Raw genomic sequence first — 143,490 nt, 5'->3', positions numbered from 1 at the left:
ACATTTAAATAAAAGCATTCCTAAGGGTGCATCTATAAATTCAGGTCTAAAATATCAGCCCTCAGAAAAGCTGAACCATATTTTGGAATCAAATATTACTTCTTTTCACTGTGGGCAAGACAGGTCTGTGTAAAATGGCATTGTTTCTCAAGATTTCTGTTAATCTTCTGCTTGTATGTCAGCTTTGTTACAACTTTGATGCTGAGAAAAACTGTTGCAAAACTCGGTCTCTACTGAGTATTCAGTTTAGACACTACTTAAAAGACACTGAGACAAACCACATCACAACCTAAAATACAGATTGCTTCCCCAGGGAAATGGCAAATGAGTTTCCTACTTAGATTTCTGGGCCAGAGGACACGTTGCCTAACAGTGACTGTCCCTAAACTGCAGCTGTCTTGTCTTCAGCTGAATTTGGGTGACCGTCTTTAAAGATTTGGTTTTAATTACTGTGCATACTTATAATAATCTCATAGGAGGTAAGAAAAAGAGAAAGTGTTTTTATTTTATAGTATCTATTTAATTGTTTAAAGCATATTTTATTATTTATTCTCAAAATAACTGGGTTGTGTTACACTTATTTCTCTGGAATTCTGGTGTAGAACTTCTTTTGCTTTCACATGCATTTTTCAGTCCCGATGAAGTCAAATTAGACATCAGCTATCTAGCAGGTTTTTACAATGTACAATGTCTAATTTTGAGAACATAAGCAAGTGAAAATATGATCAAACATATTTAAGTGTGCTGGCATGAAAATGGATTTTGTGTATGTTAAAATCCAGTGGATAGGCCATGATACTGATTAAGCACATATCATTTCAGTTTATCTTCTAGAATGCAAGGAGGGAAAAGGAGTGGATTACAGAGGAACAGAAGCCAAAACTCAGAAGGGTGTGAAATGCCAAAAGTGGGCTGATAATGCCCCACATAAACCAAAGTAAGGTCTTTTCGTATCTGTTTATATGTTTTTCTGAAATTTTGTAAAGCCATACATATGTGCTACTTTGTCTTGTAAGAAATTTGTTTTATGTTAGAAAATCTCCTTATAAAATATTTTTCTATACCTATCTATAATAAGACAAACCTCTCGTCTGAGTTGTTACTCAGAGACCTCTAAGTGGTGCTACATGATCAACAGAGACACTGTCAGCCTTGGCAGTCACATTTAAATTTTATGGGTTTCACGTGAGCAAAATACTAGACAGGGAAACATCTGGTTCTGCTGAAATCAGAATTTTTTCAGTAATCTCACCAGAGCAATAACTTCTTCTCTTGGCCAAAGGTATAACGTGGCAGATGAGATAGAGGTGCATAATTTTATCAGTGAATCCACAATTAACAAGGCAGTATTTCTTGTATTTAATAAAAAACACCTGACTGGTGTTTAGAAGCTATAGCTTCTATTTAGAAGCTATAGCATTCATGTTACCGAGGACTCTCACATTTCAGCAAATACAGTTTCATTGCATCTCCCAGGGAACATATCCCAGAGGAAGCTGTTCACTACATGCCACATGGCACCCTGCCTGAGCAATAACTGCTGGAAATCAATAGTGAAAGAAAATGCACTGTATTAAAGGCATAACTGGCCATAGAGGAACTGCAATTCCTGAAGTTTATCATTGTAGCACCTCTAATGCTTCAGCAATGGCACACAGTAACTGTTAGGGGCCCTCTAAAGACCAACATCTACAAAACTGTCCTCAGATAAAGATTTTGTTTTTAGAGCCCTCAGCTGACTAATTGGGACACTCCTTATTCTGTAATCCCATTTAATTCTGTTCCAGTTACACACCTGAAAAATATCCCAAAGCAGGACTGGAGGAAAACTACTGCAGAAATCCTGATGCGGATGAAAAGGGACCCTGGTGTTACACAACAGACCCTGATACCAGATTTGACTACTGTAACATCCCTGAGTGTGAAGGTCAGGATACACATACCAATTTCTTTCCAGTTCTTGCAAGATGTGTTCCAGAATGTGAAGTTATTCAGACACTTTTATTTTCAATTGAACATTTGTTTCAAAGTTGAATTTAGTTCAACACGAAACTTTCCAAAACATTTTCAACATCAACAAGGAAGATATCAAAAGACCCTGAAAACAGCAATACAGTGTCTTTCCCCCCGCCCCCCAGATAAAAAAGGCATATGGGTGTATTCATATATCGTAAAATTAGAATTGAACCAAATGACATTTGCTAGTGCAAAACTCAATAAAATGTGACAGCAGCAAAGAACAGATTTTAAATTATATCTTAATAGGTTCTATTTATTTATTTTAAAGCCTATAGTCTGTAATATTGGTTTGGGGTTTCTTTTAATGGAATTCTACAAATGTAATCGACTAGTTAAAGTTATCTTACCAAGGAAAATGAGATTTTACTTTGCCAAAAAAATGACTGCACTTCAGCCTCATGCTCTGATCAGGCTCTTGTCTCTCGTGTGAGATGAGTGGGAATGTTTCTGGACCAGTTCATCAGGAGCTTTCTGACTCTCTTGTCCTTATTCTGCCTTGTTCCTACAGTAGAGTGCATGCACTGCAGTGGAGAAAACTACCGTGGAGTAGTTGCAACAACAACGTCTGGGCTTGAGTGCCAGCGCTGGGACTCCCAGGAACCTCACTCCCATGGATACCTCCCAGAAAAGTGAGTCAGGTTCTGTGATGGTATCACCAGTGGTGGGCTGAAGACCACCCTGTACCAGACAGGATAATTGTTACAGCTATTAGCATATTTTAAAATCTTATTTTTCTGTTCAGTTTTCCAGAGAAGGATCTGAAGAATAATTATTGTCGTAATCCTGATGGAGAACCTCGGCCCTGGTGTTTCACTACCAGTCCAACTAAACGCTGGGAATATTGTGACATTCCTCGTTGCAGTGAGTCTGGCTTCTAGGTTTCTTCCAGTCAGAGTGGTGTGAGAATCTAGGACAAACAGAAGAGGTCCCAAAGATAAAGAAAAGTATAAAAGACAGCTGAATTTTATCTCAAAGAAAAAAATCAATCACTTTAAAATGAACTTCTGATGGCTTTATTGAGGCTAGACATTTCATAGGCATATCATAGTCATTTCTAATGGTTTTGTCTGGAGCACATCTCCCTTCCTTGATGTGTTTTCCTATAACCAAGAATTTCTGGTGTTTATTCTGATGTTCCTCTTTTGATACCAAGAAATTTCACTCTTCCTGAAAATACTTTGGCTTTTGTTTTGCTCTTCCAAATGAATTCTCCACCTTTTCAGTTTTCTTTTCCCCTAAAGGTCTGTCCTTGCCATTATACTTTTCCTTGGGACTTCTCACTAGACCTCAACCTTGCTGTCTCTCACCAGTATGTCTATTTTACACATGCACCTGTCTGTATCACTGATGGACTAGACACTTTCACCCCAGTTTTCTTCACAGTATTACCACTTGCTCACTTTCCAGATCTGTTCTGATGAGGCTGCTAGCATTTTCATATCCTGACTTTTATATCCTGGATTGTATTCTGGCTGCTGTAAAGGGGCAGATGCAAATGATCTTCTGGCAGCCGGATTGCTTGTGAAAACTCATAATGGGAGAAAGAAAAGTTAAGAAAGATATCTTTAGATCTTTTATCTGGCTTTCAGACTTTTCAAATATTTTGATATTTAGAACTTACCTGCAAAGAAATCAAATAAAAAGCCCACCTAATTATAAAGACCAGAGTCGTTTGTTGGTTTAGTTTTTTACTATATCTAGAAGGCAGTGATTAATTTCAGTTCCTTTTTCTGTAACAGCAACACCCCCACCACCTCCTGCACCAGGACGGCAGTGTCTCTCAGGAAGAGGAGAAGACTATCGAGGCACAGTATCTGTTACTGAGTCAGGAAATACCTGTCAGCACTGGAGCTCTCAGTCTCCCCACAGACACGCTCGCACTCCTGAAAACTATCCCTGCCAGTAAGTGAAACCCCTCTGTTATTGAGTGTCCATGAGAAATACCAAGTCTCAAAGTTAATCCAGTTTTGTTCATCTGTATTGCAAAGTTCTTCAGTTACACCAGCATTCATCACCTGCTGGATCTCATATTTTCAATTTTTTCATACATTTCTTTTTATTGACTTCTTTGTTCTTGAATGCAGGTGTCTTCTCTTCTGACTTTCACACTCTTCTTGGCTGACTTTTTCCCTCATTTAATCCTTTTACTGTATGGCTGCTCAGATGAAACCACGTGGAGTAAGAAGGGTACAGTTATGATATTTGCTTGGGGCTAGATTCTTTCACCCTAGATTCTCTCTGCTGTGCTACTCTTGACTTACAGTCTCTTCATTCATCCATCAGTCGTCCACATGGTTTAGCACATCCAAAACACCAGCGAATTGCAATTATTCATGTAACAAATAGCATCAGTGAATACAACATTAAACTAGGCAGCAAGAGAGTCTCCATTTGTTCATAACTTTTAATAGATTTCCAAAAGAGACTTTTATCAGTCAAGTTTTCTGTTCTAGGGGCCTAGATGAAAACTACTGCAGAAATCCTGATGGTGAGAAGAGGCCATGGTGTTACACCACCAACACAAGTGCCCGGTGGGAATATTGCAACATCCCCTCCTGTGATAGTACCAAGCCAGAGACCCCTGGTAAGAACAGAAGACAAGTGGAAGAGAAGGTTCATCATGGTTTATTTTGAAAAATCTCTCGTGACTCTGCTCAGCTGCATTGCTGCTGTCACTGTTGGCATTGCCATGTCTAGTTGAACTGCTGGGTCTGATGTGGAGCCCAGGCTGGTGTGTTCAGGCTGGTGGCTAAGTGCAGAAGGTTTTAAGTCAGCTGCTGTCTCAGATCAGGAAATTTTGCGTAAAAGAAGTCTTTTCATTTTGCCCAGTGATGGTTACCTCCACCAATATATTTTTAAACGCTCCATGGAAAAGTTAGTTAACTTTACATGCCAGTTCCTTAAAAACTGAATCTGTAGCAAAAACCTAAGATAACTTAGGAGCATTGAACCAAGACTCCATAGAAAATAATGAGAAGAAAACTCTCTTTACACAAGGTAGTCTTGTTTCACACATGGGTGTATGGCAAAGACACAGACAGCCCCCATCCTGAACAAATTTTGATCCATATGTTAACTATTTGGCTTGTTATCTGAAATAAATCCCCATGTGGGACCATAAAATTAAGTGCAAGTGCTTTTAATCTAGCATATAATGAAATTTTTGCAAGCCCTTTTGAAATCTTCCTTTTGATCTACTGTCTGAGAAGGATTCTGTTACAGAGAGCATGCTGTGGTAGTCAGTGAAGTACTTTGGCTTCTTGTTTTCTGTTGTCTTTCTATGCTCAAGTATAAATGTCAAGGTATTAAGATGCAAGAGATTGGTTTCTGTTATTCACTACAGCTGTTGATGTGCCTGAGCAGGCTGAAGTCACTGAGGAGTGCTATCAGGGCAATGGGGTGACTTACCGTGGCACAGCTTCTTTCACTCGCTCGGGAAAGAAGTGCCAAGCCTGGAGCTCCATGTCGCCTCACCGGCACAACAAAACGGCACAGAACTTCCCAAACGCGTACGTGCATCTCCCATTTCCAGGTTTCACTGGGCAGTGGTATTCATGAGCTTGTTTTGATTTGCATCATCATTGCACAACAATGATTATAAAGCTGGGAAGGGAGTGTACTAGATAAAAATAATACTTTCCTTTTCTTCTTCTTTTATCATGGAAGCGTTTTTTTATTAACTTCATCTTGAAAGAAACCACAGGTGTCACTATTATACTTTAGACTAATTAACTGTGTGTTTCTACATTGCTTCTAAGACAATTAATAGTTGTAATAAATTTTCCCTTATGCTGAAATGAGCTGTTTCTATGCATTAATTTATTCATGAGTTCGTCTTTGCTTCCTAGTCTGCAAGTCATTAAAACTTGGAAGAAGGAATAGATTTTTTCTTTTTCCTAATATTTATCACTTATTTTTTCCAAAATGCAAAAAAACTATTCTTTTTGAAAAACTATTGCCATATTTGAAAAAAAAATAAAATCAATTATATCTTTGCTATACATGTATGCATTTACTTATATGGATTTTTAAATTATATTCTACTTTAAGTGCTAATGAGTGAATAAGTATTTGGCATATTTAAATATTTAATGCATGTGTCCTGATTTCTTTCTGCTGTAAAAACAATTTCAACTGGCCATGACAGAATGTACATGATAAATGGCATACGCTAACTCCGAAGCAGATCTGCTGTCTAAAATGTTCTTTTGAGCTCTCCCCAGGGCAGTGGCATGGATAGGAATATAATATTTTTGCATTTGTAGGGGCCTGAGCCAAAATTACTGCAGAAACCCGGATGCCGACAGCCGTCCATGGTGCTACACCACCGACCCCAGAGTGAGGTGGGAGTATTGTGACCTGAAGAAGTGTGATGACCAGGGACCACAGACTGTACCTAAGCCTCCTCAGACAACACCAGAAACAAACCCTGGTGAGAATACTTACAGCTTCCCCCAAAGGGCTCATAAACCAGGAAGCTGGTTTTTATGGAAACACCTTAATGAATTTAATGAGGCTGAAATAGAGAATTTAATACAGTATTGTATCCACGCTCTTAATTTTCTGAACATTTCTGTAGAATTTTATAGCAGAGTTTTTTAGATTATATTTTAGGCTAACGTCACATCTTTTACCTGCTACTTCTGGCAATATTGGAAACAAGAGGAAGCAGGTGGTTACTAGTCTCCTCACTACTGTGGGAAGGCAACTAGCAATGACAGAAAACAGAGCAGTGATGGCATTTTTGTGGCACCTGCTCCAAAAAGTCTTTTCCTGTGCCATGCTTTCACATTTCTAAGGTTCCACTTATCATCAGAGGACAGCTGGCTTTTTTTGATTCAGTTCAGATGCAACTCTGTTATGCAGTAGATGGTTAGAGTACTGCAGCTTTCTTTTTAAATTTTTTTTTTTTTTGCTATTACATGTTTCACTGGTTAGAAGGTTGATCATTTGGGCTGAATATGTGTTACTGCATTTTACCTACTGTAAAATGTGGCACTGGACAGATATCAGTGTCTGCAAGGAAAATACTTTATGAGTCTTTGTGGTCCTGATTTCTGGAGTCTTGAAGGATTGACTGAATGTAAGTATCTGGAAGGAAAATACTTTATGAGTGCATGGTCTTTGTAGTCCTGATTTCTGGAGTCTTGAAGGATTGACTGAATGTAAGGTTCTTTTATTTATTACTAAAGATGCAAGGAAATTAAAATGTCATTGTTAGTCATCCTTGACTCTACGTAGCCCTTCTTGCCTCATCTGCACAATATGTAGGATGTGTAAATTGTAGTAGTATTTCCTCAAATTTATCTCTGCTTCACCACCATCAAGTATGGACGTGGCCCAACAGCTCACAGCTGACAACCATTTCCTTTCCTTCATTTTTCACAGAGTGCATTGTTGAAAATGGTATAGACTACCGTGGCACAGTGGCAAAAACTGCAAGGGGCAGGACTTGTCAAGAGTGGAGTTCTCAGAGACCTCACAGCCATGACTATTTCACTCCCACAACTCATCCAAGAGCAGGCCTGGAAAAAAATGTAAACAACTGTTCATTTAATACTTGTTGTCATTGAGCTTTGCCTGTCTTTTTCAGGGTCCTTCAGCGAGCATTTGGTGACAGGTGTTTGTTACTTTCTTTTCCTCAGTTCAATCCAAAAACCTGATCATGATAATTCTTGCTGACATGACCAGTGTGGTCATTGTGGGACACAGAGATGCCCAGAAGCTCTCCTGAATGCTTCTGCAGCACATTCAGGGGGCTCCAGATGGGCACTAGCTTCTCCTCGCTACTGAGCACCAACCAGAGTTGGTTTGTGGGCAGTGTCTCTGTCTCCTCTGACAGAAAGAACACCTGGGCTCATAGGTTTCAGCAGTACCAGGGACAGGTGACGTGGTGATGAATCCAATGTTTGGTGCAAGTTCCTTGAGATACGTAGCTGATGGATTGTAGCCCCTCCATGCCCCAGTAATTCCCCTTCAGCCCTCCAGCTTCTGCCACAACCCTTTATTCAGGGCTATATGTGTACCTGACCACCATGGAAGGCAATCTCCCTTTCTAACCTTCATCTCCCTAGTCCTAACAAATGTACTCAGCACCAGTCCTTTAGACTTGTAACATCCCATTTACAGTGTTTGCCTGATTTGTGACAAGCTTTGTATGTGATGTAAAGAGCTTGTTTGATGTTGACAGCTTGAACTATTTTTTTACCAGGTAGATAACTTTAGAACTTAGTTTAGTCAATTCTTTGATGGCATCACATACTCTGTATTGAATTCCAGATGGGGGAAACTCCCTCTAAAAAGCTGCCTGTCATAAATTCTTGATTCCTGCATTTGTCACGTACTCTTGGTAGTAAATATTGTCTCCTTTTCTCTAAGACATGGGATATGTTTCAAGATAGGGAAGGGAGCTAGAAAAGATACCTGGTAGCATGCAGTTGTGTGAGGTGTCTGTGCTGAGTAGGGTTCAGTCAGCATGCCCAGGGAAAACCTAGAGAGTGATTCAGGTAACCAGCACCTGCATGAGGGGGAACACTGCAGCCCTGCCAGGCATCACCAGGTTGAGCAAGAGCAGCTTACACAACACTCACTTGTCCCTGAGTCATGCAGCCGGATGTGGAAAGACCTCAGGACTGATCCTACTGCTCCTATTAACTGCAGGGAAAGCAGGAGTAGATATTTTCTGTGCCTTAGAAAGCTTAATCCAAAGTAAAGATCTTCTAATTGTTGAAATCTCAGAGATCCAAGGTTGCCCTAGTGAAGCTTAATATCTGAAGACAGTTGAAGAAGTGTGATTTTTATTATTCTTTTCCAAACTCATAGAGCAAATGGAAAAATTAAATAAATTTTGACAAAAGGAATTGGAAATAATTTATAAGAATGGGAAATATCTTTTATTTCCAAACTTCATTTTATTTTGAAACTTTAGTTGGCCCTTTTATTTCCTGGTTAATAGCTGGTGCCTTTGTTCTTTATTACAGTATTGCAGGAATCCTGATGGAGATGTGAATGGACCTTGGTGCTACACAACAGACCCGAGAAAAGCCTGGGAGTACTGTGACATTCCCAAGTGCCGTAATTATTCCTTTAAAGACTATTATCTCCCTTTCCCTTAAACTCTAGTGTCTCTCTTTCCTGTACCTTTTTATAACAGTTGGAGAGTACTTGGTGTTTAGTCTGAAAGATTGATCTAAGTGCAATAGATACAGATTAGAAATTAAGGCTCTTGGGAAGTGGTGTTCTCAGGGTCTCTGTCTGAAGACTTAGGATTGATCTTCCTTGAAAGCCCCAAATGCACCACAAGCTATGGAGGCCACTGAAGCTCATGGGGGTTTGCCATGTGTTTCAAAATGGGCAGTTTCAGCAGAAATTTTCCCTGCCCCAGCCCAATCTCTTGTCATAACTCTGTGAGTGGCCTTGCTGAACAAGGCACACTCTTACACCAGCAAAATCTTTGCGCTCCCTGCTCATGTGGCTCTGCTTCTGTTCTGGATGACAACCAGATTGTCCCTCCTCTGATATTGTACCCTGTCTGGTGTCTGCAAAATGCATCTGACCCTAAATATTTAACAAAATGCCCTTTGTCTTTGTTAGTAGTAATCAAGCTCTGAATGAGGTGGTGCAACAAAGTGTACAATGATAAAGTTTGATAACATTTTGGCTTCCAGTTCTTTCATGTCTATCAACAACAAAAGCTATGCTAGGGAGGGAGGTAGCTCTCAAAAGAAGGGTGACTTTCTTGCTGCTTTATCCCCTCAGTGGTGAGCAGAAGAAAATGTGCTCAGATCAAAACCCAAAAATGGAGCAAAGAAGAAAATCTCTCAAAAGAAGGATGACTTTCTTGCTGCTTTATCCCCTCAGAAGAAAATGTGCTCAGATCAAAACCCAAAAATGGAGCAAAGAAGAAAAAGGAAATTGTTGTTGTAAACACACTGGACCTGTGAAAGTAGTACTGCAGTGAACATGTTGGGCTGGGACTCTTAAAGAAAAATAGTCACATTTTCACATCACTATTGTATTGTATTTTGATGATCCATTTCTTCTTTAAGTTATTACTGCTGGGTTTTTTTGTTGAGAAGGTAATCTAAGGAACAGAGGAAACATGGCTTTTTCCTTTAATTTCATTAGTTAGCTCTTTTTGCTGACAAAATTCTACCTTCTGTGTTGATAAGATTCAGTTCATCAAGGCCAAATAAGAACTACTTTTTTAATAACTCAGAGACATCTGAAGTGCCAAATGATCCTGAAATAAGAGTTGACAAAATTTTGTTCCTCAGAGACAGCATTAGAATTTCACGTGCTGTACCACCAAGATTAGTTTAAAACAAGTGCCACTGCAGCTTCTGCATTGCTGATGTCCATAAGAGACATTTAAGACTGTTGGAAGAATTTATTTCTTTTTTCACTCTCTTTTCTTCTCCTTCCCCTTCTGTTTTTGTTTTGGGTTTGTTTGGGTTGTTTTTTTTCTATCTGACTGTAGAACTACTCGAGTATAATTTGCTGGCCACTGAGAACTGTATGTAAAAAAAATTTACTAGGCATTTTTAGGTGTTCCAGATGAGGGTAACCTAACAAAATATATGTGATGTATGGTGTAGAATTACTTTAAGAGAATCAGAAGCTGAAGTAACAAATGTAACAGGTTCACCTTCTAGTTCACTGAGTTCATAGTGAATATATAGCAAATCTCTTAAGTTCCTTACAGTGATGTTTATTCCTTATTCTGAAGCTCCTCCTCAGTATGAATGTGGGAAATCCAAGTTCAGACCAAAACTGTGTGCTCAAAGGATTGTCGCAGGGTGTGTTTCACATCCACACTCCTGGCCCTGGCAGATCAGCCTCCGTACCAGGTATGGTTATTCCCCATTACAATGGACTTCACATGCAAGGAAACCTTGCCTCTCATACAATGTTACAGTAAGTGGTTCAGGCATTCTAAACTTAATTTTAAATTTAAAAATAGCTCAAGGCTATTGTGTGTGCTATTCTTAAAGAAGGTCATTCAGACAACCAAGAACACTCTATTTTGTGACAAATCAATTGTTAATTTCAAAACCACTTTCAGTAGAAGGCACAATGACTTCAAATCTGTCACTATAGTCTACAATAGAATCAGTTTCCAATGAATAAAAGCAACAGTATGGCTAGTACACCTCTTCATCAGTCCTTCCATGTAAATATTTGATCATACTGGCAAAATTATTAATAAAACTGGAATTAATAAAAATTGAATCAGGGCCATTTGCAGAGCTTTATAACTCTGATAAGAACTAGAAAAAGTCAAAATGTCACTGCACAAAAGGTTTTCCAGTAATAGAAACACTGACTAAGAATGAAGATCTAGGTGTTTTCATACAAGCCTCCTAAAAATGTCCACAGACTCTTACTGTCACTGAAAAAAGCATTATTCTAGGAAAACAAAACATTTCTTAATGAAATTGTGGAGTAATGTCTTTAGTTTGTAAAGGCACACATATTAGAAATATTACCTGATAAATTAAAGTAGGATTAACTTCCCCATCTTAAACCACTGCCCTTTTCTTGACATTTTGCTCTATTACAGTTATGGATTGCATTTCTGTGGGGGAACTCTGATAGATCCTCAATGGGTTCTTACTGCTGCCCACTGCTTAGAAAAGTAAGTATCTGTTATAGTCTCCACCAGCAACTGCTTAAATGAAATAGAAAGCAACAGGAGAAACAAGAGACCCAATAACCAATCCAAGCTGGTTGCAAACACCTTGCAAGCAGTTGAGAATTGAGCCAAGTCTATTTGTCATTCATTAAAGCGGAATTTTGACTGTAAAGCAGAGTGACAGTGATAACTCCTGCCAATTTGATTTCATGTGCCATTTTAAGGGATTAAGTTAACTCCAAAGCTGGCTGTCTGGCTTTGATAGAGCAAGGTGCTCAGTGACATTGTCAGTGGTCTCTGTTCTGGTTGTGTGTTCATCAGCTCATCATTTGCAATCATTTCCAATAGGTCCTCACGACCAGCTGCATATAAAGTATACCTCGGATTACACAAAGAAGCAGCAACAGAGCCATCAGTACAAATTCGTGATGTAGAGAAGTTGATCAAGGAGCCACGCAGAGCAGATATTGCTCTGCTCAAACTGAGCAGGTACCTTCTTACCTGAAGCACTCCTTTGTTCTGATGGGACAAGATGACTAAAAAGTGGTTGCTGGTGTTGTAAAAATGAGTGTTTCTGCATACTCTGTGTTCAGTTAGTAATTTGAGACCCCCTCTTTCTTCCCTTTCTGCAGAGGCTCCAGGGTTTCAGAAAGGGAAAGGCTGCCTTTGGGAGGGGAGGAGGGCTAGGGACAGTTAGCCAGGCTGGAAATGCACTGGGTGTCAGCTGCTGCAAGGTGAGGCAGTGGCAGCAGAATAGGGGGAGGTAATGCCAAGAGGAGCCTCCAGTCTGTGTTTCTACATGCTTGTACCTTGATAAGGTAATGATCACTGAAACCTGCAACATTAGCATGATGCCACTCCATGCTGTTTCCATGCTGTGGTGGGGAGATTTCCTCTTCCAGCAGGGCTGGCCAGTGGGCAGGCAAAGGGTTTGATGTAATGCCCGTTATGGCCCTTCTTGCATCCGTTTTCATTCATGGGAAATGCCCTCTGTGGAACTGTGCCACCCAAAGGAATTTGTCCATGCAGCTGCAAGCAGATGTGAGTGTCTGGTGCTTGGGCTTTCAGTGCTGTGGCTGCAGTGCATGTCTGAAACAGATGCAGGATCTGCTTAAAAATGTGGTCTTCTAAATGAGCTTTTGCTAGACCCAAAGGCAAGTCAGATGGACTTAGGTTCTGCTGTGTGCTAAGGGTCCTGACAGAAAGTGATTTCAAATCAGACTGGATGCAGAAAGAGCAAGCTAACACCTAGGTGTTAAATACCACTAAATTATACCTTTTGTAATCGTTCTGTGATTAGGTTCTGTTTGCTATGCATTAGCCTAAGTCAAAACATTCTCCTGGATTATTGCTGGGTTTTTTTTATGTCATTATCCATTTCAGACTTTTCTCTTGTGTGTATCACTTTCTGTGGATTTAGAGCCTAAAAAGCAATTTTGCATGTCAGAAAAAAACCTCAACTGAAACTAAGGATTTAAATAATAAAAGGCTAAATATTTATAAAAAATCTTTTTAGAAACCTGAATTAGAAACTACTATTAAGTATAATTGTGCTAATGATTTTTCCTCTTTGTTCATTTCAGACCAGCTGTCATTAATAATCATGTAATCCCAGTTTGTTTACCAAAAGAAAACTATGTGTTAGGAGGAAGAGAGGAGTGCTATGTGACAGGCTGGGGAGACACAAAAGGTGAGACAGCATTAACAGTCTGTTTGCAGACTGGTATATGCTTGTATCCAAAGTGTGCCCTCTCTTGTGGTGCACACAAGCTATTGATGAAAAACTTGTTTCATCAAAATTCATCAGGTGCTGCCAAACTTCCCACTGTCTCTCTCTGACACTGTTTCTCCTAAATCATTCAATGCCATGTAAACTGAAACCCTCTAAATAGATGCTACAAGAGGAGAAGCAGAGCTAAGGAGTCACTTCTCTCTCAGTCTATATGCTTTTCCCCAAACTGGGCTTTTGCCCAATTGGATGAAAAGTTTTTTCCAGATTTAAGTTATTTCTTAATCACATAAATGTGACTTTTCTCATTATCTTGAGTGATTCTTCCTCCCAGCCAGGCTGGTTCACATCTCACACAAATAAAACCCTCATTTTCAAAACCTCTCACTCTGTCTTGGTTCAGAAGTGCATTGGTACCTTCTCTGCCTCCTTGCCCATCATGCCATTTTCTACTGTTTGCTTCCTACCTAATTTCTGCCACACAAAATTCAGATATAGACAAATAAATGGCTTGGGAATGACTCCCAAGTTCTGTGGGTACTGGATCCACATGGATGTACTGTGAGAACAGGAAGTTCAATGGCGGGTGGTAGAAGGTGATAAGTATACCATAATACTGATAATGCTTACTGATTTTGGTATATCTTCATATTGGGCCTGGGAAGTGTATACCCAGTGAACACTATGCTGATTTTACTGCTTATCCATATCCTGATATTTCTGTGTTGTGAATATGATAATTACCTTTGTCATTCATTCTTTTTTTCATTTCATTTTTATTTGCAAAGGTACTTCTGGTCGGGGCTACTTAAAGGAAACTGGCTTTCCTGTAATCGAGAATAAAATATGCAACCGCCCTGAATTTTTGAATGGTAGAGTTAAAAAGCATGAACTCTGTGCTGGGAATATTCATGGTGGCACAGATACTTGCCAGGTAAGAAAGTCTGTCAGCATGAGAGTCAGTTGTAAGCACATTCAGATCAAATAGGGCATTGCTTTTTGGGCTTTAGAGGCCCAGAATTATCCTCTGGATGTTACCACACCATGTTTATCTGAGCTGAAAAATGCCCATATGTTCTCTTTCCTTGCTCCCTTGTCTGCTGCTGGGAAGTGGGGCAATTTTTCAGATGAGCCTGAACTCCAGAGCACATGGTAACACACAGCTGCACAAGTCAGGTGTGTGGAAGCCAACTTAGAATGACAAAAGCTCTGATCTTCTTTCCCCAGGCCCCCCTGCTAGCCTCAACCAGATTACCTCCAATGTCCAAGCTAGCTCAGTTAACAGCATCTCAGTCAGCAGTCGAGGAAGGATGCAGTGGAGCCTGCCATGCAGGCTAAGCAAGGGCCAAAGGAACTATGAACTTCCAAGTATCAGTGCCATTGGATCATCTAGTAACAACAGAAACCCATGGAGACCTCAGAAAAGAGACTGAGGGAGGGAGCACAGTTTAAGTTAACAGGGGCGATCAGATTCTTTTTCAATAAATCCCCTTACTTCAGAAATAAATGTAATGCCTAGGTGACATGAAGAGGTCTTCTGTTATAAAAGTGTTCAACAACATGTATAGAAAACTCGTACCTTGCTAGAATTCCAATGTTTCCTTATAATTCTTGTGTCCTTTGCATGTTGGAGGTACTTCTATTTCTGTGCCTCCTGTGGGGAGACCACATGGGTCTGTCCAAGAAGGAATAATCCTGTTCTTTTGCTGTTTAGGGGGACAGTGGAGGACCTCTAGTGTGTCTGGACCAAGATAAATTTGTCCAACATGGAGTCACCTCTTGGGGCCTTGGCTGTGCCCAGCCCATGAAACCTGGTGTTTATGTTCGAGTCTCCAACTATATTACTTGGATTAAGAGTGTGATGGAAAACAACTGATCCTGGGTATGGACTGCCCTCTCCTGGACAGCAGCATGCACGGCAGAAATACAAGATTCCAAGTGCAATATTAAAGCTACAATCATTCATTTAAAAAAGTCAAATAAATATGATCATCCATTTTAAATTGCTATAAATTAGTAGTCATTACCAAGAAGCCCAGCTGACAGTCTGTTACCCTCTTTCTATATGTTATATAGTTTGTTTGCTATGTCTGACAATAGACTTGCCCACCTCTGAAATGCATGTTGAAAATTCCAACCTTAACTGTAACTGGACACCTGCATTTTAATTTTTTTTTTAGCTCTGCCATGATATTTTCTTTTAAGGTCATCATTTTCAAGATGTTCTACTTCTAACATATGAAGAAATGTGATACTTTTTTTTTTTCTATGAGTTGTCTGTACCTATTATCAATTTGATGTTACAAACCAAAGAAAAATCTCATAGTACATCTTATATGCCTGTGAAGTTTTATTAGATATATCTGATAGCATTAAATACATGGGATGGGGGAAAAAAAAAAGGAAGGAAACACATTTGGTTTGTGTTTTCATATTTTTTATCATTGTGGAAATACATGTGTCGCAAAAGTATAAATGTTGTATCAAAGATATAAACCAGTAAATAAAAAACCAGCCTCACCCTGAACTTAGTCCAAAGAAAAGAAAACAGCTATCAATAGGTACCACAAATAGTGACAATGCATCTACATATTATAAAATTGTGTTGTCTATAGTATCAATTTATGTGGTTATAGGGAGTGTAAGCTTATACATTTCAAAATTATTTCCAGGGGAAGCTTGACTGATACTTGCCAAAGTGAAACAATTGCTGACTATGAACTGCCTCTCTGGAAGATAAAGCAGGGAGCTTCCCACAGGCATCTGGAGCCCCCCAGCTCTGCACACGCTCCTTCTGGCATCCCCAGGATGTGCTGAGGCTGTTCCAAGTAACACAGCTTCTTCCTGGGGTGGAATTTGTCCTGTCCATTTTCCGCACTCCCAGACAAGCCAAACTGCATATCATTTTAAAATTTACTTTATTTTTTTGTAAGCTTGCACATGCGGAAGGGATGTGTTGCATCCTAGGAGTTTTGTTGTTTGGTTGTTTTTTTCTCCCAGTGCCTTAAAGGGAGATGAGAACTATTAAGCGTATTTAGGTAACAGGGTGATTTCTGAAGCTTCCAGATCTGGAGTCTGATTCTGGGAGATGAAATCATCTCAGGGCATTGCCTTCCTGCGGGGTGATTTCTGAAGCTTCTACATCTAGAGTCTGATTCTGGGAGATGAAATCATCTCAGGGCATTGCCTTCCTGAGCAGGAGCAGCTCTGATAAAGCACACACCACCCACCTGTCTGGTCAGAGGGATCCACTGAGCACAAATACCTTCCTGCATATTTTCCATATATATCCACTTTGATAATTAAGCCAGCCAAGAGATTTGTGCAGTTCTTCCCTGACAACAGAAATTCTGTGTTGCAGCTTGGACTTCATTTTGTTAAGTTCAGATGTGGACTCTTGAAGGCATATTTAATACCTGGCTTATAGACAGAGAAACCATTGGCCCTGTTCTCCTTGCCAAGCTGGCTAGGAATGCCTGAATATACCTGAGGGGCCACAGAAGTCCCACCTCATAACACTTCAAAAAGTGCCAGTTGTGATCATTTCCTTCTGCAAGACTGCCAGGGCAATAAAAAATGCCACTTTTTGTGGTAACCATTTGCACAGACTGGATAAAGTAACCCAGCACGTGTGGTGGCAATGGCACATTTGACCCAAAATAGCACTTCCATCTGTTTGTTGGTCCAAGAAACCTCTTTGCCAACAGGAAAACCACAGTTGGCTTTCTGAGGTCACATTGTTTGTGTGCCTGTGGTGATGGTATGGTGACCCTTTGTCTCTTGTGTACCCCACTTCTGTCACTGTGCCTCTGGAGGACACACGTGCAGGACAATTATAGCTGAGAGAGTTCAGGCCCTCATTGAAGAGGTGCCTCTTACTGAGTGAGGTGGGTCACAACACCCATTTTAGTGTCAACATGTGCATCTTAGGAGAACACTGCTGTGCCTCCTGAGAAGCTTGTAGGACTTTCCTGTAAATATTAAGCAGGCACATATGAATTTAGAATAACTTTTTTTTTAAACAAACAGCCTGTCCTGTGGTCTGCATGCCCACATGCATCCACCTCCATGCAGCTGGTTTTGCTTGGGCTTCTCCCTCACTGAAGCTCATCCTCTGGTACCTCCACCTCATCTGTCATCTCTTGCCCACAAGAGTGTAACCCCACCATTACCAGACCACTGGTCATGCACCACGTTACACACCCACTACACCTTCAGGAGGCAACACAAAGTCTCACAGAGATGGAAGGATTTTTCAATTTACAAAATCCCTTTTAGGGATAAGAGTTAGCACAAAAGCAATGACCAAATACAAACTCCACCTGAAGTTGCTTAGCACTACTAGATTAGAAGTCAAAACATATGCATAGGCTTTTTTCTGCTGTCCTTTACAAAACAAATTTTTAAGAAATAAATATATTCCAACTTCTGACACTGCCCCAAGCCATTTTACCTACTGAAATTTATCACTTGCATTATCTTTTGAGCAACACATGCAAAACAAAGCATGATCTGAAAGGAGGAAACAAGTCTTTGCATCTCTCATTTCTCAACATGTTTTAGTTGTCCACAAACTGAAGAAGCTGTCAAATATTATTCACATTTATTTGGAAAGTGGTACCTTTAAAAGATCTCTGCAATCTTTCTCAAGCTTCTAAAGCGCTTAAGACACCAATTAAAAAAAAAATCACAAAGAAAAAACAATAAATGGAAGAGGGTGGTTCAGCTCATCCAGCATCACATGTGATCACTTCACCCTGGTTCTCCAAGGTGCCTTCAAGGTGGGGCTGGCCGAGCTGACTTTTGGGCTGGGGGCCTGCAGTGAGACACAGTATCTGGCCCGTGCAAGCCCAGAGCTTCCAGTTCAGGGCTGGTGTCTGCCAGCCTGCCTTGGCCTATTGCCCTCAGCTATCTACAGAAGATTGTATTGGTCTAGGAGAAGTTTTCTCCTTGTAGCAGTAGCTCCACTTTTGTGAGGTGTCTTCTAGATTAGCTGTATACATTGTGAGATGTTAATTTCGTTTCATATCTCTAAGTCATTACTGACTTTTGCTAAGCATACCTTTGACCTCTACTGTGCCTCAAAGTTAGAAACAGCCTTGAAAGACAGGCCTTTATCACTAACTGCCTAAAGTGTGCAAACATTAGGCTGGGATTATTATTAAAGGTCCTGTTTTCCTCCAGAAGGGCTGGCGGTAAAGGCAGTTGCTGGGAAAAGGCAGGGAGAGTTGGGAATTGCTGAAAAACACAGCATATTCTTCACTATTGGAAATCCTGCTGGGCTCCTAGGATGGTAAGACTGGAGCAGTGGTCATTAATTTTCACTGACTGTACCACAGTGCTACTGATTTGTGGTATGAACCTTCCAAACTCAGTCCTATATTTGTTTGTGCCAAACGGGTTGGGGTTTTTTTGTGAGCTTATAAGGTACTTTACAACATCTCACTGACTTGCTTTATTTATTTCTCTGTTGGTTACAGGATACCTTTTGAATGCCACATCTTTTCAAGTCCTTCCCTGCAAGGAGTGTATTGTTTATCAGTCAGTGGCCAGGACACAATTCTTGACAAAGGTCATACAGGAGAAAGGAAAGGCAGTCTGTCCCCGGAATCTGCTTACAGAGCCAGAGAGTTATTCTGTTGCATGTCAGCTTCAAAGGATCAATTAACACTTACTTCCCTTCATAACCAAAGCTCCTGGCTCATCCCTGCCCAAGACAGCTTAACATCTCTGTCAAGAACTCACAAAAATTGTCCCCAAGACAGAAAGATGACAAATAGTGATAATGAACAGAATGCAGAAATTGCAGGTCATCTTGGCAGTGGTAAGGATGAAGGAATTTGGTTTGTAGGGATGGGTAGAGAGCATAATTTGCAAAGGAAAAAATCAGCATGCTCTTGAAAGAGGTGTTTGAAAAAGCATTCAAGAGAGGAGAGCAGGCTGAAGCGGGTGTCACATGAACCCCAGCTGTGGCTGGGAAAGGCACTAATGGGCAGCAGGACAATCTGTCCTGCAGAGCTAATGCCCTGTGCAGGAATGGCACCTACATAAAGCCCTGGAAAGGTGAGGAAGACTGCTTCCACATTTCAGAAAGCCCTTGAACAAGGAGGGAAGAAGGGCTCTTATTGAAAAGGGTCCCTGTGGATGGCAATCAGACCAGAGAGAGGTTCTCGCAATGCACACTGCTGATTTCCATCCCTCTCAACCAGGGAAAGAGTCACCCTGATCAGTGCCTGCCTTCTTCAGCCATCATAACTTCTATTGGTCCAAATTCTTCAGGGGCACAGGAGGACAGGTTAACACAGTCATCCTCTCCTCCTCAAGGTCATCTAAACAAGCACTACCATTTAAATCCTTCCCACACAAATGTAAATCCTAACAAAACAATAAACAAAAGTCTCAAATAGATACAGAAATAAATACAAGGTCACTGAGCTGGACATTCCATATTTTTAAAGCTGTTCTGTTCTCTGTGGAAAACCACAGTCCCTTCTTGCAAACAGTGTACTCAGAAAAAAAAAAAAAGTATTTATTCCATATTAATAGAAAAATACACTACTTGTATTAAATGTCCTTGTGCATACAAGGAAAACATGAAGTTTAATCCATATTCTGCAGCAAATTTTGAAGCCGTGGCAGGTGGAGAACATATTCCCAGTATGGGAACAAAGTTTTAACTCAGTGCTGTCCTTCAAAAGTCAAATATAAGAGTTGGTGTCCCGGTGTCTCCGTTTCTTGCCACATTTTCCAAAATGACTGCTGAAACAGAAGGGGAGAGGAGTATAAGTGTGAAAAATCGGGAAAATATGTAGTTTAAATTGTAGTCCAAGCTGCAGTGCTGAAACTTTTTTTCCATAGAAAATTTCCTTTTTCTTTTGTTTGTACATTGAATCAGGCAAAAGTCGTTAATGTAATATTCAAAGCCTCTCCTTGAAACTCATTTATAGCACTAGGCACCTCAAATTATTTAGCCAAGGTGCAAATATTCCCTACTTATCTGCAGGGCAGTGTGGCTTGCTCTGTGCCAGGAGTGGGAAAGCTGTGCCTACAGCTCTTCAGCTATAAATCCATCTCATATGTGATTTTTAAATGACTTCACAAATTGTGGGATTGCATCCATGATAATGGGCCCTCCTTCACAGGATGTTTTGACTGAGGTAATGGTTGGTTTTCTCAAGCAGAGAGTTACAGGCTATGCTTTGCAGCAGCTCTCTTGTGCACTGTTGCTTTTTGCTTCCAGAGATGCATAGGACAGCTTTGTGTCTCTATGAGAAAAATACAGGTTTTACCACCATACATTTTTTAATGGCTTTCCTTAGGGATATTGCAAAGTTCAGGTTTCTGTTGAGAAAAATACCACCTGCTCATAGCATCAACCCAACTAGGGAATTTACTTTGACACTGGGAAATGTCAATATTTTATGACAGTATGGAGGAGAACATCCTCAGGAAACCTCACCCAAGTATAAGTAAGAAAATACATCTCATACCTTGGAAGCTGCTCCACATCCTCCACAGTCTCTGGTAATGAAATTCCCTTTGTCTCTGGTAAAAGCAATACTAGGAGGCCACAGACAGCTGCAAGAATACCTACAATGGACATTGAAGAAATACAAAAGCAATAAGGACATTGTTACTGTTTTTATTTTCAGCATTTATCCACTGAGAAGTTTATTCAGATTGAGTCAGCTATTTCTGATAAACCTATTCTAATCAAATACCTCTATATTACACGAATTTACCCTATTAAAAAAACACTTGAGGGCTAGGAGCTCATTTGCAGCCTGATCTCCACAAAGGGAGATATTAGAGGTCAAAAACCTGAGATAAGTGCATGTGGGCAAATGTATGAAAACAGCATGGGAACCAGGGTGATATTTCTCATGTAGAACAAATCTGTCTTTTCTCAAAGGGTTCTGTCATGTACATGCTTCTGTGTTCCCTGAAACCACTGAGATTTTCCTGAATACTCTCTTCTTTATCCACGGCCAAAGTAAATTATGTGGTTCAGAATAAAAACTCCTCCTTGGGGAACAGCATTCAGATACAATCTGAATTAGGAATGGATATTTTGGAATAATTTCCTGCATAGATCTAATTCACATAATGTATTAAGTCAAAAATAGAAGGGCTGGAGCAAAAATTCAAATGTTCCCTGCGTGTTCACTCTGATCCCCTCTGATTTTGTAGCTGTTTACTTAAGACAGAGGGAATTCATATGTCCCTCAGAAGCAGCAGAATTTAATAATTAGACAATGTGAACACTGTACTTCTATCTATGTATTTTCTCAAAATAATGGTAATCTCTTAAAACATCTTTTGTCTTTCCAATTTTGTTTTCAGCTAAAGTTGTCACTGGTGCAAATTTCCCCTCTTATTCTATCCTTTTCATTTTGATTTTTTCCAGTCACATCTACCTCCTAGAAGTCTGGTTTAGCCACAGACTCCCATGCAATTACACAACCTAGCTGAAAGCTTTTTCAGTCTTAAAGCACTTCACATAGTTGCTTTTCTGCTCCTTCAGCAGAGTTACCTAAGCAGACCTGAGCTCTTCCACACTGCAGAGAACTCACTTTTCACCCATTTGCCATTCAGCCTCTTGCTCTAGACATAAAGGTGGAGAAGCACTGCTCTGCAGGGGAGGTGAGGCCAATACTTTTACCCCAGAAGAAAAGCTCTGTTAGGAGAAGGATATTGCAACCAAAAGTATATTGTAAATTAAATCTTACTGAAAATAACTAGAGGTAGCTCCAACCAAATGGCTGCTAATCGGAAAAGCAGGAATGGGGCTATGATCCCACCAAGATCACACAGACTTGAACACAGGGAAACACCAAAGTTTCTGCAAAAGACAAAAAGTACCAGATATTAGGGAGGCACTACCAAACAGAATAACCAGCAGTTTAAAGAGTAGAATGTAGACTTAGCTCCAAAATTATCTCTTCAGTATATGCCATCCACATTAAGCAGTGGCTATTCAGAGTGGGAAACGCTGGAGACAACCAAGTTTAACCAAAGGACAGTGAAATAGGAAATGTTGAAAAGCACATGGAAAAGCTGAAAGATTCCTGGGAGCTTTTGACGTACCTCAGTGTTGTAGGGTACAATTCACTGTTCACTAGATAGACAACTTCAAAAGCTATTGTGATGCTCAGTCTTCCCAGCGTGGCCACTGTTGTTTTGAGCCATGGGATATCTGTTCATACAAAAAGAAACACTTCTGCTGAAGTGTGCTCTGCCACACCAGCAAAGCATTTCTGAGAGCCCCAGACCCTGTCGGCAGAAATTATACCACAGGAACACTGCAAATCAAACTGAAAGGCCACTGCAGTAGGTATCAATCTGTACTGGCATTTATTGCTTTCAAATGTCATGTGAGGCTGCTTTGGAGAATTGGAAATCACTAGAACTGGTTGATTCAAGATGCTGGTGGGGCATAACAGTATGGGTGGGAGAATAGCCATCATAAACTTGTGCTCCAGAAAGCACATCCAGATTGTGCTCCAGGAAGGAGTATTTTTCTGTATTTTATTATGCTGTAAGAAACACTGCTGAGTCACCTCCCAAAGCCTTCTGACCACAAGGAAAGCACCTCTAAAGCTGCACAGAATCATAGAATCACTTAGATTGTAAAAGACTTTTAGGACCATTGAGTCCAACCATTTACCCAACCCTGCTACTCCACCACTAAACTATGTCCCTAAGTGCCACACCTACACATCTCTTAGAAACCTCCAGCAAGGCTGCAGTGAAATCATTCTCCCTAGAGCAGTCCACCTACCCTTTCTGATTTTTCTAGCCACTGCACATTAGACAAACTCCTAATTATGCTAGTCCTGGTCATCCTCCCCTTCCATCATACCTGGCATAGGCTGTAGCTGACACTGCCCCGTTGGGTCTCCCAGCTCCACCCAAGCTCCAGTGAGCAGCCACTGCCCTGAATACATCAGCAGGAAGCCCTTGTGCATCAGCAGGGATGCAGTGGCCACCCACACGCAGCAGGGCAGAGCTGCCCCTCTCATTGTGAGCAACCCCTCTCTGGAGATGTCGGTGCTTTCTGGAAGTGCGTGACAAGAAATGTGACAAGCATTTCTGCCACGCTCTTGGGAGAGGACAGCCTCCTGCATGGTCTAACCATGACTAGGCAGGCAGGGAGGTGAGTGAAACAACAAGCCTGAACTTGGCACAAAGGGGAGCTCTGCCACTGGAGAGGGTTCTGGCAGTGATTGTGTTTTTTCAAACCTTCAGCGGAAGAACAAGAAAACATTTCAGTTTTCTCTGAACCAAAAATGAGACACTTGGGTTTATTTCCCTTCCAAAACAACCAAACAAATCACCATCAAACTTCATCCCATGTTGCAAGACACTGCTCTTGCCCTGAAGAGTTCTGTTTTCAAAAACATATAAGAAAAACAAAGGCTGGAAAGAACAAAACAAATCCACATCATCTCCATGGCATCCCTTCAGTCCATCAGACTCCCAAGGTGATGGTGACGTCCATGTGGATCCGCCCTCTGCCAGGGGACTGGAATTGTGTGAGCAACACAGTGTGATGGGGCTCACAGCTGAGAGCTGCGGTTTTTTCCATCTGTATAAACAGACTTCTTTAAAGCAGGACTTGGACCTCAAGTGTCCAACTGCAAGTATCTTAATCCCAAGGCTGTCCTTTCCTACTGAGAGAGCCCCATGGTATACCTTGAGAAACTAAAACCTCTTAGGATGGCCAGGACTGTCCCTCTCCAATCCCAAGACTGTCCTTTCCTACTGAGAGAAGGCTGTTGGCAGCCCCATGATATACCTTGAGAAACTAAAACCTCTTAGGATGGCCGGGACTGTCCCTCACTCTGATAGGAGCAGTTCTGGGGAGGAATAAACCTTTCTGATGTCCATTGAGCTGCTGGTTCCCAGCTACACTAAGGCAAAGCATAATCCTATGGTTATATACAATTCAAAGCACCTCCAAATGCCTCCCTAGGGATAAAAAAAAAAAAAAAAAAAAAAAAAAAAAAAAAAAAAAAAAAAAAACAAAAAAAAAACAAAAAAAGCCCAACAAAAATCATTTTAAAACCCTCCAAAGAACCATGGTAGGGAAAACAATTTAAAGAAAGGAGAGAAGTGCTGGGAAGCCTTTGTGCAATATCAGACCTTTTCTGTGTCCTTGAAACTGATAAGAATGGCTTAATCAAAAGCCATATCTTTCTCCCAGCCTCTTAGCATTGTTCAAACCCCTGGGAGAGTGAGGGCAAGGCAACAAGTTCTGTGATGCCAACCACAGCCCCTACATTGTGTTGTAGTTTGCATTGTTTTATTTGTAAAGGAAAAGACTTACCAAAATGACTCACCAAAATCACTGACTTCTTACATCACTAAGTGTGCTCCAGGTCAGGGAATGTATTTTCCCATTACGTTTGTATATTTTTCCCTTGCATTTGCCTTTACAGAGAGTGCAGGGCCTTTATGTGCATTTTCTCTAAGGTTACTCCCATCTGTTGTTCACAACCCCTGAAAGATATGGGTATTCCATGTGCCAGGGAAATAAGGTGTTGTGCTGCATGCAAAGGTGTGCTGTTCCGTGACTGGGTGCTGCCCGTATCACCAGATGCTTTTACTTTTATCTGCAGCTCTGTGTGGCTGATTATCTTTGCTCAGAGGGAAGCCATGGACCTGAAGAGCCCGTCCCAGGGAAGGGCATCACCTTCTGGCAGGAAGGCAGTGATGAGGCAGGCGATGCTCGCCGCGATGTTGCCCATGGCAAAGGGCAGGCGCCGGCCAATGCGATCGATTGTCACTATGATCAGGAAAGCAGAGGGCAGTTCCACAACCGCTGAGATGAAGAAGTCTAGGTAGAGGTTTCCCCCGATAATTCCCAGGCGCATGACAAGCCCTTGGTAGATAAGGGCACTTGTGAACCTAAACGGGAGAGGGAAAAAAGTGTTGAGAGGCAAACTAATGATTGCAAGCAGCTGGAGAGACCCTAAAAGTCACAAGGGAATCTTTCCTCAAGACCCACCACCCAGCTGGATGACATGGGCACTCACCAGGCGTACATCAGGATGAGAGTGTTCCTCCTCATCTGGGGAGTCCTCACCAGGTCCAGAAAGGAGGGGTTGCTGACCTCCTCGTTGCTAACAGTGATCTGAGGAGACAAGTGAGCAGCAGTCAGCTGTCAGCAGTCAGGCAGGCACTGGGACAGAGCTTCTGTGTGAATAAAGTGTTCAGCAATATTACAGTCCAGTGAGCAAAGGTGCTGACAAGGCAGTTTGCTGCTCATTGCACTCCAGAGCAGTTCACAGGTGTTGGAAGAGCTAATAACTGGACATGGCTGTGGACTTTCCTTAATAATGATTGTGCAAAAATCAATTTTAAAAATCCCTAATCTTAACTTGAGAACGGAAAAATTATTTCCTCCTTGTTGACCTAGATTTTCTTGGAAGGTAACAAGCAATCATTGTCACACCAGGGCCACTGGGCACAAAATTGCCTTCTGCCAGGGGTGGCAGGGAGAAGGATACAGGGCAAAAGAGTGGACTAGGGAAGCAGGGAGAGAGGGGCTGATCAGTGAGCAATGGGTTTGGGAACATCACTGGCAGGAAGCTGGGCAGCAGGAAGAAAAGGGGAGTGAGAGAGAGGAGATCTGTGTCAGTGCTTGGGTGCTACGAAATATTCAGCCATTGAGATTCATAGTGTCCTAAAATACATACGCGCTGTGCTGAACGTGGCTTTTACCCTGAAAAAAATAACCTGCTAAGTATGAATTAATGGTTCTCATGCTGCCTACAAAGTATAATTAAACTGCCTACAAAGTATAATTAATCTGTTCTCAGCTACCTCCAATACAACCACAATGGGCCACTCAATGAAATGACTGGTTAGAAGGTTTAACGCTAACAGAAAAGAGCAGGATTTCACACAGTCCTGTGTTTACCCGTTGAAGTCCATTGCTGTAGATAGTACAGAGCCAGAATATTAGCAGGGACAAAAAGAGATTAGTTACATTGATCGAGGCTGTTTTTAAATCTGGCCAGCAGTTTTGAACCAAGCCAGGTGAAAACCCTTTGTTCATATGGTCATTTGGCAAGTGAGGAAGACACGAGGAAGATAAGGCAGAGGCAGTTTTAGGCAGGCACCAAAGATGATACTGCCCAAGAACTGGCAGCCACAGCTGGGATTGCTATCAGCTCTCAAAGCAGCTGTGGGGAACATGGGGTTAAACCTGCTGTGCCATTTTCAGAAGGATTTCAGGTAGTCGTGCTGTTTTAACTCTCCATTATTGACTCCTCCGAGAGGAGGCCTAAGAGGAGGAGCAAAGAGAGGAGCAAACCCCTCTCTATTGCCACAGCACCGGCTGCTCACAGAGTGCAGGAGCCCCTGCCAGAGGGGACACAGGAGTGAAAAGACAAAGAAGCTCGAGGTAACATGCAGATCCATGATGAGAACACAGGTAAAGCCAAAGGCATTGCCTGAGCTCAGCCAGGGCTGAGCCCAAAGCTTTCACCCTTTATTTGTTTTATTATATCATAAGGTTGCACAGCTGCTTTTCAGTGAGATTTGGCTGGATGTATTCACACATGACTTTTTTGTAACTGACTGACACAAAGCTTTGTAAGTAAGACAGAGAAACCCCACACTTGTTTGAACTTCCTTTCTACTCCCTCTTACTTGTCTTCTATAACCAGAGCCAAAAGTTTTCTTCAAAGCACTGCCACTTGTGCTGCATGCCAGAGTCCTTAGTGAGGCAGGCTGAGTTGCTGGGTTTCTGCACTGCTCTTGGACTCTCATAATATGGTTATAAAGCTGCCATGTCTGCTGTTTATAAGAACAGGCTGCCAGCCATCAGTTGTGACTTTGTGCAAATATGGTTTTAGATTTCCAGAGGACTAAAGATAAATTCAGCACAACTGCCACTTGTATTTTCATGTCTTAATAAAGTCAAAATAACCCCCAGCGTGACTGAGCACTTTTTCACAGATGAAGAAAAAAAGCACTATGGAGAGTCAACACTTTGCAGGGGAAAAATCCTCTTTTTGTTCTTTGAAGTCAAGGAGAGCTTTGCTATTCACACCAGTGCAGTCAGGAATTCAGTGACAGGGCCCATGTTTCCAAAGATACACTATTTGAAAGCCCTGGATGAGCCCTTTATAACTTCCCTCACATTTTCATGTTCCAGAAAAATTACGTATCAGTTTTCTCACAATTATTTTTGTGTACATAGTTCTACACATGCTTAATTCTTCATGGGCCATGCAGGCTTATACATGCATGGATGTATATAATATTTACATATGTAATTTAATGATGCAAGAAATATATATGTCTAGATATGTTCTATAGGGTAGGAAAAAATCTGTAGATAAAGTGACAGGGTTTGATCCACAATTCTCTTAAGAAGCAGCTCTACTCAGAGGGTTGCAGTTCATTCTGGTTTTGGACAGAAACCAAGAATTAGAAAATTAGTTTGGAAAAACTCTCCATGATAGGATAAATATGAGCAACTAGGAAAAAAAGAGTTTATAATTTAGAATGAATTTTATAAGTTCTGGTTGGGGTTGACCTACGCCAGTGTCGTAACTCACAAAGCAAAAGCAACAAATGTTTATCCTTTTTCATATAAAGGTCATCTGTGGTTTCTGCATGCCAACAAAAACCCAAAGCTGCAACGTCCAGAGCCGTGTAAGAGACTTGGCTGATGAAATCAATACAGACATACTGGAAAATCTGAGCCCAAGTGCATTGAGGAATAATGCCTCTCACTTCTTCCTGTGCCTGCAGCACTTAGTCTGAAATTCTGGAGCTGCTTAAGAGAAGTATGATGTCAGTTAATGTGAGAAATACCCTTGATCCACTACCCAGGCACTTCCTGGAGATGCTCTCTTTCCCCTGGGCACAGCAAAAGGATGACAGAGATTCTATATTAAAAAGATTCTAGGAACAGATCCAGTACAAATCTGGAAATCTGGTTGTGTGGAGGTTAAACTGTTGCAGCTGTGTGTGGCTTAAGGTCATGAGCATGGATACTTTTGGAAAAAAAAATAAATACAACTTAAAACAAAAAACAAGGAAGGACACATCTTTCAGACATGATGCTTTGAAAATTCTGATGTTTAGAGAGGAAGTGGGTGTAGGAATGCAGAGCTGAACGTGGAGAGGAAGCTCCAGAAGCACAAACTTCCTGCTGCATGACTTGGGGCACCTTGGCACTGCATAATTCCATGTGGGATGTGGGAAACACAACGGTGTATATGCCCCAGCAAAAGACTCTAGATTCATAGAATCATAGAAAGGTTTGGGTTGGAAGGGACACTAGAGTTCATGTAGTTCCAGCTCCCTTGCCATGAGCAGGGCCACTATCTATTAGGCCAGCTTGCTCAAAGCCTTGTCCAGCCTGGCCTTGAGCACTATCCAGGATGGGGCTTTTACAGCTTCTCTGGGAAATCTGTTCCAGTGCCTCATCAATCTCACAGTGCAGATTTTCTTCTTAATATCTAATCTGAACCTGCCCTCTCACAGTTTGAAGCCATTCCTTCATGTCCCTGACAAAAGTCCCTTTCCAGCTCTCTTGCAACTCTCCCTTAGGTACTGGAAGGCAGCTCTAAGGTCTCCCTGGAAACTTCACTTTTTTGGGCTGAACAACCCCAGCTTTCTCAGCCTTTCCTCTGGAGAGGTGCTCCTGCCCTCTGATCATTTCACAGCCCTCCTCTGGACTCGCTCCAACAGCTCCAGGTCCTTTCATAATCTCATGTGGTTTAACAAGGGGTTTAACAAGGTTCTGCACATGGGTCCATGCAGACCCTGGTATCAACACAGGCTGGGAATGAACAGACCAAGAGCAGCCATGCCTGGAAGGACTTGGGGGGTTCTGGTGGGTGAGAGCTGGACATGACCCAGCAATGTGCACTTGGATCCCAGAGAGCCAATTGTATCCTGGGCTGCATCCAAAGCAGCATGGCCAGCAGAATGAGGGAGGGGATTCTGCTCCTCTGCTTTGCCCTTGTGAGACCACACCTGGAGTGCTGCACCCAGCACAGGACTCATGGAATGTCTTGGGTTGAAAGGGACTTTAATGATCACTCTGGTTAACCACACCCATTCTCACTGAACCATAAGGCCAATGCTGCACTAACCATGCTCTGAGAGCCAGAGCTGAGGTAGCTCTTGCTACCAACACAGGACAAGCCAGATGCTGCAATGTCACAACAGCATTATTTGCATTAAATGCATCAGTCCTTTCAAGTTCTCTCACAGCTGCTGGTCAAAGGACTGTAAGTCTAACACTTATCATCCTAACACTTTCTGAATAGTGATCTCAGAGAGACCTTCCTCAGTTGTGAACTTTGCAGTGCAATTTCTCCCTGTTGAGATTGAAGCAAATTTATACTGAAAATCTAATTTCAATTTCTGTTAAAGTTGTAAAAGGAACTTCTAGAAGAGGAGTCAGGAAAGTGGATCATACTATCTCCACTCACATAAAATGGCAACTGCCATGAAATACCATTACCCCTCAGGTTAGTTTCTGATATTTCCCACAAGTTTTTAAAGTAGGAGTGGTACAAAAGAAGGACCAGATTCCTTGTTTTGCAAACTTTTCTTTTTCAGCCCATATACTTCCAGCCAGTTCACTTTTCCCATTTTGCAATTAACAAAGTAGCTGTGTGGCTGACAACAAACTGTTCAGGTGTGACTCTTCAAGAGTGTTGTCCATCCCTTAAAGAGAATGCATCTTAACATCACTGAACTTCCAAAGCTTAAGAAAGCTTAGAAACAACCTCTAGCTCAAACACATGACTGTACCTCTGAGTAATGGGGTGAGAGAAATTTCCCATTGTGTTTTGCAATGTTGCGCATGATTTTCAATGCCTTCTCTCCCTTTTTGCGTGTCAGGAGCCAACGTGGAGATTCAGGAACCACCCTGTAAGAACACAAAAGATGTAAATAAGGCTTTCACCTTGTAACATCATAAGTAAACCAAAGTCTTTTATCTTTTACCCTGTGTTAACACAAAACACAGATTTTTTTTCAGTCTTTGGGACACAAAAACTCTTTTGAGGACTGCTTTTCCAGTCAGCCTTCTGTAAAATATTTGATCCTAGTGGGCAAGAAAGAAGAAAAAAGACTACATCAATACTCTGCAAAGCTGAAAAATCAGAAATTTTAATATTGTATCTGCACATTGGTTGTCAAAAGTATAACCAACAAGCAAAGAAGGTTCCTGCAGAACAGCAACAATGAAAGCCAACACTAAACACATAGAGTAACACATACAGGCAGTTCAGGAAGCTTCTGGCTGTATCACTGTAGGATACACACACACACAAACATATACTTCTTTTATAAACTGAACACAAAGCAATACCACTGATGGGTGCTTCAGTTTCTGCTAGCCTAGGGTTAAGATGATTCACTGTTTTAAGGCTCACAGCAGGCAGTGTTTAAGGAAGCAGTGTTCAGGAGGAGGCTCCCTGGGTGCTGACTCTCTGGATCCATCCCACAGGATGGCTGCACTGAGACAGGTGTTTACCACAGCTTAGAGCTCTGCTTTCTCATCAGCTGTACTGCCCAGCTCAGGGGACCTGAGGGCAAGGTCAAACTTTACCTAAGTAGGTAATGGGAAGCAGAAGTGGGGTCTCATGGCTCATGGAAAACAAACAACTTTGGTCAAGTTAACTTTATAAACAGCGCAGGGTTATGTGAAGGCCCAGTTGTGGCTGATCAGAGAGGCAAACTATGGGCAGAAAAACTAGAGTAATATATGTCTGTGATTCACTAAAAAGTAATCACAAATTACAAAGACAGTAATGTGCAAATATCTTCTTCCTAACCTACATCTCCCACTTGGAGACTTGGAGCCACAGCAGGACTCCCAAGGTGCTCAAACAGCAATAGCAATAATGACAAGAGCAATGACTGCAACATTACCAATAGTAGAGCAGGAAGAGGAAGTTGGGCAGTGAAATGGCCAGCTGGATCCCCTGCCAGGTGGGAATCAAGTATGCAATTCCAGGGAGAATTATAATTCCCAGGGTAAAGAATATCTGAATCAGAATTCCAACCATCCGCTGATCGGAACCAACGATCTCTGTCACTGAGCAGAGACAAAGCCACAATAAATAACACAGAAACACACCCAAGTTGAAAATAAATTCTTAGAGGTGAAATATAAGGAAGGCTATGCTGTATCAGGCCACAGTTCTGTCTAGCCCAGCATTTTGTGTTCAGCAGTGCAGGCATGTCATTGAGGCTGTCCAGGGCAAACACAAGTGAAGTCTCCTCATCAACTCACCCACCCTTCTCCAGCCAGAGGGGTTTCTGACTGCACATTTGCTACTGAATCACATAGGGCCACAACAGGGGTTTGAGACTGCATCATGATCCTGCTTGGTGGGAAATCCTTAGCACTCTCCCTGGTGCAGTTTTGGCACATGCCCCAGACAAGGGCGTCCTTCAGGGAGAGGCTGCTCACAGCAGGTAATATGGACAAGGCATCTGTGGGGGAGAGAGTTTAACCATATCATGCTGGTTGCTCTGAGGGTCAGGCATGATCCAGTCTGGTTTGTTTATTTTTTAGGAAAGTTTTACTTTTTGTTGTTTGGGGTTTTTTTAAAATCATTTTATGAATTTTTTATTTTGTGAGTGTGTCTGTTAGCTCTGAATCTGTGCTCATTTTTCAGGCAATATCCCATGGCCATGACATCCACAACTGAGGTGAGCAACGCATGAAGAAGCATCTCCTGTTTGTTCCAAAATGGTCTCCACTACAACACCTTCAGAGTAAAAGCAGAGAGTATTACCTTGGTTTGCAACACACAGAAAACATTTTATTTTAAATTTATTTAGTTATTTATTTATTTTGCTAAAGGAGGCACCAATTTACAAGCAACAATGGTTTGGTTTGGCTGTCAATGCAGAGAGATATGACAGTGTGACCATTTTTATTGAGTATCCATCACCTCTGCATAGCTCAGGGGCAATTCTCTTGCCTAAGGATAGCTGATTAGCACTGCCCCCAAAAGAGCTGGATTGTATGCAAAAGCAAAGGGAGGTTATTGGGCAGCCTGAAACACAGATTAAGGGCTTTGGGAATGCATTAATAGCAACCACCCTCCTGGTGCAAACAAACCTATGATCTGTATATGTACGTTTTTTAAAAGACGTTAAGTTGGCAAATACTCTGGGTGATCCCAAGAGATAAAAGTCAATCCCTAAAGGGATTTGGAAGGAATCACTGTATCCAAGAGTTAGGCACCTTGCTTAGGCCTGCAATAATACAGTGTTCCTGAGGTTCTCAGGATCTCTGAATCTTTCCCTAAAGTCAGGCAGCCTGATCTGAGCATTGAAAAACATTCCTTTCTGTTAAAGCTTGGCCATTTTAAGGAAGCCCTGGGTCTGTCATAAAACATATTGCTGGTTAGAGCACTTGCCAAAGTCTCAAGATAAGATCTCAGTTTAAAATTAAGCCATGTGCATGGAAGTAAGAGGAAAAGCAGCTTCTGGTGCTTTCCCTGGATCTTGGACAGGAGCTGCTCAGCAGTGTAACTTAGCCCAGAAAAACAAGGTTCTTTTGGGCTTTAGATGCTAAAAGGGCTAGACTGGTATGTTTGCACACAGATCACCACAATGCTCCCAGGTCTCACTGTGAGCGTTTATGTCTGGTTGCAGTTCTGCTGTCATTCATCTAAGTTCCACCAGAAATTTTTAACACTTGTCACAGACCTCATAGAGAACAGCAATGCTACAAGCTTTTTCCCCTATATAATGATGTTATCAATATGTTTTGGGTTATAACAGTAGATCACCAAATGGCTGGTTTTATTTTTAAGTAACTCTGACATCGCGTCTCTTGCAGGATGCCTTCCTCAATATCTGCTTTATGACTGCCTTACTGAACCTGGCAGACACCACAACAATACCCTTTCCTCATCAAAAGGAAGCTTGCTGTGCAAGGAGATTCATTGCTATAGACTATAGACTGATAAATTATAATCTACCAAAGATTCTGTGTCCCTGCTGCTTTGATGCTATTTATAACAAAGCTTTCCTTTCTTTTCCCATTTCAGGAAAATAATAATCCTAATATGAACCCTGGTGTCCAGCCTGGCACTAAGCTAAAGAATGAAAGCAGCCAGCCAAGCTGTCCTCCCAGTGAGGAGAGGCAGCTAACTCCTCTGAGCATCTGTCTAAGACATCAGCCTGCCAAAATAAACCATGTCCCTGTTTGTGTATCCAGTTTGTTTGGGGCTTGCTCTGTAGATTTTTTATCATCCTGGTAATCTTCTATGTAATAACAAAAACCTTATATATAAATAATCCATTCCCTCACCTCTTAATCATTGGAGGACAAATGCATTAACCAGGATGGATTTGGGTTACTCTTTGTCTGCTTACTCCAGGGCCAGTGCTTTGTTCCCAAGAAAAAAATAGTATGACAAGCAAGATGCAGCCAGGGTCATTGTCTTTCAAAAATTCCTCACTTTCCCTAACCAAGTGAAAAAACAGGGTAACAGCTCTCACCAATCACGTAGCATGTCATCCAGGTTCCCTTGCCAAACATGCCTTGGAGAAAACGGAAGATCAAAAATACAGTAAAATTTGGTGAAAATGCCACTATGATACCACATATCCCAACCCCAAGGCAGGAGAGCAGGTAGATGGGGATTCTGCCGTATCTGTTGAAACAGGAAAAGAAAGTGGAAATCACCAATGGTTCCTATTAAATATCCTTCAGTAAACATCAGTCAGAAATCTCCTCTGAATGCTTCCTTTTTGTTTCTGTGTCTTTCTGCTCTTTCTGGGTCCAGAGGTACACAGAAAACTTTGGAAACCACAAGGAAAGCTCATTTCATGGCATTTTAAGCTCCAAACAGGACCAGTAAGTACAACTGCATAAAGTTTCCAGCCCAGATCAAAGCAAAGATTACATTGGCTGGGTTTTGTTAACTCAGTTTGGGGATATTATATCCCAATAGAATTAAACCTGCAAAATGTTGACACATGCCTATTGCAGGTGTTGCTGAGAGTGGTTTCATTTCCCAGCAAACCAAAGGACAGCAGAACTCATACTGTACCTGTCAGCAGCATAGCCCAAGATGAATGCTCCAGCCAGGAACCCCAGATTGAGGATGGCCTGTGAGAGATCCACCATCCAGGCACTGCCACACACAAGATCATACTGTGGGAACAAGGGAGAGCATGAACACCCAGCTGGGTCATTTGCCACCCTCAGGGTAAAGCATTGCAGAACTGCATTGGTCCACATGGGAAGGGGAAAGGAGGGGGAAGGGGAAGCTCAAATTTCCTTGCTCAATAACAAGCAATAGTGGAAGCACTCTTAAAGTGGTCATGAACAGGGAGAGCTTGTCCTTGCCAAGAGGATGCTGCCTTTCATGCATCAATTGTCCAGATTTGGAAAGCAAATCTCTCTTCTGCAAACACCACTGTTAAATATGGGGCCAAGACAAAGTCCTGACTTTGTCTGGTGCAGAATAAGGGTCCACAGCTCTTGCCAGTGAAAACAGCATCTTACAGAAATCTATTAGTTTCTGTAATTATTCTTTTAGTTTCTATTATCTATTCTTCTTCATGCCTTCTAGATAAAAGCAAAAACATGTAGTCTCCAAGGAGACTGAAAACAGATCTCAGGTCAATTGCAGATACACTGAATATGTATTTTCTTGCTGAAGCTTTCCCAGACTTTTCTATTCCTTATACTACAGCATCCATAACTCCCTAGTACTACTAGCAGGGATGGGGGTGGGGATGAGAGAAAGCCAAGGGAAAGGGAAGGTGGTTGAGAGGAGGGAAGGGACTAGCAACTAAAACTAGAATTAAACTAAGACTGAAGTAATTCTGCATGCCCAGCAGCATGGCATGGGAAATTACTTCAGTTGTTCGTGGAGAATAAAGAAATTTAACCACTGCAGACCATATGGGATTTGGGAGGTTTCAATCCATGCCTGGACTAATCTTTGCAACAATGAGCCTCAGGACCAAAGGAAGCCACAGACAACAGCAGCTGCCAGCATTGATCTAGACAGACCCTTTTGCTTTCAGATGTGAGCTATAAGAAATTTTTTAATTGTCAGCAAGGTGCTGGTTGCTGAAGCACACACAGTGTGCCACGTCTGTGCTCACCAGCACATGACAACACCAATGCTCAAGCACTCTGCTTGAGCAGAGTGGCCACAGGGTGGGCTAGAGAGACAGCAGCCTCTTCAGCCATTCACAGTTCTCCAGACCCTAAAATGTGTCATGGGCCCGAGCTCCATCCCAGCCCGTTTGCATGCTGTAATGCCCACAGTATTATCTGGGCCTGAGATCTCAGAGGTCTCAGATCACACAGGACATATAAGGGGCACCTCACAGGTCTCCAACTTGATAGATATCCCACCTCCACTGACTTGAAACAAAGTCATGGTTTTGATGCCAATCCCATTACTCCAGGGAGCCTGACTGGCCGCCTGTCAGCCAAGTCAAGCTGTGAGCACCTGGCTTCCACTTCTGTAAATCTTGAGCAAGAGCTGCAGAAACCTCTGAAAGAATAAAGCCTGCTCTCAGCTGTCATACTTCAATGGCAATTGCAATGCTTTCCTAAATTAGACTGAACATGGAGCAGCACTTTCAGATTTCAAATGCTGCTTATCCTCTTGCTTTTTGAAGCTATGGCAATGCTAGCAAATTGTATCAAAATATGTATCTTTGGAAAACAGTGGGGATTTATGAGAATGGCCATTAAAAGAAGATTTTTTAGAATCACAATGCAATTCCCTGTGCTGATGACAGATGCTGGGACTCTCCTTAACCCCTTTTCAAAAAGTGGAAAAAAATGTTAGGTTTTTTTTAATTATTTTATCTCTTTTTGCTGTAAACAAGCAAGGAATAAACTATCATGAAAGAAGGCAGAAGAACAAATACATGTCAGAAAGGAAGGGGAAGTATCTTTAACAGAGAGGATTCTTTCATCAGTACAGCAATTTCCTATTATTTATATAGCAGCTGAAACTACCTCTACACAAACACCATAGTGAAATATTGTATATTTTCTGGGAAGCAGTACCATACAGGAAACTTCCAAGGAACTACAGGATCTTTGTAAAGATTAGTAACAGTATGCTAACTGTTCTCCTAAGTTAGCCCTGCTCTTTGTCACTTTCTAAGTATTTCAATAAATTCTGATACAGATAAGCACTTCAGTTTGCTTGACCGTAGCACCTAGCATTGAAGTCATCACACTGCTAATGTCTTGTTTTTCATTTGCAAACATAACCTTTAGAGGGGAATGTAACCTTTAAAAGAGAATTGAACGCCCCACAGAGACCTTTTCTTTATCCAGGCTGCCTGTCAGACCCACTTCACTGCTCCAGCTGTGACCTGGTTTGGTTGGCCATGAAAGTTATCCCTGTATGCATCCCATGGACTAAAATCATCTGCAACGGTTTACCCAGGTTTTGAGACTGCCTCCAGGTAGTCCTTAGTCCTCCTGTATGACCCCCTCCCAAACACCTCCCACGCTCCTTGCTAGCAGCCCCCACAGAAGGTAGGGGAGTGGTGCCTCCTCTCCCTTTCTGAACATTCATACACCTGTCCATGCACAGGCTGATGGTTGCACTTCTGAAAATGCTGAAGCATTTATTGCAGTGCCAGAGGGCGGGGAGAGAAGGATATGAAAATGTGAGGTAAAGCCTTAGGGTTTTCTTCCCCTGACCTTAAGTCTATTTGTTGTTCTGTACAGGGCTGGCTACACCCCAACAGGCCCTGTTGGAGCGGGTTCCTCAAGGTAATCACCAAGCAAGTGACCTAGCTCAGCTGGCCAGCCCCAGCTGAGGGCACATCCTCCTCCTGGCTTTGCTGTGCTCTCAGCCAAGCCCCTCACTGCACTAGTGCAGGCACCCAGCACAGCCCTGAAACTCACCTCTGCATTCAGTCCTGGCCCCACCTGCAGGATTTCTATCCATTATTGTAGGACACAAGCCACCATGCACCTGAACACACACCCTTTCCATTTAGGGAGCTGGTTAAAAAACTGCCCAAATTGGGAGACAATCCATTTCCTCACTGCTTCTCTCTTAGCCTTGACAATGAGCTGCCATTGTAAGCAGAAATAAGGTGCTGCCAGCACAGACAGGAACCAGCTCCTTCCAGACATTCCTCTACAGTGTCCTTAACAGATGGAAAAAACAGTTCTGTCCTCCCTGCCAGCCTTGCAGTCCATGCAGCCAGCCACTGCTGGCTGGAAATACATCCCTGCCATGAATATTGCCTTGGACACCAAGGAGATGCTCAGATTTACAAGAGCAGTGCTGTGACTGGAAGGAACGGTGCTGGGTGCTTCACTGATCTGTAAAGGAGCAGCAAACCACCTAAGTGAGATCTCTCTGGGAGAAGGGAGAGGCTTTGCCCTGGCTCCCTGTAGCTCATTAGAAGTGCAATCACTGTAAGAAGGAGTGGCAACTGGATGAACTTGTACATGACTAATGACTGGGAAATATGGAACTGTGGCAACTTCTCCTTTCTTCATGGCTTCGGAACAAGGCCAACACTTCCCATTTCAGTTTGACCTGCAGACTAACCACAAACTTGTAATTCTTGGTACTTGACTGACCTTTATTCACTTCAGCAGACATATCCCTGTAGAAATACATTGTTTTAAATCACAACATGCCATTAAAAGCTCCTCAAAATGTAGCACCTTTGGGGAGGAGTTTTGAAGAGCTTTACTGCCTGTTACAATTAAATTACAAACAAAGGATTAAACTCTAGGGTCAATAAAGAATGCTACAGTGATTCCCCAGCCCAACTGCAGCAGCATGTCCAGAGCCCCGGCACACATTTTAAATGGCATTCATACAAGTGACCAAAAAGAGTTTGGTTTACCCTTTCACTGCCAGTGACAAATGGTTCCATGAGATATTCATAGTTTAAGGAGACCTGGGGAGATGCTGACTGTTGCTACATGTTCCTTAGTTGTTGCTGGGCAGTTCTCCTCTTCTCTTGTCCACTGGCCTTTCAAACTGCTATCTTTCCTACATCCTTACTGCATCAAACCCCTCTGCAAGTGCATGCAGTGGAAAGGGAGAAGTTATCTTCTTTTTTGCTTTCTGTTAAAGCTTCTGGCAGAATGCTCAGGGATGAAGCAGCTGTCCTTCTCTGTGTCTTGTTCCAAGCTGAGCACTTACCAAGACAAGAGGAGTCAGCCCCAGTGCTGCCAGGGCACTGGGGCTCAGAGCCTGAGGGACAGGTTAGTTTTGAAAGCTTTGTAAGCTTCCCTCCTCTCCTGTGCATGACCAAAAAACCATGAACTTTGTGTCCATGCCACTGGGATCACCTGTTGAGTGTCCTAGAACAAAAAGCCTTTTCTGTACTTCTCCTTTTTCTCTGTCTCTTCAAGGACAAAGCAAGAAGGGGGTAGAGAAAGTCTTCATCACCTAATGGCGGAAAACCAGCAACTGTCCTCAAAATAATAAGAATAAAAATTGAACTCTCAACTAGTACCAAGGTTTGATGGCAGTGGAAGAAACACAGCCCCACTGGCATAACCCCTGCAAGCAACTGCTCCAGCTCTTCTCATACAGAGAAATCTTAGTCAGAATTTCACAAGAAATTCAGCACTTGCTGCTTCCTCTGCTCTTTGTGTGCTCTTTCCCCTTTTCCCTCCCCTAATGAATATTAATCCCACCATGACAGTGAAAATAAGACAGGATATACTGCTATGCCAATAACAACAGTCACACTAGATCAACAATTTGAGGGTAAATTGAGTTGTTTATTCCCTTGGAGGAGGATAGCATAAGGATCAGCTGTGCTTTTTCCACCCTGAGTTTGACTGACACGTTATCTCCTTCACTGAGGGACTAAAAACCAGGAGACAAACATTATTTTTTTTCTTCCAGGTTTCTCTGGAAGAATGTTGTCTGGTATTTTCCGAGATGGCTGGCAAGCAGAGAAGTAAGAAGATTGATTCCCAGCAGGTGCAATAGGCTGTGCTCAGATGATCATTTGTCCACCTCAGACCTCACACTTCCGCAACAAAGTATTGTTAGGGCTCAGAATGGCATCCTCTACAGTGTGAAGATTTGCTGCAGACAGGACGTATTGAAATCTGTCCCTTCTGTGGGAATCCATAAAATCAGAGAGTTTTGAGAAAGCTACCAAAGACAGGCCTCAGAGACAGCAGAACTGTGATTAGAGCTAAGCAGTAGCCATACATATGCTTAGCAGAAAAATTATGTAGGTAGAAAAGTAAGAACAAATAGAACAATGGTCTGTGTATTAATGCTTGACTAGAATAACTCCCTAAGCTGCAGAAAAGTATATCTAGTGAGATATTAGGAAGTTCTAAGCTTAATAATGGAGCTCTGTGCATTGTGTTTTAAAAGCTTACAAATTATTCGAAATAAGCAAGCATTGTTTTAACTGAAGGTACGTGTGCTTATAGTGGTTGGATGGAACTGCTGTCAATCTGCTTTTACTTTGTGTGATTGGTCAAAAATCTTTTAAAGTAAGTTGTAACATTAAGTCCCTGGTCTGCTGCCTGGGATGTGAGCTGATGGCATCTTCCCATTGTCATAACCATGTAATGAGACTGATGCTGGAAAATAAAATAGGTAAAGACATATTCCTCAGCAGTCCCATCCCATTTGTGATTTGTACATAGCCCCTGGCCAACAATACCTTCTGCTCTACTCCTGCCAACAAAGGCTGCCTAAAATATGCCCCCATCTGTGCTGTAGCTGCTGCTGACCACACAGATCTCCCTCTTCCTTTCCTCCTCCACCTCAGGCCATTTCTTTGTAGTCGCTATTGTAACTTGTACCTATGCCTCGAGGAGTCACCAATGACAAAAATGTCTGAAGAAAATGGTTCTTACTTTGCACAATATTTCCAGCCATTCTGTCACAAAGTGCTTGATTTGTCTCTCAGGGATAACAGTGCGTAGTGCCAAAGCCCAGCAGTCTTAAAGGTCAGTGACCCCATCTTCAGGACAGTTTCCTGGAAAAGTTAGGTTTATTGACTTCTGCATGTCCTGGATACATGGGTCCTTCACAAGGCTCCCCCAGCAGGACCTGGCAGGCAAAACACTTTCTGTTTCAAGTGCTACAGAGGTCCGGGGGTGACCTGGGCTCCCCTCCAGACCCCTGGGCCAGAGCATGAGGCTGTAACCTCCCCCAGTCCACTGCAACCTCCCAGCACATCAGTTGTTTCTCCATCTCCATCTGCTGCACAGTCCTTCCCTTCCCTTCCCTCCTCCCTCTGAGGAGCTGCTGCTGTCACCAGCCCTCCCTCCTTAGCAGTGCCAGCCACCTTCTGGGACCAGCATCATTTCAGATGGCACCAGCTGGTGTGAGTCAGGAATTGATTTACCTTGATTATTTACCCTGTCATCTTCCCTCTCCAAGAAAAATCTCAATAGCCACTGCATTCCCATCCTGCTGCTGATACAGATTCACAGGGAGATAGGCAAGACACACTCAATTAAACCAGAGCTGATTGCACTGGGCCAATGTCCTCTGCACAGCTCCACCACCTCAACACAGCTACGTCTCAAAATGATATCTTGAAACCTTTATGTCAACGCAGGTCTTGTTTGCTCAGCTCTAACACAGTGCAGGTTTGTGTGTGCAGCACCAGTGACAACTTTTTCAAATCTGGATTGCCCTCACAGAAAAGCCTGACCTAAAGCAATGGAGCACAGAGACCCTTGGCCATGTCACTGCAGAGGTAGGGACCTGTTCTTAGAGCCCACTGGACCCCAAAAGATCTTAAGAGGGAATCTTTAGCAGAACAAGGTTACTGGCTTTGCCATGTGTGGCTCCTGTGGTGATTTCTTAATATAATTTGCTCTTCTCCTCAAATGCTGAAGGAGGAAAGTCCTGTACATTCTCCCAGAACTTCACTGAGACTTTGGAGTCCTGCAGCAGCAGGTGATGCAGCAGGCACCCCAAGTAGCACTTACAAAGAAGTGTGTGCTTTGTATCAATCCACACTCCCCTGTTTTCCTTTGCTTCCTTCTGCTGATGCTACAGTGAACACCTTTGCATAAGACAACCATCTAAGGTGAGAGAATGGCCAGTGAGGAACACGAGCAGTGAAGTCAGGTACCACAGAGCCATTTGTTTCACAACTCCTCACAAATCAGCCACGTGATTTAGCTTCTGAAGGGTGCTCAGAACTTACTGCAATAGCCTGTGCTTTGGCTGCCAGACCTCCTGTGTGATATGACATCTATCCAAAGAGAAGGTTTTATATGCCTGCTTTTACCCTCTGAATCCTCTGCCACACTGCAAATCCACACTGGACCTGTGCTTGCCATGAGCCTGGAAGAACTCCTTCAGTACACTGACTTTTCCCCCCATCCTCTCTCTTTCTCCCTGAACACACATCCTGAGACTGTTTTGCAACTCCTCCTTTTGACTTTGTCTCCCTGGTCACTTCCACTGCTGATTCAACAAGACATGCCAGAAGTCTTTAACTGAAGGAAACATTTCTGCAATCATGGACAAAATGAAGCATTTACAAGTAGATGGGTAAGAAAATAAGTTTTTGGTGAGCTAATTAAACAAAGCCTAAATTGAGTTAGAGACTCAGCTGGGTGAAAAGAGACTAAATTAAATCTGGGATATAAATTGTCTTTGCTGGATATATAACTCATTAATAAGCTATCAAGCCCCTTTTAATAGCTGATATCAGAGCAATTGAGTCAGGACTTGCATGCCAGAAGCCTCCTTTTTAGATTAAGAAATTGAGCCTCGTGGGATATGATTTGCCCAGAAAATGTTGCAAAACTGGGAAGAGGTTCCAAGTCGCACAGGTCACAGCCCAGCAGCCCCCATCTGAGGTGGACCTGGCCAGCGAGAGCGTCTCTAGGAGTCAAAGTGACACCAGTGGCAGGACCTGCTGCCCTGGCACAGGGGATAGTCCCAGCCTTACAGACTGTTACTCCAGGGTTTTCCCAATAAGCACCTTTGAGAGCACAGGTGGGAGTGCCTGCCCAATCATCCCTTCATCCCTGCTCCCTTCTCTGGCCCTGAAAGCTCTCCTCAGCAGAGAAGAGCGAGAAAGTGAAGATGGATGAGGTATTTGCCTGAGAACATTGAACCTTTCACTCCCATTTATTGCTGCAAGACAAATACTGGTTTCCTTTTCCCACAGCTGTACCCATTGCTGCTGGAAAGTCACAGTGACTCTGTTAGACACACAAAGTGCTGCCATAAATGGACTCTGAGCGTGATCTTAGGGATACAGCCCATGTGCCTTCACCTACAGCAAGGCTGAAGGGGAAAAACAAGGGACAAAAGAATAAAGGAGTCTCTATATTTTTGTTTTTAAGGTCTAACTCCTCTCAGTCTCCCAGCAGAGGTACCTTGGAGGCAGCAGTATAAACTTCCCACCCACTCCATGTCCTAGGGATTGCTCCAGAGCCAGGCTGCAGCTCCCAGGCACAATTTGTGCCCTCCCTGTCCACCCAGCCCTGCCTTCCTCTGCCAACGTGGGCAGAGACACATCATTATTAGGGACCAAAGTTTGACACCAACTCCCTGCATGCCATTTGCAGCCCTCGGAGCAGCCTTGATTTCACAGCTCTGAACCTTTGCTCGAGGGCCAGTCGGGTGCTCTGATTTCTCTTCTCCTGGGCACAGATCCTGCCTAAAGCTGCTCAGGTTGCACACTCAGGGAACAAAGCTGCTGCTCAGGACAGCCCGAGGCCTGGCAGAGGATACAGCAGCTCCAGATGGATGAGAGAAGGATGCTGAATTGGAAGGATGGAATAAGCATCTCCTGTGCCAGTGTTTGCTCAGGGCTTTGCCTGCTGTGCTCTGCTCCCTGTTTTGGAGCACACAGCTCCAGTGCAAGCACTGAATTAAAGAGCACATCAGGAGGCTCACGAGACAGGAAGGAACCAGAGCCCTCAATTGCACATTTTGCAGTGCTCCTTGATTATTTCTGAGCCAATCCCTCTAAGCACACTTTGGATTTTCATCACTGCATGAGTGACAATTGCTGTCAGAATGACCCTAAAATACACACTCCTAGTGTGCAGACTGTATTTTGGAGCCAGACCACAACACACCCATGGCATGATTACAGATTACACAAAGGATCTCCTAGGAAAGCATCTTCACTGGCCTTTCACAGCCTCATTAAAAAATCACTGCATTTGCAAGTGCTTACCACTAGTGATAACAGCCTGCTGTTCTCTGACACCGATATTCAGGAAAAGCTGAATATTAGCTTTGGACAAGAATGTGTGTTTGTTTTTTGGGGGTTTTTTTCTTTAGTAAGCACAATCACTTCTGCTGACTCCTGCCAGATCTCAGATAGGCAGTCTGCCACCTGTTGTTTTTTATTACCTGCAAACTTACATGTTCAATACTGGAAATACAGAGAAGAGATAATCTACATTGATCCTGGTCATAGAGTACACTTGGAATTCACACCACCAAAGCTGCTGCCCTGAAACTGAGCACCTGAAGCCTCAGCTGCAAGGATTTAACTCTTTTTGTTTTAATCTGACATTCCTCTACAGACAGAGCAATATCTCTGCAGGGTACTCGACTTTGTATGGGCTCTTGACTTTGAACAGCCACCTTTCATACCAGTTCACCTTTCCCTAAAAGCGTCGTGCCAGCAGTTGGACATACTTATTGCCTGGATTTGCTTGTGACTCAAAATTAAATACACTTGGAAAGGAAAACCAGCCGGCAAAGCAGCAACCGCTGGCAATCCCATTTTACTGCTGCAATGCAGCGGGATAGACAGCGGCGGTCAGAGGGTGGGTGTTTCCTTACCTCGCTGACAATGGACGAGCGGGGCTGCTCATACACCCAGCCTTGGTGGCAAGGGGCGAGGGGCAGCCTGCCCGAGCTGCCATTGCCAGAGCGGGCCAGCGGGCTGGCACAGCTGGCAGAGGTGTCCCAGGTGACATCCAGCCTCTCGCACTCCCCAGTGACGGACTGGTTGCCCAGGTGCAGGGGCAGTACCGTGAGGTTCCGCTCCTCTTCCAGGCTCCAGCCGCATCGCTCGCTCAGTTCCGCTGCCCCGGGGATCCTGCACCAGAAGCTGCCTGGTGCTCGCCCAAGGAAAACTACGCTGGCGAACAGGGAAGAAAAAGTGATGCCCGTCTGGCTAAGGAGGAAAAAGACTCTCTTTTGAAATCTTCCAAATTCCCCGGCCTCCTTCAAAACCTCATCAAAGGATGGCATTATGCGAGGTGGTCTGTCCGCCCGCAGCAGCCCGAGAGTTGGCAGAGTTTTCTCTCGCACTTCGCGCCGGCTGCCGGCACTTCCTACGAGCGTGACGGCCTCGCCTCCCCTCGCTCCTCTCCCCTCACGTGCACGGACGGACGGACGGACAGACAGACAGGGGCCGGGCTGCGGGCGGACATGCCCGCGGCACGGGGCTGGCGCTGCCCCGCGGAGCGCGGGCTGCGGGAGGAGAGGGGCGTGCGCTCCCCATCCATCCCCAGCGTTACACGGACTGTGTCATAAACCCCGTTAACTCCTTCGGGACGGGCGAGCCGCAAAGGGCAGCTCCCGCAGCCGCTGCGGTGAGTCAGTGCCTGAAGCAGAGTTAAATGGGAAAGAGCCCAGGAGCTGCCGCAAAAAGCATCAGTGAGTGATGCAGGCTCTCTGCAGGACGGCAGGGGCAGAAAGAAAGTTGTTTCAAAAGATCTATAGTCTTTCCTTCCAGAAATAGAAATTAGTTCTCTGGCAAAGTTTAATTACTTCTCCAGGGCACTGCTTCAGCATCTGTACACACCTAATTCACATGGGCCTCTTCCTTCTGCAGCATAAATAAAGTGAGGGTCACAAAGTGCAACAAACCAAAATTCAAGGGGTTTTTTTCTTAAAGTTTGATCTACCTCTTCAAGAAGGCTTTTACATGACCTTCATAAATTCTACAAAAACTCTCAGATATTTAAAAGATAAATGACAGTGTTTCTTTCTCAAAAATGAATGGAAAACAAGATATGTCACTTTTCTACGCAGCTGTTTGAGGAAGGAGGAGAAGGGAAGAGGGAGCATTTTGTGTGTATGTGAGCATATCTTGTGCAGAACAGCATCAATCAAGTCAGAGATTTAATAGTGGGATTTTTTGAACCTCAGGATTGTGACATCCATGGCAAGAACTGTATTCTCTTGGGAAAAGGAGCAGAGAGACATCATCTATCAGAAGATGTCCCCTGAAACCCTTGTCTTTGGTTACTTACAACCTTGACTATGGGTGTCTACAGATTTGAAACAAAGTACAATTTTAAAAACAGGTGCAAATCAAGGAAGGCTTTGATTACTATACAGGCTATCTGGCATGAAAACTGGTCCTGTGGTGTGAGCTCCACAAAGATGCAGATTTCTAGGTGGGTGTTTGCATCAGAATATGCTTTTGAGGGAATCTGGATGCCTGGTTATGCTATTTTGTAGTACTCAAGCTTAGCGGCCATGAATGCATCACTTTGGGTCCAGGTGGAGAAAAGGAACACTCTGATGGCTGGTTTCAAAGAGAAGTTCTTTTATTCCAGCAGGCCTAACTGGGAAGTCAATCATGCTGAGATGTCATAGGTGATGTTTATTCCAAAAGCTTCCAGTGACTGAGGAGGAGATTGTCTTGTAAGGAATGCCATAAAGACAAGAAATAGGAACAGACCCTGATAATCAGACTGTGTGCTGCTCTCACAGATCCAGCCAAAGGTGTATTAAATACCCACTGCTCTCCAAGCCTTATTACAATTAAAAATATTGGTTCTGTCCCTGTTGAATATTACCATAGAATCACAGAAAGGTTTGGAAGGGACCTTGGAGATCATCTTATTCCAACCCTGCTGCCATGGGAAGGACACCTTCTACTATTACACAAGAGAATATTAGCTCAACTCAGAATCATGAGGGTTAGCCCCCTGAATGCCATGCACCAACCTATCTGTGCCCAGCATTCCTCCTGTTTCACAAACCCATTGGTGTAATTACTGGGCCGCCTCTTTGCTAAACAGTGGAGCTAGATTCAGTGGAGGGAGAATTCAGACCACTGTTGCAACCTTGCTTCTGGAGTTACTTTCTTCCCTAAAAGAAAGCATGGTCTAGTAGCCCACTGTCAAAATTTCACACATCCCTGTCCATTATGTTCTGGTCATGGACAGCACATGGATCACAGTCTGTCAGACCAGAAGCCAGAAAGCCTGAGAGAGACAAGTGCCGAGGTCAAGACAGAGGACATCTGGGATTCTCCCTCACATTCCCTGCAGCTGCACTGCTGGTCACAGAGGCAAGGATTCATTCAGTGAAATCATTTCCACCCCCTGGCATATGTGGTGTCACAGCAACCTTGGTTTCTCAGTGTTAGCCTGTGTTTTAAGTTCTCTGTCCAAAACCAGAGTATCAGTATTTGCCACCATATCAGTGTACTGCAGGACTCCAGTTTGTCAAAGAAATCTAAAATATCACAGTGACAGATGCATGAGAGTGTGCATTACTGCATTTATTATAAACCAAGCAATTCCTGGCTTCTGCATTCTTTTCTTGGAACTTCAGCTTCACGTGCTGTGAGAGTGGAGCACATCTAAGGACAGGAAGATGATGGGTTTGTACACAAAGCCTGTGACTGTTACCTCATGAAAGAATGACTTTAAATTTTTGAGAACAGATTTCTGGGTCATCCTTTTAAACATTCTGTCCTATGCATAGAGTAAAAAATTAGGTTCTTTGTTACTGGGAAAAGCCAAGGAAGATGTTGACTGATGAGAAGAGCAGAAGCAGTAAAAATAGATGCAGAGAACAGAAAGAGGGAGAGGGAAGAGTATAAAGGAAGCAAGCCAGGGAAAGAGCAGATGCAGAAGTGGTGATGAAAGGGGAGCAGAGAAAATAGAGATATAGAAGTACAACTAAATTACAATCACAGGCATCTTCATTTGGAACTCTGTTTAGCAGCCCAAATGTCACAGCTATTTTGGACATGGAATGAAAACCATGTAGTTTAGAAAGGAAAGCACATACACCCCCTGTACACATGTGGCACTAGACTACCATTTATCCACGCCTGCATGGCAGCATGAGACATTTTGATAAATACCCCCTCTGACTGAATCCTGGACAGTTAAAACTTGACTGTAACACCCTGGATAACCTCTGCCAGTGCATCAGATAATCGCTTATAAACCTCAAAGTCCTTCTTGGAACACTGTCAGCAGTGAGGCAGTGACATCACCCAGCTTGCAGGCACTTGAGGGCACTGTCCTTCCTAACAGCACTGATAAAGTTATGCAGTTCCATGATAAAGCTATGCAGAAAACCATGACCTAGGTTTAAGATCCATACAGACACTCTTGCTCGAATAAAAGAGTGCCTGTGAACAAGCTTGGACAGCAATCATCCACCCTGCTTGCTATCTCACTTGATGAAGCATCGTCATATTGTAACAAATATTTGTCCCCCAGACAAAACTGCTAAGACTAGATAGCCCTAAGCAGCAAGGGTGCAAACCAGCCAGCTGCACACCTAGGGCCAGGGGACTGCCTACACCAGCCTTTTCTTCCACTCTCCACGCCAAGAGAAGGGGTGGGGATCTCCACAGCCCTGAATTTGGGGACTATTTGAGCCTCAGCCCACTTGACCCCACAGCAGAGGCTGCAACAGGGAACCAGGCAGCAGCAGCTCAAAGCACATTGCACAGATGTTAATGGCAGGGCTTGGTTCACAGCAGAACCAAGAAGATGGCAAGAAGTAGAAAGGCTCAGTTTTGGAGAGCTCAGTTTTGAAGATTAAATAAATAGTGGATTTTTTTAAGATCAGAGAGAGGCCACTTTATGGGGCAGTTAGAGATGCTGAGGCTCTCCTCTCCCACACATGTACAATTACATTCCAGGTCAGGACACTAAATTACATGTCGCTTTTTCTCTGACAGTTCCCATATTTTAGGGGTTTTTTTGCTGTTGGCTTATTTTCCCTTCACTTTATTAATAGTTCTTCTTCCTCCCAAATCCACTTTCATCTTTTTCTTTTATCTCCCTCTTCCTCTCCCAGATTTCCTCTTTTCCTTTCTAAAAGGTGGCAAATGCACACAATGAAATATGTCCTTTCCCAGACCTCCAGATCAACTTAGTGAGCTGTAGGCTGAATTTGAGACGTGCGAAAAGTCAATTCCAATCAACAGGGTATCCACCTTTTGGCAATTCATTAAAGCAATGAACAATACATTATACTCCCCTCCCTCAGTATTTCCATGGACTGTAAGCTATTTTTATCATCTCGATCCCAGGAACAAATATAAATAAATGTAGTACTTGGAACTGTAGAATACAGAACCAGAGGAATCTGTACTCATTGCTAAAACAGCAGCTGAAACAGCAGAAGAAAATAGACACATGGGGAAAGAAGGGAAAATCAAAATGAGGGGGAAAAGCCATGGAGAGTGAAAGGAAAAGCAAAAGAGTAGAAAAGGGTTTCCTGTTTCTCTCCTCACAGGACGGGAAAAATCAGTCCAGTAGTGACCATGTTGAAGGCAGCCTGTGTCTGTCATTTTGAGGAAGCCATCCTAAATCTGCGGGGTGTGCTCATTCTCACACCCTCAGCTTTTCCTCCCACTGCCAAGGTGCAGAAGGTGGGGGTCACACGGGGTTTAAGTGCCAACAGCCCCTGGGGCTCCCCCAGGCTCCTCCTCTCTGCAGCCACCAGGTCTCCCTCTCTGGCACCCCACACCTTTCCTTGCACAGGCTCTTTCCTGGGGTGCAGCAGTGTCTGCTCAAGGCTAGTGGGATCCTGCTGGGCCTGTGCTTTGTCACCCAAACCCAGTGCTGCTTCACCCCCCTGGGGGTTGCACCCCACTCATCTTTGCCTGCTGGAGAATATCAGGTACCACACATTTGGGCACTTGCAGAGGGTGGCCTGACTCTCGGCATACTGAGGGAAAGCAGCAGAAATGTCTGTGCACACAGGTGTGGGAACACCTGCTTGCCAGGATTTAGCTCAGGATCTGAGACAGGCTCGGCAACCAAAAGGGCTCACCAGTTTCCTCAAGACCAGCTGAAGGAAAGGCAGCCAGAGGAAAAAGGATTCTGACATACCCATTTTTACAGTTTATATGTGACTTCTCTCATCATTTTTCTTTTCAGTCGGTCACCTTGGAGGCCAGTGAAGAGGTTACACCAGGCTCTACCTTCCTGTTCAGATAAATATGCCATAATTCCACAGCATGTTTATCAAGATCCTTGCTCATGACTCAGAATAAGCAAGCATTTCAGCCATAAGATAAGCCAAGTTCAAGAGAGGATATTTTACACAACGGAGCAAACAAGGTATATTGCCAGAGATGGGTGTAAAGGTGTAATAAAATGAAAATGTTCCCTCTCACTTTATCAGACAGGTGTAAATCACAAGGTTGCTTCCTCTCTCAGCTGCACATGCCTCAAGTTCTGCTTGAAAAGTCAGAAGAAATCACATTGCTTCTATTTGTGATTTCCCCATGGTTGCAGATCCCTCCCCCATGACTCAGTTTCCATTAAGTTTGGAAGCCAACATTTCTAAATACTAATGAAAGGACTTTACTTTAAAGTTTATAGATCCATTCTGTGAGAATAAAGATGAAACTTTTAAATTTTATCAATGATGGTGTCAGTGCAATGGAGAGTTCTGAGAGTGCTTCCTCTCTACCTATATACTTCCCTAGCTATTTCTGAAGGGGGAATTCCATTTTTTTTAAAAGGAGAAAAAAAACCAAACCTCATGAAACCCCTTGCAGGGTTTTTAACATTGGACTGTATTATCTACTTTCATACTGTTTCTCAGTTTTACTTTTATATTCAGTATTCCCAACAAGACTCCTTTTTTTGGTTTTGTTTTGTTTTGTTTTGGCCTTTCTATTGCATTTTTTTTTTTGACTGGGAACTCTCAGGAATGTAAAAGACCACTACGGTGGCCAGCACAACAAAAATGCCAGCATTCATATATGTGAGAAGAAAGTAACAGAGAAATTCCCCCAGACCACCACTACTGCCCATCTTATGGGCAGCTTTGGGTAGAAGCAGTATGATTTGAGGTAGAAAAAAAAATCAGGTTCAAAATACCCCATGAACTTTAACACTTAGTTGATCAAAGTCCACATGAGAGAATAAATATACATTTTTTTATTTATGTGAAAAATTATCTAATCTCAACAGATTTCTTGTTTCTGTCTTTCCAAGACAATAGCAAATTATTTTTAACACCACTGAAAAAGAAACGAGAACCAGCTCTGCAGAAACTAAAAAAAGCTGCAGGATCAGGGTGAGTTCAGAGCAGCAGCAGAGATCCAGCACACTCCAAATGGACCAGTGAAAGTTCAAGTCATCCTGGAAGGATGGATGGGAACTGGTAACTTCTCAGTGCCTTTCTCTATTCTCCCTGTCATTGTTTTTGGAAACCCCTAGCAGTTACAATCTATTTATAGTTCACTCTGTTTTTGTAGTTTATCTCTGCTAGAACATCGTGTCCTTTGTCCTGACTGCACCATATCAACCCAAAGGAATTCTTCACAGCTGGCTTCTCACCTCCTGCTTTATTAGCATGCTTTATTAATAGGAAGAGGGATGAGACTCCTCTCATCAGGCCGCTTGGCTGGATGAACCTGCTCTCTGTTCATGATCCAGCTCTTAGCACACTACTTAAAATGGACATTTTTGGGTATGTGGCCCTACCACAGGGTACTTCAGTTACTCAGTTGTTTTAACATTTATTTGATTTTAAATGTCAGTGTATTTATTACACAGGATTTATTTTATTTTCCTTTCACTAGGAATGTTCCTGAGTGTGTCTGAGTGTATTTAAGAAAAAAACCCATAAAGATGTAAATATCTGATGTGAAGATGCAAAGCAAGAATGATTCAACAAATTCAAAAATTATGAAATTGTTTACATTGGTCTAAGATCCCCAAATCCTGAGTAAATAGATGAACAGAAACAAAGGCTACTCAAGCTGAATATATCTGAAAAGGATGCAGTAATTGCATCCATTTTCCCACGAGCGACTGGATGGAGAGTGTGACACCTGTATCACGGGGAGCCAGCCTAGGTAAAGTAATGTAGCTGGCAAAGGAGGTCCTTGAGATGAATTCTGTATTTCTGGGCTGAGCTTTCAGTCACTAAACCCAGGCCTTGACAGAGGACCTTGAGTGAGGGGCGTGCAGGGACCAGGAACCACTGTTCCCTGGCAGTGTCACCACGACACAGCAGGAAGAAAGTCTTGGGCACAGGGACCTGGGAGGCATCGTCTGCAAAAGACTGTTCTTCCTGCTGCAAGGTTGCTCCCGCTGGCAGCTGGTGTCAGCAGAAGGAGTGCAGCCCTTGACCCAGCCCTTGCAGACACGCAGTAGCCAAGAGCTGGGGCTGCTGGATGATGAAGGGACATTATCAACCACAGATGAGGGATGGCACCGACCTACCAGCTCCATGCTGGCCAGCTGCAGTGGAAAGGGGAAAGTGGGAGGTCTTGCATGGTCTGGGATGGTGCCATTTGCTGCCAGGGTGGGTAACATTCCTTGGATGCAGGCCCACCCTTCATCCTTCAGGAGAGCAAGTGTTTCCAGTCCCACATATCTGCTCCTCTGTACAGAGATGAGGAGGTGGGGAATGGACCAATTTCAGTAAACAAGAAGTTCCTGGACTAACTGCCAGCTCCTTGAAACTTAGATTTAGGAGACTGATTCAGAGTTGAACTTTATGAAAATATTATTTAGGGGATTAGTTCATATGGTATTTTTAGCAAAAATGATAGCTGAAGTCAAGCAAAAAGGATTTACTTTGGGTTTGTTTAATACATGAAAAGAGCAACATTACCATATAATTTCCATATATGCATCAGTGCAGCAGCTGGCACCCTCCTGACCCCTCAAATTACTGTCCCACTCCAGTCCTGTGTACAACACCAAACTGCTTCTGGGCCAGCAGAGCCAAGGAGATGTTTATGTTCCTGCAGAGCCAGCAGGCACCAGCATGGACCTCATGCTCTCCTCATCTGCAGCAGGACTGCAGACCTTGCCACCTTCCCATGGGGTGAGAAGGAGCAGAGCCTGTCCCAGACTCACTGCCCACCCAGCACAGGGTGGCAGAGCAGGGATGCAAGGTTGGAGCAGTTTGTGCAGCTGAGGACAGCTGTCTGTCACACACCTCATGCTTGGCAGGCCCTGGCTGTCACTGTCTCAGCATGGGGGACGTTTAAAGGCAATTTCACCAACTTCTTACTGCTTCAAAATCATTCTTCTTCCTTCCTTTCAGCAGCATGATTAAAATGGTAATTTATACTGAAGTATCAGGAATGCTCATTCACATTCTTCCTGGTAACAGCTTTTGCTCAGAGAGGTGGCACTGCTAAGCAATTTGTCAGCTTTCAACAAGGAAGATCCTTCTCTATCTTCTGGAAGTCTAAGGTGTTCCCAGCCAGTCATTCACTGACTTTTCTATATCCAAGGAAGTTTCTCTCCTGTTTTTCCCATCACATAATATTTTGTTCTTATATTATTCTGCTCCACTTCAATTTTTCTTCCTCTGAGAATGAACCTTTCAGGAAAGTCCTGTTTGCTCCTGGACAAAACCAGAAACTTGAAAACCTCTGTGTACAATAAGAGAATTCCCTCCTCCCATTGCTCTCCTGTTCCATAAAGCCAACAATCCAGGAGGAAACACTAGCCCTGTGGCCAACATAAGGAGGCTTCAGGCCTTACAATCACAGTCCCAGCTGTGATCCCTGATAGTTTATACTGTGCCAAGACCTTTTGGAGATTCATTGACTCAGGCTGTGTCCAGACTTCTGCGAACAGAGACTGCAGAATTTTTGCCAGGAGAGGATTAAAGCACATTATTCTTAAGTATGTTTTAAGAGGCAATAGGAACAGGCTGAACTGTTCCCTTTGAACACCAGGATATATCTTTCTAGCGTGAGGGTGACTGGAACAAGTGGCCCAGAGAGGTTGTGGAGTCTCCAACTTTGGAGATACTCAAAAGCCATCTGGGACTGATCCTGGGCAAGCTATTCTAGGTGGCCCTTCTTGAGCAGTGGGGGACTGGAACAAATGATCTTCACAAGTGCCTTTCAATCTTGACCAATCTGTGATGATTCTGTGTTTCCTCTTCCTTGCAAAGCTCCAAGCAACTGCAGTCTGTGTTACCTGTGCTAAGCCATTACACTGGAAACGTGAGCTGGGTTTCTCTGACTTCACCTCTGTTTTCTTATGCTTTTGTCAGAAAATATTCCATAAGTGCAAAAAAAATTACAGGATTGCCAAATAGCAGGAGGGGACTAAGGAGGTCACAGAATTCAGGGGAAGCATGATTGCTCATCCAGTGGCTGTCACTTGCAAGTACAGAAAAATAATATTGAAACTCAGCACTGCTGTCTGTTACGGCAGAATTAATACTGCCACCACTTCCTTATGTCATCTATAGGAACATGACATTCCTGTCCCCTCTCGTGCAGCCTCTGTCTCTGATCACTCCTGGTGCCTGCTTAGCAAACCTTGGTTCATTACCTTGGAACTTCTGAAAATTTTCAGACATGTTTCAGCTTCTCACTTGCTATGCAGCGGTTTCACTTAGCAGACCTAGGGGCTATTTCTTAAGATTATTTTTTCATAGATTTCACTGTTCCTGGGAACTCCAAGAAAACTGCAGTGCAAACAGAAGTTTAAACAAAGTTGTGACGTGCTATCATATGACTTACGCAAAAGCTTTCCTCTTAACCACTGCCACCTTTAATTATCTCAGAGCACACACAAGTCTTATAGGATGTTCTTGATAAGGTGAGAGTTTGGGAGTCTGCAGTGTATTTCCCCCTGCTCAGTAGCTGTCAGATTTATTTTGCATTGGGCATGGCTGTGCTGTCTGTTGGATCAGCCCAGCAGAGCACCTGTGTGTGCACCACCACAAAGTACATCCACCCTGGGAAAGGAGTCTCTGCTGAGCTCTACCATCCCAAACACACTGAAACTCCTGCTGGGTGTTGTCCTTGATGACTGTATTTCTATCTGCTACTCCCTTTGGCCTGTGGCATTCAAGAAAACAAGAAGTGAAGTCACAGATATCCCACATGCCAGAAGTGCCTGATGCACAGGAGTGTCCATGACCACCAGCAATTTCAGGCAGAGAGTCTCTGGTCAGCGTGGCTGTAAGGCTTCTGGTGCTGCGTGAAAATGATGCATAAATGTGCTCAGCTGATTTTGGTTTAGCCAGAAAATATTGAAGGGACCTAACAGTATCTGTGCTGGCTGAGATCCTTCTCTGTCTGCAGGTTGGGTATGACCTGTCATGCTGGGGCTGGCCTTAAAACTGATGTAAAGGTAGAGCTGGCATAGATCCTGTGTCATGTGCACTCACTGGATAGAAATGTGAGTTGGGCTCCAGGCCAGTTTTGAATGCTGTCTGAACTGGGGACCAGCACTGGTGTCACTGCTATGGGACAATTCTGCTGCAGGTCACAGAGGAAACACACCCTGAAATTAGGAGGGGAAGCTGATATCACAGTATCTTCTGCTCCAACCAAGGGGCAGATGCAGTTAAACATTAACATGGCTGTGATACAGCTATGACCTGGCCCAACAGTATTACGTACATTGTGTGTTATGTACGTGTATTACATGCATTGTGTTTTACATACTGTGCTGCACGTGTGTCTAAGAATAGACATTCACCTGGGTGGTCTCCACAGGTATGACCAACCACCCAGCCCACCCATTTTCAACCTTAGGGACTCAGACAGATAATTGAATGACAATTTAGGCTCACAATTTCTTGGTGCAATCATAGTCCACTTACTCATGTACTTATGGGAGCAGCCCATTGATTCAGAAGTTAACAGTAATCTCTTGTACTGAATGGACAGCTTGCTCCATAGGAGAGTCAGGACATACATTTTACAAGGTCACTCATTCCAAAGTACCTCTCTAGAGAATAGCCTCTGCAGTGTAAAACTGCCTGTGCTGCTGTCTCTGCAGCCTCAGTCTCGGAAAAGCAGAGTGGGACCAGTGCTGTGGGCATGGCTGGCCATGCCATCACCTGCTGGGAAATGCAAGACCCCCCTGCACACACACTGCCCCCGTGTACACACACACAGGGACATGCTGCTGTTCCACTGTGGCTCCTTCTGTGAATGCTGCCGACACTTTGTCCTTGTTTTCACCTAGATCTGATCAACAGGCTGAGCTTCAGTCACTTAACTTGCTTGAAATCATGCTTCAGTTTCATCCACTGAGGATGGCTTTTCCACAGGGAGCTCTCCTGCCTTCACTTAGCCAATTCCTCCTGAGTCAAAAGTGGACCTGCTCTGGCTCAGCAGTGTCCCCGTGCTGGGTTTATATTTCAGCCACACAAAGTGCCAAGTTCAATGATCTCATTCCACCCACTTCCTTAGCTGTAAAGTGGCTCAGTTTTCCCATGGATATTTCACTTCAAAAGATGCTTGTTAAAGAGCAGACCAGCCCTATGGTGCTCAAGGGTCACATCTCACTGAAGCACGTGGGCAAATTACCACTGCTCCAAACAGGATATGTGGTGGTGACTGTCACTGTCTCACTGCTTCCTCCACCACTAAGGTCCACCCACTGCCTCATTTCTTACCCTGGAGACCATTTTGAAGGCACTTATTGCAGCAGGGAGGGAGCACCAAAGCCCACTGGGCAGCACAGACAGGCAATTAGCATGGGAAGACTCAACCAAAAAACATTGGTCTCTGTTTCTTATTTCACGTGGTATGTGTTTGGCTCCAAACTTGCCTGCTAGCTAGTGTCCTCATGCTTGACTCCCCCACTTCCCCGACCAGCCTCTTTTAGCACACTTCTAGCTAGTCCCACTGAAATTTAGTCCTGGGGCTAAAGTGAAGCAAGGCTGGCTGCATTCATCATAGGTTGGCAGAGTTCAGTCTGAATTCCCTACCAGAGGTTGACTGTCTATGAATGTTGGGTCTGTATGTTCCCTTTGGACTTAAACTATGACATCTTCTTACCATTGCTTCTTGATTGTTTTCTTTACCCTTGAAGACCCTGAGAAACTGTTTATTGTGTTTGTATTACCTCATTTGTAGCTGCAAGTGGATTTGTGTCATCGGTGTATTTCATTATCTCCCAGATGCGTAGGCAGATGCCCAAATGTTCACAAACCAAATTACAATATTTCAAAACCCAAATATTTACAACACAGGTTAAGAAATAGAAATAAAAGTTAAGATAAAGAACTCTTAACCTCTCCTGAAGAGAAGACTTTGGAGCACCTGTCATGACAAGTAGTGTTGGATACCTCCTCCTCTGCTGGGGCTGCACATCACTTCCAAGCACCTTGGATGTCAGAGGCATCAGGCTTGAACACAAAATATCACAGGCCAATGTGCCGTTTCTCAGCTACAAAAGGACTGTTTTTTTAAAGCAATTTGAGCAGAAGAAATAGCTTCATTTCCTGCTGAGCAGAAAGCTCTTTCAGAAACATAAATGTCCAGTCTAATAACAATTGTGTAAACAAACACTGACAAACTGCATCACAGCTGTGTGCTTATGATGCTTAACTCCCCAAAGAGTCACGCTTGTGAAATATATTTGAACTCCTTTTGCATTTGGAAAAAAAAATATTCAAACCCAGAGTCAAGACTCCTTTCCTTAAATCTGTTGCTTAATTAGGATTGATCCCCAATTACAATTTTCCTAGGTCGGTATTAACTGCTTTGTTGTTCTTTTAATAAGTGTTTTCTGTTTGATTCCAAGCTTTCTGTAATTTAAAGAGCAATTTATGATACCAAGAGATATAGGTGCGTTCACTTATTTCACAAAAGTGCTAGAACTAGGATTTAGCTGAGGACCATATGGAAAATCCAAGAATATTGTTCATAATGACTCTGAAGTTGAAGTCTTCTGACGTGGTGTAGTTGGGGGAATTCTGTAATTGTCAGCCTCTCCTTAGACCACATTCACACCAGTGATCTTAACAGCTGCATGGTGGTATGCAAGGAGCAAGACTGTCAAAAATTCAGAAAAATCAGTTCTCATACTGTAAATGTGATCTTTTATTCTACTACGGCTGGGTTTACACAACCCAGTCCTCCGGTTGATGGCATTTTGCTGCCTCAAAGATCAGACAGGATTTCTGAAGGGGTTGGGCCAAAAACAGGGACAGTAGAAGGAGTCAAAGGGGACTATCACAGATTGAGGCAGGGCAGAGAGCCAAGTTAGGGAACTTTGACAGGGAGCAGTTATCTCGAAGGACAAGAGCAGTCTCTCCTCATGCCCCCCTGTTCCTGTCCATCTTCCCATGGCCAGGACACTTTGCTCCAGAGCAGTCTCTTCTGATGAGACAGAGGGTCAGCATCTTCTTCAGAGAGCCAGGCACCCCTCAGAGAAGCACCCCTGTCCCCCCTCCCAGTGGGGCCCCTCTGCATAGCTGCCATTCCCACTGCAGAGGTGGAGAAAGGCGTGGCCCAGGACAGAGCTCCAGAAGTAGGGATCTGGAGCCCCCTGATGATGGAAAGTGTTGTAAGATGTGCTGCTCCTTTTCACCTTCCCTCCTCAGCTGCTCAGAGCAGCAGCACCGGGAGCAGAGACCTGCAGAGGTGGGAACAGGACACCCCTGCTCTGGTCCCTGCAGGACACCCTCAACCCCTGCCACCACTTCTGGTCCTGCTCTGAGCCAGGTGAGGTGCCAGGGATGGCCCCATGCCTCACCTCGAGCTGTGCAGCTGTGATACCCTGTCTGAGCACAGCAGTAAATACGTGGTTGATAAGTGTAATCTAGGAACCTATTAAGCAATTACACTCCCAAGACCTTACTGCAAAATTAAATGCTTGTAATTAACTACATTTTAAAGTCTTGGAATAGGGCCACTTCCAAACTGCAAACCTGCTTGCTACTTGCCAGTTTTCTTTCTCCTATTCCTTTTTCTTTCTTCCCTTTTGAATTTGCAAGCTTTCTTCAAGATTTGCTTCACATGACACCTATTTAACTTGCCTCTTCCTTCTTATCTGGGCATGAAGCAGTTCCAATTCCTGCAGAGCTGGTGGTCCAAAAGAAGCTTCTACACATGGGACAGAAGGAGCCAATGTGCTTAAACCAACTCAGGAGTGACCATGTCCAGGCAGAGAACAGTGAAATAGGCTCCACCTCAGCCCCTGACAGGTAGCGTTGGGTGCAGTTACCCAGTGTGTCATGGCAGCAAAGCCTGCCTTCACCAGCAGCAGAAGCGTATGTAATGATGCAGCCTCAGTCCCCAGCTCACCCCAGCCTTGGTTGTTTATCAAGTCCCCTGAGCAGGCTCTTGCCTTGTAACACCCATACTGTTTGCACTGCTTGCCCCAGTAGGTCCTGCTACCTTTACAGCAGGTACCAGAAGTTCAACTGAGCGAAAGGAATAACAAACCTAAGGCTTAGACTGCAAGCCCTTGTTCTTTGCAGTCACTCTGGGCTGCTCAGCAGGAAGCTGCAGTTCTGGGAGCCATGGGCTTCCCAGTCCGGGTGCCTGTGGTGTCAGGCTGGGTAGAGACACAGGGATAACCACGGATGGCGTGTGCTGTACCTGTGCTGTGACATCCCAGAGCTGGGAAGGCTGGTCTGCCCAGCTCCATCCTTGACTCTGTTGATAGATGTAGTTACCCCTTCCAGACAGCTCTTGGAGGAGTTTTGTGAAGTGGATGAGTGTGTGGGCTCAGGAAAATTCTCTGATCAGCATTTAAAAAAACCTGTGTGTTTTTCCTGAAGTTCCTAGCACACCTTCCAGGCTCTGTGCCAGGAGCTGCAGGGCTGTGTGGACTTCTCTGCTCACTTTGGTAACCTGTTATCAGTGCACCCTTTGATAAGAGCAGCAAACCCCAAGCACACTGTGGGGTGACCTTGCCATCTCCTTGGGAAGTCAGAACAAAGCAACAGCACCCTAGGGACCAGGGCACAGGTTCACAACAAGCCAAGCTGTCCCAGGGCCAATTCCCTCTCCCTGGGCAGCACAAGCATCCTCATCCTGGCCAAAGAGCGCTCACACAGCACTCCAGCAGCCCTCGAGGCCAAATGTCAGTGGTACAGCAGTTCAGCATGCCCCTGGTCTTGGCAAAAGCCATGCCACCTCATGACTGCAGAAATGAAACCTTCAGAGGACAAACTCCATGAACACATCATGCTCTGTGCCAAGGCAAAAGCTGAGGAGTTAGGACTGTGCACTGAGCTGTCTTTGTGACCAAGGGAGATATTCCTAGGTTGCACAATACTACATGGTAATTAATGTGCAAGGAAGAAATGAGCTCAAGCTGTGACTTTTGGATCTAGATGCAAATAATCTTAAACTAGAGGGTTTTGCCAAATATAGTGTGATTATCATCTGAGAAAAATGTGTTAGCAGTATATGAGTCAACCATAAAGTACACTTTGTTTCTCTCAGTTGTAAAATAAGTGCTCATGGTGCAAATAAATAGCAAGTGCAAACACAAGCCTTTTCAAATAACTTGAGCAGCCTAAAAACAAGGTGCATAGGCTCCCTCTGCAGTCAGCTCTTAGATATCCAGCTCTCAGTGGTGACCTGAAGAGCTGAGATCCCATGACCCAAGCTCCAGCTGCTATTAGCAGCTCTGGGTGCAGAGACCTGCCATTAAGAACCTCTGTAGATTCCTGCTTCACATGTGGATATATATCCAGAGGTAACTGGATATATGTTCAGGTTTTACATGGCTGACATTAGCCCAGGTGAAACCCTACCAAAAACTATAAGACAGATGGTTTTTCCATCACCACAGGGACATCCTTGCTTCTTCCCTCTTCTTTCCAGCTTCCTTCTCCTGGCAGATTGAGCCATGTGATCCTGTGCCTTCCGTTGTGCTGTATTTTTCTCATCCCTTCAATGAGCCCTACAACCTACTACTGCAGACAGGATTGGCCTCTGCCTTCGTAGCAAGCTGAGCCAATTTATGGTCTACAGGATTAACAAATGCCACAAAAGGCTGTAGGAATGGGGATGGGGCTTTGCACCAAGAAATCGGACTGGGTCAGCCTGGCTAAACCTCTAAACTGCCTAAACAGGCAGTGCCTCTCAGTGGGTGCATTGTTTGATGCTTCCATGGATGTTTCTGGTGTTTCTCCATCACATTCACGTGAATCAAGCGTGCCCTTCTCAGGTACATAGTAGCACGTGATTCTGACAGACAGCATGCACAGAGCTCCCTGTTAAAATTCTGTGTTCTTGATATATTCACAGGAAACAGCTATGATGAGATCCAAATACCCAGGGAAGTACTGAACCAAAATCATCACTAAGTGGCAAAGAATGACTCATGTCGCCGTGATATTTTTATGAAAATCCCTTCACCCAGGATTTTTCTCCTGAGAAGCCTCAGAAGAAAAGAAAGGCAATAATTATCTTCTGCTGTGGAATGCAACAGGTGCACCTTTGATTGATCCATGTGAGATGTTTCTACTTAATGACCAACCATGGTCCAGCTGTGTGGACTCTCTGAGTCTCGAGTTTTTGTTATCATTCCATTCCTTTCTATTCCTTTCCAGATTTCGGATGGATCCTTTCTCTCTATTTTTTTAGTATAGTTTTAGTATAGCATTTTAATATAATATAATAAATCAGCTTTCTGGAAACAGGGAATCAAAATTCTCATCTCTTTCCTTGTCCTGAGACCCTCGAACACAACCATAGACTCACTAGAAGGAAATCAATGCAGAAGTGTTTACTCATGCAAGAAGGTTTGTAGGAATGTCAGCATGCTCCTGGTGGGAAAGTCTGAATGGGAAAGTCTCTCTAAACTATTTTAGCCTAAATTCTCAAAGATCTGAAAACCAGTTTCTCTGAAAAGCTAACTTGCTAGATCTCTCTGCCTCAGTTTCTCAGTCTTCATGAGTGATTTCATGAGAAGATGCTTTCAGATCTTTGAATTGGGGCTATTGTTTGGCAGCCAACAGCTATTTATATCATTATCAGTATGCCTTTCATCTGTAATTTTTTACAGGAGTGTGGTAGGCTTGGCTTTGTTCACATTTCACCAACCCTTCAAGCCTACATGTAAAGCTCAGGAAGGTCAGAGTACAGGAATGTTTACCCCATTTTTTGAAGGCTGACTTGTTTTAAAGTAGTCATGGTAATGCTTCACTACTGCAGACTGAAGGGGTTACTGATTACACCTGGCAAACCTGACACACTTGACAGTGTTTCATGAACCTGCCACTGCAGAGTGATATGGGTCTTCCGTCAGGGACACAGATGCCCTCTGCTAACAGAGCTGCCCTGGCCTCCTTCCCTTTTCTCATCTGCCTGAATTACCTGTTTTATGCTGATTGGTGCTGTGCTTCAGCTGTGCTAATAAATGGGAAGGCTGGAGGCAATGGCTCACCTCTGTACACACCATCCCCAGTCAGGATGATCTTTTCCCTTCTGACTTCCAGAAACAGCCTGCCTGACATCACCTCCCCAGACCTGCCTGCATGCTGTGAGGTGCTGACAGGAATCAGGCAAAAGAGTACTGGGGAGGGTGGTAAAGATGAAGCCCTATGGCTGAGACAGTGCTTGAGCCCATTAACAGTCATGTTTAGTTTTTCAGTACAGATGTCAGCCTGGCAGGATCTCATGCTGCCTCCACTCGCATGCACTCAGATCCACCAGCAGAACTGCATGCCTGCTCACTGCCTGCTCTGTCCCCAGCAAAGTGGGAAAAAAACCACTAAAATAATCTTAAAGACATCGTACTTAGGGACATCCAGGAGACAAGAGTCACCTGCCATTATACTGGTGGGATGGACCACTCAGTTCCCTCAAGACTGGTCAGACCATACACAGGAGAGAGTCTGGCCAGGATTATTCAAGGGCAGCTTGGATGACAGTAGCCAAAACCTCTGGACATCCTGCAGTATGTGAAGCTACTACTCATGGTCACTCCCACTGTAGGACAACACCTTGCTTCCTGGCAAGAAAAGAAAATACTCAAGTGACAGTGAAGGTTTTGCAGAAGAAATAACATTAATCATCATCAGAGACAGAACCTTCTGCCAGGATAACTGGTATGTGAACACCACACTGGCAGCTCTCTTCTCGCTTCCTCCAGCATGAAACTACAGTAGGCAGAATCAGGAAAGGCAGTAAAGCAGATTTCTAAAGTTGATGCATTTCTTGTTGCACTTAATTCAGTTTTGGCTGGGGTAGGCTTTAGCTGTTAACCTCTGCATCAAATATGCGCACTGCTGAGTAGTCTGTGTGCAGGAGGGTGCAAGGTTTAAAGGCTGCTGGTGCACTGAGCTCCTTGAGCATTAACAGGGGGAGTAGTCCCTTCTCTGCTTTTAATGAAACCAGACTGAACAGTATGACCTTATGCAATCATGGTTGTGGGAACAGAGATAGGTAAACTCTTCAGTTATACACAGTCCAAGAGCTGGTATTTTCTTAGCTGCAAAAGATGTTTATTACAAAGGAGCAGTCCTGTTCATGATTTGTGACATTTCCTAGGAATGCTGGTCATTGTAACTCAAGGATGCTTGTTTTTAATAGGTCTTTTAAATATTACATTACTTATCACCTCTGTTTTTCTCATTATTTAGTTTTGTGTTTCATAAAACTCAGAGAGGTCACTGAGTGCTCCTCAGGGGAAAATTAACCTAGGGACAGCAGCCTGCTCAGGGGTTCCCTTCAGAAGCACTAACCAAGCTATAGAGTCTTTGTCTGGCTTAGAAAGATTTGCAGGCAGAAAGATGACAGAAAGATAGCAGAAATTTTTCAGGCAGATATCGTTGCCCAGAAATTATTTTTGTCCAAATCCACACTTTTGATGTTCAGCTGCACTGAACCTCTTCCAGTCCTCCATCATTGGAGGAAATGGGGAACACCATGAAAGGACCTTATGCAATCATGGTTGTGGGAACAGGACATTAATCACCCACACAAGTAAAGGAGGTTGAAGATGTCTCCATTGCTTAATCACACATTTTCACATTAGCATTGTCTAATAAAGTCTCATTAAAGAGCTGCAAACTGTTTGTGAGATGGGGCTGTATCTTACAGCAGCCTCTACCCTCTGCCTCCCCAGGGTGCAGGGCAGGAGGCAGAGGGCAGGATGGGCATGCAAGGGCTGGTGACCAATCTCAGGGCCACTCTCAATTCCCTGAGTGTGGGCCAGCTGCATGGGAACTCCTGCAAACTCAGTTTGGCCACCTTTGACTCAGAGGCCACAGCTCATACTGCAGTGACTGGTCTGCTTCCCATTTGAGGCACAAAACTATTCTTCAACCACTAAGGAGCTAAAAGAAATTTGTCCTGTTGTATTTTTGCTGTATTGTATTCTCCTATTCTCTCAAAAGCGCATACAAGCAATTGACTGCTAATAGACAATATCAGAACCTACTAGGCACTTAGGGGAAAGATCCATAAATATAAACAAGGGGAAATTATTGCTTTTCCTGGCAGCGGCATACAAGCAATTGACTGCTAATAAACATTCAATATCAGAACCTGCTAGGCACTTAGGGGAAAGATCCATAAACATAAACAAGGGGAAATTATTGCTTTTCCTGGCAGCAAAATACTGCAATCTTGTCATCAATGGGCTATTCTCACAATTATTATTTCCATCAGCAAACTGAGGGCAGCACCCATAGCCCAAACTGAGGGACTGCACTTCTGGTGATAATCCAGACACTCATCCATAATGATCAAGAAGCAGAAGCTAGGGCTACATTTCTCACATAAGGCTTTAGCAACAGCAGTGCTCCTTTATCTCAATTTACAGAATATAAACCAGATAGTCCAGAACATGAAAACTAATGCAAAGCATTCCTAATAGTCTCAAAGCCATGTAGAGACCTGAAGTATAGGAATGATCTCCAAACAGATCTCTTCTACTTCCCTCCACTGCCAAATCTGTATTAGCTACACCTAAACTGTGCCTAGCAGTTGTTTGTGTAACTCAGCCTTAAAAAACTTCCCAGCTTCCATGGGTAGGGCATTCCTATTTCCTTTCTTCACTATCATCACTGTTACAAAGCAAGTCCATCTCATTTTACCTTGGGGCAGAGAAGAGCACTCCAGCTGTCCTCCACACAGGGAAAATGAGCTGAGCTATTTGGTATGGCCCCAGCAAGCCTGTCTGGGTTAAACAAAGATTAAATAAACAACCAAATACATTCATGCTTCTTTCTGGGCTGAAGGCTAATTACACTTGGGCGAATACTTCCAGCTGTAGAGAAGTTATTATCAATTTGCCCTCCTCCCTTTGTTGGGTGTGTCCTGACAACCTGTTAATTGTAAATCAAAAGCGAGTTTCCAAGGACCCATTCCCTTCAGAGAAAAGCCAGCCAAATCCTGGGCCTTTTGCCAGTGCCAGTGAGGTGAGGGACACCCCACCTCCTGGTTCCACCCCAGCAGGGCTCATGGCAGCACCTCCATCTCCCTCACCTGGCACTGATTTTGCAGTGAGGAAATACATGGTTTGAGACAGGTCTTGGCATCTGGGAAGGAGATGATGCTCCAAGTGTCCTTCAAGCAAGATAGGTGATGACAAGAGGATGTGATTTTTTTCTGAGCTTTTTGTTTGTTTTTTCCGTTTTCCTCCCTTTTTCGTTCTTCTTATGTGCCATTGTGCAATCATTTATTGGGGTGTAACTTTCACAAGGTTGGGGAAAGTCCAAACAACATGTAATGCAGATGTTAGCTTAAGAAGATAGAGGGTTTCTTTCCCTCTGTTTTCTAGTTGATGCCATTGGTTTCCTTCCTTCTCAAACAGCCATGGTTTGGGGGAATGCCCCTGAGCTTCTGACTGTGTTTGCCCTTACAGTTTAATCTGGTGTGCGAGGGCTCCTGGAAGCTGGACCTCTTCCAGTGGTGTGTGACTGCTGGGTTTTTATTGGCTCCATGAGCATTGGCTACAATAGCAGACAGGTGGGTGGTGTGTAGGTATGGGATGAACTCTTTCTTCTGGTTGCTTTCTGGTGTTGTTGAACAACATTCACAATCCAGAAAGAAAATAAATGCAACCAAAACCTGATTGAAAAGGTCTGTGTGCCACTTAAAAGAGAGATGGGCGGTGGTTTCTAAGGTCCTATTTTTCAAAGGCTGTTGTGACCCAAAATTCCACAAAAATGCCAAGGTATCACTCCACTTTTACAATCCTAAGGAATTCACACAAGTGGAGAGACTTTGTTTTTTTCTCATAGGTGCAGACTGCAACACAAGCTCAGAGTCCAAGATGAAATTTTCACTCTTGCACCAAGAACTGTTTGTTCATCTTTGCGATAAATTTGTTTCACATTAATTTTAACAGTATCCAGATGGCCATAAATCAGTTTCAAACTAGGAGTTTTTCTCAGAAAACAGAAGCAGAAATATTCTTCCATTTTCTACAGAAATAGAAGCTGTTGTTTCTTCCTAAATTTTATTTGATCTTCCTTTTTTTTTAATCTGAATCTATATTTAGCCAGTTCTAGATATTATTGTACTTCATTTCCTCTTTTCCATCACAATTATCATCGTGCCATATATCTGCCCAGTGAATTGATTTATTAGGTTAGACTCTGAACAAATTCAGTACTTTGTAGCTGATCTGCCTCTGCATATTTATCAAAAATACCAAAAATAACAAGGGAGGATGAGACCGGAATTTGAAGAGATGGAGGTAACAGGGAGTGAACAATCCTTCTAGAGATCCAGTTTATCTTGATTTTTTTTTTTACTTTGTATTCTCAATAGCCTTTTCCTCCCAAGACTGCCCCAATATGGTCTCTGTTGAACAGATATCGCTAAGGTTCCCTTCTTTTCACTGTCCCACTCCTCCAAAGGGGAAGGTCTATGGGCAGGGGCAGAGCCATCTTCTGTACTTCTGCAGTGTCACAAAACTAGGATGGGATTGTGTTTGTCTCATTGGTCCCTGCTCCCTGCTTTCAGTGCAGGCAAACGCACCATCAGTTAGGTTGTGCACATGAATCTGCTTGTGAAGGAGCTCACCTATGCACAGATTGGACAGATTGCTTTCCCATCCTCGTTAAATCTTTACCATACTGCCAGTGAACCAGACGGGCTTTTTTCGAAGCTTCCTGCTTAAATGGATTTTTCATCAGTAGATAGTGATTTATTGAAGTAACTCTTTGTGGCCACATCTTGTGTGTGGCTACACCTTTGGCAAAAGAAATTCTTAGGTGAAAACCATCAAATGGCTACAGCAGTACCACAAAAATCCTACATCCAGTCTTCCATCCTGGGATGGAGTCCTCTGTCCGATTTCAAGGACAAAAGTGGACAGGCTTGCAACAATTTCGGCTTTTCTTCACATGCATTTTGGAAGATCCTTTAATCAGAAACATTTGTCGCCTCCCTCATCCTCTCAAATCCAAGTTCTTGTTTTCTGACTAATCTCCTTGTAAACTTGAAAGCATTCCATCTTTTTTTCCCAGAACTGAGATTTGGGTGGTGATGCACCCATATCCAGGCATAACAGGACATGAAAGAGCAGAGAGCAGATTCCATGGCTGTCAGAAGCACCGCTCTTCAGATCACCTTTCTGAGCAATTGTGTTCCCCAGCAAAGGCACTTCTTGCCACCATATGACGGTGAGAGCCAACAGAAATCAGAGCTTCCAAACTCACAGCCATTTATAGCCAAAATGCTCTTCTGTCTCTCTTTGTCAAAATACTGAAGGATCTTTTTGCAAAGGCGTTTTGTGAGGCAGGAGTATGACAAGACATGAGGGAGTAGGACATAATTCCTCCTAAGACAGAACATGTACATGCCAGAGTGTTAAGGGTCTTCACCCTGCTCACACCACCCTGTCCCAGCTCACTGCTGCTCCTGCGCTGAGAGCACCCAAGAGCAATACAAAATACCACAACCAGGATGTATTGTGCTCAGGGCAAAAACAAAACCAGAAGTCTCCAATGTGGTCTGATGAGGCTGTCATGGGTTAAACTTTAAGGCAAGTCAAAAATGTCAGTATGTCAGGCTCATGACAGGATGAAGTTTGAGTGATGGGATCTGCTGATGTTACTGTGAAAAACAAAATACACTTATTTTGGCTGGTGCTTATTATTGTGCTATTTTTGTTAGTGGATGCTGACTTATTTAATGGCTTTTATAATTCATACTTCTAACTGAATGTGTATCTCTGTCAGCTAGAAATCAAATGTCTTTCCAGTGTTCCAGGCTGCTTGTTTGTTTTGGAAACTCAATTTCTGACTAGCAGTGAGTCACAGTGATAAAGGGAATAACAAATGACAGTGATGTAAAAAACCCTACTCAAGAAGAGCTCAATAGTCAGCCAGGGTTGATAAGAAAATATGACAAAATCACAGGTAGCAAACAAATCCCCATGAAAAAGCTATGGCAGCTTTGAAAGACGAGTTGGGAAGCCATCGCAAAGCAATCTTGAATTCATTGGCCAAGTTATTAACCAAAAGTGAGCAATGACCTGAAAACACAGGCAGGGAAGCTCCCTGAAATTCCATAGAGATGGTAAATGTTGCAAAGGGAAGAGCAAATATAGACTTCTATTCAAAATCAACAGACATCCTCTCCAACCTCTTCAAACCCTTTGGTTTGCCCCCTACCCCTCCAGGAGGTGAACCTCTTTCTTCTCTTTTTTTCCCTTCACAGGTTTGGGGGGCACAAACTCTGCCTTCTGGTCACAGTCCTCATCAGTGTGGTCTCAGGGGTTCTGGTGGCCTTTGCACTGAGCTACACCTGGACAGTGACCTTCAGCCTGATCCAGCAGGGGAGGCTGGCTCACAGGCTCTGTCCTCAGTTACCCAGTTTGCACCTTCTGGGCAGGCACTCCTGATTAGCAGCAGGCCTGACCCCCACTGACACCATCTGATTTCCAAAGCACTGTGTGTAACAAGAGCAGACTTCCTGAACCAGAAGCATTTTTGCTTCCCTCCCTCATGGACCATCCTGAAAGGTTTTTTTCTATTCACCTCCTGATAACTTTCATGTTTCGGGTGTCCCAGAGCATCTGGCAACAGCAACTCATGCAGCATAAGTGGGAGATTCATGAAGGAGCACTTTCTTTTGCATCTTATAAAACTAAAAATCTCTTTGGGCTGCTCACTCACAGCTCATTTCTGTAGCAAGCAGGAGTGCAGTCATGAGCCCAACTCACTTCCTCCAAGCTACACCCGACTGTGGACAAAACTAGCATAGAGGCAGTATCTGATTTACTGTCACAACTCCCTCTGCCTCCCAATTCCCTCCCAGTCTTGGTGCTGTTGGTCTGCAGTTCAGCTCCTGCCACTCAGCAGCAAGCACTGCCCCTGCAGAGCCCACTGTGAGTGCCCGAGGCATCCACAGGGCCCTTTTCCCTCCTGGCTTTGCTCCTCTTCTTCCAGAGAAATAAGTACAAAAAATAAGCACCTCTAAACCCAGGCTGGCTTTTAAGATTTGGCATTCCAGAATTTGACTAGATATTAGGCAAGCTGGAGAATGTAAAAAAAAGACAATGAGGAGTTAGAGGCAGTGAATCCTCAGGACATGTTGGGCCATGTACAACTGCATCAACATTTGGGATCACTGACAGGAAAGGGGCAGAAAGCCCCATCACAGACACCCCCTGGGACCAGCACAAACAATAACAGGACACTCTGCCCTGCCTATTAAAGCACATTAAAGTTTGTGTTTATGCATGAATGTTTTCCTAATGCCCTCAGCTTTATATGGCCAAACTTCCAAACATCTGTCAGAAATAAGTACTGAGGCAGAGGGGAAAATAAGCCAAAAAAAGAGCAAAGGATGTGGCTTTTAAAGTAGTTTTCCCTCCATACTATGGTGGAAAATCGCTGCTGTGCCTTTGAAGGTTGAAGAGTCCTCTCCACAGCTCTTGGGAAGCTGTGATTCCCATCATATTCATCAACTTATGTTTATTCTCTGAATTTGACTTTGCCTCCTGACCAGTTCTAGTTGTGGAAGAAGCCCAAATTTCTTAATATTTTAAAATATTAAGGATGAAGGATGACACAGTGCTGTAGACTAGGGATGGGATAGGAACACAGAAGTGCCCAAACAACAGCCATGCTTGCATCCTGGCATTTGGATTCAGGTGCTGACAGCAACAGCAGAGGACAAGAACAGTGCTTAGAAAGGTGCAGCCCTTGGTCACAACATTTGACCCTCACATGATGCCATGGAGAACACCAAACATTTGTAAGAGTAAAGTTGCTTGGTCAAAACTCAGTTGCTGAAGGCTGGTGGGTATCCCAAAACACTGAGCTTTTTTGTTCTCTTCAGGCACACTTGATATGAAGTCCAGGTTTAAATAATTAGGTGAGGGGCTGGGTCTTCTTTAGGGGGTCAGTCCCACTTTCATTGATCTGGCTCTGTTTACTTGCTCCCAGGCTCTTTGCCAGGGTCAGATGGTGCTTGGTCCTGAAGTGCTCCTTCCCAGGCTCCGGGGACAGCCCTGGCACTGGTTATGCTCCAGCAGCCCCAGGAGCAGACAGGTTTCAGCTGCTCCTCAGGGGAAGGGAAGCTGTCAAACTGTGTTACCTGAGGCAGGGCGTGAGCTCCACCCCCAGCCTGGGGGTGACACACTCCTTCACCCCCCAGGACACAGCTGCTGCTGCTCCCCATTTTGAGAGGCTGCCATGTGCAGCTGGACCAGCTTTTACAGCCCTCTACTTTCCCAGCTCCAGGAAGAAAGCCATCAATGGGCAAAGGTCACCAGCAAACGAATTAATGAAGGACATTTGCCCCTGTGTTTATTAAGCTGCCACCAGAAGCAGATGTCACTATCACATGTAGATGACAGTAAAGCAAAGGCTTGCCAGAGCCTGCCACCTCTGCAGCTCCTGCTGTGGCAGTAGCAGTGCTTGTGGGAATATATACCAGTGTGATGGATAAAGGTGTTGGGACTCCGCTTTTGTAGTTATTTATTTATTCATCTCAGGCTTTGCTTGACTTGTTGCTACCACCCCCATTTTCTACCTGCAGAGCTTTCAACAGGTTTTATATCGAAGAACTGTCAGCCAGAAGTCCCGACAGATTTCTTTTAGTGCAGAGAAGAGACATGTCTGCAACCAGAGCAGGACGTCAGCTTTACCAGACACATAATTACGCCCCCACAGTTCCTCTTGCCCTCTCAGGACAAGCCTATTCCCCTGATCATGAAGCAAATACTAGTTTTGCAACTGCCTGGCCAAAGTCATGTCATTCCTGATCTGTCCCTACTCTTCTCAGGCAACCTTGCCATGGCCCTGCCTCACTGGACAACACACTTCCCTGCCTTGGAGGCCCTCACAGCAGCACTGAACATTAACTGAGGTTCAGGTCAGCTGAAAGCAGGTGCAAGGTCACTGGGATGCAATCCTGGGGGAATTTCACCCTGCCTGCTAGAGTCCAGCAGTGTCTTGCTCAACTGGGAGTTCTCTCCCTGCAGCTGATTATCAGTGGGCAGAGGTATCTTGTACCCTGCTCACATATCCTTATGGAAAACCAGTGCTTTCCAGCAGATAGGGACCAGCAACACAAATAGGGACGGGGAACCACAGGACCATTGTCCCTGCAACCACAGGTCTGTTACAGTCGCTCAACAGGATGGACTAGGACATTTCTTAAGGTGCTGGATATTTCCTGGAAGACCCAGTGCTGTTCCTGATTCTCCATGATGCACAGGACCCTTGATCAGGGTCCTGCAAGTTCCGAAGCCTGATCTCAGCTCACTCCAAAGGAATGCCCCTGCAGGGCACATGTATTTATAAGGCTATTACTTTATAAAGGATTAAGAGTGTTTCTCCTATGCACAGTTTTTCATGCTCTGGAGTTGCCACATGCCCATCCTTGTAAGTATACATCCTTCTGAGTAGCCAGTAAAATAGGAGAAAGTAAAATAATTTTTTTAAAAACTCTGTGCAAATTGTCACACAGTTGAACCAGGTTTGTAGTAACCTTGATTCTACAATGGAGATACATACCATATTGTGCTGCCTCTTCTTAAGAGAAACCAACAAAGTCAGACTTCATGGAGACTTAAAGTTTTGTTGGTATGGATCCCACCATACTCAAGTTAAGACCTCTTGAAATCCGTGTTGAAGTCCACATAGCTGGTACAAAAATTTGCCAGCCCTAAAAATTTCTCTTAGTGTACAGAGGGGGAAGCAGCTATACAGCAATTGGGACAATCCCATCAGAAAACCCTAAACATTGTAAATAATGTATGTACATAGACATTGAAATGAGAGAGACAAGACTTTTGAGAGGGTATTTATTCTAAGTGGCATTTCTGTGCTACTGCCCTAAAGCAGAATGCCCAGCAAGAGTTACACCTTCTTCAGCCTTGTGGTGCTTCTGATCCTTGCACACGGAGATAGATTTTTTTGGCTGTTGGAGCACTTTTCCTGCAAGAGTAATAAGACATGACCATCAGCCAGGACTGAAGTTATCCAGGGAGCATCTAACTTCAAATTCTTTACCTGCTCTGAGCTGGCTCCAATAAAATGACCATATATATTCCCTTAGGTTTGCTCTGGCTCCTCAGCAGACACTGGTGCTTCATGCACCACGTGTGAAGCTGCTACCAAGGCTGCCCTTTTTCTCTTCAATTGTTAAGGCATTTTTTTAAACACAAATACCATTTATAATGGTGTTGCTGCACTTTTGAGAGACTAATGAAGCTATTCAAGGCCAGTAAAGGCCTATGCTACTTATTCTCAAGATTTTACATGGGGTAAAAGGAGTCTGGAATCTGTCCAGTGAGAGTCTGGAAATTACCCAGCAACTTCTTGGAAAAAAACCAAGGCAGCCAAGTAACCCCTGAGATTCCCTCCAGACAGAGATTTTGCCCAATTTCAAGTGAAAACTGCTACAAGTTCATCATCATGACTCACCTGTGAAAGTTTTCAACATCCTCCACAGTCTCAGGCAAAACTCTTCCTTTAGTTTCAGGCAGAAGCAGCACCAATCCACCCGCAATCAGACCAAGCACAGCTTCAAAACAGAGGCACAAAGAGCTTGTCAGCCACTTGCTACTGCCAGACTGAATGGATTTGTCAATGGCATTTTATTTTGTCCCTTGTACAAGGTGTGCACCTCAAGTCTCATATGCAAAACTGTCATGCTGGTGCAAAAATGGAAGATGTGGCTGCCCCGTGGAGACAGCACCAACCCAAGTCCTCTTGTGAGTGAACTAGGACACCTCAAACTGGACAGATCCTTCCTTCATAGAGGAAAGAACTCTTTTTAGTGCTAGAGCATGACAGCAAACACAGTCCATCTTTATGCTTTTCACATAAGATTAGAAAATGTACACACAATGTATTATCTTCTAAGCAACACAATCAAATTCTCCCCTGCTAATTTCTTTTATCCAGTTTGTACGTGTTTGGCATATATTTTAAATCTACTTCTAGATCTCCTGTCTGTCAAAATTTGCATATTGCCATTCAAGGTATTACTCTATAAATAACGTGCTGATCTAAAGATTCATAAAAGTGTTGCAGGCCCTAACCTGAGAGTTCAGGTCACTAATCTGTAAAACTTATCTTGCATTTATTTACCAGCCACTTTCCAAATAGCTGGAGAAGAGCCAGTTAACAAAGTGTCAGAAAAGCTGAAGCGTAACAGCCATACTTGTACTCTATTCCACGGGCAATTACATGAAATTCTAGGGTTTGACTGCTCGACAAAGACAGTATAACTCACAAAAGAGCAGTAAGTCAGCTTTAAATCCATCAAATATTAGGCTCATCAAAATTTTTGAGTTCTTTGCCTTCTGTCAAATGCGTATCTGACTCAAACTTCCTTTAAAATGCAAGGAGAAATTATAGGGGCAAGGGAGAGACGAGTGCATAAACAAGTTCCAGCTTGTCACAAACTGAAGGCTAAGGCCTTGTAGAGAGCAGGGGGCTTCTGCTGAACTTAAAGCAGCTGCATTGGTGGCTTTTCCCTCCCTTTGGAACTTGGGTCCCCCACTGCACCCTGGAGGAGCCGGCAAGGAGGTAAGGTGGCACTTACTGAAGACAACCAGTGGCAGATCATGCCAGATCTCCACCAGTCTGTAGACAATGAATGGGGCGATGACTCCACCAATATCACACAAAGAAGAACAAACCATCACCCCGAGATTCCTGGTTTGGCAGCAAAGGGATCAAGTTAGTGCCAGAGTACTGCAGTTGGAAGGGGATGGATCACAACTCTCACCCTCACACAGGACAGATCCAGGCACTGTGTGGAACTTCAGATCCCTCACCCACCCTGGTTCTCCCAGATTTTCCCTTTATTTCAGTCATGTGAGATTCCCCTTGTCTAAAAGTACATTTCTTTTCTTTATTAAGCTACCTTTTTAAAGCATTTTAATTGTGCTTCACCTATTTTATGTTCAATAGTACCTGTGTAGTTCTGACACATATGAGGATAATTTAGCATAAAACATAACATACACATCAGCCTTAACTATTTTTTTCCATGCCTAATGCCAACTGGAGAGAGGATGCACCTACCTGATATAAGTTGGATACAGTTCTGTATTTACAAAGCAAACCATTTCAAAAGCCATTGTAATTCCCATTCTCCCAATGCAAGCAGTAATCACTTTCAACCAATGCATGTCTGCAGAGAAAACACATTCAACACATTTAAAAGCATCGCAGTGATTTAGCAGGTGTCAGTTGATACAACAGTGTTATTCTGTAGGACCTCTGATATGTCAGGTGGTGTTTTTATGGGATGTTTGTTTTTCTTTTCTTTCACCCGAGGGAGTGAGGGAATGGGAGCAGTGAGGACCACATGAGCAGGGGCAAAGGGACCCTCACAAAGCAGCATGGAGGTCCCAGAGGACAGGGTGGGAAGTCCCCACGGGGCTCCATTCAGCTGACTTACCCTCTGGGAGGAGGGCTGTGGCAAGGCAGGCGGCCCCAGCCACCAGGTTTGACACGGCCCAGGGGTAGCGCCGCCCGACACGGTCGATAGTGACGATGATGAGGAAGGCAGCTGGGAACTCAACGAGTGCAGAGTAGAGGAAATCCAGATACATATTCTCAGCAGCCATTCCCATGTGCATGATGAGCCCCTGGTAGAGGACGGCGCTCGTGAACCTGGGCAGAGAAGAGCATCCTGGATTCGTTAGGTAGTAAAAGAACAGACATCCCTGTCCTGATGGAGTTGTCAAATCCAGAGCTCCAAAATTGGCTGTCTCGTGTTATATTCTTACCAGTTGTACATCAAAATGAGCGTGTTTTTTCTTATTTGTGGTGTCCTGAAAAGGTCCATCAGCGAGGGTTTCTGCTTTCCACAATCTTCCTCTTCAAATTTAATATCCTATAGAAGAGCCAGCACACAGCACATTAAATTTCTCTGGGAGGAACTGATGCAAGGTAGTGTCATGATGCTTACTTACATGTACGAGCAAACCCTGAGCTCACCTTAAAATGGGAAGGCATCTTTTTCTGATTTTTTTTAGCGATATTGCTGACAATTTTCATAGCTTTGTCATTTTTTCCTTGAGATATCAGCCACCTGGGAGACTCTGGGAGGCACCTACAATGCGAGGGGATGCCATTATACAACAAAACATAAAGCCTACCTATTCTCCCATGAGTGGAGACTTTGGAGAGATTAAATAGAGGTAGATGGTTGGGGTTTTTTTGGGGGGGAGGTTTTGTGTGCTACTTCCCACTTCTACAGTCAAGAGAAGTAGTGTATCCCATGGCTGAGATTGGAAGAGGAACAGTTGAGGTAGTGGCTTTAGTCAAAGAGGAGTTTACTGAAGATAAATCAGGGAGGAGCTTTGAGTGAGAGTAGTGCTGTCATCTGATCCAGCCCATTCACCACAAACCAGCTCCTCTTAGGGAGCCATTTTTCACTTCTGCCAATACAGGTTAAGAAGTACTAATTAAGTTAGAACTGGCTTACCAATTCAAAAATATGGAAGAAGGAAGGCAACAAATTTCTTTCTACTATTCCTAACCTCTTGACCCACCCAGACAATTTCTCAAATCCAAAGCACTCAAACCAAAAAATATTGATTAAAAAGAGGAGAGAAACTAAAATGAAGGAGTATCCAAGAGCTTTTTTGTTCTTTTCAGTTGGACCACAAAAACTGCAACTTCTCTGCCTTAAAAGAACACACCAAGAGCCTCTTACAGTTATGTTAGCATTAGACAATCTGTCAATAACCAAATTTTCAGTGTAAGACCAACTAAGTTATGCAAAGGCACCTACTTTCGCTTATTAATTGCTTAAAGAAAATAGTAAATTATACTAATTGTACAATTGTAATATTAAATTGTACTAAGAAACAAGTAAAATTGTACTAATCCAATTTTCCCCCAGTGTTTTTCCAACTGGTCTGTTTTCTAAACACCAGGTGAGGTGCACAGGCTAGGATTCTACAAGATCTCAGTTGCTGAGGGATCCTATTTCCCTCTCTTTTTTGCTAGGAACCCCCTCTTTGCGCCAAGAGGCGTGCGCCCCAGAAAGGAGTGCCCATTCTCTCCCAGTGCCAAGCCTTGGGAAGCAGGAGAAGCCGGGTTTTTGGGGTGGCGGGCAGAGGCACAACAAAAGGCAGAGGCACAACAAAAAACTACCACTTACCAGTAGTAGAGCAGGAGGAAGCAGGTGGGCAGGGTGACAGTGAGCTGCAGCCACCGCCAGTGAGGGAGGGCGTAGGCGATGCCGTCGAAGACCAGGAGGCCGACGGAGAAAGCCGCCTGGTAGAGGATCCCCACCATCCGCCGGTACTGCGGGCCCACCACTTCCGTCACTGCGGGCGTGCACGGGGACAGTGAGCCATGTGGCTGCCCCTCGCAGCAGAAACCAGCTGGGGGGACGCTGGAGGACCAATGCTACGGTAACACTTTGGAGAAACCTTGGTAATCACGGGCTTCCCAGCAAAACACTTCTAAACAAAACCCCCTAGTTTGCTCTTCTGGCAGCCAGACTCCAGCAGAGAAAACACTGCTGCTGGCCGTGCATTGGCCTAAGACATCCAGGAATGTCCTCTGCTGCAGAAATCTCAGAGTAAATCAAGCATTTGTCAAAGTGCACAGATTAATTTTGTTGTGAAATCTAATGCTAATATACAAAATGTCTCAAATCCAACAACAAGTCTGAGTATTTTGTTTCCAAAGTACAGGCTTTTGGCCTGCATCTCACTCCAAGTAATAAGGAAAACCTGTATCACGGGATGGCATAGAGCTCCCAGGCCAGGGTGGGATCACTGTTCATCTGCACTTCGCAACTCCACACCACAGCATAGACCCACACATCTGTGGATCTCTGTATCTTGCTGATTCAGAGTTGAAAGTAACTATTCCAGCAGGCAGGGCAAGCACACTCAACATTTTGCATCCAGATGTGTGATTTCAAGAAAGCAAACTCATTAGAAAAAGAACAGAAAAGAACTAATTAGCAGCCAAATGAGTTGCTGACTTTTGAAACCACAGATATACTAATGCTGCTCAGCCTAAGGATGCACAAAGACATCTCAGGCTCAGCAGCACTGAGCCAGAAGCAGCTGAAGGGTGGACAAGTGCCCCAGCAGAGCAGGATAACAAGGTTGTTCTGTCCTTGTATCCTTCCCTGGACATTCAGTATTGGTCACCCTTAGGGAGAAGATACAAATTTAAGGGAGCTTTGGGGCTGGTTCAGGATCTTTTGCATAAGAAAATTTCAAGAGGTTCCAGGAGTAACAAGGTGTAACAGAGAGAAAACGTCAGGATAGGGCAAATCATTATCCTGAGAAGGACTTCATGCTCTAAAACAGCTTAAAGTTCTCCAGAAGAGAGGATGGAGATTTCATTTGTGCCAGGAAGAGATTTAGGAGGCCAAGCAAGCATCCAGAAATTAACAGGAAGGAATAATCATGTCTTAGCAGAAGACAGTCTAGACAGTGGGATAGGTGCTTTTATTTCTATCAGACATCTGGATAACTGAATTAGCAAGATGCCCACACTGAAAGATTTTATGCAAGTTTAGGGCACTGACTTTTACATTTTTACCACTATCACAATGAATTGCGTATCTCTCAGAGGTATTTGGTAGAGCCACCTGCCACCCTAACGCAGTTAATGTTCTGTAGGCCAGCTCTTAAAATAGTTAATCTGCTGCTTCAGTGATTGCTTGCAGTTGGGTATTTTGGACAAGAAGACTGAACTCCACTCCAGAAAAATCAGAGAAATCCCAGGCAGCTCTGCCCTGAAGTAGAAAGAGGTCCTGAGATAGTCCCAGACCCAGCCTGGCCACCCAGCTGTGCCTCACCAGCAAACACAGCTGGAGCAGGGCACTGGGAGAGAGAGGCACCCACACAGGCTGGCTCCTCCATGGCTTGGCCTCCACTCAGCCCAGTGGATACACACAGGTACACAAACACCTCATCTTTTTATCAGCAAGTACGTGCTGTTCTTCAGTTATTTTTGTGTTCTGAAGCCTCTGTTTCCCTCTTTGTGTCATAAAAATGTCTCAAGTTTTCCCCACCCTCTGTCTGCTTCTTTAATGGGCTCCTCTGTCCCCATCCTGTCTGCACCCGAGCCAGAGGGGCTGTGTCTGCCTGGTCACCTTCCCTAGCCAGAGCCTGATGGAAGGAAGAGGAGCCAGGGGCCCAGAGAGACCTGCAAAGGTGAGCTGTATTGTAGGGGAAAGCCTGTCTTCAGGTAAGAGCTCTAATACACCACCACTCACTTGAGCTTTGAAGGCTACTGTTGTTTCTCCCTAATGACAGTACTTGAAAACATCCTGGGAAGTCAAAGAGGGAGAAAACGCCTTAATAAAACACCATGGGAGGCATTCTTTAAATGGCCTGATTTTCAAGTTTTTTGGAGTTGAGTTTTGTTCCTTCATCATCTTGCTCCTGGGAGAAGGTCCTGAACTCACCCAGGATGTAGCCTGCAGTCCAGCAGCCCTTGCTGACCAGCCCTTGCAAGAACCGGATGATGACTATCCACAGGTAGCTGGGCACGAAGGCCAGAAGGAGTCCACACGCAATATTTGCAACAATTGTTGTTAAAAGGCAAAATTTACGGCCAAACCTGGATTGGAAAATGATAGGCATGAAGCAAATATGGAAGCATTTTAAACTAGTAAGAGCTTTGTGTATCTCCAAGGGGGAAAAAAAATCCAATTTTGCTGTGCAGTATAGAGACACGCTTTTTTCTTTGCCCATTATTCACTTATCTGCTTTTCTACGCCATGAAAAGCTACTGTGCCAGTTGCTCAGCAATTCCACAAAAACTTTCAGAGAAAAAAGAATGTTAACATATATTGCATTGGAACTGAAAAATAAGTGTGGGTTAATATTATTATTCTGGTAGTTCCACATGCACCAGATTTATAAGGGATTTATTCACCGCGACCTTAACCTTTAAAACAGTAGTAATGTATGGATCTATTTGTGAGTGGGCTGCATTTCTCAGCTGGAACAACTCAGAGCCTGCTGTACTAACATTCCTAGGTAGAAGGGGAGCATGGGGGAAAGTACTGGCATCTGTTTCTCTTGAACCCCAGGTGCCTGAGCCAGGGACTCTGCTGGCCCTGAACAGGGAGCTAGAGGGTTTATCTGCTTTCTCAGTGACTGCTGCTGTACCCATCTGGCAATCTCTGACAACTATTTCTAAGCTTCTCCAAAAGAAGCAAAATGTTTCCAAGCTGCAGCCATGCAGAGTGTGACAGATTAAGTGGGAGATCCAGACCACGCATTTCCTGGCTTTGGTTAACATCCGAGAGCTCTGATATGGCACAGTAGGAAGTTTGGGGTGTACAATTCTAAAATAGTCCTTGTGGGCTCTGCAGGGCTCGCTGAGCAGATGTGTGCTAACCACCAGGCACAACCTGAAAGGCAGGATACTGGCTCATGCTGCGACTGAAGGTCCAGGGGATGACCTTATTTTCAGAAGAGCAGAGATGGTCTCAGTTGCACAACCTTTATCTAAGTTTGGCTGCTGAACATTGATAAGGGAGGTCAGAGGGTTTTGCTTCAGCCCACACATACCTGTCTGCAATGTAGCCAATGTTTAAGGACCCAATAAAAAACCCAGCGTTCACAGAAGACTGAAAGAGATCCAACTTCCAGGAGTCCTCACACACCAGGTCAAACTAAAGGAGCAACCACAGTCAGAGACAAAAGAGTGAAATGAGGAGCTGGCTCACATCCACAACTCTCCTTCAGTTAAACATTTAAACTTTTTTCTGGGTCAATACCTGTTTTACCAGCACACAGAAATCCTACTAACTTAACTAATTGTCCAACATTAAAGAGTGGAAAAAGCCCTTCAGCAGTTTACTGGCATCTCCCATTTATGTCTCATCTCTCTTTTATGGAAAGAGTATAAGTGAGTTATTATCTGTCAAAACTGTGTTGGCCCTGTTGATCCTGTGTTGGCCCTCATTGATCAAATCAGCATGGATCTGACAACCACACTGAGTTTTTCAAACATCTCCCATTCATGTCTCACCTCTCTTTTATGGAAAGAGTATAAGTGAATTATTATCTGTCAAAACTGGCACCTGAACCTGTGTTGACCCTCATTGATCAAATCAGCATGGATCTGACAACCACACTGAGTTTTTCAAACAGCTTTTTTTTTGTGGCTAATGATGAACATTTCTAAGCAGTTCTTGCTGCCTCATACCCTGGCATGGCAGAGCAGTCCCCACAGACCACTCAGGACTAAGTGTGATGCCTTTACTAGAAGAATCCTAGATGCCTTCAGGAGCCTGCCTTGTTCCAAGTCCCATGGAGCACTGGCTTTTTGGAGGAGGGTGGAAGTATCTGCATCTGCCCTGAGGCCACAGAATTTTCTCTCTGCTCTGCTCTTTAGCTCAGCTACCTTGTTGTATGTGTCTGGAGAGCAGACATTTTTTATCCAGGGCCAAGCTTTATACCACATGGATACCCACATATATTTTCCATCCAGTCTTGTCCTACCTTACTGGTAGGAATATATAAAAGCTACTAGAGAAAAGGTTGTTGCCAAAACTTCTCCTAATATGACTGAGAATCCCTTCCCTTCCTCCGGGTCGCTGGGTTTAATTGAATCTATGCATCCATAATTAACACAAAACCAAACATTTCTTCTGATGCTCTTATGGGACTTCCCATGAGGACCTTCTTCCATATGCAAACTTTTCTTTTGAAATAACCTGATTTACACTGCACTATCCTTCCCTTTTCTTAGCTATCAGAGCAGGGGACAACATATCAGAGCCTGACAAGTTTCACAGAAACAGTCACAACCAAGAACTCATTGGCAAAATGCAGAGTGACACATCTGCTTACCACATGGAAGCAGCAGCCCGTGGGCCTGGCACCCCCTTCAGCAGGAGAGGGGAGACAGCTGATGTGAGAGCATGACTGCATGAGCCCACACAGATGCAAGTGCTCAGCTTCCCACAGCCTCAGGAGATGATGGTGAGGGCATCTGACCATGGATGTGCTGCAGCATTGTCCAGCGAGATGTGCCTGCTGAGCTGCTGCTGCATAGAAGGCCTGGCTCACCCTGCATTTGAGGTGCCTCACTTCCTCCCTTTCATATCTCACAGCCCATAACTTGCTGACAGAGGTACACTTAGAGTGCACCCCCTTATATCCAGGACGAATCTTAGAAAACTATGAATGCTGAAATTGCTAGAGCACAGATTTTAACTGCTCCTGTGTTAGACATAGAGGGAAAAGAATCCTGACCACCTCTAAACATGTGGTGGAACTTTCTATGATGACATCCAGCTTGTCAACCCAGTACTGGTTTATTCTTAAAGCACCTGAACTGCTAAAGTACAGCAAGTAGCTAAAATACTACTTTCAGTTTATTCACACTCCTTCTGAGAACACAGTTTCTTCCTGATTTAAGCTGTTTAATTGTAGGAGGCAATACCTTTCCCCACAATGACTGCAATTCATTTTTATTTATAACCAACTTTAAAAGACTTTATTCATTTTAAAAAAAATTAAAAAAGAAAGAAAAAAAAGAAAGAAAAAAAAGGGGGTGGGGGAAAGAAATCAAGACCATTGCATTGGCCCGTTTTGTTTGCAGCACTGCTAGCTGCACTGTTTACACACCTTTACCAATTGGACCTCCCACGTGACAGGAATTTCATTCAGAACTGGACTTTATCTATTTATTTGCTGAAATATGCTTTCCTCCCCAGCTGGAGATATAAGCCTCCCGAGCAGTCAAGGCAACGCTTCACAGCAAGGACAGAGGGAAGATGACTTGTAAACCCCCAAGCGCAAGTTCACAGTAAGAGACAATCCCTTCTCCAGGTAAGCAGGGGATATTATAACACAGCCTAGGCTCCAACAACCCCCTCCCCCACCCCTCCCCTTGTCTGTAACAGAGGGAACAGGGCAAAGGGGGCTGTTTTTACCTCTGTCACGATAGAGCTCCCTGGGGAGTCGTAGACCCAGCCATCCCGGCAGGGACCGAGGGGGACGGCGCTCCCACTGCCCCCCAGGCTGCCCAGGGGGTCAGTGCAGCTGATGCCTGTTGTGTTCCAGTCCACCTCGTACCTCCTGCAGCGGCTGCTGAAGCTGGCCCCGTGGCCATCCCACTCGGGAACTGTGAGATTCAGCTGCTCCTCCAGGCTCCAGCCACAGCGCTGGCTCAGCTCAGCCACCCCGGGGCTGGAGCAGCGATGCTCAGGGGTGAACCCGAAGAAGACGACCCCCACGTACACTGGGGTGAAGGAGGCAGATAACAAACATAGGACGAAAAAGGTTTGCTTCTGGAACCTGTCAAATTCTCCAACATGCTCTAAAATGTCATCTAGGGTTGGCATTTTGGCATCCAAACCACCTCAAAAACCCCAACCACGTCCTCTCTGCAGCCCTGATATATTTAGTTGGCAGCAAAGCTACTTAAGTAACAAAGATATTTGACCAAAAGTCAAGACTAACTCTATAAATTATTAAACTACATGTTGCAAGCTCTACTTTTTAGGTTTCATTTGAAATCAGACCTTAATTCACCCAAGGTGAATTTCCCTTTAACCCATAATCAGAGCACTTACATATTCCTGCTCTCTGGAAGAGCCCCTATGGGCCACAGCCCTTTGGTTTTTTTGGAGGGTTTTGGGGTTATTTTTTTAGTTAGGCACGTCAGCTCCTCAAATAATAGGCATTTTTAAGCAGCCAACATAGATGGAAAATTCTACCAACATACAAGCAACACATGGGTTTAGTGCAGAATGTCTGGGCACCACAGGTGAGCAAAGCTTCTTAGCCAGGATCTGTAAAAAATAGGTGGGTACACTCTGAAAAAGGAATGTCTATACATTGAGCCATATAGCAGTAAAGGGACAGCTTTCCTGAAAACTTCTGTCACATGTATCTCACCTCTCACCCTCCACATTCTTCCATTCCCAAGGAAAACCTCTTCCCACCTGTATCAGGGATTCACCTGAGCATATTTGCATATTTTTAGTGACCCAAAAAGAAAAAGCATTCATTACAGAATTATGCACTGGGAATAGCTGTGGGAAATAGCACTGGCAAAGCCACAATATACAGTATCCATGGCCAAAACAGCTTTTTTTTTTTCAACCACAGAAGACCTATAGGACTTTAGGCAGACTTCATTGCAGCCACCTCAAATAAATGCAGCCGTATTAGGCTCCAGCGGTACATTGTCCTGTCTATGGAAAGATACCAGATACTCCCATATCTTTTGCAGCCTTCCATCACAAAGAAAAGCTTAAGTGGAGATAACATTTAAAAGACATTTTAAAAAAGTGAAAAATTGCCTGGAAAGCAACAGGCAATAAGCTAAAAATTAAAGACACAATACACTCCAAGAAAAAAATAAACCAGCTTAAAAGGCCTTCTGGCCCAGGTTTGAAAGAGAACTTGGTCTCACTGCTCATTAACTACAGACCAAGAGTGGCCTGAGCAGCTGTGAAAGCTGCTTTGCAAACCAACACTTCAAGATCATTCCCCACATCACACAGATGTGCTTTCTCATCTCTTCCTTCACCCTCTTCTCCGTCAGGAACATCTACACCAAGTTAAGTAGGACTCCTCTCCTGGCCAACGCACAGCTGTGTCACCCTCAGCCAAGTACAGCACCACCACCCCGCACCAGACCTTTGCCTCCCTGGCTGCAGGAGTTCCATGTGGAGCTGGGGAGGGGAACAGGGACACGAACGTGCACAGCAGTCACCACGCTCAGAGCCAGCCCCTGCAACCTTCCTCAGCAGGGGGATGTGTGCAGTCAGCTGGAGAGAGGGAACTGAAGTCAAAGCCTGCCTGGGAAGTGGGTGAAGCTAAGGCACTAGGCTGCATCTTAAAAACACACCCAAAACCCCCTCACATCACTTCTTTTCCAACAGTTTTATTTAAACAGTTGGTATTGGGAGTGCAAAAGTTTCCCTTGAACTACAAAAGTTTGATCCAGACTGGGCCAGTTATCCTTATTTCCCACCATTCTCTCTGCAGTCAGCCCAGAAGGGGCTGTGTGGACTGTGCCAGGCAGGTGGGTTTCTTTGGGACACTTCTCAAGGAGTTGTGCTGCCAACTGGCAAAGCTTCTGCTCCTGGCCCAGCCATTTGTACAGACTTATCTGGGCCCTGCTATTCTCATAACCCTTCCCTCCATGGAGTCGAGTATTCTGGGGAAAATGGTCTGGTTATGCATCCAGCTCTCTAAGAGGTGAGATTCAGCCAGGCTACCTACAAAAGCCTGGGTAAATAGTTCCAAGACCAGGCACTGAAGTCACTCACTGCTGTCAGATGCAAAAGGAAAATGGTCTGGTGAAGCTGGTTATGCATCCAGCTCTCTAAGAGGTAAGATTCAGCCAGGCTACCTAAAGCCTGGGTAAAAAGTGGGCAATAGTTCCAAGACCAGGCACTGAAGTCACTCACTGCTGTCAGATGCAAATTATAACATTGTTTTTGCTCAGATAAGCACCCCCAGACAGAGTAGCTCTGTTCTAGCTAAGCCTTGCTAGGCACAGCCCAAACAAAGAGACCATGTGATTTTACACAGGAGAAATAATTTCATGCAGTTGGTTCATAGAGCAAACAACTCCAAAACGCCAGCCTTGACGACCTGGGCAAGGAAAGCAGAACCCTCTGACATGCATTTAGAGAACTGTTGTAATGATAAAAGACAGCAATAAAAATACACCATCAAACCTCCCACTTCTCCAAGCTCTCCTAATTATGAATATGAAAAAAGCTGATTTAAGTCTGAAAAGATGCAGCTTAAGCCAAACTGACTTACCAGCTCCACTGGTAACAATACAAAAGGAACATCCAAGCCTGATTAAAAAACAAATACAACACCAGGGCCTACCTATATATTCTGATCTTTGTTATCAAACACTGGTTCTCATTTTGAGTGACATGACTGAGGTATCCGTCACAGCAGGAAAGGGTCTCACCAGACTGGTGAGCAGCATACAGAATAGTGCAAGAAAGATTCCAGACTTGAGATGTGGGATTTGGAATACCCACTGCGTATCTTTTATTGAAATTGCTGAATACTTTATATTACACTATTTTGATTCAAAATGGAGTTTTTATAAAAAGAAACCATTGTTGAAACTGAATAAGCCAGCCAAAAGGAACAACAAAAAGTTTCAAAAAATTCTGACCAATGCATGTTCTTGTACAATGCTTTGAAACCCTAACATTGTCCATAATTTCATTTAGGAAACACCTGGAGAGGAGCAAGACTGCTAAAGAAAAACTGACTTGCATTTATTACCAGCAACATTTCAAATCAATGACCATGGCCAGGATCATAGCATACAGACTAGAAATTAGACTATCAGAAAATATTGTCCCAAATTTATTTTCTTGAAATTAATACCAGAGGGAGGCATTATGCAGACTAGAACTCTTCTAGTCCTTGGGGTTTTCTTGGTGATGACAAACTGGATAGGAACTCTGCCTCTACGTCCTTGAAAAGTCTGGTTCTCTGTGCAGTTGGCCTAGTCCAGCCATAATCAAAGAAAAAAAAAATCTTTGGGTGCTTGTCAGCTGCTTAGGCAAATACTGATGAAGTCAGTCATATGACCAGTACCAAAAAAAAAAAAAAAATCTTTGGGTGCTTGTCAGCTGCTTAGGCAAATACTGATGAAGTCATATGACCAGTACCAAAAAAAAAATACCATGCGAAGAACAGCAACCATTTCAGGCTAAAGCTATATCGAATTGTACCTTTCAGTCCATACCTTTGAACCAATGATCTGTTTAAATTAGAATGGATATTCAAATTTACAGGATAAATTAGACCAGTTCCAAAATTTACATCAAATCATCCCAACACACAAAAGTTATACTTTTCCTTGTCTCACAATGGGTGAGCCCATAGAAGAATACCCTGCCGGCAGGAAGAACATGTTACTATTAAGCAAACCTGAGTAGTGAGGATCAATAAATACAAGGAGTTAAAACGATAGTAGTCTGATAACTTGAGTCTCAGAAGCCAGGGGCTTCATTGAGCCTTAATCTTTTCCTTTCAAAGGTTTCTCTTTTTTAAGCAAGCATTTAACATCTATGCTGAGACTTAAAAAAAAGTGTCCTGGCTAGAGAGAGTCAACTAACTCAGCCAACTGGATGTCAGAAATCCAGTCATTACTGAACAGATCATTGTAAACAACTAAGAAATCTTTCTCTTCTTCCCTTTTCAATGGTTTCTTGTTAAAGGCAAAATTCAAAAAAATCTTTCAGGCTGAAGTCCTCATATTTGGTTGGAAATGTTGTCCTGTTATATATAATCTCTCTATATATATTTGATTAGGCACAAGAAGGGTTATTAAATATTCAACAAGTCCTCATCACTATCATCATGAAACGATGCTGTATTTGTAGAGTTCTGTGCCTGATGCTGGCCTGGCCTTGCTATTGCTTTTGTTTCCTTTCCTCCGTTCAGTAAATAAGATTTGTTATCACTGCCAAAACTGTGCAGCTTCTTTTGTGGGTGCTTGCTCCTGTCTAGTCCTCTTCCTGTTTGAATCTTTACATCTGGAATGGTTAACACTTCATCCTCACTGTCCAGGTCATCCACGTGGAGAGAGGTAAGGGCTTCAGATGTAACAGACTTGGTAGCAATGTGACCATTCTCCTGCCCTCCTTTTGCTGTTCTTGGATTTGGTGCTGCAACTTCCTCCATAAGCCACTCTGTTTCATTCTCATTAGCTTCTTCTTCACTGTTTATCTGCAAGAAAAGGAAAGAGGAGAATGCATCTGCCACTCCAGACCGACACACACGCTGATCTGCCCAGTCGTCAGACCCCGCAGCATGCACGGCCTCGGTCTAAGGTAGCTGGGAGAGAGCAAACACTGCAAGAGCATCACTTTTCACTGTGCTGAAACAGACTTTGTTCTCTTCTTGTACATTTACATGTTAATTGGTGATTTATGGACTGCTCTTCATTTCCTCAACTCTATCTTCCTTTCCCACTTCACAACATAAATATATATATATTTATATCAGTCATGTGGCTTTCCTGATGCCATGCCATATGTTTACATGCACTAAAGAAATTAGGAATTAAGAGAGTTATTTATTAACAAAAGCTTCATGTGAAACAAATTTGATTTTGTCATTGTGGTACCACTCTATCTTCCTTTCTCACTTCACAACATAAATATATATATATTTATATCAGTCATGTGGCTTTCCTGATGCCATGCCATATGTTTACATGCACTAAAGGAATTAGGAATTAAGAGAGTTATTTATTTATTAACAAAAGCTTCATGTGAAACAAATTTGATTTTGTCATTGTGGTACCTTTGTGTATTTGTAGGAAACACCAGATGATCTTCTGCAGCAGTTTGTTATCTTGTTTATTACAATTTCCCTAAACAAAGGAAAGAATACTACATTAGGAACACTATATCCACTTATTAGCCCTCACTTTTCTTAACTGGAATTTTACCATCAACATAAAGCATGTCAACAAACGAGCTACAAAATATCACATCGACCCTGAACCACTCTACCAAAATCCAGTGATTTTGGTTTTGATCCAGTGATTATCCCTTGATAATGTACAGCTTCAGGCTGACTGTTCTGAAACCAAGTCCTGAGAAAGAAACTTCTAAAGCCTATTAATTTCTTACCTCCTCTCTTCCCCCTTTGTACAGCTTCAAGGCTCACTGTTCTAAAACCAAGTCCTGAGAAAGAAACTTCTAAAGCCTATTAATTTCTTACCTCCTCTCTTTTTTGTAGAACAGCAAGATTATGAGACACGCAGTGAGAATAACCAGGAGGACACTAAGCACAGCACCAACAGCCTGGCTTCTCCTTGAAAGACCTTTATGTATTTGGGTCTCCTCATCTGACTGGTGCTGATTGTTTCCTGGATCATTGGTTGATCTAGCAACGTAAATGGAAAAGACAAAATCTATTGATAAGGTTTTTTAAACTGGACTAGAAACAGCAGATTGGAAGAAGACATGCCACAACCATCCTGTCATTCCCACCTAACAGCTGCATGAACTGAATGTAGGGGATTTCATCTAAGTAAAAAACAACTCGAAAAACACAAATGTATGTACTGTGCCTACATCCCAGTATGCTATCAAATAATACATGAAACTACAGTCAAGACTGCAGAGCACAATTAAGCACTCCAGAGCTTATACAGCAGCAGTTATAAAGCTGCTGTTTTAGAAGCAAATCTGCACATGAGCACACTGCAACAGCTACAGAAATTATCTACCTCTCATCTGACTGCGACACTACACACACCAAACTTCCTCAACAGATTTAAATCAGAATCAAGAGTTGGCCTGTGCTTTCAAGCTAGCAGCCAGAAAGTAAACACTCCCAGAAGTAGTCACTCCATTTCACAGTGAGGCTGCCTACCTGTCAAGAACATTGTAAGCACCTAGATGCAGACACTCCCCTTTTAACACTGTCCCCTCACTAATCAGTTAATTAGCTGATCATATTTAATTGGAGAAATGCTTCATTGTTCCTTGAAGACCTGTAATGATTTTCCATTCCAGGCTAAAGTGGGCAGATAGAGGGGAAGGCCAGTCTTTGTCACAGCTTCAAAGTCTTCCAGACAGTAAGACAAGGGGGACAAAACACCTCATCCATAAACTGTTTGCTCCTCTCAGTAACAGGAAACATCATGTTCTGTCAGCTACAGTAGCTTTTACTTAGTGAAAATAATTATATCAATTCCACTGTGTCTCTTCAGCTTCAAGTCCAGATCAGTTTGGCAAGTTTTAATTTAGTAGTCATGTGCCAAACATTGCATACATGATCATCAATCTACCTATAAGCCTATTCCTTTTTTAGCTTTTCCCCTTTTCCCAATCACTGTGACAAATAACTACAAAAAAAGCCTTTTGCTGAGAAGTGCTGACAAAAGCTGCTTTCAGGAAACAGTTATCTACTCACATTAAAGGACACACAGCAGATGTGTACCAGGTAAATAAATACTGGCAATCTGCTGTCTCATGAAGGAATTCAGGGGTGCCTTCCTTCTCTTCTGGATTGCAGTGGAAGAAAATGGTTGAAGACACAAACTTTGATTTATCTTTACCACATCTGGAGTCAGATGAAAATATGACATCCAAATCATCATCTACAATGAGAAGAAAAAATAGTTTACTTCCTTGAGAACAGTCTGTAAACACTAGACCCTGGAAAAAAAAGTAGTTAGCTAAAGAAAATCATTGGTTCTGTAGTACGAGCACAGATGAAAACAGGAGATGAAAGTCTTCCAATTTCAAGTCTTTCAGTCTTCAAGTGTCAAGCCCTAACCCCAATTAAAGCCATATTTGCAACTGAGCTTACACAGAAAGGGGGGGGAGGGGGGGGTAAATCTAAATTATGCTAGACAGACTTTGGAAAGCTTTACAGAAATGGATTAGCATAATTGTCAACCAAGAACCATTTTCTGATGAAGCAATTCACAGAGTATCAAGCAATTCTGTTTGGTACATGAGCATGTACTTACCATCAACATAATATTTGGCATTTCTGGCAGAACCAACTCTCCGAACGCGCCGTTCATTGGTTTTCACCTGGCAGATGTTTGCTCCAAAGCATTCTGGGGAACTTGAGTTTGTTATACCAGAAAGTTGAATTTGATACACATATTTATCACCATTTGTCCGTACATCACCAGAAGCTGTGTACAACCTGAGGAAACAGAGGAAAAATCTATTCTTAAGCCTAAACTCAAAGGTTGGGGTTATTCCCAAGACAAGACTGGCAACAGTGGTAGATGCTATCACTGGTTGATTCCAGAGCAAGCTGAGTGATCGATTCAGCAACCAGAAAAGATGCAGGACTGTGGCTTCCTCCCCAAAGTAGAAATAACAAGCACAGAAAACTGATTTTTCCAGCTATACTGCCTTCAATGTGTGAGTGAACATGTAAATACATTCCTTCAGAGGTTTAAGATAGTATGAAGACAAAAGCACAATTCAGCAGCTCATAACACACTACTGACTGCAAGAACCACCTGGTGTGCTCTGCAGCTATGATAAATGGCACAGTTTAGCCATCTTCTCCAGAAAGGTAACTACTTCTACCATTCTGTTGTTTTGGGATTTGGTTTGGGTTTTTTTTTACTCACTTGGAATAAACATCCCCTAAAGAAAAGTTTTTCCCAGTTGCAGGATTAATGACTGTTCCATTCACCACCTCTACCTCCTGCTGCTTCACAGCACAAGCTGCACGTGTGTCCCACGTGATGTAGTAAGCGCAGTTTTCTTCATCAAACCTACCAAATAAAAGATAAAGCTGATGACTCCAGGAAAGAGTAACAAGTTTTTAGCATCTTGAGAAAAGGAAAAGACAACTGCTAACACACATGTGACAATGGCCTGCCTAAGTATCACACCTAGAGTAAGCTAAAAATTTTTAGCATCTTGAGGAAAGGAAAAGACAACTGCTAACACACGTGACAATGGCCTGCCTAAGTATCACACCTAGAGTAAGCTAAAATAGTTGAGCAGCACTCAAAAAAAGCTACCTGAAGAATTACGTTGGATTTTTCTGCAGTTTTGTGATTTTAGAAGATTTGGCTGCACCTGAACTTCCTACTGAAAATTCCAGAATTCCCACAGTGTATCAAAGGGTTTTATTGATGTATTTTAGCTAGCAAACACATCAGGCTGCTTTTCTGCGGCATGTTAAACCTGCCTTTTATTTAAGCAGGACAAGAGGTAGTGTCCTGGTTCTGGCCACAACAGGGTAGTATTAGCATGTTAAACCTGCCTTTTACTTAAGCAGGACAAGAGGTATAAGCTAGTGTCCTGGTTCTGGCCACAACAGGGTAGTATTTTTGCAGTAGCCAGGAAGGACCATGGCCAGGACCCAGAGGTTATTTTATACCAGCTCACATCATTGCTAGGGACAGGAGGAAGGACATCTTTTCTAGGGAGAAGGGGTCCTTCCTGTACCAGTACAGCATGGCAGAGGGACCCCAGTCATCTATCATTGTCTTGTTTGAATCATTCAGCTCCTTCTTGTATCCTCTGTCCCTGGTATCGTTGCTGGTACTGTTTCTTTGCTTGTGTCGTTTGTTTTCAGTAAATTATTGTTATCTCAACCCATGATTTGTGCCTCTTGTGTCTCCATGGCTCCTCTCCAGCCCTCGGAAGGGGAAAGGGGAGAACAAGCAGTGTGTAGTTTCAGTGGGAGCACTGAGTTAGAGAATACCATTCCTGAACCATGACTGCTAGTCAGATTTGCTGCCTAGTTCTTTGACTCACACACAGCCTTTTGTTCAGTTTTCCAATTCTGCAAGCAATATAGTGTTAATAATATCAAGACAAAGCAAAAAGTCCTCAAGCTTTCTTAGTATTTGTGATCATGCATATATACCTTATTTTAGAGAGCTTCTGGTTAAATACACTGTATTGAGGCAGAAATAAACCATGTTTTATTAGCTCAATCACTTACCTGCAGAAAATGTTCTTTAATACACAGATTTTGAACAGAGTTAAGAGTGGCTGTACAATGACATTGACTACTCACACTGAAAACAACAGCATCTGAGCCACTGCCAGATCTAATTCAGAAGCAGAATGCCTTTTTTTTTCCCAGAAATTTTAGGATAAATACAAAATATGATGTTTATGAAAATGAACAACTGCACAGACTCCAAAGATCCTATGTCTTGCAAGTACAGACCATGGATTATTTTAGGGACTGTCCAACAGAGCAAAGAGTTCCTGTCCTTAGATTTAACAGTTTACTGGAGAGGTACAAAAGAATCAGCTGTCAAGATCAGTGGTATGTACATTTATTACTCACCTCTGCAGCATGGGCATGCCAACTGTTCTTGCACATTTCAGTTCTATAATCGTTGTTACTTTCTTATTTTTCCTACATTCTTGCCAACTGGAATAACTAATATACACTGTATCACCTAGAAGAAACAAAAAGGTGACAAAAGGTTTTTGTAAGCAGCTGTCAGAAACTTCCTTTGCTCCTTTGCCCTCTCACAACTATAGAATCACAGACTGGCTGAGGTTGGAAGGGATCCCTGGAGGTCATCTGGTCCAAACCCCCTGCCCAAGTGGGGTCATGTGGGCCAGCTGTCCAGGACTATGTCCAGACAGACTCTGAATACCTCCAAGGTAGGAAACTCCACAATCTCCTTAGACAACTTGTGCCAGTGTTTGGGTATCCTGACTGTAATAAAAGGATTTCTTGATATTCAGATAGATAATTAATTTCTTAAAGCTTTAATGATAACACTGTTTATTTGCTTAAATGTTCTCATGCCTTAAATGTCACATTCTGTTTTCATTTTTAAACAGAAGATTCACTGATAAAAATATTTCAAAATAAAGGCTTCAGTATAATTTAAAAACTACTACAGCCAAGCTGTAAGATTTAAACCTTTAGTCTCTAGCTCTCCACAGGAAGAAAAAGTAACTCTACCTGTCACATTCAGCTTCTGTGTATGAACAAGTCCAAGAACTTGAACATCTCCATTGTAGCTTTTCCTGCAAATACTGGCTCTTTCAGGGCAGCCTGTGGGTCCCTCATGTACCCTCTGACAGAGGTTCACATAGTACCTATACAGGACATGGAAGACAAAACTTCTTTAAAATTCATTTAGGCTAAACTGAAGACATGATACACAAACTTTAGAATCTTTGTGGGAAGCTAGACAGGTTGCAAGAAACTAAATCTTAAATTAGCTGACAGACTAAAGCATGTACTAAGGTTTGGCAGATTACTTCTAACTATCATTTTCAAGTAAAAGCGTGAGCAAAAAATAAAATTGCTCATTTACCAGATTAGGTCACTAGTTAATTTTGACCTAGGTCCAGACTAGAAATTGGAAGGGAGTCAAGAAATATCCTGAAGTTTTTTCATTTATAAAAGTTATAGTACTACCCTACATTCAGCATCTCCTCGGAGTTATGCCAGCTCCGACACATTAGAGCAGAGAACTGTTTTACTATCCCACAGCTTATCATAAGTTTAGAATTAGATGCTGTCATCCTTGCCCAGTTCATTTCTATTTCCTAGCTGGAGGAGGGAGGCTGGAGAGGTTGATGACATCCTGACATCCACATGTTCCACTACACTAATACATCAAGGAATATGGGTGAAAAGCCCCAGTAAAACATCAGAAAATAAGTTATACATTTGGGTCAAAAGAAAGCAACTAAGTAATTAAGACTTTACTTCAACAAAATTAAGAATCAAAAAAATGGCATTGAAACAACAAAATTACATTTTAAAGATAGCAGTTTAAATATTAAGTTTTTTAACAGCTTTTATTTTAGATGTATTTGTCCTTTTAAAAGGGTTACCAATAGAGGAAAAGAGTGAGAATGAACAATGTGATGACTCAGTCCCTTCAGATAAAATGGATTCTTTTCTCAGGTTTTTTAAATTTATATGAAGTGTTAAGCACTGACAGTTTTAAGACACTGAGCAGGCACTAAACAGAAATTCTATGTCACATTACAACTGTACTGATAAGTAAGCTGCTTCCTGTGAGTTGCTTATTACTCACGAGTTCCCATCGTGGAAAAAGATCCATGATCCTGTCAGCGAAGAGAGCATTCTCAAGTCATATGTTCTGTGTTTTTGGACAAACTTGCACTCCATTTTCTTGGGAGGACAAACAGCTTGAGTCTTCCATTCAAATGTCACAGCACAACCAAGAGTCTCACTGAGAAGGTATGGGCTCCCAACACCAGCATTTTCATCACATGTAAAGATAATGGTAGATTCCCTTCTTGCAGTTGCTGTAAGGGGAAAGGTTAAAAAAGTGTATTTCACAGGAGGCTTGCAGGCATGTATGGATTTTAGTACAGATAAATCTCTGTGTTAGCTAACATCCTTGTACATAAAGTATATGAAGTACTTACAGCTACTACAGAACCCCCACTTTTCATCTCCCTGGTAGTTTTCAGTTGTAGCACACCATGGATCATTCTTCCCTTCTGTAATGCATTCCTTATAGGTCTTCCCTTTGTACTTGAAGGGGAACACACAGAGCTCTCCCTTTTCAGTCACTGAGAAGGAAAGGTATAATCTCATAACTACACACAGCAGAATAGAGGTGTATCCATATTCAGAACCTTATTCAAAGCCTGTACTTCAATACTAAAGAAAGGTCAGTGGCAGACAACAGAAATACTGAGACACTGAATTTAAACCCAATTAGAAAGCCAGACGTAGCATACATCTACATAGCTACAATCATCCCTACAGAAAAATTACGCTGTCTCTTCCAGGGAGATAAATGTTGATGTTGCAGATTAGTATGGAACTTGTGATTTAGCAAAACTGCATGTTTCTATTACTGTATTTAAAATCTAGGTTGCTTCCTCCTGTCACAACAAAACCTCCTGTTTTAAGGGGAAAATATCCTGACAAGTTTTGAACATAAAGAATGGGCCTGCTTCAATCTCACCTGGAGGGCACCGATCACCTCCTGTATATTGCAAGATGACTGTTTCATCCTGGTGGCTATAGTCCAGTCTCATTTCCTTTAAGTTTCCAAAAGATGACACACCATTTTTAGATGTCAGACACACTGCCCCATCTCTGCATTTTCCCTGGGGCAAGCCCACACTGCACACACCAATGTGGTAATTGTCGGATCCAGAAAATACCTGTGTAGACAATCAGAAGCATCACAGCAAGTCTAGAATCAGTACTTACAAAATCACACAAGTGCTTCATAAAACCAAGTCTCAGGCAGCATTTGCATAATGCAGGAGGAAGAGAGAACTAATTTTGCAAGTCTGGCCTTCCTTAATATGACAAGACTGCAGATAAAGCACACAGGACCACAGATAAAATATGTTCAGCAGATCTGCTTTCTCATCCAAAATTCTGTCAAATGTGAAGATTTCTCATTCCTTTACCCATCACTGTGTAACTTCACTCTCAAAACAACATTAACTTCACTCTCAAAAACATTAAAATGTTATACTCTCTAATATTATTCCCTCTGTCAGAAGCCAAACAAGTATCAATACTGACCACAGCACATTTCAGCCTTTTCTCACACAGAATGCTTAGAAGAAACCCTTCCTGCAGTTTTAAAATGTTGATAGCAATAGGCAATTATAAATAAAAAAATAAATAAATGTCACACCATAAAAAGGCATTACCTCAAATGATCTTCCAGAAAGGCTGGACAGGTTAAATGTATAGTGTAGCTGTTCATCAATCACAGAGCAGCCTAAAGTTTTCACTTTATCAGGACACACAAGTGGAGTTTCCCACTCAAACACAAATGTGCAGTCAATTTTCCTTATCATCTTTGGCTTACCCTGTTACCAAAGAACACAGGAAGATACATTTAACTTTTGGAGAGTTGGTTGTTGTCTCTGCACTTTCCCCCTTCCCCATCAGTAGTCTCAGTTATTACCATGGCTAGACTTCATCAATTGTAGGACAAACACCATATTATAACCAGTAACAAAGAAACTTTCAAGGGAAGTGTATTCTACCTAGCTCCACAAAACAGTCAAGGTACACAAGCTTTCTTCTTAATTAGGGCTGAGATTTTGATGTTCAGCACAGTTGCAACCAGCAATAGTGTGAGGGCTGTGCTTCTTGATGGCAGAGTGTTAAGAAATTTCACTGAGTTAAGGGTAGAGAGAATACTGTTTACTTTCTCATGTTTTAAACTGAAGTATTAGTATGTGTAATATTCAGAGCTGCCTCAAATTTCAGCTCATGCCCTGTGCTGATGGAAAATGGTTTCATGATCTTCAGCACACTCTAGTTTGACAAACATATCTAAGTGCTTCTCTACAGTTTGTTGAAGCATTAAAAAAATTCAAGAAGCGTTAAAATTCTCATCACCACAGAAATTCAATTTAGTGTCTGAGTGTTGACACAAAATAAAAATATAAGCAGCTAATTGCAAATTTTTTAAGGTCTGTGTGATTATAGAAAAGGTTACAGCATAGGAGGAGCACTTCACAGTAATACTGTATAGTTGCACTGCTTCTTGTGTTAGCTTGAGGTACAAGTACAAACTTTAGGATCTAAATGAGGTGCAATACAGCATTAAGTTTAATGTCAGCAATAAGTTATCATTACATTACTTCTGTGGAATCTGATGCTTGAAATCATCAGAACCTGTTACTCTCAAGCTTAAAGTTCATGCACTCAATAAAATTCTGGCCAGTCAAGAGAACAAATACGATATTTCTTCTTGAAGAAAGTCCATCCATACATTATAGAAAGAAATCCTTGACTTAGTTTTAAGCAAAACTAACACTGGTTACTACCCACTTTCCATTATGTTCCAATAGCAACCTAAGTTTAATAGATGTCTTACCAGACTAGTTCCTTGGCCACAGTGAAATGCAATAACAGAAGTATAGTTCAATCCATTGTTTATCTGACAAGGAGTAGTGCTGTTGTAGGTGATGTAAACTTCATTTCCTGCCTTATTGAACTGGGGAGGTTCAGTAACACGACCAATATCCTACACAGCAAAAATATGTATTAATAGAATTACAGGATACACCTAGATTCCACATCAGCCCAGAGATTCAGATCAATTCAGATTCATCTATTTGGTTTACACGAGAGCTCCACTACTGCCCTTCCAAAAAATACATTTTATAGTCAAAGAAAAGCCATTACATTTCAATCCTAACAAAACACAAGCTGAGCAACTCAAAACAGTTTTAACCGAGTCTGACAAAAGCCAAGGAGTTTCTGCCTCTTAGAGGTAGATTCTTCTTTACATCAATGTGCCAAATTACCAACACATCACTTAAAAATAGCATTAACCATGGAATAAGATCACTAGATGACTACGGAAATTCATGGAAAACAATCACAGCTTTTTAGGTCTATATTCTAGAGCTTGTTTACAAGTCCTCAAAAGAAAAAAACACAGATCTCTCAAGGTAATGACACAGACAAGTCAGTCAATCCTCTGTAACAGGCTTGCTATTTATGTAGCTATCAAATTCTTACATAAATCACCTAAGTGCATTTTGAAGCATACTAGCATCTAGACTGCTTCCAGTTACAACAGGCTATCACAAGATCAATTAAGCCACAGAATGTCTAGGACATTCTGCTTCCCAGTGTCCATATTTGGCACAAAAATTCTTTTACACTACATGAAAAAAAATCTCTGTAGCAATTTTTAGATTTATCACTGTATTCAATCTTCTGACATCCAAAAATGACCACTGGGCTTCAGTATAGGAAAATACTTCTTCATAGGGAAAAGCAATAAAAGGAAACTGCAGAGGAGATTTTGGTTCTGCATTCCCTTTCTTTAATCCACTGTCAAGCCTCTGGTTCAAATGAGGTCTCTAGGCAGGGATAGTATATTAAACTATTACGGAAATGCACATTTCAGTGATTCTTGGCATAGTACTTACTATTGGTGATTCATTAACAGGAACCATGCAAACAGCTGCTCCAGGCGGGCAATTGACATCTTTGATAGGATTGAGAGGCTCACAGATGTTAATGTAGAAGTCTGGAGAAACATCTGTAATATCTTCATCCACAAATGCCTCATAATAGCCAGTGCGATGGATCAGAGGAGACAGGTCAATAATGGAACTGTCATTCATTACTGAGCACTTCACCTGCAAGAAGGTACATTTATTGCTCCTATTCTTTTATTATTTGCTTTGATTAACTGACAAACATCCTTCCTGAGGCCAGACGCATGGCTACATTTAAAAGTTTCAAATATAAGTAAAGGAGCATTTGTTATAATTTTTGCTTGTCTATAGATACTAAGCACCTACAAGCAGCATATGAAAAACCTTGATCATTTAAACATTCTTATGGAATGGAGTCCCTATCAGAACAATACCAAGACAAAACTCTGGCACACATACTCCAGCATATGTAGTCACTATGACTTCCTCAGATCAGGCCCCATGCCTTCCTCCCCTCACCTCCACCACCTCCAACAAACAAGCCTGGTTACTTCATTTTAACAATGTAAAGTTAGTGTTTTGCAAGTTGATGGCTTGAGTACTACCTTTCTTCAGAATCAATTTCACACACGCTTAACATGCCTAAACCTACTGAGAGCCTATGAGGAATTTGAGAAATCCATTCTTCTTTAGATACTGGAAAAGAAGCAACTAACAAACTTACCATTAAATTTCAGGACAAACAATCATTGTCACTGTCTAGATATCATCACACTGAAATAGCTTGGGTCACTATGAAAAAAAGTGATCAGAAGAAACCTTTCCCTCAAGGAATTTAAAATATACTGCTATTATATCTAACCCCCCTCAAAAATTTGAAGTCCCATGAGTGTTTTCTGCAGGAGTAATTCGTACCTCTTCTTCACAAGCCAAGGAAGTATGCCAAGAGAAGTAACTAGTGCATGTCTGCTCATCAAAAGACACAAAAACAGGCCGGCTCTCATCTCCAGCATCAGACTTGCATACAAAGCTAAAATAGCTTTTATGCTTCAGTGCAGGGTCTGCAGGGCAAGGATCTCCATCTTCATAGACAAGCTTTAACACCTGATCTTCATAACTTAAAGTTTTACTCTGTTTTCCAGCATTAACTGGTTTTCGGCCACTTGTGATGCAGACAGCTAAAATGGAAAAAAGAAAAATTAAGAAAACAGATCAAGTCTGATGCAACTGCCCTCAAAAATTGCACCATACAACATAAGCAGCAGGAACCTTAAGATTTTTGCTTCACTTTAATTTTCCTAAGTAAGAATGGCTTTGCCACAGCATCTGGAGTTGCCATTAAACTGAGCTGAACTGCACTAATACAAAGACCAAATATTGCCTTTATTGCTTCATTAACCAGCTGAACGTACTACACCTATACATGCTTAAGCAGCCACAGAGCAGTGTTTGTCTATCACTTCTCTGGAAACCAAGCAATTAACACAAAATGTCAGAGAGATCACATATAATTTTAAGATGCCTCTTAAAAACCAAATCAATCCAATATTTTCTTCTAATTCCACAAAAGTAATTTTCACAACAAGAAATACTCCTATTTTAGTATCTAAGATACTTAAGTATTATTTCATATTCAATTTGACAGAAGACCTAGTAATTCAACCTGCAGTTGAGCAGCTATAAAACCAGTTAATTAAGCAGAAAGTTAACTCCTACTGATGTTTCAGAAGCACCCAGAACAAAACAGAAAGCTAGAAAGAGGATTGGCAATGGTTTAAAGTGCAGACACAAAGCCCAGTGCAGATGTTTTACAGCAATGCAGCACTATGAAGTTCATTCTAGCTGGAAGATTGTAATGTCTCCATTTTCACAGCACTGAAGACATGCAGTAGAGACAACTACATTCCTGCCCTCATGTCTGTTCACTAGAAACTAAAGGGACAAGGACCTGAAGTGAGCCCATGTGAATGGTGTTAGGTAAAAACATATGGCCTCATTTCCTAAAACAGCTTTAGGTTCTTTTCCTAGTCAGTACAGCCACCAGCTGTTCCCTTCACTCCTTCTGCATTTGGTAAAACATCACATTTTACAGTAAACTTGAGCATAAGCATTTCTTTTGGTTATCCTATAGTCAATGATTACAGTACGAGAGGATAAGTTGCTTACCAGCTCCATTAGCACATGAACTTTTAACTTCAGCACAAACATTCAACTCAATTATTCTGTTGTGTGAATCACTGATGGTATAGCCAGACTCTCGCTTTAAAGATGTCAGATCAAAGAGGTGGCCTATAGAGAGATCAAGGAACAATTTAATTTCATATTCAGATTCAAAATCAAGACATTTCTTTGTATTATAAGCTTTCAGTAACTTAATTTAGTAGGAAGGTTAACCAGACCCTATTTGCCTGCTAGCTTAGAAAGGCAAACAGTTACTTATTCACATTAACAGAGGAAAAACTAGTTTTGAACTATCAACTATTTCTGTTCCAAGCAACACTGCAGTACAAGAGATTTCTACCATCACTAAGCTTATTAGTTAGTCACTATCCAGAGGATGTGTCACACTGCCCTTTATTAGTAAAGTCCCTCAAGAACACAAACACAGCAGTGCTGCTTCCAGTAGCCTCTTCCACATACAAAATCTTGAGGCCTCCTCCTTACCTGTTGCAGGATTGGTTACTCGACAGTCATTTTGCACATTGCTTTTAAGAGGACATGCAGCAGCAGTGAACCATAAGAAGGTATATTCACAATCTTCAATGGCAGTTATAAGTTCTGGCTTTGATTCCTAAACAGAAAAAAGTGGAGCAACATCTCAACAGAATGATAGTGTAAGATTCCATGCTAACAGGTTTATCCCTACAGCTGACCTAGAGCAACATCTCAACAGAGTGATAGTGTAAGATTCCATGCTAACAGGTTTATCCCTACAGCCTGAAGCTGACCTCAGTTCAAACACCAGTCCTAAAACCTGAGAGATTATCATAGTCCAGTGAATTAATCCAAGGACAGAGTATTTAACTGTGATTATTTCAAATACACAACAGTACAGAATCACTATCAGAAGAAATAAAATTAATGATAGGAGAGCTAAAGGTAGCCTAGGGTAATAGAAAATCCAAAAGGCAATTCAAATCTCATCAAATGGAAGAGTACTTAATGGCAAGGCATACAGATGTGCAAGAGTTAAGAGCTACACAGCCAATACCATTATTTACTACTTGAAACACTTCCCAACCTGCAGTACATTTATCTTCAAGATGTAAGCAGATGATGTGAAGCTATTACAGATGACAAAATTTGTGCTAACAGAGTGTACAAAACAACCTCTTAAAAACTGCTCAGCATCTAAAATTCAAGTACTGTAAAAGTCCTTCTGCTCGCATGAACACAAAATCCCAGCAAGCAGGAACCCACTCACAATTCTGTTTTCATCACACTTGAGGCGCAATATTGTTGTTCTCTTCCGAGTTTTATCTGGACACTGATCTCCATTAACGTATTTCAGGATAAAAGTGACATTTTCCCAACGAGGACCATCAGCCACTTCCCCAAGACTGGTACATTTTGTACCCTCAACGAGGGAGGCAGCAGCATCAGAAGGGCAGGAACCTATACAGATAAACAAAAACTGCATTATTACTCCAAATGTTAGTAAGGTGTACTTGCCTGGAATAAAAGTCCACTACTCTATTTTCAGGTATATCATGGCTGATCCATCTCCAAGCTACTGTCCAAACCATACTCGTTGGGGTGCATTTTCCCCAAAAAACACAACTAGCAGCAACTGTCTCACTTCACTTAAGATCATGCAAAAACTAGTGGCAGCTGCCACAGGGGGAGTAGACTACTACAGAGTGGAAGGCTGCAGTCTGGCCTTGCACTGCACAAAATACAGTCATTCGGAAGATGTCATAGGGAAATTCTGAACTGATTATTTTAATCTTTAAGAGCTATAGCAAACTTTGGATAAGGACTGAAGAGCTAGGATGCCAAAGCTATCAAGAGAAGAGCTGCTAGTGAATCTCACCCACTAAACAGATGGAAATCAGGCTCACAATCTACCTGTCCCTCTGGTGCTAAAATCACACCACTGTCTCCACATACTTTGCTTTGTGATTTATTTCACTCAGAACAGCCACCAGCAGTACTGTCCTACCACTTGCCTTCCCTAGCTGTAGGAAGAATACATTTGTATTTTGCACTTACGTGTAGCACTATAGGGTACTAAGGGCCTGCAGACATTAATGTAGTATTTCTGGGTAGTAGCAGATATAGCAATGGCCTCCCAGTTCTCTCTGTGTCGCGTCAGGGACGAAAAGTCATAGAAATTTCCTTCGTCATCTCTGGACAAAAGATTAAAGGGATGTAAAATAATTAAGCACTTTAAAGTTGCAATTCTTAAGTTACCACAGTAATTTCAACCTGGTAACTCAAAGCAGAGTATTACACTGGAAAAGAAGTCTGCATCAGAATGCAGTGCTCCCCAGAAACTTCAAATTCAGTAGAGGGATATCACTGCACCAGCTATCCCCACAGAAACTGTCCACATGCACACATCTCTCAGCCAATGCAAGAGTAATTCCAACTTTTAATTCAAGCATGTTGGCTTTCAGTGCATGGCAAGCATACACACAGTTACAGTACACTGTTTTACCTTAGGGTACAGACCTATAATGAGGCCAGATGTCCAAATTTTGGGCCAAATATTAGCCACATCTGACCCCACCTCCAATCTTAATGAGCTAATACTTGGTTATGACTGATATAAATGACATTTTTCCTGAAGCACTGTTTGGTGGAAGTTCCAAACAGACACTTGTAGCCTTATTTAAATTAGATGCTGTTACATAACTAGACACTTGCAATGACCTAACATACTCAGCATTCAACCACCAATAAATACACATCAAACAGCTCCCTTCTATTATTCCCCAGAAGAATCTCAAAGTTGTGGTTTTTTCCCAATTAAATTATTTTTCAGAAGCACAAACTGCAAAAGTTATTCAAAATATTATGCACTGGCATTGAATGCTACATTAGCTGGACAAAACACAATAGCTAAAGGGGCAGGGTTGCACTGAATTGCAAGAAGGCTGTATTTGTCTCTCTCAACATACAATTCCATTTTAATTTTGTGAAAACAACTTACTTGTAGGAGCACTCAGTAGATTTAACAGGTGGGCAAGCATACTGAGTATGCCATTCAAACATGTAGGTGCAGTCTGGAGTTTCCTTCAAAAATACAGGCTGAAAGAACACAGGAAGAAATTAATTTGCTTTCTCATTTAGACACATGGAAACAACAAAATGCCTCAGTCATGCTTCAGGAAAATCCAAGAATACACATATTGTCTTAGAGCCACACTCTTCCTCTGACCAGCTAAGCATGGCTTCTCCCAAATCTGAGTTTATTCATATGCACACTTTTGATAAAAGGGCAGCCATTAGTAATTGCTGCCTCCCCCAGGAAATAAGAAGAGAAAAAGTAATTCTATACACAATTGATTAAGAACAGTAAGGGAAGCACAAATCAGATCCCAAAAGCAAGTAATCACATTATTTTAGTCTGGCCATGAAACAAATGCTTTCCTGCACATTCAACCTTCTACCTTTTATTTCATACAAAGAAATGGCTGTTATTTATGGAAGAACATCCCTTCCCAACTTCTCCAAGAGCTTTGGTAATGATAGACGTCCCTTAAAGGAACAATACCCACTGATCTTCCCGAACAATGATAAAGGTACCATCCATAAACAGGAGATTCAAAACATTCTTCATCTTTTTGTCCCCTCACAGGACCTTTGAATCGCTTGTCTAATCTGTAAGTGATTAGGCATGTTCATGTTCTTCACCCTAACCTTCCATACATTAAAAAAGAGTAATTCTGGAAGACAGTATGTACAGGAAGCACAGTTTTGAAACTAACCTCAGATGAAGTCTTGTCACAATAGAATAATATAGCAGTTGATCGTTCATATATTTTATGACATTTTTCCCCACTGGTGTAATTAATCATTATTAGACCATTTTTGAAAGTCAGTTTGTCTGTACGTAAGCCTAGAAGCAAAGAGTTGAGAAAAGTCAACAGCTACAGTAAACACACAACTGCAGTAATGCCTCTGACAGGGTCACAAACAGCAATAAAATGCACAATTAAAGAACAGATAGACCTCAACCTTCCTCTAAAACTTGCAATCCAGTTATCGAGGGACTACTAATCCAGCACAGTAAGGCTGAACTCATTCATAATTAGTATCAAGGTAACTACAGGTATGATATTTTATCTGCACATTGAGCAAAAGCAGTGAGGTGTTCTATCTCATTAGACAATACTAGATTAGCAAGAACCCTTCTTCACCCTGGTTAATCTTCCCACTCCCTAGGTTTTTTTAGGTAAGTGCAGTACCTGCTACTTTTTCAAAAGCAGAGTCCATCTTCTTTACTTGACACGATGCAACACCACGACCCTTTCCTGTGCAAGGTTCTGTTATTTCTCCACAAACACTGAAGTAGTAGTCATACTCATCTGTACTCACTTTGATGTTTTTACCAGAAAGCGGCTTCAGGTTAAAAACGTGACCATACCTTGGATCTTTCACCTGGCAATCTTTTCCTTTAAAAGGAAGTTAACAATTTAAAATACAACTTAAGATCTATTAGCCTTGCCAAATACACTGGGGACAATTATGGCTTACTGGACAAATAAGGCCACAAAAATGAGTACCTACTTCAAGGCAGTGACACTGAAGAACCATCTTAGTATAAATGGCACATTTATTTTATAACTGCCACTAAAGAAAGATGTGAAAGTCACACTGTAGTTCAAAAACTGCCTCAGAGTGATCTCAAGTTCTTCCTTCAGCTGTGCTGAAGGTTAAGTACAAAATCAGAGACACTAAGTCCAGAACTTGCTTAATTATCTGGAAAGAATAGCAAGGTCACAAGATCAACGCAAAAGGTGTCCTAGATGTCAGTCTTGTATCTTCTTTTAACAGCTCTGAAGTTTGCTGAGTTAAGAAAATAATCAGTCATAGGAAATATTTATTCGAGCTTACAAATCTACAAAGATGCATATAAAAGAAGATTTAAGAAAATTCTCGTTTCAAGAGTCTCATTAGCTGATATATGTCAGCAACTCTGCTGTTGCTCAAGTCCTCAGTTTTAAAGTGACCCTTTACTCAACATTCTGAAGCTTTTTAAAAAATCATCAGATTGTATCACTCAAACATTATGCTCTTCTTGATCATACATGTTGGTACCCAGCTAAAGACATCAGTTTTCTTCCTTTAAAACCACAATTCAGTCACCAGTGTCCTGCACAGTAATTACGTGCTACAGAGCAGCAGTTTGTGAACATTCCTCATGCCACGTCAGGTCATCAGCAGTTTCAATAAAGACTAGGATCCTGTAAAGGATGTATCACAACGAAGTCCAGATATTTTAAGGAATTATGTACAAGCTGCAAAACAAAGCCTGCAAAGGCAGAGAAGATGCCTACACATTCAGTCTTCCATCTAAGAGACAATCAAGTACCAGAACTAGAACTTGTGATTTCTTGTTGCACATCCTGGAGTCAAATACAAACTGAGACTCTTCCCCAGTGTCTAACTAGGGTCAAGTTTAGTCTTCCTTCCAGTCTTTAGTGAGGGACAGGGAATGACTTGCCACAGGTATAGAATCAACTCCATTCTCATGAAACCTGGTGCCTTAATATTTACTAGCAAGTCAGTCTCTGACTTAACATGAGAGCAATAATGCTGTTTTGATAAAGTATTGTACTAAATCTTCTTTCCCTAGATAGCCAAGTACATCTGCCTGTCACCCTAACTTGTACTTTTAACATTAGACAGGATTTATAGTTGCATAAAGCTCAGAATAGATGTTCCTCCACAAGCCAACACTTTTTACATAAAGATTCACAAGGCAAGAAACCAACATGGTTTCATTCAAGTATTTATTACTTGGATAGTTTGGCTGATACTTTAAATCTCAAATAACTACTTACCTTCTGCTCTGTGAACAGGACATGCCGCCAAAGTCCTCCAAACAAAGACAAACTCACAGTCATTCTCTTGCTCCAACACTGGTGATCCCTACAGAAAAGAGCCATATGAAGGAGGCTTACTAATAATTACACTGCAAGTCTCAAAACATACACACATGGCCTTTTTTTTTTACTGCAGTTGCACAGTTTAAAGTCTCCACTATCAAACTGCAGTACTCATGCTCAGCAAAGAGCTGCTTTTGGTGGCTCAGAGGATTCCATGATAGTTCACAATTGTGTTCTACAGGTTCAGTAAAACAGACAGCTTTTTCAAGAAGACACAAGGAAAAACCCAGTATGTAAGATTTTACTTTTTCGAACCAGTCTCTCCATTTTAAGAGAAATAAACATGGTCTGTTTTGGTATAAGCATTAAAATCCTCATTAACAGCAAGTCGAAGAGAAAATTACCGTTGTTTGATCACACTGGAAGATTATACGTGTAGAATAACGCTGATTATCTTTGCATGTGTCACCATTCAAGTAGATAATGCTTAACGACCCATCGGTAGCAGCCTGGGGGTTTATCTGAATGACTCCAAGGTTCTTGCTTTTATCAGCGTATTTCACACAAGATCCTATGGCACCACCTACAGGAAAAGAACTGGGTTTTAGTTCAAAGCTTTGACAACTAGTGTTAAATTGACTGTAAAATAATATAAAAGGGTATCTTTAAGAGAGCTTTGAAGTAAACTGTCTCAAACTCCTGAAGCAGAACACAATACACATATTCATCAATATGGTTAGAGACACTGTGTAGCTAAAGCCTTTGAGGAATATAACAAGTTACTCCTGCATACTGAAATATTTCAAACTGCACTAATTATCTGATTCCACAGACTCATAAAAGACTACAGTACAGTTAAATATATTAAACTGGCTAGAATGGAGTAAGACATGGCAAAAGCTTCTCATTTTGGCTTAATTCAGTTAGGAGGCTTCAACAACATTTGACTTTCTGTACTAGTTTCAGCTGGGTAGAGCTAATTTTCTTCCAAGTGCTGAGTATGAGGCTGTGTTTTGGATTTGTGCTGAACATAGGGTTGATAACATAGAGATTTTTTCTTATTGCTGAGCAGGGCTTACACAGAGCCAAGGCCTTTTCTGCTTTTCCTACTACCACATGGCAAGGGAAGTTGTGGATGAACAGGAGGCTGGGAGGAGACAGCAGGGGCAGATGACCCAAACTGATCAAAGGGATATTCCAGACCACATGACATCGTGCTCAGTATATAAACTGGGGGCGAGGAGGAAGGAGGGACATTTGGAATGATGGTGTTTGTCTTCCCAAGTCACTGTTACATGTGATGCAGCCCTGCCCTCCTGGAGATAGCTGAACACCTGTCTCCCCAAGGGAAGCAGGGACTTAATGCCTTGTTTTGCTTTGCTTGTATGCCCAGCTTATGCTTTGTCCATTAAAGTGTCTTTACCAGAAACCACAAATTCTCACCTTCACCCTTCTGATTTTCAACCCAATCCTGGTGGTGGGGCAGTGAGCAAGCAGCTGCATGGGGCTGATTGCTGGCTGGGGTTAAACTATAACACTTTATAGTCTACCTTCTTTAAAAAACAATAAGCTCAGAGATCCTAGCAAATACTGCCCTCAATGCAATTTTCCCAAATGCATTAACATACATCTCAATGCAAGAGTCCTGATAAGCATTAAGACTGCTCTCAACTTGCAGAAGCCTGTTTATTAATTCTCCCACATATGTCACCCAGATCTATGCTATTTCTGTGATTCAACAGACAGGAATCAATAAATCTTACTGAAATACCCTCTGACTATAAGGTCTTGCATCAGAAGACACAAGTTAAGAAGCGCTTGCCACTTGGCTTACCAGGACATCCAGTCACGTACGGCAAGGGCTTGCAGACATTCAAGAAAAATGTTCGCTTTTTTGCTTCCTTTGAAGTGTCTATAGCAACCCATGGCTCACCATCTTTGCTCAAGTCACTTAAGTCATACTCATTGCCAGCAGCATCTGGAAGAAATGCAATAAGCTGAGAGAACTTAATACTTGCAGCAGAATTGGATTTGAAATTATACCAGTTTCACTGACAAATATATAATTCGAAATAACTTTCAGAATCACATTAAATATGTACCACAAGAATGTACTGATGCCACAAATACATCACCATGCCAAATGCAGAACATAGTTTCCCTGACAGTTAATTCCCAAATGTAACTTCTCCACAAATCACAGGTGCATTTTTACAGATGCCAATATTAAATTCACTCGTTTTCTTTAAAGTTGGGCTGAAGCAGCATCAGTCACAGTAATGATTAAATGTTTTCGAAGTAATTATCAACTTTCTTGTGTATACCATAATGTTTTAAATTAGCTTCCTTCCCTCTTTTTGTAAGTTAAGCCTGCTTCAAACAACTTACCTCTTCTCCCACCCTATAACCTCTACAAAGATTTTAAGTCTTACAAATATCTTCTCAATAGGTATTCTTAAAGCCCTCCACTGAGCAGAAGTTTGCTGTTTAGTTAATCCTTCCAACATGGGAAAGAGCCCACCTAAATTCCAGGTACTTACCTGTGACCTGACAGTCTACAGGAGCAGGAGCACAAGCCAGAGCTGTGTGAAACTCAAAAAAAGTATCATGGACATCCAGCACGCTGTTTATCTCCTCACGCACAAACTTAAGCTCTCCAGGATATGAATCATTACAAATGAAAGTCACTCTGAACATGTCTGATGTTCCTATAAAACAAACATTTATCTACTGATGGTTCTGTTTGGAACATTTGAATTTAAGTTCAAGCTAATATTTAACTTCAAAATTTTCTAAGAGCTTCTTATTAATAACTGCTTCAAGGATAACACTACCTTGCTGCTTTATGGGGTTTTAGCTGTATATATGCAAGCCTTCTTCAGAGAACTATGAAAAATTTCCAAGCAGCCACTATTGCCTCTACAAATAAGAGACCAAAATGCCTTGACACATTTCAGGAACATAATTACCTTCACTGATCTCTGCTCCCTATGTTCTTTGAAGAAACAGAAACCTTTTAAAATACCACCAGTGATAACAGTAGCTTTTAAATTATTTCACACAAAGTTCTGGGTTTGGGGTTCTGTTTGTTTGTAAGAAGTTCAGTGTAATGACTGCAGAACAAATAATACTGATCCTATCGAAGCACAATATATAAAGTTCTGTTTAGTCCTCAAGAAGTGACAGAATTTTGTCAGGGAGTAGTATTTGTCAGCAAAATGCTTAGCAGTGTTATAAAAAGTGTTGAACCTCAAAGCAAAATCCAGAAGAGCTTAATCACCGTTACATATTATGTACATGTAAAATGTCAAAAATGAGAGCACCCCAGCAATTAAGCATGCTGAAGCATTTGAGGTTCCTGAATCCAAAACCCAGTTTTCGCAAGATCTCTTGTTGTTAAGATGTCATATTCCTTTCTACAAAGCTCAGTTTCAGTATTGGAGAGCATCTAATATCAAAAAACTAGATACACATTTTTTCCTTCATTTTACCTGCAAAAGAGACTTAAATTCATGAAGTAGGTGCACATGAAGTGTTACAGCAGTAATTAAAAAAAATCCACACAGGAGAGTATAAGCTTACTGAAAACAGACCTTTCAGATACGAAACAACTTTAGAGAGCATTATCCATGAAACTGAAGCTAAAAGCTACTACTTCACTTAGAAAAAGAAGCCAAATTCATTTTGTTTTCCCAATTTAACTATCCATTCCTCCATGCAAGGGCCAGTATTTTTCATCTGCTAAGGAGAAAACTCTACAGTGTATTGAGTGACTTTCCTAAAGCTTTGAAATGCACATGTATTACTGAGCCATTACCATTCTGTGTAACTTAATTTCTTCCTAAAATTTCCATATAAGCCAGCTTAAGTAATTAATACAAAGCCAAACAGACTTCAGTACACGAATAAAAGAATGAATGAAGACCACTCACAATAAGTTTTTACAATACACTGTATATTTCCTGAACTCACCTGATTCCACACGAAGAGGGCCTCTGTAGGTAAGGGTTAGAAACCCTTCACTGGATAGATAAAGGGTTTTGTCCAATTCCAGTGGCCTCAGAGGTGTCAGATTTTCTCTTTCACACCCAGCAGCCGTTTTGCCATTGATTTTACCACAATATGGCAAGTGTCCACAAATGTTTAGCTAGAAGTTTTGAAAACATGTAGATTCACATAGTATTAACCGCATCAGAAAAACAAGGTCCACATAGCCATTTCTAAACAGTAAAACCCTTGTAGAGAACTATTTCAAACAACACAATTGTCTTGCAGTGCAGAAATGACAGACTATAATTCACCTACAATACAGTAAGAGTATCCTCAATTTTCAGATTACAGGGTCAACAAATTCTCCCCACTAGAAGTAAAGGATGTGGTTCAGCATGTTTATTCTAGGCCTAAAGATACCACTATGGTATTATCTATAACAGCCTAGGATTACTGACACATGCAGATTACATTAAAAACACTGACATGGACAGACTAAATCCTTGTCTAGGCTTTCCCTGTCAATTTCTTCAGAAGCAGCAGATAAATTGGTAGTAAACAACAGAGTCCATGAGGGGAAAAATCACCTCAAAAAGGCAGCCTCAAAAGTGTGGCTACCTTATGTTCTCCAAGAACCAGAAGTTTAATGCATTCAAGACCATCTAAGATGGAGGACATTATCTTAAATTCCTTCCCTCAACCACAGTGCTTTCCTGCCAACTCATACTTCCTAAGAGGACTGAGTGAAAGTTCCTCTAGATCACTAAGCAAGAAAAAAAATGCAACAATACTGCTCATAAACAAGATATTGTACAGCCAAAATCCTTACCGAGAACGTTTTCCCATTGCCAGTAACCGTATATCCTTCCTCAGAAGTTAATGGCTGCAGGTTGAACACAAAGCCAGTGTTTGGATCTCGCACAGAGCAGGACTGGAAAAAAATTACAACAAAATTATTTTCTCCTTCTGCATTTCTTCTGTTTAGATTTTACCTCTAACTCGTTTCAAGAACCAAAGCAGTGATTTAGACATATTCCTACCCTGCATACCAAAACACCAGATAACAGCTCTGGCAGTGGCTTCATTCATTTCTTTTGTACATTTGTTCAATTCTTTTTGTCCACTGACATAAGCCACACCAACATATCCAAGTGGAATATAACATATGGCATCTATCATATCAGCTAAGAGCAAGGAAGTTTTAACTAAGGGCTGTTTTCACACTAATGTGTTGATGTTGAAACCTGAAAAGCAGAAGCAACTGAGTAGATTTCACAGAATATTTTGCACTGGAAGGGACCCACAAGGATCACTGAGTCCAACTGTTTAATGTATGGCTTGTATGGGAATCAAACCCCCAACCTTGGTGTTATTAGCACCAGGCTCCAAGCAACTGAGCTAGTCTCAGGGTTTAGCGTGAAAAAAGCAAAGTCTCATCTGATGACCTGCAGAAAACAAGGACAATACATATCCATACATATAAACTTAGTTTTATTAGCAACATAGCAAGGGAATGCAACTTTAAATGATGCATTCAAGAGGAAGTAAACTGTTCTCAAGAGAAAGTACCTGAATATTTTGGTCAGAAGTTAGACATTTCAGAAACACTTCAAAAATAAAGCAGTAAAATATCACAAGACTACATCGTGACCAACTTGAGACTTCACTTTAGTTAGTTTTCTTCAAGAGCCATTTCAACAGAGCAACCAAGAGTGCTAGAAAAAAACATTGTACCTTGAGACTACAAATATGATTTACATTCTCCTTTCTCACCTGAGAATCATCTTTTGTTTCCTTGATTGGGCAAGCAGCCTCAGTTTCCCACAAGAAAGTGGCCACACAATCCAGAATAGCTATAAACCGTGGGCTGCTACTCTGGAAACAGATTGCAGAGGAAGACCAGATTAAGTGAAATAGCTAACACTTTGTCATGTTTGAGATTTCCCATTACGAGAAACTGTCAGGTTCTTGTAAAAGACTTCACTTCAAAGGCACACAATTCCCACCCCACTTCCCTCTCCCTGATTTATTTTGAAGGTCATCACTGAAAACTTGGTCTAGTTAAACATTTACCATGTGACCAAGCATTAGCCAAAAACTGAATCTGATATCCAAAAACTCAGATTAAAGTCAATATTTAATTTAGACATGTATAACTAGATATTGTCCCAGTTTAAGCTTTGAGGAGTTTTGGGGTATAATACATAGTCCATAATTTAAAAAAAAAAAAAAAAAAACACAAACCAAAAAACACAAAAGGCAAAAGTAAAGCAACAGAAATCTGTTAAGTGAGGTAACAAGGTAACAGGAATACTAATTATGTACACTTCATGTCAGTGTTTTCAGACAAAAGCAAAGCAGTTCATAACTGCTCCATGTCACAGATTTTTAACCACTTGGGCTAAAGATCACATGGGTAAGGGGAGAGCAAGACCTGCAGATTCACAAAACCAGGAAGAACAAGTCTACACAAGTCTACAAGTCTAATAATCCCCTCAATCTAATCTTCAGTATGTGGAGTTGTAGCCTCAAAATCTCTATAGATTTAAGAATTCTACAATCAACAATCTATGGAGAATGCAGAACCTAAGCCTGAGGATACACATTACAATATTTTTCCTCTTAAGAGTGTCCACAATGTTTGCTGTTTTAAGTACTCATGTATTTTTCATGCTAATTAGACTAGTCTGAAACAATAGTGTTCATCAAGACTCTTAGTTTTTAATCTAGTTCTTGTTTATGATAAAATAATCAGACACACGCTTCTCTAGCATCTAAATCAGTTTTGTTTTTACATCTCAATTCTAAACCCTCAAGAAGTCTCCCTTGCCACAAATCTGCTATACACGACACATCTTCATGTGGCTTCATGTTATAGGATGAGAAACCTACTAGGATGAAATAACAACTGGAAGACCATTTGTCCTTACAAGAGTGCCCCTGGAACAGACGAAGTGGATGGTGGTGGTATAAGTAGTTGTCTTGCCATCAGCATTAATGCACACGGAGCCATTTGCATAGGTTAGAGAAACATGTCCAGGTCTTTCAATTACTAGTTCTTTGCTGGCAACACCAAGATTACTAATAGAGGTGACTTCAGAAAAAGAAGCCTAGAAATAAAGAAAAGCACGTCAACAACTTTTAAAAAATTAGATACAACCAAAAAGAAGATACCTACTACAGTACTCTTGTACACAGTTTGAGAGCTTTGAAGATAATGAAGGTATAGAGATACCTCTACATTTCTCTCCCATTCTGTATTCAAGTTTCACATATTTAACAGACAACCTCCACAACCAGGTATGGTTTCATTTTTGTTGTTTTTATTTTTAGTACAATAATGTGCTTGTAGTACCTTAAAACACTCATCTGCATCTCCTAGGCTACATAGTTTAGCAATTTAGGGAGGCCTATGTCTTCTGCAGTAGGTAGCATTTATTGTAGAGCTCTTTAAAACAATATGTGGAAGTCTCCAGATGTTCTCAGCATCGACTTTAGGGATGTCCCATGCTTAGCTAAGGCTAAAAATCACTGACAGAAACTGAGCACTAGAAAAACAGTAGGTGCTATTGCCAAAGTCTGAAGTCATTGTCACTTCAACATAACTGGTGTTTCCTAGCTTTAAGAAACTACTTTAAGTCAATAGCAGCAACAAACTGAAGAATATACCTCCAAAAGCTGTCTACACACTTCTGCCCTTGAATTTTTTTAACAACTCTTTAGATTGACCCAATGTGCTCACCTTTTACTCCACTATCTCAAGCAGTGAAGTAATGAAGCCCTAAAATATCTCTACGCGTACAGTAAGCAGCCTTGCACAACAAAGCCTATTGCAAGCGCAGGGAATAAGTACTAATTATCTCTTAAGTGCTGTGTTGGCAATGACTGGCTTCAGTCACTAACACATCCCCTTAAGGGGGGAAGGTATCCTCTCTGTTTGATAGAAGGAATTAGGACAGCTTGGGGAGCCTCTAGTATAGCTTTCCCTACAGCTCTGAGAAGCAATGAAGTCAGGCAGTGGGCAATGGGTCAATTCAGCCTGTCAGTTGCTATCACTTCCATGATAAATTGTTATACCTCAGGGCAATACAGAAGCAGAAGCCCAAAACTACCAGTGTTGTTTCTTCTTTTATTTGCTTGGCAACATCTGCCTAATCTATTCTTCAGATCCAATGCAAGCTCAGGGAAGGCAGGGACGCAAAAAAGAATCTTTAAACAAATTTTTTCCACAGTTCAATCTAAAACAAGTCAGAAGCACAACAAAATATTCAGGAGGACAGCCTGTTCCTAAAGAATTGTGTATTCCTAGCAGACTCCAAGACTCCAGCGATTTACACAAAAGAGATGCAGTTTGTCTGCCTCTGAAACACAGGGCAAAAATCATGAGTGTCAAACATGACATTGGTACACTTGTAAAAATTAAAGCTTTGTGTAGTTCTTTGAAGAGGTGGACAGGAGCACTACCATTTTGCTATTGTTATGCAACCATTATGGTACACAGAATATCCCTTTGTACAAGGAGTCAGAATTCACATGGCTGTCTTAATCTCACTCATGTCTGTTTCAGTCTCACTCATGTGGCAAACCAGCTCTGAGTTGGGATGGAAAGGGTACTCACAGAAACATGTTTATATTTCATCTGACAGACAGATGCTCGCCGGTCACATCCTGGGACAGCAATCAGGGGTCGACAGACATTTATGTAGTACTTCTTGCGCTCACTTGGTCTTGAATTATCCATGGCATACCAGTTTTCACCTCTCTTCTCAGATTTTGCTAATCTGAGCAGAAAGAGAAGGTTCTGCTCTAAGGACACACATGCTTCATAGACTCTCTCCAGCTTTCTCAGTCTCAAGAAACAGAGCAAGGCTAAGGCATTCCCAACTAACCTCCCCTTCATTTTTAAGTGCTACAATTAGAAAGAATACTCCTGGGACACAGAGCACAGTTGACAAGGTAATTTGTTTTTATAAGCAAAACCATCCCAAAAAGTCAGTTTGCATCCTAGGAGGCAAGCCAACATGCTAGAGGGATTTCAACATACTTGCAGTCAAGACTGTCACAAGAGGTGAAGCTTCTGGTGCTGTCTACACAGGAAACCAACTTCAGTCAGAACTACCAACCAGAACACCAAACTAGAAAAGCAAATTACACTGCACGTGTCACTTTCCTACCTTGACAAGTCATATTGGTCCATGGTGTTGTGATCTGTCACAACACATTCCAGTGGAATTTCTGGACAAGCATGTTCAGTGTACCACCTGAAGTTGTAGGTATAGTTATCTTCTTTCTACAAATGAGCAGAATAAGTAAGAGAAGCTTTTCACACTGACAACTTTGTGACTCACAGCTACTGCTTTATATGTCAAGCTTGGTATTGCCCCTTGGTTTTGAGATATATCTTCTCAGACTGATTTGTGTTGGTCTGTCCTGTTATAGATCTTGTCATTCTCTGTGTCACCAAAAATGCTCTTGCCAAAAAATCCTGCTCTGGTTCTGTTAAACCACTGTCTGCTGTGTACACAGTCCTACCATCTGTTACTTCTCAGCCAGTTTGGTTTTTTCCCAGCTAGAACAAGACAATCAAAAGCACTAATAATAACATGGTCCAGGGACTAGAGGAGAGTGAGGTAATAATCTGGATCCAGGTAAACAGCTTACTGTTCACTGGTCAAGGAAAGCTTTATGGCTGCAACAAGAGTCAAATATACCAAGAGAAATAGTTATCTATTTTAGTCTCCTTTATAGATACTAGGTATTTCCACACTTAACACTCCGCTTGTACTGACCTATTAGCTATTGTCAGTATTTTAGGATGGAGATCCTTTCTTCATATAGAACTTCTTACCTGATACTCAGGCTGACCTATTCCAGCATCATGGTCACACAGGAAAGTTATAAGGGTAGAGCGCTGTGTTTTATTCTCATTGTTGTATGCTGCACCATTTTTGTAGGTCAACTGAATAAGGCCATCATAATAGGAAAGTTTGGAACTGGGCAATCCAAGACTCCAAGACTGATCATTACTAGAAAAGAAAAAGTGAGTTTTGAGAGTGAAGAGAACACAAATTTGTCTCTAAGAGAAGTCTTACAAATAGAAACCACGTAAGTTTATACAAGACACCATAGTAAGACATAATAATTAAATAAGGTTGATTAGACCTCAGTGAGCTGGGATAAAAAGAATGCTGCCAAAAGGAAACTTAAAACATGAACAGAAGTCCTCCTTTGAAAAGGAAATGAATTTACATATTGCAAAGATATCTAGAAAACTTTAATACTCCCATCTCTAAAAGGGTGACAATACCATCAAAGTTCTAATTCTCCAGAGTGGAAGTCAAACTGCAGACACCCTCATCTTGGGGTCAAACTGACCTCATCCAATTACATATGGGCAATGAAGACCTAGCACTGCACAACAGCTCTCTGCTAGGCATAAGCTTTGGTTCTGGAGTGTTTCTTCACTGACTTAACATCAACTCTATCAGACCTAGCTTGATCATCTTCCTCTGAAGAACATTTCTAGGGTCTGCAGTGAACTGTACTTGGCTGAAGAGTAACTCAAGAGCCAAGTACTGCTGCAAGTGTTTGCACTGCACCCCATCTCTGGCAGCAGGCTGACCTGGAACCTGAAATGCACAGATACTACTTCAGGCAAGCAGCAATGCTGTCAGAGTAGCAGTACACACTGGGACCATGCCTGCAACAGCCCATTTAGTAAGGGAGATCATAAAATTGTTAAGGTTGGAAAAGACCTACCAGATCAAGTCCAGCTATCAACTTAGCACCACCACCAAATCTTTACCACTGAACCATGTCCTCAAGTCCATATCCACACATTTTTTGAACACTTCCAAACATGGCAGTTCCACCACTTCCTTGGGCAGCCTGCTTCAATGCCTGACAACCCCTGTGAAGAAACTTTACCTACTATCTAATCTAAACATCCACTGGCACAATTTGAGGCCATATGGTAGGACACCCAAGCTCTGGGCTTCACCTCTACCTAAGGCAGCCCCTGCTCATCCCAAGTGCAGCAAGCTCACATTCTTTAGGCCAGCTCTTGGAATAGAGCTGACCCTCAATCTCTGGAATATAGATTGCCTTAATGCAGCTGTAGCAGTAAATCTAGAGTTTACAGTCCCTATGGATAACAAAAGGGAGAGCAATGGGCACATTCCATCTCACAAGTTAGCTCTAAGCAAGATTACATATATGTGCATTTGGCTTGAAACAGCTGGCAGTGTAATTACTGCAAATTATATGCTAATTACCTGATCTATTAGAGGTAGCCCAGTAATTACTTTACATGCAAATTGTTCATTGTTGCACACCAACAACAACACACCATGCAACAAGAGATCTTCCCTTACAGACAAGGGAATGAGTTACTCACCTCTGCGCTACTTGGCACGCTGCCGATTCTGTGTGACACCGATCATCAGGCAGACTGCCACAGACGCTTATGTAAAACAAGTACTCCTTAGTAGTAATTGTATAGAAACTTTTTGCCTTGGCCAGAGGTGATAAATCAAAAGAGAAGCCTAATCAGGAAGGAATAAACTCTATCAGTTTGATTTTGTCCTGACCTCTCTCACAGGTTTTGATTCAGTCACATGGCTAGCTCACCTCCCCCTGAATAAGTCTCCTTCTATGTAATTACTGTTCCAGAAACAAAGGGGACAAAGTAAAAGCATGGTTTCTTACACAGAGAGATCTACTTCAGTAGACTACACATTACATCTGTTTTCCTACATTCACTAGGGGAGTAATAAGCTCATGCTGATCTTCCATATGCACATACTTAAAACTGTGGGTACTTAGCATTAGGCTGAACTCACTTTGCTCTCGGGTATCATAAGGACTTACTTGTTGTGGCCTGAGTTCTATCCCTAATGACCTTTTGATTTGCTGAACAGAAATACATACCTGCCTGAGGATCAGACACCTGACAGTCATCTCCTTCAGTTTTAGACAGGACACAGGCAGCAGCAGTATACCACTCAAATGCATATGAACACTCACGCTCTGCCATCAAGATTGGAGCACTTTCCAGATCACCTGGTATCACAAGAGCAACATGTTACACACACAGACAGCCAGGCTGCCAATAGGAACTAGGAATCTACACCTAAGAAACTAATTTCTCCTCAAAAGACAAGGTAACTGTTACAGTACCTCTTCTTTGAAAATGGAACCAAAAATATTTTTCACAGTCTTTGCATCCTCCTCTCCAAAAGTAAAAGTTTACCCCAGAAGTAAAGGCCCAGGGCTCAATCTGCTCCTGAGAACTATCACAATATCTGAAAAAATGTCTAGTTTGATATACAAAACTGGTGTTTTACCACAGAGCAATAGCTATATTAGCAAAAAGTGCATAATTTGATCCTAACAGTCAGCACGCTTGGAAGTCCCAAGTTCCTCAGGCTGACGTAGAGAAATACAGGTTTTCTATTTTCCTGGGAGATAGTTAACTAGCAGGCTATTATAATCAACATGATCAATATTAACTTCTGCAAATGTTTCTGCCTTTCATCAACTGCCAGCAGTTTAGATACAAACAATATTTATTGGGAAAGAAGGCTAAAGTATTTGATCTCAGTTCAGAACTATTCCTTCTCATCAAGACAACCTAGAGAAAGAAAGTGCTTCCAGATATTTGTGGAGTTTTAAACACTTAGGCATACTTTAGTCATGTTCAGAAGAATCTTATTTCAAGAGTTTTTAAAGAGTACTTGCATAAAAGGTAAATAGAACTAAATACCTGCAATTAGATTGCCATCATGATAGTAAACAAACCCTGGTGCTTCAAGATTTTGCATAGAAAGATATAGAAGACAAAAGCACATGCTAATATTTAGCACTCATGTCTGGGCTGATTAGATGACCTTCAGTTTTTAACTGGATCAATTAACAAGGTGTGGGTATTCTTACCTGGTCTGCATATTAGAGTGATGACTGTTTGGATTTTCTCTTTTTCTTTAGAAGGACAGCTGTCTCCATTTGAATAGATAAGTTGAATATTTTCTCCAACCTTTTTTGGAGAAGATACAAATGTTCCAAGATTCTTACTGTTGTTTTGCTTATCTGTAAAAACAGAAAATACAGAACTTTTGTTTCTCTGAAAATAAGTGAAGTTTCTGTTAGATACTAAGACTTTCCACTTGTCTAGTTAATGAGAAAACATCATTAGGAGTTTGATTTTATCTTGCCAAACCATGCTGCAAAGCCTATGGTTCTTTAGTTAGAAAAATATGTGCATTCTTTCTTCAAGCATCTCTGAGATCACAAAAGAAAGGTGCTCATAACTTCTGTTTCCTCAGATAAATGAAGGCACTCAGGAAAACCAACCCCATTTGCACAGGAAGTGCCAAGCCTTCAGAGGCTTAAAAAAACAGTGAACCAAAAAACTCCAAAAACATCACGAACAAAAACCCCTGACTCACCTACGGAGCAAATAGCAGCACCATCTGAACAGCTGAAAGCTCCTCCTCTCTTCAACACCTTATGACAGACATTGATGTAGTAATGTTTCCTTCCTACCTCAGAAAAGCTACTGTCCACAGCTTCCCAGTTCTGGGCTGACTCTGAAATATAGAGGATTGTTAAGAACAAGTCATCTGGCTAAATGGTTTCAGCATCTCCATGCCAAAATACCTCTTATTATAGGGTACCCCACATTTGTGTGATAACCTCTCCTTCAGAGCATGCCCCAGCACAAAGAAGTCCCGATTTCAGCTTCATTCCCCCACCAGCTGAGAATCACCTGCATCTGTCCCCTGAAGCCACAGCTGCCAAATCCTGCCAGTTTTGGATATGTCCAAAGGTATCACCTTTGGACAAGCCACTGGGTGGAAGCTGCTGAGCCACGGTGGATCCTGACTGGCTCAGGCTGCCCAGAGAGATGGTGGATGCCCCCTCTCTGGAAGTGTTCAAGGCCAGGCTGCATGAGGCTTTGAGCAAACTGGTCTAGTGGAAAGTGTGCCTGCCCACGACAGAGGAGTCAGGCTAAATGATCTTTAATGGCCCCTTCCAACACAAACTATGATTCTGTGACTGAAAACCACTTATGATGGCAGCAACCAAGGCAGTCACAGACATGGCGACTGAGGCTCTCAGTCTTTTTGGAATGAGGGAAGCAAACACCAGCATCCCAGAAATTCCCTAAGAACAACAAAAGCTGACTAATACTCAGCTAAAGAATTGTACTGAAGGTGGCATATAAACTCAGGACGGTAGAAGTAACTGAAAGCCAGTTTTTATTGCCATACCTGAACTGCGGATAAGAGGTGACAAGTCATAGTGTTTTCTCTTATCAGTAACTCTGCAAAGGAGATCTTTCTTCTCTTTAACACAGGCGTATTTTGTATCCCAAGTAAAAAAATAGGTGCAGTCAACTTCACCGGTGAATACTGGAGTTCCTCTACCATCATTACCTTAACATGGAAAACAGATGCACACATATGAGGTTTCTAGTGAGGGAAGGGGAAAAAAGCAAGGAGACTTGAGGACTAGCAATAAGCAAGGAAGGCAAGAAGTCCTTTTGCTACAGAGGACTTGCATTTCTGGTTTTTTACCATTTGCTAAGAAAAAAAGGCTCTTTTATACCTCCATCTTCTCAATCATCAGTGTAAATTTAGACTAGCAGTGCTACTACACAGCACATCGTGCCAGCTATCGAAATTACTGCTTAATGTAACAATATTTATTTCTTGTGTTAGCTGTGGCTCAAAGCAAGCATTCATTTGAGCATAAGGTCCACTAGCAAGCACAGGAGTCAAATCCTGAGCAGAGCTGTCACAGCTTGTTAAACTCACCTGCTGTTTCATTGCACTCGAAGTTTATGACAGTCATTCTCTGAAAGCCGGAACTACATGCATCCCCATTCGGATAAATTAAAGTGAGATCCCCATCAGAGTATCTGAGTGAGAAATCAGTTTTAGATAGAAATGTGGGTTCAGACAATCACACAGTGTTCTTCACATAACAGAAGTCACATTCTTGTTCACTTATTAATTGTCTCACTCCAAGGGAAAACAAATTCTAGTTCAACATCAATAATGACATTTCTACAGCAACGAAGGCTTGCATCCACTGATTTTTCTGATCAATTTTTCACTAATTTCTATAGAAATTAAAGAATGCTCTAAAGCTCCCTGAGGTATGGTGGGATATCTATTCCCACTAGTTTATTGTGAGGCTGTTTCTACACGAGGAGGAAGTCATACTTCCTGCAAGATCACTGCAACAGACCTGTCACAGACAAAATTAATTCATATCCACATGAATTAATCTCTGCTTTACAATCTCATGCAAACTATTATCCCTATATGCCACTTGGGAATCAGCTTCTTCTGATACTGCTTTACATATAAATAATGTAAAAAGGAGGACAACAGGCAGTGCACCAAAATCTGCAATTGGAACAACAAAGTGGAAGTCTCTCTTGTCCAGTCAATGTCCTCTGCCAATCTCACTGGCTCCTCTGTTTGCTAATGCTATTCTGTTATACTGTTACAGTTTTTCTGACAAAAAAGTGACTAAAAATTCTTGCATTTTGTATCAATTGTTGATTATGTAACAAGTAAGAAAGCATCAAAGCAGGAAACAGACCAATCAGACCAGTTAGCAGGGCTGAAGAGCATTTACATACCTTAAGGTTTGGTTCGCAAATCTTCCTGCCACTTTTTGCTGGTTATTTGAAAGTTTTACTTGGCAAGATGAAATGTATCCTGTATCGTCCTTGCAGTTACCTGCAGTAGTTTTCCCACATACATTCAAGTAATAGTAATACTCCTCTTTGTCATCTTTGGCTGAATATGGTGTGACATATTCTGAATGAATAAAAAAAGTGTTTTAACTCACATCAGGACAGACATGAAACTCCAAATATCAACACAGGACATTTTTTCTGTTCCTAAATAAGGAAATGCAAAACTGGGTAGTAAAAACCACAAAAAAAAAAGAAAAATACTGAGCTTACCTGAAAATTGATTAAGTGGACTTAAATCAATGGAGATATCATGTTGCTCATTAGTCAGAATACAGGTCTTACTCTCCAGGTAATCCCTGTGACAGGCATACTCAGTAACCCACTCAATTTCATACCGGCAGTTTGTTTTTGCTGTAAGTTTGGGACCTGCACTCTAAAACAGAAGTGAACAGAAATTAAATTATAAGTAGATTTACTTGAAATATAATCTTTAAAACAACAGTATCACATTCCTCTACGATCAGTAACAACTACTTCACCTCTAAATTACTTAAGATGTGCAAACATTGTTTCTGGTCTCTCAGAAACAGGTGTTGGGAAGAAATAAAACAGGTCTTATAAATTATGTGCCAAACTATTACTAGTCTAAGCAGAAATAAAGCATCAGACATTAGGAGAAGGACAGCAAAAATAATAGTGCTTTTAAAAGTACTTTTCCTTAATGTGTTGGAAAAAGCAAAGATGTGAGCCCAAATGGCCTAAGCTTGGATTGTGTTTGCCTCAGAGAAGTCCTCAATGCAGGAAACAGAGGTCAAATGCCTTCTGAAGGCAAAGCAGACTTTTAGACACTGGTGTTTTAACAACTTTGATTCCCTTGGTCCAAATCAAAATATAGGTATTTGAGAATTCTTTAGCCAACAATTCTGCCAGATGAGTTTCTGTGGTGATATATTTTTGCACATCCGGGAGAAGCAATAGTCTTGGTTTTCCTCACTTTAAAGTGAAACACTAGAAATTCAAACTGTATCATAAATCTGTATTTCTGCCATCTACTGGAATAACTGGAAGATACACAGGTATGAGGCAAGTTACAGGCACAAGTATCATCAGTAATACTACTCATCCTACAAGAGTGCATAGCTATAGCAAGGTAGTACAAAGTGACAGTAGACAAGAGCCAGGTTTATTTCTGCAGCAAGAAGAGTGAAGTGCAGTACCTATCTAGGTCATATGAGGGACTAAACATTAAATCAAAAATTAGCCAGACAAGAGTTCCCTCTTCACTCATCTGCAACAAAAAGCATCACCATATGAAATGGCAGAGCATCAGCAATTGCTCAGTTCAAGGAGTGTAGGTTGCTGAAATTACCCAGCTTACTTTGAAGTGACTGTCACACTGCTTCATGTTAGGCTAAAAGAGTGTCCTGCATAAACTGAGTTGTTGCTGAGCACTACAGATTTTACTTGAAGTTAAAAAGAATTCATGAGCCTGCTTGTTAAGTGACAGACTCTTGCCATGCAATGACACTTACTAGCTACTATTTTTTTTCCTTGAGGAAGAACAGATTTATAAAGAAACCAAGTAACAGGCAACAGCAATAAGCAGGTCCAGCCTGACTGAAGAGGAACAGTGCTCATTAACAAGCAAAGCTCTGTGCCAACATGCCCGGGATTAACTCTACACTAAATTCATCTTATGCTTAGAGATAAGCCTTGAACCTGTAAAGGAACAACCAAATTCACCAGTACAAGAGACAACACACTCCTGGGAAAATTCTATTCAGGTTCTTGTTATTTCTTAAGTTCTAGAAGACTTTAAGAGTACATGTAGAACCTCACACTCTTCACAAGCTACAAGCCAGAAATACTTATGCTCTCTTCAGGTCTGAATAAAAATAAATAATAAAACACAAAAGCTAAATACCAACCAGTTAACACAAACTAAAACATTGAAGTTACCTCTTCTCCCCTTTTTGATGGGCAAACAAAAGTGATTGTCACTGCTGGATTGTGGCCTAGGCAGAAGCTTGGCCTTTCTTCATCATGCTTGTATTGTCTCTCATAACTCAACACAAGCCTAGAAACAGAAAACAACAAACCAAAAAGACAGTTAAGACACCACACTCTACAGAAGAAGGATATTCTTGAAATACTCCATCTTTGCTAGACACTCCAAAAGAATATACCAATGTAGCCCTGCTCCTGAAAGCAACTTTTAGGGAGATCCTCATTACTTTAATCTTAAGAGTTAATTAAAAATAAAAATTAAAATAGTCCCAGCAAAATTACTTAATACAGTACCTTCTGGTACCCTACTTAAGACTATGCTGAATGCCTTGTGATTCATATTGTAGCAAGAATTTAGCTGATAATCACAGGAACACAGGATAATTGCAGTTCTGCTCTCAAAACTACTGCTGGGGAGCAGATGTGGCAAATGCTCTTACAACTTTTGAAAGCAGTACCCACTCAGGTTTTGCCACATTCCTGTACTTTATCACCTCTCTACACATAAACTCTTCCCATTCTGCCCCCAGAATTGACAGCAAAATGAACTCATCAGCAAATTGACAGAAGCAAGAAAAATGGATCAGATCAGGTGAAGCAGGAGAAGCAGAATAAAACATGGTAAATGTCTGACAGGGAGACAAATAGCAAGAGAACTTAGATGAGAGAACAGGATGATCACCACAACTTCCCAGCTATGCATTATTATTCTATGCAGTTTAACAGGCAGAAGACAACATCTTCCAGAGCAGTGACATTCTGGCTTTAGATTAGCCAAACCACAGAAAGGCAACATCTGGTCCCATTCCCAATTTTTAAAGTACTCCTGGGGAGTAGAGTGAGCCAAATGCATTTAGCCTATGGGCCTCAGACAGTAGGCAGACAGTACCAAATCTTACCCTCTCTGTGCCAAGAGCACTAATCACCCCTTGCCTCTAAGACTTCTGCAACTCTGTAAAAAGGAGTCTCTCACAACAAAGGAGAAAATTTGATCTGTCATGACAGTACCACAGGACAGACTGCTCTGACAGTATTTTTTAATAGTTTTCTGCTAATGCTTCAGTACTGAAGAGGTATTAATGTTATGTTTTAAGAGACTCATCTGTTACCAAGAGCACTGTTTCCAAGCCAGATGACTGAAGTGCCCACAGAAGTATTACCACAAAAATTGCATACCTGTCTTTGTCTTGAAGCTTCAGCTGCTCCTTTGGACGGCCAACATCATATGCCAGACCGTCATGTAACAAGCAAGCAGCACTGCCAGCAGGGCACTTTCTGGTCTCTCCACTTGAACTTCCTGGTTATAGCACACAGAAAAGAAGTTATAGAACTCAGTTTCTAAGCCCTGCTCTACCTGAAGTATCTTGCCATTTCATTTGTGGGTTCTTCTGAAAATAGTTCTAAAAAACGGGTTACATTAGAATGTAAAACTGACAAGACAAAACCTGCAGTGCGTGTGGCAATCCATGCTGCCCTGGTTGGGGACAGGAAATTCATCCTTCCTGACAAAATAGCTGCAGCTAATTGCTACTACAGCTGCTGGATACACAGGGCTTTGAAAACTTCCAAAAGTGTGCCAAATATTTCTTTTTTTTCCCCACAACCAAGTCAGGGATAGCTCCTCCTTACTCCTCCCCTCCTTTGTTTCTTATTAATCATCTAATTCAAAGCTGTCAGCAAAAAGTTTCCTACTAGTGAGATGTTTAAAAGACTAGACCTCTCACTAAAACTAAAAGCATTAAAAACCCTTAACAGGGGCACAAAACACATATTTAACTGCTACATAAAAATTTCAGTGGGAGTATACAGCTAAACTAACTTTTTCAACAAGTTTCAAATATGTGGTTTTGCTGGTTTAATTCCTTATACATACAGCTCTCAGCTGAAAGTGAAGTGCTAGCTATGCACCAGTACTTAGGCAAGCACCTAAACAGTACTTGGATGCATTTAGATGCACCTCAGGACATTGATAAGAAACTGGGCGACAACCTGGAGTCCAAAGGAATAAACTTGGACCACATGAAGCCCTGTGAACAATACTGGTCCTATCTGGCAGCGAACAAAACACAGATACAAGACAAGCTGCCCTCTTCCACTTAGAAAAAGGGACTTAAACTGTACTAACAGCACTTGCACATCCAGAAGGGGCAGATCTCTGAACACCTCAATACTTGGAGAATAGGGAGTGCAAAATAATTATCTAAATCTTGAAATACTGAACTTTGGACATAGGACAACTTTAATGGAGACAAAGAAGAACCACATTACAAGAAATTTACACACTGACAGGTAACACAAAAAACCATTCAAACCTATATCCCTGCAGACATTTATGAACAAGGAATCATCATCAGAATCATCCACCAAGTAGTGTCCTGAAACTTGGATGAGAGGATTCAGGTCATGTTTCTTGAGATCTTCATCAAATGCATAGCAAGGGACCTAGAACAACAACAAAAAATTACATGCAAACCACACTACACAAGTAGAGGGAAGTTATGAACAGGCATATATGAAGCCCTATTAGTGTGTGGTAATGTTTTTTTACTTCTGGAAGCTCAAAGCTAGACATGCTGATTAAAATGAGGCATCCAAAGCTAGACTCATTTGCTCCAGCTTTTAGAAGAGTTTTAGTATAAACAACCACCCAATGGACAGAAAAGGTTCAAGAGTTATTTAAAATTCTCAGCTCCACCAACTTCCAACATAAATGCTTTACATGCCTATGAAAAACATAAGTTTATGGAGGTTGTTCAGATTAATTTGGGGTGGGGGCAGGTAATTAGAGTAAAACTGTCACATACGTGAAGAGTAACTTCTGCATGGATAGTACATAGATTACCTCTTTCACAGGTTTAAACAAATCTTTCTTGCAAGCCACAAAGGTCCTCCATTCAAAATAGTGCACACATTCTGTTGCTGTCACAAATTCAGGGGTACCCTATTTTAAGTAAGAAAAAATAATGCTTTGAAAAACATACTGGTTTTATTTTACATCTGTAGACATTATGAAGTTTATTAAAGAGATTAAGAAAAACAGAATACAGCACATCAAAGAACAAGGACATACAATTTCTTAATGGCCCTCGTTAACAGCAAGATTGTTATATAACAGCTTTGTTGGGCCACTCAGGAATATGCAGGATGCCAAATCTGTAGTCTGCACCAATACTCAACATATCCAGTCCTAATATGCAGTAACTGTATTCCATCTTTTAGAAGTGTTCACTATGCCAGCTGATAATGACAGAAGCACCAGTCATATCTGCTTACTAGAAAGGAGGATACCAATAGAAATCCATATAATACATAGGTTAACAAAGTGAGGCAATGCATGGTTTATCAGTTCCCTTTTATTCTACAGAAACAACTGATTAGCAGTCTCTGCTACACAGAAAGAATATCCCTGACCTGAGCTGCCCATTTTTATAGGCTCATGTTATACACCTTAGTATATATTTCAAGATGGGGATTCTACCATGGTTCAGGACTGGATGTTCAACTGAATGCCTCCCAGTGAAAAGACAACAATTTTTCACTTGGCTCTCCATCACCTCAGCTAGAAGCAGTTTAGCACACAAACTGATTACCTCTCTCATTTAACCCTGCCATAAAAGGGGACAAAACAAGTTGTTCCAGACACTATTACAAAATCCTTTTACTGGGTCACAAGATGAACAGGTATTAGAACTGAGCTAACCAGAAGAAGTCTGAAGATCAGTATGATCTGGCATTACAGTTGAAGTTGAGCAATAATTTTTAATTTAGTTTAAAGAGTCATTTGCTGAAACAGAACAAGAAGGATTTAAGTCTCTGCTGCACTGGCACTTTGTTTGAATTGGCTGGATTTCCAAGAGGGGGTGTGCAGTAGCATTGTCAGTGCCAAGAGCAGCACCAGTAAGTACTTCTCCTGAATACACAAATACGTGCACGGATCACAGTCCATAATGAGCTCACCTATCTCTTAAGTGTGTGGAGGGTGTAACTCCAAAAGCACTCTGAAGTGAACTGTACGCACACAGGCCCCTAGAAACTTTTTGGGGATCTCCAATCACACGTCAAACACATTCTCACAAACAATTATTTCCTCAGAAGCCCAGCTGGCTGTATAAGCACAGTTAGCTCAACAATGTGCAGACCAAGCCGAAGGCTTACTGCTGTCAACTATGCTGCCCCACAACAGAGGTCAGTCATCTTCTTCAGTACTGTTCTATTCAACAGTCCTGCCATAGCCACAGCTAAGGCACAGCCAACAATTAAACAACAGTTTGCACTGTTATGGTACCCTGCATAATGTTGACTCATTTCTCTATATTAAGCTAATAAAATACTACAGTGCCAACCATTTAAAAACATTAAAGACAAAGAAGAGCCCATAACCAGAGCTAGAACTGCAGACCTGCAGCAATTTTCTACCAGGACTGAATTTTGAAAGCCACAATAAATTATGACTTTTAACTTAAGAGTAAAATGTAACTGGCTCTTCTTTAAGCTGTGAAGCTCAGTAATCAGTACATCCAAACGTACAGCAAGCCTCTTTAAAAAGCAAGTCAGAACCACTTGTCATTTCCATTGAAGATAACAGCACATTATTTAGACTTACCAGTGTTTTCCCACACAGGAAGTTAATATTGCTTTGAATTTGGTGTTCACTGCCTTGCTGCAAGCAGTTACGTGTAGTGTTGAACTCCAGAAGACTTTCAGAAACTTTTTGTGAGGCTAAGTCACCTAGGGTTTAAAAATGAGAAGGTGGGGGGAAAAAGGGTGTTATAATGCTTCATGGACTCTCAACAGACAGGGTCTAGTTTCAATCACTGAGCAGCACAAAACATACCAGTCCACTTGAAGACAGTACAACTAAAGACCTTTGTAGATATTCTGATTTGGAAGATCAGATCCAAGTTAAGATAGTATTTGACTCTCTAATCACACTTGTACTTTCTTAACAGATTTTAGCAAACACTTTTTTAAAATGAAAGTACAACAGCAGGTGCTACTACAATCCAGTCACCTCCTTAGGAACAAGGGAAGCTGTTACCAACTAGTTTCAATCAAAATTCACTCCTTCCTCCTACGAGTTTCTATTTATCAGTTTCTCAGCCTTTATACCATTTATAGCAATAGCATCAGCACAAGATGAGAAAGAGTTTAACATTGAATGGTTTTTGCTTAGAAGAGACCCCTCTGCAATAAGCAGGGACATCTCCAACTCTATCAGCTGCTCAGAGCCCTGTTCAGCCTCACCTTGAACAGTTTCAGCATGGGGCATCTGCAACCTCTCTGGACAACTTGTTCCACTGCCTCACCACCATCATCACAAAGAAATTTATTCCTTATATCTAGTCTGAATCTATCCTCCTTTGGTTTAAAATTATTACCTTTTGTCCTGTAACTACAGGCCCTGCTAAGTCCTCATTTTTCTTATAAGCCTCCTATAAGCACCAGAATGTGTCTTCACAGGAGAGGTGCTCCAGCTCTGTGAGTATTTTTGTGACCCTCCTCTGGACTTTCTCCAACAGGTGCATGTCCTTCCTGTGCTGAGGACCCCAAAACTGGATGCAGTAGCCCAGGTGCGGTCTCACCAGAGGGAAAGGAGGGGCAGAATCAACTCCCTCGACCTTCTGGCCACATTGCTTTTGATACAGCTGGCTTTCTGGGCTGCAGGTGCACATTGCTGGCTCCATTAATCTTTAATCTACTTAATGAAGAACACACTGGTGCCCATGCACTGGCACTCTCTGCAGACAAACCCAGCACAGATCCACTGCCTCAGTGCAAATCCCCCGCATCCCCCACCCCCTTTAGCACAGCTCACATGATGCACACCAGTAGGGGCAGTGCTTTGTCACTGCACACTGCTCTCCTCCCCAGCACTTGACATGAAGAGGAAAGGTGGAACACATTTCAAGTCATGCTGAGCATCAGCTCAGGCCACTGAAATGTTCCTGCTCAAGCCCATTTTGGTTAATATTAAACACCAACCGTTTTTAGACCTTACATGCTAATTCCAGCCTGGGGTGTTTTTTTTTTGTTTTATTTTTGGGTTTTTTGGGTGGGGTTTTTTTGTTTGTTTGGGGTTTTTTGGGTTTTTTTGTTTGTTTGTTTTTTAAAGAAGTAGATTTCAAGTCTGCCGTGAGTTTGAACTACAGAAAATGTTCTAAAGTGTGAGCATGGATCAATTTCCCCCTTTCCATTTCAGTTTATGTCTACAGTAGGGAGAAAGCAAGTCAAATCTGTAATCACTGCAGATAGCAGCTTTGTACCTAGGCCAAACGTTGTTTCATTTTAAAAAACACACTTGTAGGAACTTTGCCAAGACGGTTACCTCCTCACTTAAGGCAAGGAAAGCTACACTGTACCCACATAATACAGCCTAGAGAGCAGAACGGGAGCAGAAGTCAACTGTGCAGAAAGATCATACATGTGGTTTGTGCCTTTTTTATTTCCTGTATTATCAAAAGGCCATCTTCAGGTTCTACAGCTTCCAGCATTGATGCTAACCAAAGTGCCATGCAGCTGTCTTAAACCTAAGAGCTACACAGCACTTTGAGAGCACAAGTGTTACTTATCACATGATTGCTTAGAAGATACTCTCAAGGTGTCCTCTTTTCTTCCACAGATTAGCAGAAGGAAGCCAACACAACTTTCTAGCCAAGAGATGTATATAGTAAGAATATGCACATGACTTCAAACCTCTCCAGTTATAAATGTATACAGCTATAAGCTCCTATTTAGCAGGGAACTTATGGCTGCACCATCTGAGGACTTTGTGCTCTGTAAGCACCAGCTTCTCTCTGTGCTAAAAACACAGCGCATTGCGTTAAAGGCACTTCTGAGCTGATTCCAATTTTCTCAGTTAAAGTAATATTCAAGAAAAAACAAGTTCAGCCAGTAAATCTTGTTTACTGCAAGCCAACACATATGATCTCTTCCCCCTTACATGCTTACAATTAAGTCTGGGAACTTGCTAAAAGTTTTAGTCTCTTCAGAGGCACATGCCTTGTCACACCCTTGCTCACAGGGCAAGGAATATCAGCCCCTCACATGATCAGCTTCCTTCCCACAGCTGCAACCACTTTTACTGTAGCATCAAGCTCCCTCTACAACCATCACTCATATTTCTTCATGCCTTCAGAGACATGTTGTTTCCATAAAGCAACACACTACAAATCAGCTAGTACTGTTCACAGAAATTAGCACCAAATACTTCATATTACACAGTTGTGCTAAATCAGTACCAAAGGCACTGTCCCCAACATTTTCTGTTCATTGACTCCATCTGTTTAGCTACTCAGCAGGAAAAAGGCACTCATGGACGATATTTAATAAGTTGTCCAGAAGAAAGTGGCATTTAGGTGGCAGCTATCATTTCATGTCCACTCATCCTACAGCAGCTGGACAAAGTGCACATTCCACCATCAGGTTAACAGACAAAGTAATATCTCCATTTTCTAGGAGCAGTCCAAGTACATGGCACATGAGTCACTAGGCATCATGGCAAGCTGAAAAGTTAACTACCATGTAATTTCTGTCTTCACTGATGTTCACGAACTAAACATCTGCCTATCCTTGAAAACTTCAAGGATTAATCAATAACAGTGCAGAGGAGAGGCCTTTGGGGTCTCCATGCAAACCCTGGTACATCACTGACACACACTTAAGGTTAGTCACAAGGCTTGCCTGGGATACAGGCTGATTACTGCCACAGAGCATATGGCCTAAACACCCCTCAAAGCTGGGAGCAACAAACAGTCTTACAGCTGTCATCCCTTGCACAGATAATATTTAAAAAACAAAAGCATTGTTTGCATTGCATTTTTTTTTTCTAAAAGAATGAAGAACTGATTAAGCCCATATTTGAAGAAAGCTTACTACTTAACAAAATTCATCAGTTGACAAACTGCCCTTCTTCCCCCAAATAAATGTCCTTCATCGGCCCACAGCTTCGGCATACAGGTAACCTCATGCCATCTGAACTGCTTGAAGACAAGTATGTGGTTTAGCAGGTTTAGGTAGCCACCTGCCTAGACCTGGAGATTCAGAGGGATTCCTCTTTTCTCACTAGGAGTGATTTTTTTTTTTTTTATTTTTTAGCAAACAACTTTGATAACCCATTAGCATGATCTAAACTCAGTGTGACAGTGATGAAGCTTCAAGGCATTTAGAGGCATGAGCAAGAACAAAACTTGGACAATTTCACCAATAGAAAAAACCAAAATTCAATGACAATGTTAACTGCTCGCCTTGTTTTTGCACTTTATTGCAGGGTAGTTAAAAATACATCCCACTTGAACAAGATTCATGGCTTAACCTTTGAAAGTCATTTCAAACTGCCCTGGCAAGACCCAATATATCTGTTGCTAAATCCTCTTCCACTCCGAAGCACAGAGGCACCCAGGAACTCAAGGTTTCCATACAGAGGAATATTTGATACTGCTCAGTCACCACACAGCTCTGTTTGCCCTTCCTCTCTCCACAAGAAATATGGAACAAAACCTACACAAACCTCTAGTTCTCACACCTCCCTGTGGAGAACAGACTTCCTCAATCTCACTCCACCTGCCACATTCCAGTCTCACCCAAAGCAGCACGTTAAAACTGACACTCAGATGCTGCTTTCTTTTCTAATCCACAGTCAACTGAAGTCTCAACAGCATATGAGCTGAGACCCCCATGAGCAGGAAATAAAAATGTGTTCCGTTCCTAAAATGTACAACAAGAATAACAGCATCAAGTGCTCTAACATGCCATACTCCTCAGAGAAGATGCTACACTACATGCAGTTGCAGTTTGAATACAAATGTGATCTAACCAGTCATCCCAGAGAACTCGGGAGCCAGAACAGAACTTTATTCATGCACTCAGTGATTCTGTAAGCCTGGGTCCCAACATTACTAGTTTGTTTGAAAAGCACGCATCAAGCATAGACTGAAACCAAAGCATCTCTACTGTTAATAGAGAGGTGTGGGGAGAATGGAAGCTGACTAGCTGATGTGCATTGGCATACAGATGAGAAACACTTTCCTCCTCACCACATTCTGGCAGTTCAAGCTCAGGCAATTCAATGAAGAATCATAGCTTCTTTTAAGAGCTGTCTGCCAAGACTGGCAAGCACATTAAATCAGACTTCAGGTCTGCAGATACTATGAAGCAGTCTGAAGAGATATTGCTCTTCAGAATGCTATTACTTTATTATATTAGAAGTTACAGTCAACTATGAGAAAGCCTCTTGAATAATACTCATATATTATTGTCTCGTTAGCCAAAACACAAAAGCAACCTTGAAAGCGACAAACATCCATGAAAATAAATCACATTAACTCATTAAAAAATACTGTTCAGAGCACAAGGTGCTTCTGACTGATGAAATCACGTGTACATGTATAGGAATACGTCAGTTTCATATTTAGATCAGCATGCACAAGTCCGCCTCTCCCCAGAATACCAAGGACATCTGTGAACTACTGAAGCTGACACCAGATTTCACAAGTGTAACCACAACCAGAGAACTGCATGTAATTAGCTTCCTTTCTGTATGGAACAACTTGAAGATGACACCCCAGACACTTCGCAATACTCCCAAGATTGCATTACAAAGAGTAACCCACCTCTGAACAAAGACCTGACATTACATCAGGCTAGGCTGAGTATACTTTAGAGCTGTAACTCAAGCCCTATTCTGTGTTCAGTATTTACAAAGTTGTGCACAGTCCATACCCTGAAGAGGTAGATGCATTTATTGTCCTGGAGGTAGCCTTGCATACTTTCACACTAGATTACAGTTAACTAGAGCACAAGATCCATTTCACTGTCCCATAAAGTCATTATCTACAGTAAGATTATGTTTTACCAAATCTCCCTAGTAAATCTGCAGAAAACCAAGGTTTTACACAGTTCCAAGGGGAGGGCGGGAGAAGTAGAGGGAAATCTTTGCTAACACATCAAACTTTGCAACAGTTATAAGACCATCCATTAACATGGCTCTGAACCACCTACAAGACACTTCCATACTTACCTACAGACACATGGGTATTCGTCTTGATGTCATACGCACAGACTGCACTTGCCGTTCCACACTCTTCAACACCAGAACAGAAATTTATTTTATAAAGCACCTTTTTGTCCGCATCAATTGCTTCCCAAGTGTAACTGAAAAGACAAAAATGCCTGTGAGTTGGTATTCAAATTGTCTGAATTGCATCCCATCTAGATACCAGTCCCTGAAATAAACAAGTTAAAGGCTAAGAGCACCACTAACTTAAATTCCTATTCATGTTCTGTATTTGTAAACGCCAGAAATAAATGCTATTTTGTTGGGACTAAGAGCAGAACAGATTTAACCACTTGTGGAATGTAACAGTGAGTCCATTTTTCCCTGTCTTGAACACCCAATCATCCATTCTTCCCATCAAATCTCTATGAAGGCCACCCTGACTCAGGATCATCACCTGTGATACATTATCCTTGACAGCCCAATAAATTTCTCAGATGACTTTGGCAGGCCAGACACTACTGCACCTTACTTAGTGTTCTGCCCAACAACAGTGGAAGAAGTTCAAAATCTAAGTGGAATAGAGCAGCAGAGTCACCCAGCTTCAGGGTCAAAATTGAGGTTGAGAGTCATACAGTACTCAGACCAAAAGATGCTAACAGTGCTTATTAGAGCCCAGCTGCACCTTTAGACATTATATATATGTCAAAAGCTGGAAAACAAGCAGACAGTGAAAAGATCACACTACCTAGCTACAGGCCTATCAGAAAGCCAGCTGTCTGAAAACTGGAAAAGGAACATGAAGCTCAGGTTAAACATAATCAAGAATAAATCTGAGTAACAGCAGAAAAAAAATCAAATGCAGCACAGTTCAGAGGCAGAGCAAGGATTCCCTCCCCTCACAGCAGGCAGTATGACTGCAGTGAAATGTGGCCAGTTGCATGACACAGCACTGCTCAGTGCTGAGGCAGGCCCAGGTCATCTAGTTTAGAGCCATGAGCTCTTTAGACAGCCTGGCTTACTATCAGGGTGTTCTGGCCAAGCTCTGTTAAAAAAGCACAACTCCATAAATGTTTGCTGTCACCTTGGCTCAGCGATCCCTCTTCTGGCACTGGCAGCAGCCTGCATCTTCTGGACACTTGATTTTTGCAACATAACAGATTCCCCAGCTGCCTTTCTATTCCAAGTGGAAACTTCAGTAGAATTATACACTCACCAACACACCAGAAAACTGAGGATGCGACAGTGACTTATTAGGCATTCCTGTTATTTAAAATTCACACAAAATTTAGTGCACCTATCTCACCCACAGAAGCATTTGTCTTAATGTACAAATCTCAGTTGATAAGAAGCTTCACCCATCAGGTTTGTTTGTCTTAATCTCTAGGTCATATGTGTTGCACCACTCAGCATTATCATACTCCAGGTCCCCCAGGAGGGGACACCATTCCTGTTCAGCTCTGAACTCCAGTCCTCAGATGAGAAAGGGGCAACAACAGTTCAGCTACTTTATTTTAAATTTTAAATCCTCTGAAAATTCTTCTCAAACCCAGTGCATCCCCTATCTAATCAAGGAGCCAGCAGTAAGATAACACATACTTTTCCATTTTAATTACTGACTACAGGGCTCTTGGATTCCCTGTAATACAGCAGCCGTGTTCAACTCAGACTGCTGATGGGTGGAACAAGTTAGGGACAAATAAAAGAGCGTTCTCTGCAAACTGAAAAAACAAAGAAAGTCTTTATACATTAGCATATTATATTTGAGCATATATATTACCATGACATTATATTCATATCCTAACACCAGTGTCAAAAATAACTTGCCAGGTATTGAGTCATACCCAAAGCATTAATAAAAGTATGTATTCAAGGGCTGTGTCTCTATCCTAAACAAATACTTGCCATTATTCTTTCCTCATAAGCTGGCAGACCTGACCTTTTACAATCATACTGATTAGTTCTCTCAGCTAGTCTATTGCATTTCTGAAGTGGATAGAGGCAATATCAGTGCAGGAGGATGATGAGAATATGGCACAGAATAACCAAAGTTCAGCAATGGAATAAAGCTTCTCAACACACAAAAAAAAAAAACCCAAAAAAACGAAGTTACAAAAACCTGACTATCTTCAAGAGCTCTGAAAACAGCAAGAGATTAAAACCAAAACTGGTTTTACATCCAGGAGAAAATGCATTTCAATCCAAACCAAATTTCTTCACAATGAAGTCCAGACAGTTAGCATTTCTCAAATTGAGAACTGAAAATTTCTGAAGCGTTCCAGCAGTCTTTTTTTTTTTGACTGGTATATAATACTAAGGCACAATGTTTTTGATCAAGCTGGGGTGTTCTTCAGTGTGTTGTTGGTTTTTATAGAGACCTTGCAAGCTAAAATCTATTTGTGAATGGAACAAGAATTTAAGTCCTTCACACAACAGAATTATCACTCTGAGATTAAGGTTTTGCTTTTCCAGTTCCATGTTATGAAATAGAGGAAATCAGCATCTTCAAGTCAGTTCACCCACAGGCCAGAAGCAAAACAGAAACAAGATGTGCAGCTTACAGAACAGAAGCAAAGCAACCACTGAAGCCAGACCTTCCCTCTGCCCTGTAACAGGCCCCTGGACAGGGAAGATTGAGGAATCCTTCAAAACAGTCTGCACAAAAGAAATATGAAATCCAATGTTCAATCGTGTTCCAAACCACAACTTCAGGGGCACATAGAAGTGAAAATCAGAATAGTATTACTTTCATGGATGTTACAGAGACTTCTATTTTTTCTAATGTGTGGGAGGAGCAAGGTGGGATTTATTCATTGTAAGTAACAGCAGCCCAGATGTAGCCTAAGCAGCTGTTCTCAGAGAGATGCAAAGTACCTTCACAGTAAAAACAAGAATTATTTCTCACACAAGTAAGACTCCAGGCATTAAAATCAGTACCTGGGAATGGTTTCAAGTTGCATGTGCTCTACTTTCCAGTAAGATACAAGCTGACCTCTGCACTGCAATCCATAATGGAAACAACCTGTTGGCAACCACATTGCACATCCTGACCACGTGAGTCACATGGACTGGCTTCCTCCAGCCTGCTCAGCACTCGCCTCCACCAGTGATGGTGCCTGATGTAATCACGTCTTTGCCAGGGCCACACAAAGTTATCTTGTTTGAAGAGCTTAAGCTATCCTACTTCAATGCAGTTGAGCTAGTTTAGGGAGCTGTTATATCAGCACCTTTAAAAAGCAACAGCCACGATCATGGGGTGGAGTGTGGTGCATCCTCTGATCCAGGGGGCTCAGTACAGATGCTACCTCACAGATTAAACCACTCAAACAGCCATTTCTGGAGCAGTTCAAGGTCAGGGCTCAAACATGCTGTCTGCCCTGCATAAAACTGCCAAACAGTTATTTTTGCTGAAACCACAACACTTGTTTTCTGATAAACCCAACTGCAAACTATCCCACAATTAAGGGCTGAAACATACACCAGGCATGTCAATCCCCCCAGGTCAGGCTCTCCTGTCTCCTGCCAGCTTTGCTGGCCCAAGCACCTGACACAAGCTGGGCTCAGGGACTGTCCTCTCTCAAAATTAACTCAGTAAAAACAACAGGTGTATGTGTGTGGAGGGGGACTGAGCCTGGCCAGTTCCCCGTCTGGCTCACGCTGGTTTCTGGCCATACACCAGCACCAGGAAGCACAGAAGGAGGCAGGGCCAGCTCAGACCACTGTCAAAAGCAGTTGTGCAAGCAAAGTCCAAAAGAGTTATTGGGAATAACCCTGCCTGCAGGTCAGCCTTTTCAGCTACCTAGCATCATTCTTGAGACACTGAAGCAATCACAAGAAAAAGAAAATTAATCTACGTCTCAGCAAGCTGCAACATCAAGCAAGAGCTCTGCTTTTCTTAACAAATCAGAGAAGCAATATGAAAAAAATCACATGAGAAAGGGAAAAGCACGCCCAGTTTACTTTGTGATGAGAAGCTGAGGCACTGAATCAAGCAAGGTGCAAAAGGCTAACTCCTGTCACAGCAAGTGCATCCCAACACCAGAGCCACTTTGAGGCCTGAGCGCTAGGGAACCACTTCAAATCAGCAGAGCACCGGAGAGACTACGGCCCCCAATCTCCAACAGCAGTTCAAGCTTTTTGGTTCTCAAACTGTTACCCAAGGGATGGCTGCTGGGAAGAACAGTGCACCCTGCTCCAAACGGCTGTAAAGCACAGTCGCAAAGAATCATGTGTTTCCTCTCAGGGGAATGCACTGAAATAGCTCATTTTGCTGAGGGGGTGTTACACAGACGACCTGGCAGAGAGACAAGGCAACCTACGACCACAGAGCTGGAAAGCACATCCACATGTGATTATGCAGCCACACGGTTTTGTGCCCAGATGCTTCTCAGCTATTAGAACACTGCAGAGATTAAATGAGTATCCAAAGCTCTTTACCAGCAGTTTCAACCAGCACAATCTCGGGCAGACAAGATCAGGAACAATTTTCATTTACAGATGGCCACTGTAAATTTGAAGCTTGCAGCTCACTTGCCACAGAAATCATTATTAGATGTGACTACCCTTTTCACAAGAATGTGTACAGTAAAGAAATCTCTATGCCAAAGCAAGCTGTCCTTACAGAAAATGAGAGCTTGAACAGCACAAAGTACAGCCATCACTGTGCCTCAAGAGCTTTTTAATGCATCCCTACCCATGCATAATTCTCTCTAGCTCACCCGTCCCCTTTTCCAGCTACCACGCACACTGTGTATCTTCAGGCAAGTTTTCTTGCGTGTGCATCATGCATGACAGCCTCACAGCTACACTACATCATCTTCTGCTTTTGCATCCAGAAGACATTTGGTTTTTCATGCTGCACTCTAAACCACATCTACTACACCATTTCAGAGAATGCTTAAGAAAAGGGGTGGCAACCTGAAGTTTAAGGATGCAAAAGCTATAGGAGGTGGCTCATGTGCTGAGAAATCACATTCAGACACTACAATGGCAGCTTCCCAGGCACGTGACACAGCCATTCACATTAGTGTATAAGTCCAGTAATATCTTATTTATGACATCTCCCACTTAAATATGTCAAAGCACTTAATAGAGCTGAATGAGTGCACCCAAAGGTCACCTCTCTGTACTCAGCATGTTTCCTCACCAAGGACAAGCTTGGGGTTTCAAGCAGCACAGATGAGCACAGTTGTGGTTTCACAACAAAGGCTGAAAAGACCGTTTTGAATGAGCAGAAGTGCAGGTACAGTCAGCTGTAGGAATTGTGTTAAAACTACGCATTTAACATAAAATAGAACTGACTTACAACCCCAAAGTCTGGAGTCTGTGTAATAGCAATCCTTTGTTATACAGCAGTTCGAGATTCCCTTACATCCACAAGTAAAAAAATCACTGAAGTTATGCACCAGCTCCTATCCTTGCAAGGGGACAAAAACATCATCAGTCATTAAATCACCTCTCATCCAGGATAGATCCTCAGGCAAAACAGCCCACAGAGAAGGCAGTTTGTATGTGCTGTTCTACCATCATATATTCTGCATTTTTTTAAGAAAGAGAGGAAAATTACACAGCAGCTTTTGCAGTGTTATGTAGAAGGTGAACCCAAACTGTCAAGATTTCTTTTGAAGTAGACGGACTTAAATAACATGTCACAAAATTAATTCTGACTCCAGAATTTTTCCTGCATCATAACATAAAAGATATAAGGGGAAAAAGAAAAACTTTGAGAGACCAGGCTGGCCAGTAACTTCCTATACCCAAGCAGTTCCCTGTACTCTTTCCCAGGTATTCATACTGCAGCAATCCTGGAGAAACCTCTACACAGAAGATAAAAAAAGAATTCCAACTGCAAGTCACATGACAGCCACAGTCAGCTGCCAGAGCACACAAGAACAAAGGAGAAAGCATAACAAAATCACTGACTGAAGCCATGCCATTAGACAAAGTTTCAGAGAATGAAAGCTTTTCTTCTTTCCTGAGACCATCCAAGCATAGCAGCTGTAAGGCTACACAAAACAAACAACAAAAACCTCCAATTCCAGTTTAAGTACCCCCATGTCGCAGTTCTTGCACAAAATAGTTTTGACACCTTTCCTCCTCCCTGCCAAACAGCTTTCCTACTCTTACTTAAAGGACAGCCAGTGCCTCTTCTAATCCCCAGCAATTTCCCTCTTTGCCCACTTTCTGACACTCACACACCAGATGCAACAGCTGCTGCAGTTTCACCAGCCCTATTACACAAAAACCCAGGACACTGTTTTCTTGACAGCTGTAAAACAAATAAAAACCTTGTTTTAAGCCAGTACAAAAATAGGCTGGTCAGGGCCTTGTCCCACACACCGACATTGCAACTTTTGGCTGAGAAAGCCACCAGCAGTGTGTTTGCATTGCCTGCATCATTCCGCACTTGGTACAGTTTTCTGGCAACTGTAGCCAAGAAGAAACCTCACCACTGAACTCCATGGGGACTTCCCACCTACCAGAGCTCAAGTTCTTTTTTTTTTTACCCATTATGGATTACTGGACATAAGTTCTTCAAAGCAGATTTTTCACCACCATGGCACAACAGCAAATACATGCTTTCAAAGCAGTCCATCTTAAAAAGAAACCCTGCTGATTGTGCTATCTGCGTGCAAATTATTTCCACTTGCCAGTAACAAAATGAAACCAGCTGAAGTAATTTGCATCCAAAATGAGACTGCATGTCTCTCCACAGCACTCTCAAATATTCCTCTAGTCACAGACACACAACAAAGTCAAGGGGAAAAAAAAAAAAACCAACAAAAAACCCAACACCGACAAACATCACTCATCAAAGTAGTAAATTCTCTCCAAAAGCGACACAGTAGTGCCTTGATTCTGCAATTAGGGTGGTCATCTGACAAAACCAATTTGCCACCCTTATGGGTTATTCTTGAAAACCAACTCCACTTTTTCCCCCCTTTTTTCATAATTTAGGAATATCATATCCCAGATTCTTCCAAGTGAAGAGCCCATTCCCTCCAGCAATCCCTTAAGGCTACATTCACCCTGCTACACTGGTGCCTTCAGAGTGACACTGAATGAAATAAGCTCTTGTATGAACCCTGATTAAGAAATTAAGACTGGCAGCACATTGGTGCTATGGCAGTGACACTGAGTGAAATAAGCTCTTGTATGAACCCTGCATATTATGGCTAAATAATTAAGAAATTAAGACTGGCAGCACATTGGTGCTATGTTAAATTCATGGCTAGAGCAGAAAAACGTCAAGACATGAAAAAAGGTGATATCTCTACGAGTTAAGTTTCCCAAAGCTTTCTCAACTCACCTGTAAGTAGGCGAGTGGCACATGGCGATATCCTTAGCAAGAACTCTCAAGTGACATCCCTTCCAAACCAACACTTTGTTTTTCAGACTACACCGACCACAGGCGCTCTGCACAGCGCAGCTCTACCCGTGCTCTCCCCCGCACATTTCCTGTGGGTGCGGAGATCCGCGCAGAGAGGTCCCGCAGGCCAGAGCCCCTCAGGCCCCCGGCGCTGCTGCGCCTTCGCCACGGACCGGCCCCGGCCTCACGCCCGGGGACACGGCCCCGCTTCCCCCGAGGCTCCCCGGCCTGACCCTTCCCGGGACGGGCCACCAACAGCCCGGGGGCCCGACAGCCCGGGGGCCGTGCCGTGCCGCCGAGTCCCGGTGCCGCGGAGGGCAGGAGCGGTACGGGCACCAAGATACACCCGCCGCCGGTACCCCCCGGTACAGCCCTTCTACACCCGCCCCATCGCGCCCACCTGCACAGGTCCTGGTAGGAGTCCGGGAGCGCGGCGGCGGCGGGCGGGAGCAGCGCCAGGAGGGCGCCGAGCAGCAGCGCGGCCATGGGCGCCATGGGCCGGGCTGCCCCGGGACGGCGGGCGGGCCGCCGCGTCATGTGACCCCGCGCGGCCCCGCCCCGCTCACGTGAGCGCCGCCATGTGCGGGCACGGCGCTCACGTGGTGCGCGCCCCGCTCCCAGCGGCCCCTGCGGCGGCACCGGGACACCGGGACACCGCGACACCGGGATACCCGGGCACCGGGACACCCGGGATACCGCGACACCCGGGCACCGGGACACCCGGGACACCCGGGACACCCGGGATACCGGGCACCGGGACACCGGGACACCCGGGCACCGGCACCCCGGTCCCCTCGGCTGCTGTCCGGCCGGCTGAGGTGCGCGGGCGCTCGGCCCGTGGCTGGAGGAGCGGTACGGGCACCAAGATACACCCGCCGCCGGTACCCCCCGGTACAGCCCTTCTACACCCGCCCCATCGCGCCCACCTGCACAGGTCCTGGTAGGAGTCCGGGAGCGCGGCGGCGGCGGGCGGGAGCAGCGCCAGGAGGGCGCCGAGCAGCAGCGCGGCCATGGGCGCCATGGGCCGGGCTGCCCCGGGACGGCGGGCGGGCCGCCGGGACACCCGGGCACCGGGACACCGCGACACCGGGGCTGCTGTCCGGCCGGCTGAGGTGCGCGGGCGCTCGGCCTATGGCTGGAATGTCCCGGAGCGGGTCCTGCGGAGGGCAACAAAGATGAAGGGAGCGGAGCAAGTGTTGGCAAGGACAGGCTGAGGGAGCTGGGCCTGGGGAGGAGACCTCGTCCGGAGTGCCACTCCAGGGGAGTGCCAAGGGGGTTTTCCAGGCTCTCCTTGTGGTGCCCTGCAATAGGACAAGAGGAAAGGGGCAGAAACTGGTGCACAGGAAGATCCTGCTGAACATGAACGTGAGGCAGAACTTCTCCGATGTGTGACACCCGCACAGTAATTGTGCCTAGAGAGAGTATGGGGGCTCCCTCACTAGAGATGCCCTCACTGGAATGATCTGGACACAATCCTGTGCCATGTGCTCTGGAAAGACCCTGCGTGAGCAGGGAGGTTGGGCCAGAAGACCACTGTGGTCCCTTCCGACCTGACTTCTCCGGTGTGTGACACCCGCACAGTAAAGCAGGTTGCCTAGAGAGAGTATGGGGGCTCCCTCGCTGGAGATGCCCTCACTGGAGTGATCTGGACACAATCCTGTGCCATGTGCTCTGGAAAGACCCTGCGTGAGCAGGGAGGTTGGGCCAGAAGACCACTGTGGTCCCTTCCGACCTGACCCATTGCGTGATGCTGTGCCTTGGTGGTTGAGTCAAAGAAATTATGTTTGGGAACATGAAGTGGGGTTTTAAATAAGTTATTCAAAACATACAGAGAAATCTCATGAGACATCAGGAAACAAAACCCATTAGGGATGAAGGCTGAAGAGGCAATGACAGTGGTTTGTTGCCTGGCTGCAAGAATTATTACTGCAGCAGGGAGGCTGGTGTGGTGTAGAAATTGCCCCCATTTCAAGCAGGGGGCAGGAGGGGAGGCTTGCACAAGGCAGCAGCAGCAGCCTTGTCAGCAGGAAGTGAAACACACACTGTCCTACCTCCACTGCCTCCTGGCCTACGGATCAGAAAAGTGATCCAGCCTGGAGATTGCATAATTACTTTCAGGATTTAGCAAATTCTAACTGCAACTTAAAGATTCAAAAGAGGGAATTAATTAAAGGTAAATTTTTATGAAAGTGCAGTTAAGAAGAAAAGCACCTTTGAGATTGGTAAGAGGCATTAGGGTGGGAGAGAGAAAGAAAACTAAAAGTTACACTCATTTAACAAACAGCTGTCTTATGTGAAGAAATCCTGTTCTCTAATTACGATTGCTTTCCAAAAGCCATTTGCACAAAAAAAAACCCGAAAAAGGCCTAAAACTGAGATAATTTTTCTTGCCCCGTTCCTTAGCATCCATGAGAAGAGACAGCACTGAAGATCTGTCCCTCAGGCAGTTCAGTGTGGTTCCAGGCTGCTGTGACCTCCTTTTCCTGTCTTTTCCCTCAGATGCAGCCCACCTCTCGGGTAGCATTAGCTCTGCAGCAGGGCAGGCAGCTGCCTGAAGATGCTGCTCTGGCTGAAAGCTGCCGTACTGCTCTGATTGTTCTGTGCAAGTTTGCAGCTGAATCTGTCACCTGACTTCTAGGCTCGCTGCATATCTGCACAAACACCTCCAGAAGGGGCAGAGGAACTGCAGAAAAAGAATTATTAAAAGGGATTGAGTAAATGCTATTGTCCTCTACAGTTTTCTACTGCAGTGTAATGGAATAGTGTCAGTTCTTTGTCTTTTGTTTTAGCCTTCAGTGTATTCCTGAAAATTCCAAATCTGATTACCCAAGAATCCCTGTTGTCTGCTTTTAAGACTCCAACCTGTATAGTTTAAAGAGAAGCTTGATGACAACAACTCAAAGACTCAAAAAGACAAAAGCAGTTGACAAAAAAAGAATACCAGATCTGGTATTTCTGTGGTTATGTTTCTTAAATTTTGCTGCTCTGCTGGCAGGACTGGCATCACTCACTTTACACACAGTGCAAATGGAAAAGCCTTGGTGGAAATCCTGTCTCGGCTTACCAATTTGAATTAAAAATGTATCAGCCAGGAAGTTCACTGCAGACAGCAGAGCAGGCAGACATTCTGTGGCTCCTGATCTTGCTAGCTACCCAGGTTTCTGCAAACAGGGCTTTATCCCTGAAATTTTCTCCGTGTAGGTTTAAGTACCTGAGTGACTCCACTGAAAACAATGTGACAGCTCACCTTGTAATGTTAAGAATACATATAATTATTGCAGTGTCAGGGCCTGGCTGTGCAGAAA

General features: G+C 42.5%; 4 protein-coding genes across 13 annotated transcripts in view; 1 reads left to right on the top strand and 3 right to left on the bottom strand.

The window, feature by feature from the left end:
* Positions 1-15,906, top strand: part of LOC120501342 (plasminogen-like) — a 27,101-nt gene extending 11,195 nt beyond the window's left edge. Inside the window, exons 4-19 of one of the 2 annotated variants that reach the window (XM_039707480.1) lie at positions 823-937; positions 1,788-1,927; positions 2,528-2,648; positions 2,762-2,880; positions 3,759-3,921; positions 4,473-4,603; positions 5,363-5,528; positions 6,285-6,451; positions 7,408-7,556; positions 9,000-9,093; positions 10,748-10,868; positions 11,582-11,656; positions 12,002-12,142; positions 13,237-13,343; positions 14,171-14,316; positions 15,097-15,906. In XM_039707480.1, coding sequence (XP_039563414.1) covers positions 823-937; positions 1,788-1,927; positions 2,528-2,648; positions 2,762-2,880; positions 3,759-3,921; positions 4,473-4,603; positions 5,363-5,528; positions 6,285-6,451; positions 7,408-7,556; positions 9,000-9,093; positions 10,748-10,868; positions 11,582-11,656; positions 12,002-12,142; positions 13,237-13,343; positions 14,171-14,316; positions 15,097-15,258 — 2,117 coding nt within the window. In that variant the 3' untranslated portion in view covers positions 15,259-15,906. The remainder of the gene's footprint in view (positions 1-822; positions 938-1,787; positions 1,928-2,527; positions 2,649-2,761; positions 2,881-3,758; positions 3,922-4,472; positions 4,604-5,362; positions 5,529-6,284; positions 6,452-7,407; positions 7,557-8,999; positions 9,094-10,747; positions 10,869-11,581; positions 11,657-12,001; positions 12,143-13,236; positions 13,344-14,170; positions 14,317-15,096) is intronic. The other variant, XM_039707481.1, reaches the window with a different exon arrangement.
* A 3,981-nt stretch (positions 15,907-19,887) lies between these two features.
* LOC120501341 (solute carrier family 22 member 3-like) lies at positions 19,888-44,815 on the bottom strand. Of its 2 annotated transcripts, none has more exons than XM_039707478.1 (11): positions 44,159-44,815; positions 34,442-34,545; positions 33,888-34,042; positions 31,296-31,461; positions 30,171-30,288; positions 25,421-25,518; positions 25,078-25,292; positions 22,470-22,578; positions 22,112-22,224; positions 20,873-20,972; positions 19,888-20,141 (listed from the first exon to the last, which is right to left on the bottom strand). In XM_039707478.1, the coding sequence occupies exons 1-11, from the start codon at positions 44,570-44,572 to the stop codon at positions 20,081-20,083; spliced, it is 1,653 nt and encodes a 550-aa protein (XP_039563412.1). In that variant the 5' UTR covers positions 44,573-44,815; the 3' UTR covers positions 19,888-20,080. The 2 variants fall into 2 exon arrangements, with proteins under 2 accessions (XP_039563412.1, XP_039563413.1); XM_039707479.1 differs by having other exon boundaries at positions 19,888-20,138.
* Positions 44,816-71,494: 26,679 nt separating this feature from the next.
* Positions 71,495-83,840, bottom strand: SLC22A2 (solute carrier family 22 member 2). 2 transcript variants are annotated; one of them, XM_039707826.1, is made up of 11 exons: positions 81,600-83,831; positions 79,225-79,328; positions 78,111-78,265; positions 75,834-76,002; positions 74,663-74,777; positions 74,452-74,558; positions 74,121-74,335; positions 73,742-73,850; positions 73,257-73,369; positions 72,131-72,230; positions 71,495-71,641 (listed from the first exon to the last, which is right to left on the bottom strand). In XM_039707826.1, exons 1-11 carry the CDS (start codon positions 82,008-82,010, stop codon positions 71,575-71,577), a joined length of 1,665 nt encoding a protein of 554 aa, XP_039563760.1. In that variant the 5' UTR covers positions 82,011-83,831; the 3' UTR covers positions 71,495-71,574. The 2 variants fall into 2 exon arrangements, 1 of the variants encoding a protein (XP_039563760.1); XR_005627308.1 differs by lacking the exon at positions 73,257-73,369 and having other exon boundaries at positions 71,507-71,641; positions 81,600-83,840.
* An 816-nt stretch (positions 83,841-84,656) lies between these two features.
* IGF2R (insulin like growth factor 2 receptor) lies at positions 84,657-141,236 on the bottom strand. 7 transcript variants are annotated; one of them, XM_039707821.1, is made up of 48 exons: positions 141,112-141,236; positions 132,841-132,974; positions 127,429-127,553; positions 125,668-125,766; positions 125,138-125,267; positions 124,002-124,122; positions 122,778-122,895; positions 121,089-121,251; positions 120,759-120,939; positions 119,923-120,026; positions 119,377-119,541; positions 118,552-118,692; positions 118,040-118,192; positions 117,035-117,166; positions 116,502-116,649; positions 114,954-115,131; positions 114,280-114,395; positions 113,724-113,886; positions 112,036-112,215; positions 110,879-110,980; positions 109,935-110,036; positions 109,088-109,262; positions 107,656-107,823; positions 106,950-107,093; positions 105,520-105,698; positions 105,071-105,158; positions 103,472-103,678; positions 102,992-103,122; positions 102,214-102,311; positions 101,271-101,407; positions 100,483-100,673; positions 99,723-99,849; positions 99,225-99,347; positions 97,974-98,236; positions 97,047-97,259; positions 95,981-96,130; positions 94,800-94,961; positions 94,094-94,295; positions 93,546-93,692; positions 93,188-93,422; positions 92,098-92,234; positions 91,465-91,579; positions 89,780-89,926; positions 89,156-89,340; positions 88,594-88,780; positions 87,394-87,558; positions 86,971-87,040; positions 84,657-86,391 (listed from the first exon to the last, which is right to left on the bottom strand). In XM_039707821.1, the coding sequence occupies exons 1-48, from the start codon at positions 141,204-141,206 to the stop codon at positions 85,990-85,992; spliced, it is 7,398 nt and encodes a 2,465-aa protein (XP_039563755.1). In that variant the 5' UTR covers positions 141,207-141,236; the 3' UTR covers positions 84,657-85,989. The 7 variants fall into 7 exon arrangements, with proteins under 7 accessions (XP_039563755.1, XP_039563753.1, XP_039563757.1 ...); XM_039707819.1 differs by lacking the exon at positions 141,112-141,236 and adding an exon at positions 140,586-140,737; XM_039707823.1 differs by lacking the exon at positions 141,112-141,236 and adding an exon at positions 140,126-140,427.
* Positions 141,237-143,490: the final 2,254 nt, after the last annotated feature.

Source organism: Passer montanus, unplaced genomic scaffold (assembly GCF_014805655.1).
Source record: "Passer montanus isolate IOZ18808 unplaced genomic scaffold, ASM1480565v1 scaffold2, whole genome shotgun sequence".
In the NCBI taxonomy this organism is placed as follows: domain Eukaryota; kingdom Metazoa; phylum Chordata; class Aves; order Passeriformes; family Passeridae; genus Passer; species Passer montanus.
This window is presented reverse-complemented; position numbering and strand designations above follow the sequence as displayed.

Excerpts from the sequence above, each read along its gene's own strand:
- LOC120501341 (XM_039707478.1), bottom strand. The coding sequence starts at position 44,572 with ATGCCATCCTTTGATGAGGTTTTGAAGGAGGCCGGGGAATTTGGAAGA. Across the intron at positions 30,289-31,295 it reads CTCTTCCTGCTCTACTATTG|GGTGGTTCCTGAATCTCCAC; the intron begins GTAATGTTGCAG and ends GTGTTCTTACAG. Across the intron at positions 20,142-20,872 it reads GATGTGGAGCAGCTTCCAAG|CAGTCATTTTGGAAAATGTG; the intron begins GTATGAGATGTA and ends CTTCTGTTTCAG.
- SLC22A2 (XM_039707826.1), bottom strand. The coding sequence starts at position 82,010 with ATGCCAACCCTAGATGACATTTTAGAGCATGTTGGAGAATTTGACAGG. Across the intron at positions 78,266-79,224 it reads ATTGGCTACATTGCAGACAG|GTTTGGCCGTAAATTTTGCC; the intron begins GTATGTGTGGGC and ends TTTCCAATCCAG. Across the intron at positions 74,336-74,451 it reads CTCATTTTGATGTACAACTG|GTTCACGAGCGCCGTCCTCT; the intron begins GTAAGAATATAA and ends TTCTCTGCCCAG.
- IGF2R (XM_039707819.1), bottom strand. The coding sequence starts at position 140,722 with ATGACGCGGCGGCCCGCCCGCCGTCCCGGGGCAGCCCGGCCCATGGCG. Across the intron at positions 120,940-121,088 it reads TCCACTTAATCAATTTTCAG|AATATGTCACACCATATTCA; the intron begins GTAAGCTCAGTA and ends TTATTCATTCAG. Across the intron at positions 93,423-93,545 it reads GTGGGGGTTCTGTAGTAGCT|CAACTGCAAGAAGGGAATCT; the intron begins GTAAGTACTTCA and ends TTCCCCTTACAG.